This window comes from Ostrinia nubilalis, chromosome 25, assembly GCF_963855985.1.
Source record: "Ostrinia nubilalis chromosome 25, ilOstNubi1.1, whole genome shotgun sequence".
Taxonomy (NCBI): domain Eukaryota; kingdom Metazoa; phylum Arthropoda; class Insecta; order Lepidoptera; family Crambidae; genus Ostrinia; species Ostrinia nubilalis.
Window position 1 is genome coordinate 7,263,072 of NC_087112.1, and position 144,179 is coordinate 7,407,250.

The following is a 144,179-nucleotide window of genomic DNA, read 5'->3' on the forward strand; positions in this document are numbered from 1 at the left end:
CGGCCAGTGTTTATTATTATCATTCGTACAAATTAAACCGCGTATTGTTTTTAATATTTCGACATTGTCGGAATTCTATTGTGTGACTCTTTAATTGTTTAATGTTTTGCTTAATCTAGGGCTTTGTCGAGATGAACGCGTTTTGGTTTACATTTTTGTCGTGATATAAACAATTGATAATTTCGCGAGGAGCCGAGCGTTTTTATGAATGTTTTTGCGTATCGGCCCGTGGTGGGGGAAGGGTGGGGCCTACGCTGACTCGTCCCTCTCCTAGCGAGTATTTTGATTTAGTTTCCGAGTCTTACGCAGATGTAGCAATTTTTTCAGTCGCGTGTGGAAGGCGCGCGCGGCTGCATTTTTCGTGTTTCGGCACATTTTTATTTTTTGAGCGCGTCGAGGTTTTCCGCGTCCCCAAAAACTTTTGCGAACTCAAAACAACTTTTGCAGGTCGACTGTAAATACAAGTTTTAGTACAAAAGACATTTTTTTTCTTCGAGAACTGTGTTTTCAAGCGGTGTTGTTGATTTGTGTTGAGTGACTTGGATTTATGGTGAAAAACACAAGTGACACTGTGAGTGACCGCCGTGAAGTTTACTCAAATTTTCTTTCAAGTTTGGATGTTTAGAATTAAGGTAAGCTTACTTTTTTTAATGTGCACCAGTAGTTATTTTAAGCATGCATGTAAATTTATAGTCCCACTAAAAAGCCTTAATTTAATAAGAAAGCCTAACGTGAAGTATTTTTTTTAATTAAATATTTTTACAATTAACATGAAAGGGTTAAAATATATAAAAAAAATGATACTCTGAGTTATTATTAGTTAAAAATAAATAACAATTAAAGTAAACAAATAAGTACTGTGATACCGAAAGCTTCACGTTAGAGCTTTTTCAGTAACAAGTTTGTTTTCCAAAGCTTCGCCAACTTCAGGCTCCACAATTTATTACTAGCTACTGTCAAAACTTATATTGATTTAGTGGCCAAATAGTTATTTATTAATTTAAATAAGTGACCATAATAATAATAACATCAGCGACAATTACACCCAAAGTAACATAATTAACTTCATTTTAATGAAATTATTATTTTTAAAATTTCTTATTTATTTTTTACTTTTTAATGGCTATAAATAATAATAATTATATCACTTGTAACGTCTAAAATAAACATTTTTTATACAAAAATATTTATCTGTAACAAACAATCTAACAAATTCATGTCCACGCGCATATTGCATGTTTTTTCTATCTAAAATTACATCCATATTGTATTTTACTGCATTTTAGTCGGCATATTGAAAATACTAGTCCATAAATATGGCTTACTGTTTAAAATGGACATAACCGTCGAATTAACATAACCTATGCTAAACAAAACAAAACATTAGTCCGCCATTTGTTCAAATAGTTGTATTTTTGTCATTTTACACCGAAACAGAATAAGATGTTGACTCGTCAATATTTTAACATAAATTATCATGCTTATCTTACACAGACTTACACTTCAAACAACGTCAAGAAATGTGAGCTTATCCTAGGAAAGAAGTTTCTTTCAGCCAACCTTGGAGTCAATTGAAATGGGAAAGAATAGGAAAATTGACACAAATCTGTACTAATACTATTTAAATAATTTCTGTTTATTGTAAATAAAGATACAACGTATATTAATGAGTTTAATTGGTTAAAAATAACGTCACTGTAAAGTTAAGTCTAGCTCGACCTTTTTGTAAGAATAAGAAAAACTGACATAAAATAGAAATTGAATGATTAGAATTAGTAGGTTTAGTTGTTATGGATTTTTTCTAGATAGTTTATTACTTTTATTGTTACAAACAAAACTGATCACAGAAAACACAAAATAAACTCATTAGTAGCTGCTAATAGTGCACTAGAAAACTATGTTTCAGAGGCAGTGTATTTAAAATTATATACCTTACATTCACTGGACAGTGATTAATTATATCTAGACCTATCTAGACCAATTTACCAGCCTAAATCTACACTAAGGGTTGTTCAATGAAGTATAAGAATCGAATAATCTAATACCTACTAAAAGTAACTAAATATAGCCTACTATTTTACTATGAAAGTTAAAGCGGATTTCACCAATTTATTGTATATCCACGTAACAAACCTTAAAATTATATTAAATCAACGTAAAGGTGAAACACAACGACCCAGGTCAGGGGTCGAGTGGCTGAAAGGTACGGGGTTCGATTCGTGGCCCGCGCAATATGTCAGTTATTTATACACCTATTGAATATTAGTTTTGTGTGTCTGTCATAGTGAAATGTTACTTGAAAGATTGATTTGATGAATTTTATTTTATTGGTTGGCTAGGAGAACATTTTGGTTAACTTTAGATAGTTAAATTTAATTTATGTGTAAAAGAGAATACCATGTAATTATGACAATGGTTTTAAGACATAATTTATGTATGTTATATTTACTCTGTTGTATTTTTTCTAAACTAATTATGTAGTTATTATTGCTTAGTTAATTGTTTAATTTTAACAACTTTCATGTTTTATTTTATTTTATTTAACCAATAACGCAACTTTTTTTAGGCAGGATCTACAGCTTGGGCTGCCAATAAAACTCAACTATTTAAGGCCAAAGGCAGAATCTACAGTTAGACTGGGTTATACCATCTTACTTTAATTTTGACAAAAGTCAAAAATCTGAAACTCCATACAAAAAACACCGGTTATCGTTATAGTTACGGTCAAAGTTAGGTGGTGCAACTCAGCCTTAGACTTGACCGATACTACTACAACTTAACCAGTAAATACTAAAATACTACATTAATCCCAAAGAAAAGTTGAACAAACTTTTATAAGGGACCTACAACATTAGAATATTTAATAAAACGCAAAAAATAAAACTAAAAACACAATGACAGAATAAAGAGTATAATGATAATTGAATTGAGTCTATTTCAACTGAAAAGTCCAACAACTTTAAATAATTTCTAATAAGATTATTACAGTCACAATCGATACAAGTTTAAAGTTAGTTCTTGATAATCATTGTTACTATATTTATAAAACTCCGCGTCTTATCTTGATTTTCACTTAAATAATCACTTCCCAAGCATAAATATGGGTTTTATAAAATTTTCCAGTAATACTTAAATAATACTTTAGTATGACAAATGTGCGTCTGAACCCATAAATACTAAGGGCTCGTTCCCATGGCAACTCCTAAGATCCATGGCAAGATCCTGCAATACGGGATCCCTCAAAACTGGACGGTCTTGTGAACATACATAAATATTATTCTTCTCAGCACTGGCCCATTTATTGTCCCGAAGCAGTGGTAGGGTTAATACTGGGACGTGTAAAAGAGCTTTTTACCCGACTGGGCCAGAAGGAGGGTTATGTTTTTCGAGTGTATGTATGTTTATTTAAGTGTATGTATGTCGGCCGTTTGGTGTAGTGGTTCGAATCGGACTTTTGGAGGTTTGTGTATAAGGCCGTTACTACTAAACGGCATCCTGCAAAAAACAAATCCTGCAAAAAACTGGATGTCTTCGTGGGAACAAGCCCTTAGTATGACAAATTTATGCAAGTCTGAAGCAAAAAGTCTTTATTAACGACAAATGTGAGCATTCAAAGAAGTAATGTTTCTGAGATAAGTAAACGTATGGTTGGCGTCAGTAATTTATAACCTTTTTGGTTTATTAAAACATATGTTTAAAGGTGAAGATGTTCACTAAAGACACGGCAATGTTTGAGATAAAAATTAAATAGAATATTTTAATATGAATATCCAGGGGAGCGCCAAAATAGAGTTTTTTTTTTAACTTTAATAAAGGATCCGACATAAAGCACAGTGCTATCGAATTAAGGACTTATCGTCTAATAAGAAAATATGACATTAATTTCAAGTTTTAGTTTCCTATAAGATCCTTAATTGGGTATTGGATAAACATAATTATGTAATAAGATGCGTGAATTTAAAGAAAAGAAGAAAAATAATAGCCGGTTTAGCTTTATTCCAGGTTAAGCCTTCCACCTTCGTCCTGATCACCAGATGAGATAGGTACAGGCCAAGAGTTTCCCCGTCGTTTGTTGTTTAAATATAAAAATATTGTCTTTCTAAAAAGATAAATTTCCAACAACATACATACTAAATCAACATCCTAAATACAAACCCATACATATAACATAATCTCATTCAAATCTGACATTATCATCAAGATAATCAGGCGATATTTCACAAATTTTAAATAATGATATTAAAATTATACACGCGTATAATTTTATTAACAACCTGCGTATAGGTGTGAACCTAAATATGAATAAAGCTGTAGTTATGCGAAGTTATACTAAAAAAACGTTTTGATTATGCCATAAATATTAATAAATTAGTCGTCGGGCGTTTTTATCATAATCCTAATAAGATTGCTATGAATTCGCATGTGTAACATCTTTATTTATGTTAATAAGGTGTAGTGATGTGAAAATAAAATATGTAGAGTAACTATAGAGCTGAATTTGTAAGGGTTTTCTTAATTTTTGAACGATAAATTAAAGTAATTACATACTAAAGTTATTACCTGAAATCTCTAGTCTTATCTGAACGAAGATCTGTCAAGTTATACTCAGATTATAAAGATTTATTTAAGACAATAAGGCATAGATAAAATTGTTTCTTGCAAAGTTATATGAAAATCGGTTACATTGTTAATTAATTTCAGAGCTTTGGTCTATTCAAATTTTCAATAGTATCTAAATTCATGGTTTTAGAAGCAGAGATGTAAAAGTTAATTTTGTAAATTAAAATAATATTTTATTAGTAAATAAACATTTTCTTTACCATTATTTAAAAAATGTAAATAAAAGACATTTTCTTTCAGTAGAAACAAAGCATAAACAAAAAAGCCACGACACGCCATTCTTATCAGCCCCATACAGTAGGAGATGGGTATCGGGAAAATTCGTCCTCACGGTAAGGTCGTCCTCCGTTCATTCGGTCACCATTCACTCCCGGGTCCTCACTAGGGTTGCTAAAAATATTAATGCCTAAAAATAACAGACAAGGATTGATTCTATTGCTCGATTGCACCAACTTTCCTCAGGAACAATGTCCAGATAAATAAATAAATTACGTTCTCATACTAATTGGCTGATTACGGATGATAATTTGTACGAGAGCGTCAAAAAATTGACTCTGTATAATTTTATGAAATCTCATTTCTCAAGAAGTTCTCTCAAGAAATCTAGATATTCTTATTGCGACTAGTCGGCCCATCTCTACTTCTCTTCTCGACGCTGTAAAGTTGACCTGTAGACAATTTAGCATTCGTTATAATTTGAGTTCCCGATCATTTTATAATAATATTTGAGATACAACTCATCTTACCTTGGCTTTAATTTTAAATTAATTTAACTGAGTTACTCACCCTTTACATTAAATCATTTACATTACCATCATTCATTCAAATAATCCATAAGTGTGTTGGTAGCACTGATACCTTTGTCCTGAAGTTGGCAGCCCTGGCGCTGCCGGACACGGCCCTTATCAGGCGACGGACGTGACGTCACAATGCGCGGGCGACGTGACCGCCGTGTTAAACAATATCATATTTATATTTTTAAGAAAACAGGGAAACGGCGAGATGTTTAAACAGTTTGTATGCGTGGAATCGGCCATTGTTGATGATTTTAATAATTGTTTTATCGAGACATTGTATTGGGATGTGAATATTTGGCGGTATTACAATCATATGGATGACAATACCTTGATAGTTGTTTAAAATTATAAGAACTAGCTAAATGGATAGAAGACTTGGAAAATTCAGTGGGTCAATTTTACCCTTCTGAAAAACATTTCAGCCCTTGGGAATTTAGATTTAATATATGAATTAAAAAAAGAGCTCAAGTTTCGCAATTCAGCAGTAAAAAGGGGCAAGAAATGACAGCTTTATAGTTTCAAAAACCTAATTATTAACAATACACAAACATTAAAAGCGAAGGACCACAAGATGTCGGTTACACATAAAATTGAACAATAAAACGTAAACGCAAGCTCTACGTGATCGTAATGAACATCACTTAAAATTCGTGGAACACCTTTTTAACTTCCATAAAATGTTTTTAATTAAAATTATGAATACAGATTGTTTATCGATATTCAAACCGTCCCACAATAACTGGAACCGAATACGTGTGTCAGTACACCCCACCCAATTGTGATTCTACATGCCTTACCAATAAAAAACACATTTCCTAATTTAACCACTACTCATACGCAATCTCGAGTATTGTGGCGAACAATAGTTTGACTCACATAACGTGATTCATTCAGACGCTTAAACCATATCGATAAAACTGTAATCGATTTACAGAATCACCAATCGAATTATGAGTGGCTCGATTTTTACAATAATCGCAACCCTATAAACCGACAGCAATTTCGGCGGTATTCCCAAACATCGAAATTAAAATTCGAACTTTTCAATTTTCAAATCCGCGTTCCATTTTTGAAGCGGTCATTTTCTAAATTGTTCATTGTTTTGCGTCGGATTTAAAAACGGCATTCCATTTTCGAAGGCCTCTTTGAATGGCATGGAATGTTCCATTTTCATTTTTATCACAAATTGTTTCCGTAATTGAGCTGTGTTTACAATGTGTTTTCTAACAACTAAAGCTTGTTTACGATTCGTGGATGTGAATAACCTACTCGTGTAAATACTTCAGTTTACATCGTTGTTTTAATATTAACTCAATGGCTGCTTTATTACGACGTTAGATTGGAGTAATCCATTGAAAGCTTTTTAGAATGTGTAACAAATCTCCGGGCATATTCTTGTAAATCCTTCTAGTATAAAGTGTAAAATCAGAGATTATACAGTCTTATAAGATTTGTCTTCTCATTGAAGCGAACGACAATTTCAAAGTGTCGTCTCTATTGGATGTATTTATATTTAAATAGTTATTTATTAATAGTTATCTTGACTACTACTTTATTAATAAGACATGTATAGAGAAAGAAACTAACAATAAAGACATTGAACTCAAAATAGTGACGTTAATTAATTGAAATAAAGTTTCATCTCGAAAACAGTTCATAGTTTTCCGGTTCGGTCTCCATCATCTGACGTCTGTCTGTCACATAGTCCGATAGCTAGCCATGTAAGGGGTATATTAAGTCTTATTTAAAATTGTAAATAGGCAATTTATTTACAGCAAAATTGTTTGAGATCACCGATGGATATAATTATTTTTGACATTTCGATTCTTGCCTAATGAGCCCGACAAACATACTGGTACTAGTTTTTTAACTATTGTTTATTATGTCTATGTTATTTTAATCTTACGACGTCATTCATTATGCTCATAATAAATGTAGAGTAAAGTACACAAAACTTTAAAAGTATGTTATAAAAGTAACACTTTCAATAAATGAGAACTGTATAACTTTGCAAACTTTTTTGTACCAACATAATTGGATACATCCTTTGTGATGACCACTAAAGAAATTAATATAAAATAATTGTAAATACCAATATCAATATGTTTCAATTTTGTCATCGCATAATTATCATAATAACATTGCAGAATCGTGCATTACTTCTGTCCCTGTTCATTATTCGGCTCTCTCGCTCACACTTGCATTAAATCCCCATAAACCAATTAGTAAGCAATTCCCACTCTTTACCCGTAGAGATAAGATCCTTTTTAGGTTAAGCAAATAAAAATTAAAGAATACAGCTGCGCTTGAGTCTGTTAATCCCTTATGAGCTTTAATTCGAAAGACATAGGCTTCAATCTCGTGTACGCGTGTGAATCAATGAGCCTCTCTCGATGAAATGCGAAGTGGATTATTTTTTCAAAAATGGAATTAAGAAGAGACAATAACGTTCATTGTTTTTAAAGATGGCGGCGGGACGGGCTCAAATATGAGATTATTACTTGTGTGTCTGTTTTATGATAATTTTATAGCCTCGAAGCACAAAAGAGGGTCATATTGATGCAAAATTGTTGTCAAACGGAAATCCATCTTGAAATTCTGGTTGTAGATGAAAAGGTTAAGATCAAAAAACCTTGATGTCTTTTATAAGTTCAATGGTTGAGAATTTCATGAAAGTTTAAAGAAAGCTTATAATAGTACACTTTTTTGAGCTTTTAAGCAGAACCATTTTGTGTCCTCCTGACAGGATGTGTTCAATAAAGGAATAACTTACAAGAATTACAAAAAACCTTCAAACACAATGGAACATCTTACAAATTACTGTTCGCGGTACTTAAGTGGTAATTTAATTACTGGAATAAATACTGATAGATTAATTACTAATTGGGGACAAAAAATGTCGTATTAGTAGATACATTTTTCTTGCTAATGTAAAAGGAAAAAATATCAAACATTGTCCTTACGACAATGTAGAGGGATCTGTTTGCTCGCCACTTATTACACCAATAACCGTATCGTTTTAGGGTTCCACAGTCACGAACTTGAGAAATGCAGGCTTACTTTCAAGCTTTTTTTCTGAGCTTCCAAGTTAAGATTTTTTTTAAAGGCTACATTATATTATCATGTCTGAAAATAAATCTGCTCAAACTAGACGAAGATACATACATTTTAGGATGAAGCTTTGTAAATAATATTTGTAGATGTAACTTCATTCAACCCAGAACCGAGTCTCCTGGAGACCCATGATACGGAGGGCCGACCCCAAATAAAATGGGAATGGGCAATGTGAAAATGCAAAGGAAGAAGAAGTAAATTCATTGATTCTAACTGATAATGTTTTTTTACGGTTCGAATTTCGTTTATTAGTTCTTAAAATAATTTATTTGTTTCCTACAGAATGTAGTTCAAATTTTTGACAGTTACTATTCTTTCTTGGCCTTATCGAGAAATTTCGCCAATTTCCAACAGCTTTCAAAATTAGCGACTATTGAACACCAGATGTTAAACCGACTCACGCTTGTCCGTTCCAGCTGTTCAGCTGTGGAATAGATTAAAGTGACGTGTCACACGCTTCCAGAAAGCTGAATAGTTGGACAATTTAAATAGTCCTCCGTCAATTGAGGTTAATTCTTCAGTTTGAGGAATATGAGGCTTAATTATGAGACGCTCGCTGTATCGATATCAATGACGTTTTCCGATGTTAAATTGTTTGTTCGCTTATATCGATGATGTTGTCATTTTTTTCTTTGAACATCAAAGACATTTTGACGTTAAACGGGATTCGATCACGATTTTGTAAACCAAACGATACATTGTTACTGATTGCTGCTGCATAACATATTATTACGTCAAGAAAGTTAAGACCGAAAGCTTTACAACTCACCGAGTTTATTAAGTTTCGAAAACATGTTTTATGAAGATTTATTGCATCAAAAAATTAGATGATTAATAAAAATTTATAGATCTAGTTTTGACCTCACGATTCGCCACGGTTCAACAAATTAACTGTTACGTGATGGCCGTAATTATTATAGTGCGATCTCATTGTGGCCCGTAATAAGCCCCAAATCAATTTACTATCGCCTTTGCATCTACGAAAACTTTCAAATCAATCCGGAAACTTCAAATTCTAATAACATAAAGAGCACGTTTGCTATCCACTTACATCAGACTCGTTTCGACTTTTTACAGAATCGTGATCCAACTTTTTGTGAGGAGCACATATTCAGATGTGTAATGACCAATCTCCCGGTCGAACAAAAAAAAGATCATTCGAGGCATTAATGCATCAGTTACTAAACCGTCAGACGCATGCTCTCGCGCATCCTTATTCATAATAAGAACAAGACGTTCCATTTTCAAACGAACAAACACTGGGGGCATTCCATCCCGGGCGGTTACATTCGGTTATTCAAATTTCCCATTGAAAATAGAACGCAGAATATTCGAAATTAGAACCTTTATTGAGTCTGTGAGTAAGACTGACGCGTTGCGTCATGAATATGACACTGGCAGGAAATTAGACGAATGCCACGAAAAATCACCACATCTCGTCAGAACTCGGCGCGGATTCCCGACAATTAGTTTCAATTGGTCACAATTAAAAATGTTTGTGAAACACGGTGGGCGTTTCTTGACACGCAATAAATACTTTATACATTTTTAATTAAGTTCAAAACATGGCTCTAGTCGACCGGGGTCAACACACTTAGAATATAAAGACCAATAGTTACGGATCTGTTAGTGTATTTGTGTTTATTGAGATGGGGGGTCTGGATAAAGTGGTCTGGTCGGATCCACACGCCGCGTGGTCACCCATCGATCAATGGGATCATATCGCCGCCGAACGAAACTAGCTCCGGCCGAGATTATGATTTTATAAGTTTGAGTAATATTTTATTCAAATTTTCGGTTGATTGAATGTTTCGGGTCGGAAGTTTTAAAAAATACACGAGTCGAGCTATAAATATTTGACTGTCAAGACTATTGAGTTACATATTTTTAATCATCTGTCGAGTTTTAAATGGGATTTAAAGTATTAATACATCATACTTTTTTCTGTTAACGGGATATTTCATGATGCACTAAGGTTACCACCAATTAATTAGCTGAAATTTAAAGTAAAGTAATGTGATTAGTAATCATATTTTCGTCAGACCTATTTAAATAAAATTGGTCTTATTAGTTTTGGTATAACCGTGTGAATACAGTAAAACAACTTCCACTAAGAAAGCTCTATGTAGAGATACTGACATGCAATTTGAATATCGAATAATGGAGTAGCTGGCATTAAAGTTACGTCTATTGGAGAGGAAAAAAGAAAAAATATGATTTGTGGCATATCAAGATGTGTTCCAGTGCCCGCCCGAACGCCCGTCATAATCCATCTCGCTTCGATATTTGAATACTCGAATTTGGAACGCGCCGGTAATACGAACTTGGTCCGTTTCGTTTTTCAATTGCTTCACTCATATTTTGAATTTAGAATGACGAGATAAGAATCCAGTGACGTTCGAAATTTAAAATTGGGCGCGCATTTTTTGTCTAGACGCGTTTTAGTGGGCAATAAATTGTGGGCATTGTGCTGCCAGTGTTGTGTATGAAAGGTGATAGAGAAATCGCGATTCGGATATTCTGATCGCGTGTGGGGTTATGTAAGATGTGTGTGTAGGTATGTCGGGGCTGGGTAGGGCTACCACAGGCAATTATCGTCATTCACCATCCATATCAAGTCTGAGTCACATACGAGTCTTATTGGATCTGTAATAGAATATAGCACGATTTATTTTCAGAAACTGTTCAAATCAGAGTCTTATAAGACGATCGAGAGAAAAAACATGCGGGAACGACTTCTTCACGGTTTTTGTTAAAAATACAATTAAAATTGTTTCTTTGGGAAAATGGTTACAATTGCTGCTTTAAGTTCTGTAATCTAAATTTTATTGTCCTTACCACTCCAATTGACCATCCGGAAATTGCTGCATTTTGTTTTTCTTTATTACAGAATCTTCCTATCCATGCATCCATCTTTTTTCTATCCATTCTTTTTCCAAAGCTCTATAAAGTTGTTTTACGTTGGCAGCCCTGTGTCCGCTCGGCACGCGCTGACCAGTATTCGCAACCGCCAGGGTGGCCGGTGGCAGGTCATCACATTCTTCAGCAATAAACACATAGACACAACTATTTGTTAGTGTATAATAAGTAGAAACCATAGATTAACTTAACACACTTCGCGATAGCTCGACTTTCTACCTTAATTCGTTGAGCGATGAGTGGTGCATATTAATTTGCTAGTGAGCTGTTAGTAAGAAAGAAGTATCAATTTAACTTTTTGACTCTTTCAATGAAGACAAATTCTTACAAAACTGATATTTCCTTCATCTGTAAAAACTAAAGAAAGAATGATGACTCAAAACAGCTACGAGCTTTTCTGCCATAATTAAACGCTTCAGTTCAAACGGCGCACTGTCAAACTATTTCCTGACATCTCTACCCCCACTTAGGCGCACTATCCGGCACTAATATTAAAATACAATAGAGAAAGCCAGAGGAAGACTACATAAATTAGTTGAACATCATTTGAGTACGTTACCGCGTCAAGGGTCACATCTCGAAGACAATGCTCAATGAAGGCACGCGCTAAAAGGAGGGGGCTTCGGAGGGGGGAGGATAATTATTCGACGCTAGCCCGAGAACCACGCCCGCCATTGTACTAAATATGGGCTTTTATTACTAGTTATACGTTGACATGCACGGATTTCGGAATTTGAATTTCGAACATATCAAGCCGTTCTCAGAATGGAACACATTTTACACAAAATCGGCTTTAAATTTAATTCAAATTTGGAATTCGTACCCAAAGCATTCCAAATACGAAAGGATGATGGGCACTTTTCTATGGAATCTGGGCGTAAAACCAACAGAAATGTAAATACTATTACTATTATTTGTTAGGACTTAATATCAGAAATATATTTTCATATAAATAACTACCAAAAACTCCCGGGTTTGCTTGGAAATTGACATAATGTGTAATAGTGATAGGTGCTTTATTGCGCAAACAAAAAATATTATTAATTAATATACTTATCTAGTTACATTTTAAATACATTAAGTTATTTATCCATTATTATGTCCAACAGTTCAGGAGTGGGGCCAAAAAATTGTATATTTAAACCATATTCTACCATTATAAACGTAGGACCATACCCAGGTACCATTTAGAGAAATGATATGAACACAGTCATGTTTCAATGGGATTTCTACCAGTTAAGTTGTAGTGTTGTCGCATAATCGATCACGGATCGATTATTAATCGATATTGCCAAATAACGATTTACCGATTAACAATTCGATTAATCGATTTTATTGATTACCATCATTACTATCATTTGATTGTTAATTCAACTCCTTATTTTCAGCAATATAATCGATTATTGCAATCGAATAATCGATTATGATTTATTCGGTATACATACTTACTAAATCGATAGAATCGATAGTAAGATATATGATACAATACTCTCAATATGATCGATAAAAGCAATCTAATTGACCTAATACTATTTTTATTACCCTAATGTAATATGAAATACTATGGAAACTTTGCATATTCAACGACCTCTATCTCCGTATCTCCGCGTATTTCAGGATTGTTGTCATACTATGAAATGAAGTACTAGTATTAAGCTTTAATTTAGTATACTTTTTGTTCCTGTTGGTTTAACGCCCAATATGCCCATCATCCTTTGGAAACCGTTTATCGACATATTGTACCGTTGTTCGTAATGTTCATAATTATTTAGTTGTAATATTTCTAATAAGAATTACACGTTCTTTGAATTACTTCTGCTGCCTGCGGCCAATAACGGATAGATCTCGGATCAAGTTAGATACGATGTTTATTATGTGAAGTGAACGTTTAATTTTTAGATAGTTCCATATTTTTAACTATACAATACGATCTGAAATTATTGAAATTAATCATTGAACAAACGTTCTAAGTTTTAAGTCAAAACTGTTAGCGTAAAAAACTGAAGCAAAAAGTTAGAAAACATAATTACTGGTCCGAGATTTCTCCGTATCAATTAATCATGAACTTACTAGATACTCCTTACTAATGGAATGTGAACGAATAAAGTTTTATAGCTACACACAACGCTCAGTCAATGTCAAATTCAATTTAGATCGAAACGAAAATGGTGATGTTTCGAATTTTCGATTAAAAAACTTCATAGAATATACACAGCTATGGGCAACCGATTATGGTTTTCAAAATGAAATTAGCATCAAAAAATAATTTATCATTAAGAAGACTCAAATCAAAGATGTATTATTTCGAGTACGCGATTTTCCAATTCGATCAATAATCAAGTTAGTTTAGACCTTAGATAATGTAAAGGTAATCCCCGAAAGAACTATTTCAATTCTTAGAATTTTTACACTGTTAAACATACTTAATCTTACTACGAACTACCTAACTAGGATAATGAAATGTAAAAAAAGATATGAGATTGCTTATTTCATCCAATTTGAAGTAGTTCTATGAAAATCATCATCAATCTGTTTAAAAAACGCCTGCACTTAGATTAAGCTCCGAACATCAAAACGTATCGTTTACAAAAAGAATAGCGTTTTGTTTACACAAATCCGCCATCAACGAAGCAATAACAACTGTCATGGCGAATGTTTACGTTTCGGCCAATTTGACGAATTCAATTACGCCGATATTATTCGCACTTCATTCGTTAATAATCTTTTCATTAATAAATAAACAAGCGAGTCTATTAAACCTTTAGTCTATTTAATTTTAGATACAAAAAATGAATTCATAACTCAAACTCTCAGGATGCATCGCCCGTCAAACACGAGTGTTCTCAAGTTAACTAAAAATACACCGGATTAGACTGTAATTAAGAAATATAAAGTACCTACTGCACCCCAAAAAGCGTATTTGTCTGTTCTGAACGCATCCATCTAACTTATCTTGGTACGAGCACTCAAAACATCTATTTTTAAGCCAAAACTGAAACGGTTAAACCGTCGGACGCGGGGCAAATGTAAAAATTTCATATCTACCGAAGTCGTTACGTACAAAATGATTGATTTTATTGCTTCGCGTTCCCGGATTGATGTTTTAAAATACTTGCGCTCTGCGTTCTGTGTCAGTCGTATTCCCACAAAAACGGTTTGGACGTTCGATTTTTAAAGCTTTGCGGCTTTTCCAAAATTTGATTTTGGAACCTTTTGTGATGTCACGCGGTGTTGTTGTGACTTCTTCAAGCTTCAAAGGCGTTCCAAATTTAAAACATCTTACCTTACCTTTGCTCTTATCCAATCTTTCATTAGAATACAGAATCATTTTTAGCAAAAGTTTATAAAGCCAAAGTTTTTAATTAAAATGTTCCAGAATGGATTTTAATTAACTAACAACTAATTAACAGTTTAACTGAAACTAGAAGCTGCGATTTCTCTCACTTCTAAACTATTATGGCTCTGGTAGTCTCTCATCCCACAATTCAATTATGGTATCAATTAAGAGCCCCATTCATTGCCTTCGTTTACTCATAAACGGTTGAGAAAATAAACTATATTCCTCTCGGTAAACAAACACGTACTGATCAATGTGAACATATTTTGTGTGTCTGGTTTACGTCCGTTTGGGGCGGCTGCGTTGTTTCGGATAAGTTATATTAGTGTATCAAACCTCTTCAGAATGTAACCTTTTAATATTCCTTTTAACTTAGAAGATTGATGCACCAGGAAGATCTTGAGTAGGAATTAAAGTTGTTAATAATTTAGAATTTGAATTTAGAATATCATGTGTGGCATTTACTCATTCAATTGATTTTCAAATTTCGAACTCCAAAAATGTTTTTGAAAAAAGAACAGTTTAGGCAACTTTCAGCGAGGAACTACGTGAGCACAAGAACGAAAGCGACTGCCAACCATATGAAGGGTTGACCGCCATAATCGTCCGTAAGCCGTAACATAATAATTCACGCACCGACTTATTTAGAACCTGTAAGCACCGATAAAAATTCACAGCCGAATCCTCACCAGAATCGATTTTCAATAAAAATGAATATTCGTTTTTCGCTGAACAGCGCCGCTCAATCACCTCGCTCTTATGAATCTGGAATTTGCCCGTTTTTAGCTCCGTTCCGCGGCACCAAATTAAAAATGTAAGAATTCTCGCTTGCAAAAGGAATTTATATTTTATTTCATTTCATTAAATCCACAATCTTTTGTTTCCGTGGGCCGTCCTGATCGGAATTCATATTTTTCTGTGTTTTGTTTCGGTTTGCGGACGGCGTATTGTTTTATTGTTATGTCCGTTCTAAATGTTTCGTTCGTTCCGAAGCGGGTATTAATTATTTTCTTATTTTTGATGAATGCGCCGGCGAATTTCGAGTGTTTCGCAATGCGATCCCAAACCCAATCACGATTTTCATTTAGTATTCTTATGAAAAAAGTTGATCCACGATCTCCAAGTGAAATCGTTGCCAGTCAAGATTAGAACACACGGCTTCAACTATTAGACGCTACGTCGGTTTCGAATAGACAGAGATACGTATCGTTTACCGAAAATAATACCTGACCGTAATCTGACATTCTCATACGAGTCTTTCGGTTACGCAAGTGACTTTCCGCCTTCCGACAACAACGGAGGATTACTTTGTTACTCATCAATCTTAAATAGACACGGCACTCCATTGTTCCCGTGACATTTAGCCGAACGTATAAATACGCCGCCGAACAAATTCTATCACCTAAATATAAATTTAATTAAAATCACCGCGCACACGCGATTGGTTCGATTTTGAAACGCTAAAACCTGATTCGATTGTTACGCAGAATCATAAGTTATTCTAAATTCAAATTGCTCGTCGTATTTGAATTTGGAATAGAACGCATTCCTAATTGTTTGTGTCGCCCGTTGGCATTTTGGCATACGCTCTAGCGCGATTGGCCGTTACCTTTTCGTATTTCGAAGTCTCTTTGTATTCGAATTTAGAAAAGGTGATTATTTTGCTTTCTTTTCTGTGGTTATATTGTGTGCAAATGTAATTGTTGGGTTCTGGTTATTGTTGTAAATATGAGCGGCTAGTTTCTCGTCGCGTCGGGATCGGGACTCCATAAAGATACGACGTTGAATGCGAGTTCGTGATGACGTACGTCGTTTGTATACACTTTATTAGCGTTCATGGTTGACATTTTTACACTTTATGCGCTTGGATCTTTGGCAGTTTGTAAGTTTTCGTTTTTCAATATTTACTCGAACTTCAAGTTATTTAATATTTAAAACTTTAGGGAGGAATTATCTTTTGCAAAAGTTTGTATATTTTTGTACAGTTACTCGAGCAATAAAAGATCGGTTCTCACTTAAAATAATTCTAGCTACTTCCAAAACCCATTTCTTATTTGTGTTTATTGCATACGTAATATCCCTAATAACATTGAGAGACATATTGGGACATAGGAATGCAAGTAAACAGAAATTGCATTCCGTATAACGTATTGTAGCAGTGCCAAGTAATGTTCTGCCAAATTTTGCCTTGTAGATTTACGGTCAATCTCTGTTTGATGTAAATGTGACGATTATTTTACTCCTTTACTGCGTTTTGATGGAGCCTCCGTTATGAGCTTATGATGCTTGTTGCCAGATTTAGTGCTCGCAGTATGTTGTCAGAATCTTGTAAAGCAAGTCTCATTGCATTAATAATAGCAGCAGAAAAAAGTGATTAATTAAAAATGCACATACTCATTCCAAATGAATTTAATTACAAAATACTTGTACGCTAAAACGAGTCAATCACGCCAACGCAAATCACCGGTTGATTTACGACGAAGTGCGAAGTAGACGTTCAATAAAATCATCTGTGTTTAAATAAACATTAAGTTCCTAGTAATATTGTAATGAGCGATAGCCTTTCCTGGCATAGCGGGTCAGCAGACGGCCCCATAGAAGGCTTCTTACTTAGTAAATACATTGTCAATAATACTGGCTGGTAGTAACAATTGAAATCCGATTTTGAAATTGGAACACTTTTTTAAAAATCGAATTCGAATTTCGAATTTGTTCTGTTTATGGATGATGCTGCAGTTTTGAAATCGGAACATGCGTTTCCAATTTCCCCCTTTACCGCCAATAGCCGAGAATAACAGTCGGTTGAATAATAATGTTCTAGAATTAAATCTATCTAAACTGTAGTGCTCGGCTCGAAATAGGGCGCGTTTGCAGCAATTATTTTAGCTCTGTCTTTCTGAAAATTGGCAGCCGTGTGAGATCTTTTGCGAACGGTATTCGGTTGAGAAACCGTTGTACCGCCGACCAGTCTAGCCAGACCCGCGATGCGCCCTCGGCGGGTACAATAAGGGCTAATAAAGATGGACCAATTAGAACTGGACGCGTTTTATAAATAAAGTGCCCTGATATGCGAATAATAGGTAAGTCTGCCCGTCAGTGCGTTCGATGCGTATTGCACTCTTCGCTATTTTATTTTTGTCTAACTTGCATTGGCTCCGGTTCTTTGTTTGCCGGATTAATTGTGAATATTTATCGTTAATAATTTCAGCGCATTTCTATCGAACGAACAGCGAAATAAATCTGCAGTTTTATAGCTAGTTTTGTCACGCCGTCCGCGGAGTCTTTTGTAATTAAAACATCAATTTATAATGAAACCGTGCTGGACCAAGCAGCCAAAGTTGTAAAACTAGTCAACAATAAAGTGAAACAATAGAGGTTAATAAAAAAAACGAGTCGCGATAAAGGTTTGCTACGATTCTGCAACAATTTAATACCATAGAGAGAAATCGAACAGAAAAAAGTCGACCAACGCCGTCGCGCGCTGAAAATTTACATTTGTAATAAGAACCATTAACGTCTACAATAAACCGCATTGACATGTGGTGGAGCGGGACGGCGCTCTACAAAGCGAGCGAGACGGGCGACGATCGCGGAGCCTCGCCAGACACAATAGCGGCGCGTGCGCCGGCCGAGGGAGACACGCGTATCGGAGCAAAGTGAGACAGTACTATTTCCCTCCGTTGTTTTTCGATTCAATAAGTGCGTTCGGATTTTATGCGTTTGGGAAAAATGTCCCGATTTATAGTCTAACTTTCCGCGTAATCTATTACCGTGGGCCGCGACAACTGAAACTGTTCCATTATTTTAATTTAACGGTCTTAATTAACATAGAGCTTTTAATTATCTTATGTTTAAACTCTTAAAGAGCTTAAAATAAGTTATCTTTTGCATTTAAATTATTCTATTGGATTGACTCTATTTAATTGGAAAGAAAAGTCAATGAAAATAATTAAATCGAATTAAAATGCAATTCATTTTATATTATAATCAAATTATTTATAGTATTTTATTACAGTTAGATACTGCCTATTTTGGTTAGAAAACCTACAATTACCATACCAATGCATTCTCAATACAAAAGGATGCATTATTTAACTGTCCAGTTAAGCTCACAGCTAAACCAGGAAAAGCTCAGTCGTGTCACAATAAAAAAGCTCATGACAATAACCTAACGCATGCGGCTCGCGTAACAGAGTGCGGGACAGGTGCGTACGCGCATACGCGAGCGCGCGAATCAAAATGACAGTCGCGCAGGTTAATTATTAATACACTATCCAGCCAACGAAATATTGTGGTTATTTATGCGTCTACACACAGTTTTGCACAAAACTATGCCGCTTTGTGTATCTGCTACACTGATTTACGCTAAATTTGATTTATGATCAGCTTTTAATGTTTGTCACAGTGTAGATAGGCATAGATTCAATTTGACGACGTGCTCAGCTAAATTATTGTTGAAATTTATCGCTTAAAATTTGTCTTAACCCTTTTTTGATCAGCTATGTTGCCGGAAGATGTATGAAAAAGAAATTCCACGAACATAATGCATGCATTTATTAACAGCGATGATAGAAATTTAGTAGCGACGTCACCGTTGTCTACGATCGCAATTAATATTAGACAATTTGTAGACAAAATAAATCTAAGGGGTGCTATTCTGGCATAACTCACTGGCACTCCAATTTAAATCTTGCATAACTCATAATAAAGTTCATTATAACGAATGTTAATCTTGCGTCGCGTCATTAACGCTGACCGGCTACGTAATACGCGAATTGTGATAAGTTTGGAACAACAAAACGCAGAACACAAATAGCCAGACGTCTGTGCACTTGCAAAAACCAAACGCGTACGCATCGGCTATTAGACACGCTTCCGTTTAAAACTGCGATTTGAATTTAGAATGTGTTCCTCGTTGCTGAGGTTCCTATAGGAATGCTTTTGTACCTTTTATTAGGAACGCGTTTCAATCGTATTCTAGATTTGAAAATGATTTCTTATCGTCTCTATGGTTAACTGTATTCCGAAATTTAAATAAATGCAGTTCGACGTTTAAAAATGTAGAGTCGTTAATTATTAAATTCTTTATGAATTTTTTTGTTAAACGTAAAGTTTCTGTTATTGTTATTTTTAGTCTGTTATTATTTCACTGTATGTTTTCCGAACAAAATAAAATTAAATAAAATTAATTTTATTCGTGTAATACCTGCTGCTTGCTTTTTAACAGAAAAATAAAATGATAAATTCGTACAATTTAAGTTTTTTCTCTAACAAGAGATATTAAATGAAATCAATTTTAATACTAGGTACTTAGATTTAATCATCACAAAGCAGATATTTACAACCCAATAACAGATTTTCCTCGCTTTTCATCCGCAATGACGTTTTCACACCCGATGGGCATCTAACACAATATCTTAGTCGTTCAGACAGTGATATTGTGTAAATCGGTCTGTTTATTGCTGTGGTAAGCAATAAAACGCGTTAACAACTACTCGGTGTATCCAGTAAACTGCTCGACTAACTTTAGTTAGTTGGCGACGAGTTTATTGACAGTTAATAATAACGGAATTAGTGTTTGACTGAGTGTAACTGAATATTGTGGGATAAACATAAGACTAATATTTGCAAAACAAATAACGTCCGTTTTTATCTTTACATTGTTAAAATTAAGTGGTTTCCTGTCTGTTTGTTTAGATCTTTTAAACTACCTACTCAACGGATTTTAATGCAGTTTTCAGCAATGATAGGTTCATAGAGTGGTTCAAAAGGAAGGCTAATAAATATGCTTAATTATCATGTACCTACCATTGCTATGTTATAGTCGCTAGTTATTACATTAAATTTAATACATTTTACAAAATAATCTTCACAAATTAGATAAGACTTTTAACACACCCATTGTAAACTTAATTTATTTAGTTCAATGATAAACTGAATCGTACTGTTTACATAAAGCTAAACGTGAATATTTAAAAATCAGTTCCCGATTCCTAGATAACGTCATACAAATAAACATTCCGTCGTTCATAATTGTGTAAATAAGTTGACGTGTGTCTTCACCCTTTACGAAACTTCCTTTATATTCCACATCCATTGCCGTTTTTGTTCGAGATGACAAGAGTTTTTTTGTACACGGCCAGCATTGTACGCTGTCTAATCCGTTTTTATCAGAGGTAGTTCGAATTTCGAACACATGTTCTCTTTCCCTACAAGGACGTTCACCCCACTTTTTTCGACATTTTTTTCTTCGAAGATCAAATCGCTTCCTTTTTTCGGTTTTTTGAGGCCTAATTGTGAGGGTTGCTTCCATATTTGACGAGTCATTTCGATTAATTGTTTTAATTTCGACGGCTTTTGATATCCATTCTGATCTGAATCCTTTGATGGAAGGTTTTTTTTTTACTAAAAAGCAATCCTTTGTTTTGAGATTATGAAACTTTTGATATTACGGATACTTATTCTTACAAATAAAGTATTATCTAGGTATTTATATTTAGAGAGAGTAGTTAATATTTGAATATTTAGGCTATATTAGGAAGAAGGTTGTTTAACGGATATAATAATATTAAAAATATAGGTACATTAATGTTTGTTCCATAATAACAAACTACTTACATTTCCAACGATTGTAATGTCACCATAAAACTTTAACTCGAACAAAAATGGAACCGATAAAAATCGATTAACGCCCAGCTTTAAATAGCGCTTCAAATACCATAACTAAAGGACGGACCTTTTTTTAGAATTCAATTCAATCAATTCAAAAATTTAATACAGACGCCCGCATCTGAGTAACGACAAAAATATAACCCTTTGTGTAGAACATCCACACCCTCGCCCCAAGCTAAAAATTGTTCCAGAAATATTAAAATAGTCAAAAGAGTTAAATTTAAAATGGAGGGTAGTCACAAAAAAGCGTAATCCCAAAACTAACACAGCTGAACCTCACAATAAACTAGTTGGAGGGATTCGAGCGATGCGAGCTTACAAAGCTTTGGGAAACTACTTTTTTCATATTTAGTTTTCGTATAAAAATACGAATAACAAGTAACAACAGTTTTCGTAACGTTTAAAAAGCAAGAAGTTTAACAAAAAACAAACACTAAACAAATGAAGATGAATTAAATAAATGGTTATCAGGAATCATGTTCCATGTTCCAAATTCAAAATTTGAATCCTTCACAGATTATAAATGGACAAGACACAAAACGCGTTTTGTTGTCACTGGCTCGTAGTGGCAAGGGAGCGCCATGACGAAAGCAATTTAAAAATGGAAGGGTTTCGCTTTTCAGACCAATTTTAAAAAATGGACCCGAGACGAGTGATTTGACGATTCGGACGGATTGTAAAACGGATGTTATGGCGCGAGAGGGAACTAGTAATGTTTTAAATTGATTACTTACTTTTATCGGAAATATTTATAACAATCGACATTTTTATGTGCAGCTATTTATAACATTCTTACATTTTACGATAAGCCATAAATTTTCGTAGCAACTGAAAACTTATTTTACAGTGTTTTTCTGAAACGTGTCTGAGTTTCCCGAAAATTGTAGAGTTCATTTACAATTCATTCAACAGAAACAATAAAAACTTAAAATAGGCAAGTATTACTTTCATGAATAATTTAACTGTCGTACCTACCTCAATAACCAAAACAATTTCGAAACACGCCAACCATAAATTCCTCTTCAATACCGAGTACTCTCTATAAATATAAACTTGAAAAAGTAAAACACAGAAAACAGTCGGGAACTGTTCCCATCCACTTGAAGCGTTATAACTTTTTAAGTAATTTCACTTGTGTACATAAACCCCTCTCGCTCACATCGAATAACACACACACTACCATAACCACACATTCACTTGGAATAATACACACTCACACACCGAAAACAAACGCAGATGTTGATTCCATAAAATAATATTTCATGTAAAGCACTAACCGCCCGACCGAGGGCGGAAGGATTGCGTTCTATTTTTAAATTTTTATATTTCGAAGCAATTTAACCGTGGAACAACCAGTCTCTTTGTATTTCACGTTCCTTTTTTAAAATCCAATTTTGAATAATGTGTGCCAGTCCCCGTATGTAATTTTGCAAAAGATTTTCTTTACAAAGGTGCGACTATGTATTGAGACTGTTGAACGTTATCGTTTTGTTAAGCTTGAAATGTCAATTTGAAATTGACCTCTAAAATTATTTGAACATTCGTGACCATTCATCAATTAAAACGGACGGAGGGCTCATTATTAAAGCGAATAAAAAAGAAATAAATCTCGAGGCGAGTTTAAAAAGCTTCGTTTCGGAGTAAAGAATGTTGTGTACAATCTCGCTTCGGACAAAAAAGTGACAACAAATAAAAAAGAAAACACAACACGGCCAAGGAACAGATTATCAGCGCTAAAAGGGTTGCACCCGTCCTCCTTTTGTTCCTTCCAAATTCAAACTCCAGATCCGTACAAGGAGGAGCGAATGCGAATTCTATTTTTGAATATTCTACCGAGAATTTTTAATTAATGCCGCTCGGCCGTGCTCGTATTTTTAAAATTCGTATTCTGTTTTAAATCGACTTCGATATTCAATTTTTGCGTTCGATTCTTACTTTTTTATTTATGTTGTGCGATAATGACGTTTCGCTTTAAGTGCTTTATTTCGATTGCCGATTTTATTCCGATGTTCTCCTTGAAGGTCGGTAGTTTTAGTGATTAATGGTGGAGATATGTGGAATGCTTTTTAAACGAAATATTGAATTTAATGATGTTTTGTGGAACTCGCGATCTGTTTTTGTGCGCGTGGGCGCGTATAGACTGATTCAATGACATTGTATTTCCACATCTAAGATTAAGTGTATGGATTATTTATCGGTTAGTTGGGTCGATCAGTCTTTCTATGCGATAGTATGTTAAGTTAAGCGCATTGACCTTAATAAGAGACAATGATGGTAAGTATAAGTGTCTAACTGTGGTTTTTATCGGCTGGCAATCTGTGTTGTTGGAATGACAGTGAGCCCTTTGGTATCCAATAACGCATAGCGCAATCGTCCTACAAATGGGCTGGATGCGCAGTGTCAATAATGCGTTTATTGCGTAGTTTGTAGCGTTATGGCAGGGCTACCTAGATGTCTAAGATTACACAGCAAATAAGACGTTTAGTTTGATTGAGCTGTAGAAAATGTAGAGTCGATGAAGTTCTCGTAATTTTATGACTGCGACTGAAAACGCAATTATGGAGCTTTTCATCTAATAGTGATATATTGAGGTTTCTCATAGAATTTTTTTAAAATTGTAGGATACTTGAGTATAACTTCTTCTTTACACGTTCCTTTTACTTGCTTCAGAGAAAATTAAAACAATACTAACTTTTTTGGTTAAAACCATGTTAAAACAGTCAGAACAATAAGTGAGTAGAACCAAAGCCTAGTCAAAACCATAGTCATGTCTTTATTATGAGATAAATGCCTATAGGGCAGCATTTAGGAAAAAGAATTATGGCGGATTTCATACGAAAGCTCCATCATACACCACACAGGATTCGATTTTCTCTCTGATCTCGTGTCTGACCGAATCTAATAGTTATACCGATTCTGACCTACCGCCAATAACTAGTGTTGTAGAAGCAATTGAGCCAGTTACGACGACTCTGTCAGCCCTGGTGTCATCGTGTGCACTTTAAATGAGTAACCAATAAGTCGCATTAAGGGGTCACTCGCGCGCAGCATACGAAGTCGACGACCCCGATACGCAAACGATGTATAATCGATACTTATAATCGATACGCATCGATATTAACAATAGATCCGATTCACGATTTTATAAACTTTAACTTAATATCCATACACAAAACACCGGTTAACGTCATAGTTACGGTCAAAGTTAAGTGGTGCAACTCAGCCTGAGTGTCGAAAATTATGGCTGCTTATTCGGTGAAATTGCAATAACCTTAGCTTTATTAAGTTCTAAATGTGTAAAATCAATCTACTTTTTTTTGTTCACTGAATGAGCTTACGAATCATCGATATCCCAATATCGAACAATACCTCAAAAGCCTCGATCGAGCGAGTAATTATGTATTAAGTCCGACACTAACTTTAGTTTTAATAACACGTTTCGAATAGTAATCGCCGGCGTATAATGGCTTCACTTAATATTCCATTTTCGAAAATATTTGAACCGTCATGCTCTATTCCTTTGTAGGTACCTACCAATACGGTTGCTATCAGATTTTAAATTTGGAAGTGATCGATTCGATTCTTATTGGGCTCGAAATTTAAATTTAAAACTTAATTGCAGTTACACGCATGTATTAATTTAAAGTAGATGTTTTACATTGTTTATTTTTCTTTCCAGGTACTGATGAGAGCTGAGCTAGAATTTTCACCATGAGAATTCAAACATCATTCTAGCAAGTAAGAATCCAATAGGACAAACTATTGCTTCAAAAAAGGATGTATAAAAAGTTCAAAAAGCGCGTTTCTTGTTGGAGATCCCCTCGTCCCCATGTGTAATTTTATTAGAATCCCCTTCCTATAAAGCATAAGTTTATTTTAAAAATGGAAAGCCGAGCGCGTTCACAGAAATAATTGATGGAACTGGACTCACCCTTTCGTAATCTCGTTGAGGGTTCAGCGCACATTGTTTAAAAAGTAAATCCGTAAGCGTAAAATGCATATCATACTGGCAACTGAGAGCGTTCGAAGTGACATTAAAGTTTTAAAAGATAATTTATTATAGCAAAAAGTTTGCACGACAGATTTCACGGACATTAGATTTTAAAAGAAAAAATCCGTCAAGCCAATGACATTCGATTTAAAAATCGAACGATAAAAAGTAATTAGAACAATTTACATGAAAGTGGCCAGTTACCGGCCAAACAGGATACCCATCTAACGCTTAATAAATGAACGTTTTAATTGAACTCGTACAGACAGTCGGCATAATTAGAACTGTGAACACAATCACAACCCAGTGTGTAATTACGAATCGGTATTGATATTAAAAATGCGTTTTTGTTCGATAGCTGAAACAAAGCCGCGGTAATTCGTATGAAGTGACTTGCGTTTAGCGGCCGCTTTGTCTGTCCGTACACACAAAACGATGTATTTAAATTTTTTTTCTACACGATTTCCTAAGATAATTGTCGTAATAATTGTACTCGGAGATCGGATCGATTGTAACATTGTATTAACGAAAAAGTATTTCTCTTGTGAGACTAATGATTGCCTTATACGGTGTCTGTTGAAAAATTAAAAAGTGGCAACACAGTTTCCAAAAGTTTATTTTATCATGACTAAGTCCCAAAAGTGTACTGGTATGAATAATTTATGAACAACTTTATACTTCCCGGGCCGGGTTGGCCGCAAAAGCGGTCCGTTTTTGGGTATAAATTCATCGAAAAACGCCTTTTATTCGGCATTAACATTATTTATGTCGTGCCCGGGTGCTGGACATACGCAGAAAATGGAATAGAATAATACTTATTGTCCAACTGTTACTTTGCTGTTTTTGTTTCGCAATTTTGATGGCTTGACTCAAAGTTTACAAAAACGCTCCTTAAAAAAGAAATGAGTTATAGAAACTTCATTCTTTTTGAAATAAAAAAAGAAATAAGGAAAACGAAATTGCTTTCCCTGTTTTGAGAAGGGTAGAGTTTTGAGTTTACTTATTAACCTTTCTTACAAAAAACTTACTGGCCATATAAGTCATCACCCCAAACAAAAAAGTAAATCAAAACTATAATTCATTTCGATTCGAATTTCGAAAACAAATCAACAGCTTTGCGTTTGCGCACGATGTTTTACGATCGCAACCGATGTTTTACGAAAAACCCGTGATTTTTATGAATACCATATTTAGTGGACGGAACGAAATAAGAAGTTTCGTACGAATTCGAAGTTGATTGGACTTGAAATATTTCGTACATTGTATGCAACTACATTTATTAACTTATGTAGAGTCTTTGTACAGATAAAAAATAAAAATGACCTATATTTGAGTATTATGTAATGACAAAAAAAAACTCACGTAGACTATAGGTATCATTTAGATCTGAGCTACCTATTGTACTTGCAAAACGTATTTTCCTTATTTTTTTTAACAAATAAACAGTGACCACTGGCCAGTAGCGATGGCGATGATCAATAAAAAAAGAAACCACAACAATATGACAGCGATTCTAGTCGCCATATTGCCACTTGATTCCATTGTGAAACTCCAATAACGCGCATGCGTAACCCGCATATTAAAAACCATCCGACTAAACTAACTACGGGCGAAAAGGGGAAACAATCGGCGCGCCATATTTGAAAAGCGACGTTTGAATATGGAACTATTTAAAATTTCGAATCCGTTGCGTTATCGCTAAGACGTGTTGGCGTTTCCCGATTGTTCTTTTCAAATTTCGAACGGGGACTATTATGATATCCGTTTATTCGTGAATCGGGTCCAAGGAGGTTTCGTAACGGTCGCACCTCGTATGGAAACAAAGGATCCGACATTCCATAATTTTAATACTTCCGTCCAGTTTTACGTTATTTAGGTAACGTGAATAGGTAGGTGTCTTGATAGTACGTGGATAGGTGATTTGATTCTTGTCACTATGTCCAACAAATAATACAACTTGCTTGTTGCGTGAAACAGTGAAATATTTTTCAGAATTTTTCAGGGAAATTTCCATAAGGATTCCGAGATGGAAACAAAATTTTCCCATTCTCACAACACTTAAGATATAAGCGCCACGAAGAGAGCCAAGAAATTCCAGCATAACACTAATACAAATCAATAGAGCTTGCTTCATCCAGCATTCTGCCGTCCTTATTGCAGACAGCTTATGCTGTAGAGACCTTAAAGACAGACCTTAGTGACACTCGAAAAGACGAAAATTGTCGATGCTTTTTTATAGGGTTAAAAGCTTTTTTATTTCTTTACTTCTCTCGTTCTTTAATTTCTGACGATCGAGACCATTTGCTATGTGCTTCTTTCTGCTTCAGTTTTGATGCAAATGCATTACCAGTTTAATAAAAATCGAATCTTTCTTACTTTAATTAGTATTTCGGTGCCAAGAACTTAAAATATTATAATATCGTTTTTCCTTGTGAGAGGGCCCCAAATCTATGCTCAGAGCTTATTTTGTGATACAAACAAACTTCTATAACAGTGCCATATTCAAGCAAAGTAGACTACCTACCTAAAGGCTTTTAAGTATTTTACAGTGCCACTCACTAAATGGTTCACATACGACCTTACGCTTCTATACGCCCTATTGCAGGCCCTGCAGGATCTATTAAACAGCTGGTCTGCACACCATGCAAATATTCATTCAATTTGCACTCGGCAAAACCGTTTCCATAGAAAACGGTATGGTATAAGAAACTCCCGGTACTTGGAAAAGTGGTAATAAGCGAGCCTATCAGTATGCAGGGCCCGGGTTCGATTCTGCGTCACGTACAGGTGAAAATATTCGTTGGACGTCAAATAATGTATTATTATAACTTTCTACAACGTTTTTGGTTTGGATGGACATTGGTTCTTCGATTATGCTTTAATGGACGTGGTATTCAGAATAATATTATAGAGTTCGGGACGTTTAATATTGTAGGTATTTATTTATTTAAAATCTTTATTGCACACACAAAAAAGCGGTACAAAAGGCGAACTTAATGCCATTATATTGCAATTTAGTATTTATTTAAGTCAAGGTATCTTTCTAGTGATGTAATTAATGCCTATACGGTATCCAAAAGTGTTAAGTTGAAGATTAAGTTAGTAATTTAATTCAGTATGGTATTGATACCTGTTCGTAAGATAAGTTTTACTTGATACTTTTATAGTCGTGAAAATGTAGAGCCATCTTTTTTCATGAAAAACAAAGCAGTACATATTTGACTGCAATCACACCTGATGTTAAGTAAGATGCAGACTTCGATGTTACTTATCTGTCTTGTATGAGTAAGTGCCTATTCACTCTCGCCTTAGCATTTTGTTTGTTTTTTGCTTGAACTAATCTAAGGAAATCTGGTCCAATTTGAAAAAAAAATCGTGTTGGATAGCCCATTTATCGAGGAAGGCTTTAGGCTATAAACAATAGGGACGAAACAGTAAAGGAAAATGTTCATCATCATCATTTCAGCCATAGGACGTCCACTGCTGAACATAGGCCTCCCCCAATGCTTTCCATGTTGATCGGTTGGTAGCGGCGTGCGTCCAGCGCTTCCCTGCTACCTTTATGATGTCGTCGTAAGAAAAATGTTGCAAAACAGGAAATATTATTATTATTCAAACTATTTTCACGCATACGAAGTCGCGGGCACAGCTAGTTTTTAAATGATACTCGAGTATTTAAAAATTTCACCGCTATTAGTATTTAGAACAAACTGTAAGTTAACTAAAAATGGTTGGAAATAGAACCGTGTCCATTTTCGGGTAGCAATGGACATTTATTACGCAACGGACAACTACTGAATACAGATACGATAATAATAATATATAATTAAATGTAACCATAAATCGGTACTTGATGACCCATTCCGGGTAATGGTTTAGACATAAGGACCCGGGTTCGATTCTCACATGATGCAATAAAATTATTGAGTAGCAAGTTGTTTTGTTTTATTGCTAGCGTCTGCATTAAGTTGCATTATAATGAAGTGTTATTGACAAATAATATTTGTTGGACAGAAGTGAAATAGAATAGTTATTTATCTGTTTAATTTTATGCCTATGAATAACCAATTGGACAAAAAAAGTCAGTTCAGATAATTCTCACTGAAAGCTTTTCATTTATAGAGTTACGTCACTTTTAGGGTCTGTTTTTCAGTCTACTAAGCGAATGATTACTTATTTCATCATCATCAAAATTCTACTACAGGCAGGAGCATGGACTTCAGACCTCCAGATGCAAATGGAGAATTTGGTCTACCACAACTACTATTTCCATACTACAGATATGAAAATGAGCTGGGAAATGGCCAAATCCTCCATTTGCCTCTGGTAAAGAAAGGGTCGTGTTCCTGCAGTGGTGACTAAATGAACTGATGATGATATTAAACTGTTAGCTAAAAATCCAAAGACTAAAGCTAAATCACTCACTTCAGCAGTCGGTTAATTAAAAATCTAAAAGCTCTTAAAGCTAAATAACAGCATTAAAGCCTTCGCTTAGTTATCTCTCACATCTACGACGTTAAGCTCGTGACATTTGAAATTTCTTATGAGAACTACTTAATTACATAAAGGTATTTGTGTCGCTTCATTTAAAATATCAGATGTAATGCTATCGTCATTTGTCGTGGTGTTTCAAATGAAATTGCTAATAAGGAACATGCCAATAAGTAGGATGGAATTTATTAAGTTGTACCGCCCTTTGTGTTAATTCTTTGTAATGTAGTTCACGTTAAGTATTTATTAGTAGAGCAGCATATTAAGCTTTACATTGTTGTTAAAATATAGCACCTGTTACAACTAGATAGATGCTATACAGGGTGGAAATGACAAGTGATCTCACTCGATTATTGCTAAATTAGACAAGATATCGAAAAACAGGTTACTGATCCTGAAATTGCTTCACAAGCTCTATCAAACCGTATCAACGATAAGTTACAGAATAAACTCGATCTATCCGAAATTCAATGTTTCCAGGTTCTATACTAAATGTATGCCAGCCACACAATATTAGATATCTTGTATAGTTTAGAAATAATCCAGTGAGATCCACCTGTATTGTTTAGTTTGACGTGCTGTGTCTTTAAAAAGGTGGTTGAGGAAGTGAGACGGAAAATAGTTCCCAGTAGTGGGGAAAAAGGTGGGTAGAAAAGATATTTTGGTCTAGTGGTGGAATCATCATCATCATCATCATTTCAGCCATAGGACGTCCACTGCTGAACATAGGCCTCCCCCAATGACTTCCACATCGCACGGTTGGTAGCGGCCTGCATCCAGCGCCTTCCCGCTACCTTTATCAGGTCGTCGGTCCACCTTGTGGGTGGACGTCCCACGCTGCGTTTTCCGGTACGTGGCCTCCATTCCAGAACCTTACTGCCCCATCGGCCGTCAGTTCTGCGTACTATGTGCCCTGCCCACTGCCACTTCAGCTTGCTGATCCGTCGGGCTATGTCAGCGACTTTAGTTCGTTTACGGATCTCCCCATTTCTGATTCGATCTCGTAAAGAAACACCGAGCATGGCCCTCTCCATAGCACGCTGTGCAACTTTGAGCTTCTGTATAAGGCCTATAGTGAGGGGCCACGTTTCCGAGCCATAAGTCATCACAGGTAACACACATTGGTTGTAGACTTTCGTCTTCAGGCACTGGGGTATTTTGGACGAAAAGATGTGAGAGTGGTGGAATATTTCATGAATAATTGAGTATTGAGTATTCTAAAGCAAATACTTAATTTTATATGTAAAAGTACCTTTGTCTTTGACATTTTTGCGAAAATTAAAGAAGAAGCTAGTTTAACTATAATGATACCTGGACACATTATTAGTTTGTTTAAAAATACTATGCTCATTGCTCAATACTTATTATTATTTAGTAAAAGCTTTTTAAGGAAAAGCTCAACTCCTTTTCAACATTTATCGAAGTAAAAGAAATAAAATAACACTCATTGCTTGTACGAAAGGACTAATATAATTGATTTCACAATACATCTACACAGTACAACTGAAAACCGACTCTACATCGTTCATTATAAGGTTGGATATAGTTTGAGAGATGTGAGCGAGATGTCCACAAATTGCCGACTTCCTTGGTATTTTTATTTTTATTGATAAAACGACAATTGGTAAAGATTTGGACTTGAATTGGAATTAAGTGGTGGGACTTCATTTAGGGCTATTTAGTAAGCATGTACTTGTATTTTGATACAATTCACGCACTTATATCAACTACATAAGGTGTTATTGTTCCTTGATGTGATGTTGTCTGTATTTAACAATTATGACCAATCGGGCGGATGACTGATTTCAGCCATGGTGACCACTCCGACTCCTAGCTGTCTTGGCAGCGCTGCCGCGCTGGTCAAAGTCAAAGTCAAAGTCAAAATTTCTTTATTTGTTTAGACTAATAAATTGTTCTTACAAATCGTCATTTTGCTCTTAAGGAGCCTCTACATGTCTCATAATCTTTTTACCCTACCAGCGCTTCGAGACCAACATTTGGCAAGTGCTGAGAAGAAGCGCCGCAACAAACTCAGTCACCACTGTCTGCCGGTTAATATAAATAAATAAAAATAAATAAATAGAAATAGCAGTAGTAGGTACATTAACACACACATTGGTGTGCCCAAAGATACCCAGATTGTAAAGACTGTAAAAAAGATTGATTTTCCGTATGCCAGTTTTCTTTTCAGAAGAGTGCTTTTCCATTTGTTATTACTTAAGATCTCTATAATGGGTATTTACATATAGGTTCTTTTCTTATGTAGGAAAAGCACTCTAGTGAAAAGAAAACTGGCATACGAAAAATAATTTTTTTTACAGGCTTTACAATCTTTTTTATTTGATTTTTAGTAATTTCAGAATATATTACCCTATGTAACTATTGTTAAATAGTACCTATGTAGGTACTTTATGTTATGAATTAGGTTTGTCGTTTAATACAAAATATCAACCTAAGCCTCGATCAATACATTCATAGACCCTAAAAAACTATAAACCCGCCAAAACCCTCGCACAATGTTGCGATATTAATCAAAATCGTCGCCATTTTTGAGTCCGAATGCATTAAAACTTTCACCCCATTCAAAAAACTGCGATAGTGTCAGATTTTCCTCGTCCACTCGCAACCCTTCCAAAAAAACTAAAAATAAAACCCGTGAGGGGTGCTTTAAAATCGTTATTATAATCTACGCCATTTTGACTAGGGCCCGCGCCCTCCAATTTTAAATCTTTCGGACAAAACCCTTTGATGTATGCGTTTTGGCAAATACGACATTTGGCTGTATCGAGGATTTGCTTGATGCATATTTGAGATTAAAACTTGAAAATATGAATGACAGTTGTCGTAATAACATTTTGTAAAACGCAAAATTTGAAGGAAAAATCAGTGAGATTGGCACAAACATACTTGTGTCTTATAAGGAAACGTAGAGACAAGAAGTTACAAATTTAACCATTAGTAGAAAAGGCAGACATTGTTCAAACATACGCATTAAAGTTATCATTATTTATTGTCCTGTAAGGAAGCTTAGATTAGTATAAAAGGCGGAACATTTAAAATCACTCCCAAAATCGAGATCAGTGTCTAAATATGGGCCTTAGAACACGACACGGCCATAATGCGCAAGAGCAGCGCAACATCCTATTAATCAACTCATTTCAAAGACAAACAACTAGAAAAAAGACGTGTGGGAAAACGTACACGTATCTGACGCATTCCAAATCCGAATGAATCTGAAAGGCGAGCGATTTGAAAAGAGAATGAGATTTGAAAATAGAACACGCCATTAGGACCGAACACAATGGTCTCATTGGTCGATTTGAAAAAGGAACAATTTGTTAAACGTCAAATATGAACTTTTTATTTCCGTTGTAATGAAACGCTCAGTGTGATGTCTAGTACACATCTTTGTGGCTTTTTGTGTCGGTCGTTTTTCGTTCGTACATCCAACTCCGCCATACTTATTAATGTCAAAATTAAAATAAGAATACCAATTCAAAACGCCTTCAGCGACAAGATTATTACGTTATTACGGAGCGCTCAACTGAGAATTCGACCCAATTAATAGTCAATGACGCGAAATATACACAGAGGCATCTAAATACATTTAGCTGTTCTGTTACCAATAGATTCTAAAAAAAAAGAAATCCCATTTACGTGAGTAGCAAAGTTCAGACTGTCCAGTTTTTTGCGTATTCTGCCTACATATCATGTTCCATCGTGCATTCAATTTTACTCGCTGTCAAACTTTCTATCTCCGAAACGTTTATCGTCCGATCACAAACACGAGCAATGACATGGAACTATCAATATTTCTAATAACGTTTAAAAACAAAGTGTATTAGTTTCTCATTCTGACGCGGCCGCCATATTAATCATTGGAACGAATTTCCGTGCGCCATGTCATACGGAGTTCGTTTATTAAAAATGTGACGTATCAAGATCAACATCTCATAGAGAGAGCGGGATGGTGAGTCGCTGATGTGGGTAGCGTGAGCAGGACGGTCATATGCTGACATTTCATCGGGTCATCAACCCTATACGCGTCCCTGTCTAACGAGAATTCGATGATTTGATTTGAATTGTTCCTAATTTGAAATATTGACTCGCTCGACCGCCGAATTTTTATAATATGCTACTTTTTTCAATCCATGGTTCATTAAAATTTATGTGTGATGCGTATTCTTGGCTTCCGTTCGTGGCTAATGGCTTGAGTAATACATAAAAGACGAGCAAACGGAGGTAAGACATCGTTAGACGATTTTATGTCTTTACAAAGATTGATAGTAATCGAGACGCGGCTAAATAGTGATTGGTTCAGTTCGGTGTTCCGCAAAGAAAACTGGGAAGTTTTAACTTTTGAAACTTTGAACTTTTTTACGATTTTATTGATTGGTAGTATTGTTGACTTGATTCATGAATAGTAGGTATTTATGAATGTGTCAAATGATTTCATAGCTATTTTAAACTAACTTTGAACCTGAAAACCTGAGCGCAGATGTCATTAAGAAAGAAAATCAGCGAAAAAATATACTGGTGTATTTACTCAATAAGGGGTTATTATAAGGGCCCAGTTCCATATAAGTACAAAATTATTTTAATAATATTTTCAATTTAAAATTAAATTTAATGTAGTATTATTCAAAAATAGGTACTTATTACTCAGACTGTACCTACCTATTTAAAAAATATATAAGCACCAAATAGCTTGTAAGCAATTGTGATTGCCCACTTTTTGTTTGATGATGCGCAAACGCATATCGTGAAGTCAACTGCAATTAACGCTTTCTACCAGCATTTAATAAAGTAGAAACTCTTATGATAAACAAGTTACAGATACACAGAAACCAGTATATTCGCTGTCCCAACCAAAACCCTACGACTCCTTTAGTTCGTTCGTTCGTTTCAACCAAATGACGTCCACTGCTGGACAAAGCCCTCCCCAAGTATTTCCTTCCATAATGACCGGTCCTGCACTGCCCGGACTCAGATCTCCTTCAGTGAGTCACTGTATTTGCTGTCACCTACCTCCACCTAAATTATTTTTAATCTAGCAATATATCGAAAAACAGCTTAAAGTCTGTTTTAAGACCGTCCCTATTCCACAAAGAGTTTTAGAAGCAACTGCTTGCTATCATTGCTTGGCGTTTCGTTACGCGTCGGCGTTTCTACAACGCCACAGAAAGGCATCCGGTCTAGACTCTACGGTCGGGACTTTATTTACGATCCGATAACTCCAATTATGGCGAATGCCTATCTCTGAACTTCTGTATTGTAAGCTTTTCCTTGTAAAATGCGGCAATTTGTTTAGTTCTTGTTAAATGTAATCTTGAGAAGAAGAGATTAGTTTGTAGATGCGACACTTTTTACAATACAATTGATTTTACTTCTTGGTGTTGTTTTGACAAAATAATAATTAAATTGATTTTACCTAAATGCGGTTTCATGGTCATCAATTGATGTCTTCTACCTAATATATTTTATGAATCTATACAGAGGCAATTGCTATATGAATACAATGATATAATAATGTCCAAGTTAATAAAATTAATACGTATTGGATTACAGACAAAGATCAATTTGCATTAAAATAAAATCCATGTGACTCACGACATTAGCCGTCCTAAGACCGAATTAAAATGCGCGGACACAGTTCTATTCGAAACAAAAGCTACAAAAATGTATGCAGCAACTATAAGGGAATCATAAGCGGTCATAACTGGCTTCAACTGGTTATTCAGCACCATTTACGGCGATGTAATCCTATTGTAAGGTCCTGTACGTGTTCCCGTGTGTACACATCATCGCACACTTTTAAATTGTGTTCAATCATTAATTTCGACTGTAATTGAACAACTTGCGATCTGTGTTGCCCGCAAAAAGTACGTTTCCCAGAAACTGGCCGACGTATTAAAGTGTACCGATCGGATGAAGCCCCAGACATCCCGAATTTATACGTTCATAAAATTCTTTTGTCAAATTTACGTCGGAGTTCCGAATAAAATGGACGAGCGAACAACCGCCGAATTCTTTACCGAAATCATCGTCTACGCCGTTTTTCTGCCAGTTATTATGTCCGCTAAAATATTTTTCGCTTTCCAATAACGAGGTAATAATACCAGATGGCCTCAAATTCTCACGGGCGTTTAACAATCAAATCAGAACTGTGGTTGGTTGAAGTTAGCGATATTATGTCAGATTTTGAAGATCGCAGCCGATGTAACTACGAGTAAATCAGAACGGGCCTGTTTGCCCTCTCAAGCAATAAAACCTCTGCATTCCGTTTTTAATTACACCCAAAAAAATGATCTACCGAAAACGCATTCATCATTTATCTGGGCGAGATATCGGCTACTTGGACTGTCCAGTTTTCTATTCATTAGCCCATTGTTGCGTACCCGGACGACTGTGCTGCAACGACCTGAAATTCGGTAACTTAACATTAATAATTACTTCTCAAAATAATGCTAACTCTGATGCACGACTCCGATAAAACCAGTACGGTCGGCACAGCTACTTGCTGAGTTACGAATGTCATAGCTCAAAAGAAAACCAGTAGGCCCACTCCGGTTAATTGCCTACGGTGCAATCTGACAGATCTGCGGTTGGTCAATGTTCTAAGTTACGTTTAATTAATTTTCGGATCGATCACATGGGATTTGCCGCACACATCAAAGATATCTGACACATATGTACGTGTATGTTCTTGGTACATGACGTAACCTTTGTGTGCGTTGACATCTCTGTGACATAACTCACTCCGTGGGTATTATGATTAATGATATCAATTCTGGCACGTCTTAAAGTACATGTTTGCAACATTGAACATTTGATACAATCTGGGATTGATCGCTGTGTTTGGAAATGGCACGAGTGTTTAAACAATGAGTTACGTGACCCCGTGTTTTTGGGAATGTTTTAATTTGTTTTTATTGTATTTTCAGGCACCTTTATCTTGTACAATAATAGTTCAAGTTTGACATGAACATTATTGTTACTTTTTGATTACAAATTGTATTTCTTTACATTTATGGGATACAAATAAAATAGTTTCAAGTCACTTGAGTAAATGAAACTACTTTAATTTGACTCAATTTAATCAAACTGCAGTCTTTTTTTACTTTATTCTTGTATGTATGTTGCTTTTACTTTCTTCACAACTTCTTCCTCAATAAGGAATATGAAAAAGATTTGAATAAAAAAAAGAAACTATGAATAGTATTTTGCTGTCGCTACCCCATAGCCACGTGTTCTCACAATGCGGCACTCGCTCGCAGCCATTAGGCACAAATATAAAGATTTTGTCAACATTGATACCGAATATCGATCGATAAATTAAAACCGACAGACACCGAAATCGATTTACATAATCAATAAGTTGTTATTTGAATTTGCGCCCGCGGCGCTTTCCCAATTTTGGTACATTTGACTACAATTTTAATTAATTACGTGTTAAATTATAATCACAAGTTTTTTGTGGTCGAATGTCATAATATGCTCGTGTTATTTCTTTGATCGTCGCCGATATTATTAGTATCTGCTTTAAATATTAAAATTTTAGAATTTAGTAATTAATCCACTTTATCAAATCGATGTAAATTGTAGCATTTGAGTAATTACCTACATATTAATTTTATTTTACTTCCTTACGCCCCAAGACATTGTATATCGAATCGAAATCGATAGCGAATATAAGCAGTACGCAGTAAACCATATTATAAGATCCATTATAACTCTACTTAATCACTATTAAAAAAAATGTTTAAATCAAACCCAAACAAGCGTGTGACGAGCGCTCGATCAAACTTGATGTTCCCCGCGGATATTATGCCTACCGTCGCTTCTGTAACTACCTACTCATTGCGAAATTGGCCTCTTATTACAATTGCTCGGAATTAAATACATTATTAAGCTAAGTCGAATAGCCGGGGGCTTTTACGGTACTTTTACTTGTCTGTTCGTCAGATTTCTATTACAAATTCGGGTTTGACGGAAAGCGGTCATTATCGCCATTATCGGACCCGGTAAATGTTAATTAATATCTTTGTTTTAGGATTTCGTGAGATCTGAATATAATTGTGAGATTTGAAGTTTTGAATGGAAAATAATTGGTTGGAAAACTTACCACACAAACGGGCGGTGGTGTAGGTTTAATACTTTGAACTTTTTATTAGTCTTAAATTTTTTTTCTTTAATTATTTGAGGTTTTTTTTATTTTGATTTCATTATTTTGATAGCCTATGTAAATAAAAAAAAATTGGATTTCGACTTTGGATATTGTAGCTTTGATTTCATGATCGCTCTATTTTGGGAGGTGGGTTTGTTTTTTTCACTCTTTGCCACGCAGGCGGGTCGAGAATAGAGTTCCAAATTTTAGGACTACTTATAAAAACTATTTATTTATAAGTAAATTAGCCTGTATAAAGATTAAAAATAAAAATATTACTGGATATAACAAAACTTTTCCTTGATTTCACACATAAGGTGTCTCTACATTACTTGATAACTTCTATTACTTTCCCATAGTAATGTGTATAATGTCTTAACAGAGCCTCTCAAAAGATCCGAAAATCAATATTTTCTCCCACATCTCACATCTAAGATTCCCAAATCCGAATGTCAATACTCGAAATAATGTAAATTCTGTTGAGTCTGAGTGTTTGTCTGTATGTCCCATACTCAACTCCGGAACTGTTGAATGCTTAAAAACAACACAAAAGTACTTTGACGGAATATTTTGAAGGTACTTCTAATCTCGGTTACTCGACAGTTTTAGTGTTATTATTATTAGTTGTTTATAAAACGACTTACAATTTCTTTGTTTTAAATTTGTTATTTTGCCTATTACAAGCCTGTTTCAAACACCAAATGTTAATAAAAAATAATGGTAACAAAAATAAATAAAAACATGATTACGGTTCACAGAAAAAATGTCGCACTCGGATTCCTTAGCTAGTTACTGATTGAAATCAAACGTTCGTGACGTTCGAAATTCGAAAATTGTAATGATTGATTGTCAGCCAATGACAATCGCGTACATATTCAAATTCAAACAAATTTGAATGTGGAACGGGTTTTTTTCCTGCTACGCGACGCGTGCTGCCAGTAACATTTCCATAGACTACGATACAATAAGCAATTATATTTTTAAAATGGGTTTTCGTTTGAAACTTGCTCATTTTATTATTCAATAAAGCATCGGTCATACGTGCGCAATGCCACGTATTCTTTTTATTGCATATAGCTACAGCTGGTCTTCGAAGTCACCTTAATATGTGTAACAATTATTATTAAATTGTATTTTATGTACTGATAAAGTCAAGTAAATATAAACCAACCATCTCAATATTCCTAAAGTAGGTATCCGACTCTTCAAACCACATGTTTATCTTATAATTACTCATACACATGTACGCGTTATGCGTGTGTGGGTGTATGTAATTAATGTATGGAAATAGTAATATACGTTTTGAAGTGTTTTCACTATAAAACACTCGAGTATCTGGGAACATTGTGGGGGCAATGGCCTGTATGTTTTTTACTATCATAAAAGCTCTGATTAGGGAGTATACAGCTGGCATTAGTTTTTCTTAAGAGTAGACAGTGGTACTTACAAACATTAGAACAATAATTTTCAAAAATAAAGTTTAGATAAAGAGTTTAAATAACTGAGTTTGTTACACTGGCCCATTTGTACTCCCACATTGGGACGTCCACCTACTAGATGGACCGATGACATCGTAAAGGTAGCAGGAAGGCGCTGGACGCAGGCCGCGACCAACAGGGTAACATGGAAAGCATTGGGGGAGGCCTATGTTCAGCAGTGGACGTCCTATGGCTGAGATGATGATGATGATGATATTTTGTACTTCCGAAGCAGGGATACTGGGATGTCTAAAAGAGCTTTTTTAAGCCTACTTGCAAAATAAATGAATTTGAATTTAACCCTATTGCAAAACGCCTGCCCATTTTCAGAAAAATAAAAACCTTTGACAAACCATTACTAAATTTTCGATAACCCATTGCGTTCCGGTAAATGGTGGACGCATTTAACTCTGCAATACATCAATTTTGAAACCGCTCTGCATTTGAAAAGTAAGACAAATTGTTTATTACAAAAACATTTTAACATTTTAAGCAATTCGCGCGGACTGCCAAATTTGAGTACAGTTAGTCAGTTAGTGAGTCGTAAATCTTTCTCGATCCGAAACTGTCTGTTTTAAAACGAACTGGACTGATGACGTCACTGTGTAATTACTCTAGGCTTTGTCAAAGCGAAAAGTCGGCTTTTACGCAATTTAATTTCACGTTAGGTAATGTTTTGAAAGGTAACAAGTTTATTTTTTAAAATAATGGTCAAAATATACAATTAAAGATAAGCTATACAGCGATGGATGTATGTGTCAGATGATTAAGAAATCTAAGCTACAGACGAAAGCATTAAGATCAACACAACTTAGGCACGTTCGTAAAATTCACATTATGAAATCCAGTTTTACAGGATTCAGCAGAATCGAATTGTGTGTTTGAAATTCGAATTCCAAATTTAAACGGATCGGTTTTTGCGGGACACTGCAAACGGGATGTTGTGTGTACGTTTATATCAAAACACGTATACTAAACGTGATCCTGTAAAACAGTTCCTGCAAAAAACGGGACGTCTTTAAGAGAAAAAGCCCTAACACATAACACAACTTAGGTATGTTCAACGTTCATATAGTTTACATAGGTACGAGTACATCATAGTTATGTTGATTTCAACAGAACTCAAATATTTCTGTCAAGTAATCCAAAGTGGTTATTATTCACAAATGACTTTCAAGAGGTTGGATTTATAAACAATGACGTGGGACATCATTCTCGCTATGGTTTCTGAATATGGAATGACAAGTATAAGCTGTGGTGACACTATAAAACAAAAGATTGGTAGGAATGTCACGGTGATTCATATTTGAATCAGTTACACCCGAATTCGTTATCCGGAAATCAATTTAATAACTGCATTTCGATATTAAGTTGAAAATAATAGTGTGAAGGTTTTGCTAGATACATGAATTATTTGATTCGGTAAAACAAATACTACTTCAGCATAAATATTACCAGCATTGTTGTGTTCCGAAAGTTAGAGGTAAAATAGCCAGTTTCTCTGTGGTTGAGGATTCCGGGTGAAGCTCGCTTCCACCTTCAGCCTGATAATTAATTTCCATCAGGTGAGATGCAGGCCAAGAGCTTCCTCGATGTCGATAAAAAAGAGGTTATTTGATTATTATGTATAATTAATAATTTTATTACACAGTGTAGAACTGGCCTATAAACCATAGACACTGACAATATTTTAATTCCTCGCGCACGCGAGCTGTCAAGCGACAATCAGCTTATTGCGACCGTAAACAATTCTATTTTCAAAATTTCTCCACCCACATTTGAAATTCGATTGCGATTGAGCAATTAAAATAGCTTTTAATAACGGTGTTTTTTTAAGTTGACGTTAACTTCTCAGTAGCTATTTAAGAGGCATAATAGAGTAAGAATAATAGCTGAGAGTGTGGCTAGTTTCATAATTTATGCTTTCTTCTTGTTTCACTGAAATTATGAATGACCAGAGCTTTGAACCTGAAATAGAAATAAAATACTACAGTACTTTACAACTATTATGCAATCCTTAAGCATTACACTCCCGCGCATTCCTACGATCGTTCGCGACATAGAAACTTGCATATCAAAAAGTATGCCTTAGGGACCTCTCGCATGTGTGCGTACGCAATCGGTCAAACGTGATCGCGGTAGCAATACAACTCACCGGAAATTTATGAATCCACCGAGAAAGTGTCAAGAATTTAATGTCAAACTTCTAAGTAAACCCCACCACTGTTTCCTGGTCATTTCTTACATAAACGTCCAATTGTTTTACTGTCCGTTAACGGTCGCGCATAGACAATATTCTACGCTTTTTAATTGGGAGAGCTTCCGCACTTTTTTGTTACGTGCCAGTACGATTTTGTCGTTCCATTTTTGTTAATTGTCTTTGTTATTTTGAAAGGTTTACATATTCAAAGCTTCGGCTGAAACTGTATCGTTCCGCAGTTTGCTACGTTTGTATACCTCGTTGTGTTACGTTTTCGATGAAATTTTTTGACATTTTGGCATTTTTATCTTCATAGCTATATAAAGCCATGTAGAAGATAGAATAATGTTTTTTCAGTAAAACTATACAATTAAGAATACTTTGCCTATGACTCAACAAAACTAGAGCATCTTCAACCTTTCCAACAGCTTATTTACTTTTCGGTTCATCATTGCACATAATGCAAACAAAGTACTTCGTAACGTAACCATACCTAATTAGGGTACATATGACAGCAACACGAGGCGTGGCCTCTATAATATAAGTGCTATGACATACGGACGCACAGCGACGGTAATTCTCCTTTGTATGCTAATAGCGAATTATCTAGCCGGTCGAAATTGTAATCTCGGAACTTGCTTGAAATTTCTTCATCCGTTGTTTCGGCCTTTCTTATTGGTCATTCGAATTTCGACTTTGTTATTATTGTTTTTGGCGCTACAGAAACAGGCATGTTTACAAAAGAGTCGTCTCTAAGTACCAAATAAAGCTCTTAGACAACGTAATACTGTGGTTCATTTTTAACACTCTTATTAGAAAGTTAGACACAAAGCTGTAAAACTTACAAAATCATAAATTGGTGCGCACGAAACGTAATGTTTTTACATTCTGCCTCGTGCGCTCGAGCGCTGGCTTATTCAAATTCTGCGAACACCAACATTACCATAAACAATGTTCCTTCAAAAACTAGGACAATACTACGCGGCCCACGGTAATTGAAAATAATAATTGAATTCGAATTAAGAATAAGAAATCAGAATATAATGCGTTCCATATTTGAAATTCACGCGGCGGCGAGCGTAGGCTGTTCTTTTTTAAAATTGAAATTTGAATTTGGAATCGTGTGTGCTCTATTGTGTAGCAAATGGAATTCATTGTAAAAATGTTGCGTACATTGTTACCTATGCAACAGGCCAGTGTTGGTGGACCCGCGAGAACATTGATTTATGGTTCAAATAAGTTTCTTTGTTGTGTGGACTCATTTTTGGAACGGAGCTGGTACAAATGATAGTTCGTTTTGCAAAATATTGAACGGAGATCTTTTGAGATAAATTCCGCTTGGCATGTCTACTCAAATTACGTAAATATATCAATAACGGTTGCCCAATTGTGACCTAGAAATCTTACGTAGCAAACAACTAACGTACATTATAAAATGTTCAATTAAACCACCTTTCGGTTTGAAGGCGCGCGTTTTATAGATTTTAAATTAAAAACAGGTGTAGCTCGAATCAAATATCCGGTGTGTTTTAATTTTGGCAATATAAGTATTTTATCGCAAAATTGTTAAAGAGGTCATTGTGTTTTGATCGTTGTCAAAAATGTTCTGCTAGATACATTTAAAAAGTAAAAATAAACTATAAAAGTTAATGTATTTAATTATAGTTCTTCGCCAAAAACCTGTAGACGTCTTTACCTAGTAATTCTAAGAAAAACCATTAACATATTTACCGCCTTAATATGACTAAAGTGTCTGTTATTAATATACAATAATCATTAATATGTCAGTTTATCATTAGATATTCCGCACACAGATAGCATAGACCAACGCATTTCAACATGTCCGTCTGTCCTTTGACGACAGGAAAATGGCGTAGGCACAAGGTGGAAATTTTCAATTGGATATTGTTAAAGATACTAAGTAGTTAGTCAAACTTAAGTATTAACTATGTTAACGACAGCAAAACAGTCTTTATTCGCTTAGTTACAAAGTTTCAACTTCCTTTTAAGTATAGACGGATTCTATTGCTCGGTCTGGTTACAAGCAGGGCCGGATTAACCATCTCGGGGCCCCTAGGCACAGCTCGTTTTGGGCCCCCCTTTTTTTTTTTGTCGCGGAGGAAATGCTTTGCGCACCGTCACCACTGCCGGGGGACAGGGTAGTGTGTGGGACTCCCGGCGCCCTAAAAAGGGAAAAGGACGGGGTATACAGACTAAAACCTCCGCGGCGTTCCTTCGTAGCCCGAGTGGGGGTGTCGCGAGTATCCGGCCGTAGCCTTAGACTTCCGCGACACCACGCTACAGCGACAGCTCGCCTACACGGCGGACCCTACACGCCCCCCAAGCCGTTCCCGTCAGACGAAGGTGACAAGGGTGCCCCCGCACCCCCGGCCTGCTGGCCGCCACCTGGGGGCTGAGTGTTCTACTCTCGTACAACCGCCTTCTTCGGCCCCTTCTCCGCCTGCGGAGCGATGGGGCGAGAGGATCGTTCTCCCGCTCGCGCTCCGCTGCCTCCTTCTGAAGGATGACCTCTTCGCAAAAGGAGGCGACCACCTTCCAGCATCCTTCACTTCCCAGCATGGCGATGACCAGGTTCGGAAGCGAAAGATCCCGGCCCACGACCACAGTGAGGACACGGCGCTGCTCCTCCCAGCCTGTGCAGACCGCGAGGGTGTGCTGCACCGTGTCTTCCGCCGCGCCACATTTGTGGCACACGGGGATACCTCTCGCCCGATTCTATGCAGGTACGAACCGAAGCAGCCATGCCCGGTCAGCAACTGCGCCAGACGGAACGTGATGAAACCGTGCGGTCGTTCCAACCATTGGTCCAGAACAGGATCAATGGCGGCCAAACTGCGCACGAGGCATGTCTTCGTGACGGCGCCGCACCGCTCCGGGGCCGGGCGCTTTCCACGCGCTTTCTGTAGGCCTAAGATGCGCGCGCGATAAGCGGTTATCACGCCATTTTATCGATTTTGCCCATACATTTTGACGTCGATAAAAGTTATCACGGCGCGCATCTTAGGCCTACTGGTCTGCCATCCAGTGATAGATGACAGACAAGACCCCAGCTTCTAGCTCCCAAGGAGGAGTACCAGCGAGGTCACACGCCGCAGCGTGCCCTACCGTGCGGTAGGTCCTTGCGACCCTCTGCGCTATAGCCCGCTGGGGTCTGCGCAGAAGGGCAGCATTCTCCCTCTTGTTGAGTGCCCAGACTGGGGCGCCATAATAATATTGGCCTTTGACGTCAATCCTAACGTCCTCAACGCGTCGGGAGGGGCGCGCTGGCGAGGCCCCGGAAAGAAGAGGCCTCAGTATCTTCTCCAGCGCGACTTTCAGGCCGAGGCGTCGTATTCTGTGAGCGACTAATGTGCCGCCCGCCGACACCAGCCGTACCGCGGCCCCAAATGTCTTCCCCGGGCAGTGACCGGAGTGTCATCCGCATAGCATATGACACTCATGCCCGCGAGAAGGACGCCCCGGAGGAGCCAGTTGAAGTCTAGGTTCCACAAGAGTGGACCGAGCACCGAACCCTGCGGAACCCCGCTGGCTACACCGCGCCGTTTGAGCTGGCCGTCTCTGTTAACATACAGGACTTCGCGGTCCCGTAAGGAATCGGCCAGCAGCGCTCAAAGGTACTGAGGCACTCTGTGATGTTTTAGTGCCTAGAGTATGGTGGAATGAGGGATGGTATTGAAAGCGTTGGCTATATCGAATGATACAGCCAACACACCCTCAGCCCTCTCCCTAGCCTCCGCAGTGAGGCTTTTTAGCCTCTGAAGGGCGTCGACCGTCGACCTGTCATGTAAACCAAAGCAGTAATGCTAACGTCACGAAAATTAATTAGGTTCTACAGTATCAAAATATGACGATTGAATGTGTAAACCAAAATAAGGCGAAGTTTTGAGGAAGGTTTGAGTTTTGTTGCATAAAAATAATATTTAACTTTTTTTTTCCATTTTTTTATCGGGAGTCCTGGGTCATAGTGGGCCCCTGGCCATAGTGGGCCCCTAGGCACTGGCCTAAAGTGCCTTATGGATAATACGGCACTGGTTACAAGCCTAAAATAATTCTTGAAAACACTAAAAATATTTGGTGCTGGCAGAAAAACGACGCGCAAGCTTTCAGTGCCGCCATAAAAAATAACTTAGCAACTGAACATTTGATCGTTGCCAAGCTGTTGCAATCTCGACCTTAGCCATTCGTAATTAAAGATGCGATTAACTCTCGCATTCTTGTCGACGCACCCGTTCCAATTTCAAATGTTTCCATTTATTCAAATCTTTATTAAGACAATTCGAATTGAGTCGTCAATTGTTTTAGTGTGTACCTTAGTGGTTACATAATAAGGTTTGAATTAAGTGGTTGGGTGTGGAGGTAAGTTTGCGAGTGATGTTTTGATATGGGGAATGATTCCGAGAAGAAACTATGGTCTTCTAAGCGAGCGTATGTTGTTTGATGGTGTTTTTGCGTCGTACGAGTGTAGTGTTACTGTAGCGAGGTGTTTCGAGGATCCATGCGTAGGACTTGTTATTGCGAATGCGGTGGTAGGTCTCTCATTCAGGTGGTCTTTTGTTCTTAATACTAATAATGCCTTTAGAACGACTTCGTCTTAACTCTACCTGTTGTTGCTATGTTGATAGCCGCGGTCAAAAGTGAGGGGTCGTCTTACCCTCGTTTAAGTGAGCCCCTTTCAACTGTACAGGTCTTTTTACATAACCTTTGATCTTTATTAGACTATATGAGACATTTGCATTAAAATTGTTACAGTTCGTCCTCTACTTATAATCGCGGCCCTTTTTAAATGTCTCTGTGACAATACACGTTTATATCATTTAGTAAATCTTTTAACTGAAACCGACCTTTAGTTAACTCTTCAATGATATTGGCTCAGCAACTACTTAATAATGAGTCATCTTTACATTGAACGATAAAATAACTTCCAAATAATACAACATTCGCAAAATTTACAAACGTGGGCTCTCCCAGACGCTGATTCTGCAATGGCCGTCTAGAGCGTTGTCTTACAATAACAAACTCGACAAATTCTTGAAAGAATTCCTTTTGCATTAACACGCCGTATCCAATATCATAAACAAAACAAAACGAATTTTATCGGCGAACTAACAGGAGCCCGTGGCTTTGCTTTGTCTTTAAGTTTTACTATTAATTTACTAAATAGCTGTACAAGTATAGACTCTACTACTAAAATTCAATATTGATTTGAGAAAGCAAACATCATTTGGAACCGCGTGCAATGACGTTCTATTTCACATCATTATTAACACATTCAAACGCACGGATGCGTGACATTAACGTTTTGTACTATCCAAATATCATAATAGCTCTCAAATACTTTGATTACAGTTGTATCATTGTATTCAAAATTTATTTCTTCGCTAATAACCCAAGCAAGGACGTTTGAAAAGGGTCCAAAAGATAATCATTCAACTAAATATTCATCTTTTAAAAGATTTCGAATCCACTGATTTCTCGAAACGCCCGAAAAGCAAATCCAAAAACAACAAAACCATCCCGCATCTTACCACTCGAATAACAAAAGTTTACATCCAATAAATCTTTTGAAAACAAAAATCCTGGCCGAAAATGATTAAAACGAAAAAATCGAAGCCGGTAGTCAGCCCGAAAAAAGAAATTAAAATTCAAATAAAAGAACGGATTCCTTAAGATAATGCTTATTCATTCCACATTTAAAATCAAATTTTCAAATAAAGAACTCGTGGCGGCCGATTGGGCGCGTATGTTAGAGCGAGACGAATGTAAAGCCGTACATGTAAATCGGACAAAGATAGATAGCTTATTATGATTGACAGCTGAGAACGGTTAACCTTGAAATATTTGAAACATTATATTATTATAAAGTACACTATCTTCGTTTGACTAATGAGCAAATGGGACGTTTTGTTATTGAAATAAAACGGAAAATTTTAGAGAGATAATGTTTTTGTAGGCTCGATCATTTAGCAGTAATAATACAACTCTTTTCAGTACTTCGTGATTATTTGTGTTAGATCAAGACATCGAATGTGAAGTAGCATTTAATTTACAAAAAAAATACATTCATAATCATGCAATAGTCTTAATAAAAATAATTTGATAGCTGGTTGGAATGGAATAATGGTCCATTTTCTAAACGATGCTTCATTCTTAAATTAGAACTAATCGAATGTTTAACAAAGTGTCCGCATCGCTCCCGTGTTAGTCCCTCATTACCCGTATGTATAATGATGGCGGTCGCTAGATGTACGTTTTTAGAAACATCCAGTTTCTCCGGAACACGTTTTAAATCATATTTCGAACGCCTGTTTTGAATTTAGAACGTCGACTTTTTTTAAAACTAGAAAGGTTTTTTACTAGATAACAGAATAGAGGTGGTAACTACTGGTTTTAGAATTCGAACTTTTTGGTTATAAACTTTTTGTGTGCGGCTTAGGGTAACGACGGTGAAAATTGAAACTAAGGAGATGTTTTTTGGATTAATGAATTCGCTTAGACGGTAGTGCCATTAATATCGGCAAACGTAATTTTGTGGAGCTTTCAAAAGATTAATTCCTTCTCGGTATGGACAGTTAGCCAATTAGATGTAGATGAAAGAGCTTAATGGCGGTTATTACACTCAATGTTTAATTGTGAGGCATTAAGACGTTTTTAACAGTTTGTATTAGAGTTACGTTTTCGACCTCGAATATTGTAAATGGTACGCCATTTTTTCCTGGTTGGAATGAGTTCTGTGCATGTTGATACATATTTACGTAATATGTAATTTTAGAGTAGGTGTGTGTACTTCAATTTGATTACGAAATTATTAAATAACTTTAAGGAAGACGAGGTACACGCGTTGTTTTCGTAGTCAATTTGATAACATAAATATTATGTCGCTGATTTCAGCATGTTTCTTAAGTTATTTAACGGTAATCTTTAAATTATTGTCGGCGATCAATGTGTATAGGTGGGACAGCAAAAATTGGTACATTTACGAAGAATCTTGAAAGATTTCTGTTAGACAAAAATTAAATATTTGCAACTTAATAATATGTTACTACTTCTAACATTTATAAATGAAGATTCTAACACGAGATACATCGAAATGACCGTGTCTTGTAATTACTTTTTCACCGATAAAAACTTATCGTCTATCTCTAGAACGGTCCCGTTTAACCTTTACATCCGTACGAACAAGAAATTATGTTATTAAGACAAAATGCGTCGCCGTAAACAAATTAGGAAGCTCGTGATTTGTTCGGCTCTCGGCGCGCGCGCATCTAGACCTACGAATGTCGTAGACGCTACGCTACGTAGAGTTCGTAGCGCATTATAATTATAATCCAAAAAACTGAAATTTTTACATAACTGAGAAGGTTTACCTACTTTATTAATTATTGAGTAATTTCTTTAGCTTTTAATTCTCTGCCAAAAGATGTACTTTGTGGCATTAAAGTATAAATAAATAAATAAAATTAATAAACGTAGTTTAACAAAGAGTGTTACAACGGCTCTAATTTGGGTATAAACTGACATTTATATTTATTTTATTTTATTTGTTTAACAATGTTTCAACAGCATTAAATTGTACATAAATGTGCAGTAAATAAAGTTCGATTGAAAAAATTAAAAAATAATTTAAATAGACATAAGTGAACCAAATATTCAGTCATATACATAAGAAACGCCATATCCACGAGAAAATACGTTGAAAACCATATAGAGTTCTAAATAAAAAACGTAAACTAACTGTCACCTCTAAACGTTCACTGAATCCAAACAAACGACTCCATTCACATTTTGGGACCGTTCCGTTCGATATTTAAATATTCAAATATGGCGCTAATCGCTTTTATTGGTGACTTTACGGCCTATAATGACCGTTTAGAATACGCGCGCTTTGAGTTATTCCACCGACTTCCGAATAATAGAATAGAAACTATTTTGTTTATTTTATTTCATCGCAACTGGCCGAAAAGAAAAAAGTTGTAATGTTAGACTCACGCCAGTTTCCGTTTCCGTTTGTCATTTTATTACTTTTTTTTAACAAGTGTGGCTTTGGGCCTTAACTTATTTAGACAAAGTTATAGATAAGTGAGAAGTTAAGTAGGTAAACATGTAGGTAATAAAAATAGTGTTTGTGATTATAACAATTAAGGATGTTTTTAAGGGCGTTGTAACTGAGATTCTGGTTGAAAACTTAAATTGTAGTTTTATTTACCGACTATTAACTTTGAGGGCTTTTAAGCACCGATTGCTTAATTTAATTAGAACCAGCGTTAAACCTTATTTTTATGTGTAATCGTTAAGAAATTAAACGCAAACTTGTTTTATGGCCACAGTTTCGGAATGGGTTATAATCAAATTAGATCGGTTTTATTGAGTTTTATTCGTGGGCGGAAAAGACAAAAGCTTAGAATGAGCACTTTTCAGGAAAAACATAGTGTATCTACCATCCTGCCTGCCCATAGTGTAGAGTCAGAAGTTATTCAGGAGTTGCCCCTAGCACCCATTGGTCATAATTCAATTAGGTACGATGAAAATTAGCACTTAGATTTTAAGTACTGTTAATTGTGAAAAATATAAAACGTTAAAATAGCGGTATCGTTAAAGCCAATGAGATGCTGTCATAGTGACATTGACAATACGTCAATGTCACACGAGAATCAAACGTCAGAATAGAGGGACGCGCGGAGACGACTCCGCGCGCTTTTGTGCTAAGTGATGAATTGTATCTAAAATAAGGCAATATACTGTGAAAGATGAGTATCCAGTGTTTTATTTATGAGAATAGATCTACCGGCCTCTAATAGTACGAATGCATTCAAGTACGAATTTTCACTGTATCATGCAAGATTATGCGTACAAACTGGGGTTCCATTTTTGAAAAATCTGACTCCTATTCGAATTTCAAAATAAATGAATAATAATAAACAGCATCTATGCTTTTCTCGTTAATTTGTGGGCGTTTGTCTTATCTTTTCCATACAGCGAGTAATTTGGAATCGGCGAGTTTTCTATAATTTATTATTTAGCTCGCGGCTATTTTTTGTTTTACTTAACATTTTAATAACAGCTTGTCCGGTGTAGGAAGTAACAAAAAACATTACGTACCAATTATTTGGTGTAATATTTTGATATTTTTATGTTTTGATACTTTTTGGGTTTGTGATTTCTACCTTGATAAAAGTAGTTTAATGTATGTGGGATAAACACTATAATGATTGTCAAGAGTATGGTAATATTCAGCCATGAATAAAAATCGACGTTGTGTAAGTATGGGGCTAAAGCGGACGGGATTCTACGTGCTCACGGACCAGGCTTTAGATGGTGCTATACAAAATAGGAAATTATTAGGCATTAACTGTTAATAAAGTAGACTAAAATATGAAATTAAAAATTATGTTTCTATCTAATCTAATACTTAGGTACTTTATTAGAAGTTATACTTGAGTATTATTTGGTGATCCAAAAGTGAGTAATTGGAATATCGCATGCGTGTTTTAATTAAAATAGAGTCTATCAACACTGACGACTTGACATGGACTCGATTCAAAACCGTTAAACACAAAACAAAAACAATTTTTTTTACTCTTTCTTTTCTATTCAATTAATACCTACTTATTTGTATTCGGATCATTGCTCAAATCAATTCCTTACTTGAATATTAGCAACACTTTTACAAAAAACAAATGAAAAGAAAAAGTCAAGGATACCTACTAATAGTAGTAATTGCAAAGAAACATACAGACGGACGTTTTCTCTTTATGTTAATTACAGCCTATAATGACACGTTTATTATAGTGATAAATCATCATTATTGTACGCGATGCAATATTTTTCTGTTTTTAAGAGAAAAAGGAGTGACATTCCATTGATTTTATGTTTTTTGTGTTAAAGGCATAAATTACACTCCTTTGTGTAATGTGTAAAGTGGACACACCTTTATGATAACTTTTCCAATTGAATTTAAACCTTCTCTTAAAAATAGAAAGTTGAAATAAAATCTATGAGAAAGTCTAGCTTGATCTGAGGACTAAGTAAATTAGTAGAGTGGTACTCTACTTAATTTATTTTGTACGTAATTTTTTGTCGCTCGCTTTTATTTTAATATGGAAATCTTACGCAACATAACGTGCAAAGCCAAACAAAAAATATTCCAAATACATATTTAGTATCGTAATAATCACACATATTTAAATCAAAACCAATCAATCATTACAATATCCGTTTGCATGTTATTAAAACTAAAAAACTCGAATACATACCTTAAAGAGAATCTCACCATTTTCGGTCGAGCCTTCGACGGAACAATATCCAATAATAACAATAAAACAGACAATTACATGCGCTCGCGCATTATTAATATTGATCGGATCCAAGATGGCGGACGAAGGACGACGGAAGTGATCTTTAATTATTACGGTTAAGGAATCCATGATCGTAATTCAAATCTTGGCGAATTGTCCAGTGTGGGACACAGATAAGTGATATTTTTAATTGTATAGGTACTTATTCAATAAAAAGTTATTTAAGGCGAAGGCAACTTTATGTAGTTGTAATAGGTCTGATTTTGTAACAAAGTCTAATGTACTGGTGACTCTACGTAAACTCAAATTTAGAATTTGTCCAGCGTCAGAGAAATGAGTATTTCAATTGTTTTTCATTCATTTGTTTTTCCAATACAAAAGCATCAACTACCAAATACAGTATAATTGTTGCAATTCATGAAGGCGAGTGAGCTTTACATGTGTGGTGGCTTGCTACTGTTCGTTTTTCCAAAGTTTTGATAGACATTTCACTATCGTATGTGCATGTACCTACACTGTGGCATCTTGTACGGTGATATTAGGTGCGTTATTGCAACTGGTTTTATTACCAAAGGAATAATGAACTATTTTAAACCAGCTTTCAGCTTATGATGAAACAAGACAATCAGGTCAATACCTACCTACCCTCATATAGCAATACATTAACTCTTCGGATCCTTATCAGCTCTATCATCAACAATCAATTTCGCAACAACTATCAGTGATCAGTTTCTAAAAGTCTTACTTAATTGTAATTAAACTTCTGACCTTTGCCACCATGGAAACTAAAAACTTTAATCAAGTTGATAATTAGACAAAGAGATTTTTTATTTGTGCCCAAATAACAATAGGTTGTTTTCATTGAACTAAATTCTTTCTGCTCAAGGCTTTGAAATAGTGACCGGAGATTGAACTGTACGAAATGGACATTCTTTCTTTTTTTATTACAAATTCTTTTTTTGAATTTGGTAACTTTGATAAAGTTAGAAATTAAATGCGTTCGATTTTCGAAATTCAAAAATAGCGTTTTACTTTTTATGCCTTTGCCTATTTTTTAAACTTTAAAAAGTTATCACTCTATTCCTTTTTCGTTGGCCATAGTTAGTGGGTAATGCTTTTATTATTTTTCATCATCAGATAAAATAAATGTTACACACCTCAAAATATTATGTAACTTAAACATTAATAAGTACCTGCTCTACAAACTATTTGGCAAATGGGAAAATAGTTATAATTATCTCAATACTTATAACATAAACAACACCGTAATAATAAATGTAACAAGTTTCGAATGCTGACTCTACCGCAATCTTCCGTCCGAGAATAAGTCGTAATCTCAAGTCAAAAAATCCATAATACAAACAAGCTGCCCACGTAATGACATGAACAGAGCGAGCTGTTTTTGTCGGTTTACTCCATCAGATCATGCTCTTATTACTTATTAGATCATTCACTTACATTATAACAAAACCGGATGGTGGCCGTTAAAATTTGTTCACCAAAATTAATGCCTTCAAATCTGTGGAAGAGCTTAACTTTCTAACACAACTACAGACTCTCACTAGTTTGATTCTTTTTCGTAATGCAAACCTCTTTTTGTTCAAAAAACTACTGGCCGTTTCCTTGATGTTTGTCAAACTTTCTAAAAAAAAAAATAACTCTGGTTGGTTTTTGAATAAAACGTTTTAAAAATTAAGTGTTCGAAAATTAAAATGTAAGTAGGGTAAACGCAACGATTTTGAGACGTTCCAATTCACGATAACCGGAGATCGATACTTATTGTGACCCGCGAGAGCGAAGGCCACATCTTTGTATTAGCTTTAATAAGTAATTGTACACCACGTTACCAATTTCGACATGAATACACGTTTTTTTTTCTCGCCTCGCTCCGAGCAATCTCGTTTTCTCGAAAATAGATCTAATATGTTGAATATAATTAATTTTATACCGACTCGGTTGATCGATGCGTGTTACTTGCCGTGACTTTTTTGTATCATTATTTTTAAATTATAGTGTATTACGTCAATTCGACTAGAAACGGAACAACGTTTTTGCTTCAAATTATTTTACGCGAAATTCGCATGTTTGGATAAGTTCTGAGGTTGCCGTGCCGGCCTTATTCATTTAATATCGATAATTTCGGTTTAATCGCATAGAACCATGTTCTTTAAATTGAAGGCGAAACACACACATTCATAGTATGTTTTTTTATCCAAAAACAAATGTAACTAACGGATTCTTTCATTTGTTCCAGATGATCAACAATAATTGGCTGACTTCGAAGACTGATTACAATATTTATGAAGCCAAATAAGAAATGATCGATCCATGAAGTTTCTACCTCGGTAACTGCACCAATATGTATTAAACAATACAATTTTAATATTTCCAAACAATGAAGAGAAAATTTAAATTCAAAACATTCCACAGTATTCAGCTAATCTTTCTGTCAACAAAGGACTATTGTCTCTCGCGATACATTGTTACGTTTAAATCGAAAATGAATCACTGTTGTTATGATTCGACACTAAAATGTATTGAGTCGATTTTGATTGGTTATTAAACTAATGCTTATTGTTTGCAGGTCGGGCTCGTTTCAGGTTGTGATCCTCGAAAGAGTCCATATACTGCAATGACTACCGCGATGGCTGCTCATCAAGAATCTATCCACGAGAGACTGCAACCGGCGCCGGAGGAGCCCCTGTTTCTTCACCATGGGGCGGCAGCGTGGCCTGAGCCAGCTGATCATCAGGAGGAGCACAGCGCTGACATGTCTCCGTACTACAACATGCCGAAGCGCAACAAACGTAAGAACTTCAAGCCCAGATGCGCTCCCAACGCCACCACCTTCTCAGACGACTCCAACGGCCCCGTCAACGATGACGCAGCCAGTCCCCTCAACGGCAACGACAGAACCACCCCCGACGTCAACGATGACGACAAAGACGTCAACTATGGCAAAATCGGCGTCAAAAACTTCAACCTGATGAAAGGCGCCGTCGACCTCAGCAGAAGACTGAGCACGGACTCAAACGAAAACATAGACTCAAATTACCAAAACAGGTTACCCGAAGACAAGAAGTCTGACTCCTTCCAGAGGTCTTACATCCGCAGCTTGCAGAACCACGTTAATGAACGGGATCGGACCGTTTTAAATTTTAGTAATTTACAAAACAAAACCTTTTGTGCCAAAAATCCTTTTGCAATATCTCAACTTATCAAAACCAATTCGCCTCCTAGAAGAAGGGAATCGGAGTCTGATGAGGAGAATAAGGGGCAGGATATTAATGCAAACGATAGGTTAGGTGAAAGCCAGGAGCCGATGGAGACTGCTGAGACTCTACAAAATGGAGACGCATCTAATGCAACCAATAGAATCTTGAGAGATTACGCTATGAACACTATGAAGGAATTACTTGGAATTTATGGTTTATCGTCGAATGAAGTAGCTGATGCCATTAGTGGCCAAATCAGAGCTTTAGAAGCACTTCAAGGTTGGTTTTACCTTTTAATTTAATTATTCATTTGATTAATACGAGCTCCATTTAGTTTCCGGCTAGTTAATGTATTTAGTTTGCGGCTTGTTAAGTAATTTACTTATTCTTCAGTAGAGTTTTAATCCCATTTTCTTTCACCAGGCAAACCATTCACACAACTGCCTCTCAGTTTGAAGAGAAGGCACAACTCTGGACTAGAAGAAGGGACTGAGAGAAGTCTCCGGAGGTCCTCCTCAGCTACTGAAGATGAGGGTTCCACCAACATTACTCCGCCTAAGACACCTGATAATGACATTGAAGCTCAGAGGTAAGAAAGGCCACTGATTGACTGACTCACTCATCACGATATCTCAAAAACTACAAGTGCTAGGAGTCTCAAATTTTGCAAGGGGGTTCCTTTTACAACGTAGGTGCTCACTAAGAAGGAATTTTGCAAAAATCCACCTTTATGGGCGTGGAGTCGATCCACGCGTACGATGTCGCGGGCGACCGCTAGTTATCATATAAGTTTACTAAAATGCTAACTTTTCCCCGGAACAAACTTGACCTTCACTGGTTGGGTTTTTAATGGCAGTCAAGCTGTAGATCCTGGCTACACAGGAGTTGCAGTGGTGGGAACGAGAGGTGGGAATAGTCCCGTTTAGATGCTAAAGGTTTTTTTCCGTCACCTCTTCTCAGCGCCAGCCAATATGCTGTCCTGCAATAGGGGTAGGGCAAGCTATATTGGGACGTGTATAAGTGCCTATTCGCTGGGTGCGAAGTACTAGGTGGGGGTAACATAATCGATCGCAGCGCTCATGGTGGTCAAAAGTAGAAATAATGTAAGCTCTGTCATCAGATTTATCTGTCAATGGCAAAGCGATTCTACATAATACATTTTAATATAATTAACTAATCGCATGAAAAGGGTCCTACTGGGAACTTAAATAAAAGAGTGGACTGTATTTCGATAGGGCTGGTTTAATAGCCGTTTACAATTTGGAAATAACTAGACTAACAACATGGTAGTACAAAAATGAGTCACTGTAGTTGTTGTGCACAGATGTTTGCCTTATGATGAGAGCGTGAATTATTGAACTCTGCCCTTGTTTTGTTCTTAATTCTTCTTCATCTCGAACTGGTCCAGCCAATACCAACAACTTTCCTTTAAATACGATTTGTGGTTGGAATTTGATATTGTAAAACTCACAAACCCGGTCTTCAAAACAATACTCATTTCGATCTGAAAACGATATTTAATTTATTACTAGCGATACAGGAACATTTAAATATATTTACTGTTATATAATGAAACCGTTAAAGTAGCTTTTTCTTTTTGTTTTACTGTAAAACTACAATTATAAATGAAGTAAACAAACCCTGACACAATCAAAATTAAACACACTTTTTGGACTTACCTCATTTGATTTGAATGACCAAAATGATTTCAAAACCTTTTTTCCACCCAAATCGTGGTATCACATCAATTTATTAGTTGAAAATATTTGTTATGTTTTCATTTCGATATTTTTTCACAAATATACGACTTAAATGTCAATGTGACAGAGCCCACAAAGTTGTGGACGCTAGTTGGCGCTGTAATCGTGCACAGAGCCAATACTTAATAAAGAATTTGCATTGAATTGCTGTACCTACTTTACTGTTGCTTTACGTCGATGACATTATATTTTTTGTTCTAGGCAAAGGGCGTTACAAATAATTAACCAACAATCTATGAGGTTGTTTGGGCGATCTCAAGCTCAAGATGAAGACTGCAGCGGTTCTGATGATGGAGAGCAGACCCTGGACCTAAGTGTTTCTAGAGATACTGACGGACAGGTAATCAATGATCAGTGATATGTTTAGAGGCCAGTTTCTTAATCCGTAGTTAAACGCCGGTATTCACAAACAATACTTTGAGGTCTCACAGTACGCATGGACGCACAGGGTCACACACGAACCAATCACAGAGCTCTATTCAACGCTGTGCGTTTGACTTGCTGCTTCACTTAAGCAAGCATCGTTTGTGAATACGGGTGAAGTGTCTATCACAAGTGGTAAAAAATCCGAGATATGCGTTTTCTGGATTTGACAATGGTTCAACTACAGATCTAAAACTAGCCTTAAGTGCACCAGTAAATGAGATATTTGTTATGATCTTAGATGATCCAGAAATAAAAATGAATATTGTTTTTTGTCAGGAACAGTCTACGACGTCAAGCGCTGGTAATAGCGTGTCAGAATTCGAACAACAAAACTTACTAATGAGGAAAAATTTAGAAGATTTAGCCAATTTACAAATGCAGGTTAGTTCTAGTAGCATTGTATTTGTTTCTGAACTGCAAAAACCGCGTTCTAATATCTCGCAAAGTTAGTTCATTAATCATTTTTAGTTTCATTTGAGTATCATTATAATTTGTACCTCAATTTGGCGTAAAATTTTCAAGCCTACTATAATTCATCGTACGCAAATCAACACAATTTTATACCCATTTCAAAAAAATCATTTTTGTATTCACAGGGTTTCTTCCAAAACAAACCATCGATGGACGACGACTCCCAAGAAAGAAAGCTACAAGCGAGTGGTGAGTTTTTACACCATTAATTATCATCATCCACCATGCACGTATCATTCGTACGTTATCAAAACAAAAAATACCCATAAATGGTTATAATTACGATTCAAATTCCAAAAAATCAGTTTTGCACAATTATAACATTGCGAACTACTTATACATCGCGTCGGAAAGCGATGGGAATACAGAATAAGTCATACGAGCAAGTTTTTGCCTCGTATACCCTTTTATGACCCTCCCTGATCATCAGTCTAGGGTATCACCACAGTGTAGAATGGGAAAGAAACTCTGTTTGTATGTGAACTGTTTGGGAAGGATTGTTCTCGAGTTGCTGCCACAGAATGGAAGACACGGATATTATGTCCCACCATGTAGATAGATCAGGTTAGGGTGGTTAAAAATGTGATACTAACGGGTTTTGTAGTGTTTTTAAAGATTTATTTTGTCAAGTCTCAGCAGCTTTGAAACCTTAAAGCAGTGTTAGGTTCTGACTAATTTTTCCCCAGTTTTATTGGATTTTTGGATTACTACATATAGAATGGACATGGACCAAAAATCCATCTGGCCATGCATTGTGGGGAGTAACTTTAAATCCTTATTCACTTCTGATAAACTAGATAGGATCCTGTTCCTGCACTTGAGACCAAAATATGACTTGATAATGACAAAAGGACGATATTGACAATTTGTATATCTAGACTACTGGCATTTTATTATACTGTGGTATAACCAAACGTATGTCATATTAAGCCCTTATACAGATAATGTTAAAAAGCGATCAGTCCTTTATTAAAAGATTTCTCGAGTCGATGAAACGTTCTCTGATATTTTAGCTCTAGATATGGAATAGAAGTTTGTTTTAACTCACTTCACTTCACTCACTCTTGATTTATTAACTTTTCTCTTTTTAACCGTTTACTTATCTTTGATTTAATATTAACAGAAAACCAACGATAAAAGAATCAATTAAAAATCATTCGAATTTTTCTTTTTCGAAACGAAACGTTTTCGTTTTTAATGTCTATGGCAACTCAAAAATTCTGATTAATTTCCTTGCGGGTCCGAATGACAATGACAGTTTAACTTTCTTGACCAACTTGGCCTTCACTGGTTGGGTTTTTATTGGCGGTCAAGCTGTTGATCCTGGCTACACAGGAGTTGCAGCGGTGGACGAGAGGTAGGAATAGTCCCGAATGGCAACTCGGTAAAAAAACATGACTTTTTAGTTTCGATATGTCTGTCTGTCCGTCTGTCTGTCCGAGGTTTTTTCATGTGTATTTCAACACTGTAGTGGTATAAGTATTTAAATACCACTTATGTAAACAGGTCAGTTTCAGCTCAGTAGAGACGTTTTCGCTAAACGCGCCGTTTCTCAGCAGGCTACTAATCACTGACAGTTAGTGTCCGTTTCGGAACGCTAGTTAGTGCGTCTGCACACGGGCGACTTTACGCAGGGGGGGTGCGACTTAGTCGTATGTGTATACATACAAGATATAGGTCTTATGAGCAGAATCATAAATGAAATGCATGAAAATAATTTGCTGGTTCTTTTTCAATCTGCTCTCTAATAAGCTCTATCTTCCGTTTGTCGCAGCTGCTTTTAAACATTATGTTTCATGAATAAAAAGTCATAAAACTCGTTCTTTTTTGTAATTAGGCTGTTAAAAACGCTTTTACACATCCTTGGGACAATTTAATTTAATGTATTTTAACCAAACGTAAGCTTCAATCTGTTTTAGTTTCATCGATTTCATAACCTTCATCCATATTCAGTTAAAAGGCAAAACTAAGATATCGGTGAAATCTCTACAAATTCTACCACAATGCAATCTAATCACCAATAACCACCAAAACGTACCAGTTATTTTCCGTATTGCTTACAAAACGTATCTGGGCGCGTTTGAGCTTAATTTATAAGCCCATTATAGTCCGTTAGGCGTTGACACGTAAATTGTCGAAAATTACTAGACACGTCGTAATATATCAGACTGTACATTTTTGTAGCAAACTCAACCCTATAGCAACGGCATAAGGTCCTACAGTGTTGAGCTTGAAGAGCCAATATGTTTTTGCGGTGTCGTGTGCGGCCGGCCTTATTTCGGTTAACGGCAAAATCAGTGTTTTTAGATCAATCTGTCTGTAGGCGACAATAGTAAGTTCAAGTATTGGACTGCCGATTCTAGAGGACGCTGGTTCGATTCCCATCCCTTATACATACCTATCTAAATATACATATAACTCGAAGGTCACTAACTGACTGACTGACTAACATAGTGATCTATCAATCACATCTCAAACGACTGGACGGATCGGGCTGAAATTTGGTATGCAGGTAGATGTTATGACGTAGGCATCCGCCATTTTACGAAGCTCCACCCCTAAGAGGGTAAAACTGGATCCACGCGTACGAAGTCGCGGGCGGCCGCTAGTACCTAATATGTTTTTCTACGAAACTACTTTTAATAATGATTGAAAGCTTATTGTGTAGGAGTATTCTTTCTTTTAACTGAATTTAATACCAAAAGGACTCCCAGAATTCGATTTGGACTCTATTATTAAGATTGGTTGATTCTAAATTAGTTAAATCCCAAAAAACCTTCTAAATTTCTATTTGAAGTCCAGTATTTAGATTAGTTAAATTGCAACCTTCACACCTTTTCGGAAATTTAACTGTGTGTAGCATACTTTTATTTAACTTTTTAAACACAAAAATAACACACGATTCATCGTAAACCGATATCTGTCAACAATGTCACTGTTATTACTCATAAACAAACAAAATTTGAATAAATGAAAGATTACTAGCATTTCTCCACAAAATCGTAGATTCTTTGCACGTGCCTGTCAAAAGTGACACTGCACTAATTTATACCGATATTTCGGCTATTTCATAATTAACAATTCACAAATATTAGTTTTCTGTACATTGAACTGGGCAAGTGGAGTGAGAAATCGGACATGGCGGACGAACTTAATTAGTGGTGCATTCAACTCCGTTACAAAATATGTGAAAGGTAAACAAGTGATCGAAAATATGAATGGTAACTAGTTTACTAAATATTTTTATTTACGTTACGAACTGGCTGTACGCGACTTTGCTTGCATAAATACTTTTTTATTGATAACTCTTTCGTAGAGTTTTCATCTGACGTTCGAAATTCGAAAATTCAAATTTCAAATCATTAGTGTTGGGCATGAGTTGTATCACAGTCACTTATTTATTCGCCTGTTCTAAAATCACGTCATATTTAATGAGATATTTTTTCAGTTTGTTTTATTAGAAAAATGTATGTCAACTCTCGTCACGGTAATTTGATTACTTGGGTTTTTAATGCAATCAGGAACTGTTATTATGTCAGTACATTTAACCTTCGGAAGGCAACAGGGGTGACTGGTCACCCCACCAGTTCAAAAAAGTCTTGATACGTTTAGTTGCTGATGTTGTGTCTTTCTGTCGTTTGGTCTATTTTCTAATTGGAGGGAAAGCTATCAGTCGCATTCGTTAACATATAGCGTTAGGTTCCTGTTTTTGATATTTTGACACTGCTGGGGTGACTCATCACCCCTGTTGCCTTTTACGTATACTTTATTTTTTCGTGTTGCTAAAGTAAATTATTGGTTTTGGAGTAAAAATGGCTTTGTTTTCGGATGGTCAAATCGAAAAATACATTTATAGACTTGCTGATGTCAATTCCTATGATAAACGCTACTCAGATGATAATAAGATTTCCAAAATTTAAGATAATATCTCAGTTCAGTCGGAGGAGGAAGAATTTATTTCCAATAGCGAAAAATTGTTACGACGATGACGTTCTACTAGCACAATTCGAACATAACGTGCTACTATGTAAGAACAAACATGTTTGGTCTTCTTGGTTCCATGACTTTGGAGTCAAACAGCACGACGAAATATAGTAACTGCTGCGAGAGATACGAGAGTTATAGAGCAATTACACATGACATTCTAAATATGAACTAGGGACCTCCTGAGGGTGCACCTTTAGCAAAGTTACAGAAGCAGGCAAGGTGAGTGCTGTGTCAAAGAAAACTGGACAAAAAAGTTAAGACATCTCGTATAAAATGTCAACTACCCTCATTCCCTTAACATCGTAAAGATATTTGCTATAACTGTGCTTAATGTTAAAAAAAATTTATTAAAAATATATAAACTGTTAAATGAAAGCATTTTTAGATTTATAATGAAACAAAGTAATAGATCTTATCATTAATTAGTTTGATTTTTCATCACAAACCTATTTATTTCAAATTGAATTTGTGGGGTGACTGGTCACCCCTGTTGCCTTTTACGTATACAAAAAAAGTGTTGCCTGCCGAAGGTTAATGTAAGTATAACTGTTACATCGGACGCGTACCTAATAGTTTCTATCTTTTCAATACATTTACTGAGAGTAAATGTCCAAATACACGTTTTGTCATTCTATAGGTCTAAATCATGGATGCATACGAGATACTTAGCTGTTTTATTTGCGTACGCGAAAAATTGTGTTAAGATACAATTCATTGCGCATGCCACCCAATACGCACCCAGGCAATTCCGTCTAGTTTTAGGTAACAATCAGTTCCCTACTTCCCTCGCGGCCCCTCCAGTAATTGTACAAACCTCGGCCGCTCTAATCTTGCTCAATAGGGGCAAATTTACTCAATTGAGCAGGACGCTGGGAGCGGGAGCTAACTGGCGAGGAATGTTTTTCTATTTAGGGTTCTTTGTTTTTGTTACTGTTTGTTTGTTTACGATTTTTCATTAGAAAATAGTTTAATTCGCTAAAAAGACCTAGTAGTAAAAAGGTGTAGAAATGACGATTTCGATTGTATAAAGCTAATAAAATTATAGGGCAACTGTTACTACACCTTAACTGACTTTATTATTTTAATCGCTAGTTTTATTTGATGCAATCGCTTCAATAATTGGCCGACACAGCTCGAAAGCCATTATCACACTTCCATCATGTAAACTTAAATGGTAAAACCAATAATCTTTCTTCGCAGTTAAAAACCATACCATACAAAACCAACAATTGAGTTCCAACGCCATCAGAACAGAATTGTGACGAATCAATTCCACTCTATTAAATTGGTCTATTTCCGTGCATCACACTTTTGAATATCTGCGAGCTTGGTGTATCGATCTAAAAATATCACATCACTAGCTTTTGCACGTGACTTCAGCTGAAATGTTATCGACGTAGACGATGTAAACATTGATTTATTGATGTTATTAATTACTGAATTCGTAAATAAAGCAACAACTTGTTTTTGTTATTTTGGAAGGGGACTTCAGTTTAAATAAAACATTGGCAATTTAACACCAAAATAACTGACAAATAGTTGTAGTTGGACTTATATTACTTGTGAACATTTTTGTACATAAATTACCCAATACAAAAACGTCAGTGGCCTAATATTTTTGTACCATTCATCACCCTTTTAAGGGGTCTTCAAATAGGCAAAACGCGTTTCCCATTTACCCATAATGGTCTAGTTTCAGTCCGTCCGGTGGACTATTTGCCGATTATTGTCGTGCGACCGCGCTTGCGACACTGCTTCGGGTACGTATCCGCTGCGGAGCAGTGATTTCTGATTTAAGTGACGGCGAGGACGCACCGCTCTTAGCCGATTTCGAATTTGGAACGTATGAAAATTTGAATGTTCAAATTTTGAAGAGGGTCCGTTCGAAATTCAAAATTTGAATTATTGAAAGATGAGTCAATTGGTTAGTAGATTTTAATTTCAATATTTTTTTTATTACAAGTGGCCAGTTTCAAAATATGATCACCCATATTTTCATTTGTTTACAATTTTAATTAGGTAAAAAATCATTATTTAGTTCATTAAAAATTACGTAATAAAGAGTTTAACAACATTTAACAGCTATTAACTTACCATACAATTTGCATTAATCCCGAACCAAATGACAGTTCCATACAAATTAATGCCACGGCACAACTATGTCCGTTGCGCATCATAATACAACTTTACCTCAAGTGTAATACATAATTTATACCTTACTTACTGAGTTAAAGGCAGGTAATTACATTAATACACAATGAATTCGTCTAAGATTGTAGGACAAGCTATAATTGAAACGTTTAAAAATGTCCTGAAAAAGGCCTTTTTTAGGCTCGTTATCACGGAGACATCCCGTTTTTTGCAGGATTCCGTTTAGTTTGACTTACTTGACTTAAGGTCCTGTCCCCTAGATAGGGCAGAGGGCGTCCACAACAGTCCTCCATCGCGTTCGGTCTTGAGCTTCGCGTTTGATCTCGCTCCAAGTCTTGCCGATTTTCTTCGCATCGTCTGCTACTGTGCGCCGTCAAGTTTGCTTGAGGCGACTACGTTTGCATTTTCCTCTTTAGTAGTATAATATGTCTAACGTTCACATGAACATCCCGTTTGCAGGGTCCCGCAAAAAAGCGAACCGTTCGAATCTGGAATTCGAATTTCACACGACCAGTCCAGTTTTTCGGAATCCCGCAAAACTGGATTGCCGTGAGAACGAGCCCTAACATTTCCAATTTGAATTAAGTACTACCTAGCACGGAGACCACGTGCTGGAAGACGTAGCGTCGGCAGGCCTCCTACTAGGTGGACCGACGATCTGGTAAAGGTCGCGGGAAGAGCCTGGATGCGGGCAGCGCAGGACCGTTCATTGTGGAAAACCTTGGGAAAGGCCTTTGTCCAGCAGTGGACGTCATTTGGCTGAAACGAACGAACGAACGAACTACTTAACAAAAATTGAAACATCAAAATTTGTAAGTTGACTGAGTCGCAATCTCATCACTCAACCTCGAAGGCGTTTTTTTTACAAAATCATTACTTTCGGAAATTCCCACAGTTTACAATAAATGTAGTAGTAATAAAACTAACACGTACCGCAGTTAAAACCTTGTCGTTACGAGACTGTTAAACTCGCTGGTTCTCGTCAACAAATGGATATAACGACATAATATACAGGATATAGTGGATTATACCGATAAAATATACGTCCTGTGCTCAGAACCGCTTTGAATGAGGTAAAATAGAGGTATTTGTACCCGAACTAAGTGTTAACTATAACCAAACAGTCTAGCTCACTACAGAATTATTAGTTTAATTTACACAACATTTTGTTCCTCATAACCAAAATGTTCGGTGGTCACTTTTGTTGTGTAAGCAGTAACCAAACATTTTTTCAGTTCGTTCGTTCGTTTCAGCCAAATGACGTCCGCTGCTGGACAAAGGCCTCCTCCAAGGTTTTCCTCAATGCACGGTCCTGCGCTGCCCGCATCCAGGCTCTTTCCGTGACTTTTACCAGATCGTCGGTCCACCTAGTAGGAGGCCTGCCCACGCTACGTCTTCCAGCCCGTGGTCGCCACTCGAGAACTTTTCTGCCCCAACGGCCATCGTCTCTACGAGCTATGTGCCCCGCCCACTGCCACTTCTTATTTTTTTCAGTGCGGCTAACTAAAAGTCGATGGTCTGCTATGCGTACCTCGGTCGGTCTATTCTCAAGCGGCAAGAAATATCTTCTTTTGACTTTACTAATTAACAAACACACGCGTGACACCTTTAAAACATAATCACATTGTTAATAGGTCTTTAATCTCGTCAATAATGTACTGATTTACGCGAATCAAAGTAGAGGGCGTTACTGCTGAAAATGTGAGAGTCAACGCGTACCGTGGGTTCCGTAGATTATTATTATTTAATAATATAATACATATTAATAAGTAATTAAAATCAAAGCTAAACTTTAATTATTTCAGACAACATTACTAAAAACGAAAATAAAAGGTCCTTACAAAATATTTTTATGTAAGGCAAAACAGACAATCTATCTTTTTTAAATTACTCTATGTAACTTTGTTTGAATCCTTTACACATTTCAATGTATTCTGAAAAACGAGTGGCATGCCTTCAAAGCGACCTTACCGATTATGTAAGGGGTCCGTTTTCCGTCTATGGAACCCTAATAATATTATGATCTCTACAATCCAACCTCCCATATAAATTAATATCGAATGACACATCGATTGTTAGATAAAATCGTCGATTATCATATTCCAAATCTTGCATCTCATTCTTACACCTTCAAAAACATACCGCTGTCTCTTTCTAGTAATTTTTATTACACATCGCGCCCCTAAGGCAATAGAGATGTAATATATTTGAAAATAGCTTAATTATAGCAATTAAAAATCGGCTTCTTTCGATGGTTTCGTTGTTTATAGCGTGTTTTGTGAATTTATCAATATTATATCCGATTACGTATTCGGAGTTATATTTTGGGGTCCGTAAGTGGGAGAGATAAACCTTTTATACATATTTGCATTTTTTTATATTGATGAATTTTTTTTTTCACACTAGAGGAGCGCGACTTGGTAGCTGTTTGTTACTTTCCCCCGGGACAAACTTGACCTTCACTGGCTGGGTTATTATAGGCGATCAGGCTGTAGATCCTGGCTGCACAGGAGTTGCAGCGGTGGGAACGAGAGGTCCCTTAGCTGTGTGCTACTTTAAATATGTTTAATATTTATGGTAATTGATTCTGGAAAAAAAAAGACAAACAAAACTAGTAACAAAAAAAAACTAAAATACGTAAAACTAGTAACTAGTAGCTCTACTTACTCGTAAGCTAAATATTATCAACTCTAATTTTATTATTATTTTGTTTGATAACAACCTCTTTACAATAAAAGAAAATAAAACCTCCACCAAATTAAAAAAGAAACAACATCATCCAGAACCCTCAGCACATAACTCGTTCCACGCTTCACCGATTTCAGTTCCCGTGAATGCAGCCAACGTTATAATTTTGTAGACAACTCAAATCAGTTCATTTAATCGATTAAGTATCGATTGGATCGATTCAAATCTAATTACGTTTCGTATTCTGTCTTTACCACTCAATTTCTGATGTAGTTAAAATAAGTCAGGCTGTTTCGGATAAACTTATTATAGTTCTAGCAACTCACGAAGGCGAGTGAGCTTTACCTGCCTGTTTACCTGCACATAACGATATTGACTAAGAGCTAGTGAACGCCAGACCTACGTCATTTTATAAAAGCTGAAAGTTTGTCAGCGTGTGCTCCCAATATAGGTTAGAATGCTGGTGAATTATGAAGTTTGGGTCATCGTGGCTTTGGCAGCTATCCTAAAAAAACTGTCTGGCAAGGAGTTGGAACTGTCAAAACTATCTGGCTAATGTGGAAACAACTTCTAATCATTGCCCAAATATTATACATAAAAATTAGATTTTTTGGAATAACAAAAAAAAAATTCAACTTTATAAATTAAATGAAATACTTAATATCTATAAAGCCATAGTAAGAAGGTAATAGAGATTGTTTTGGCCCATATCAAAGTATCTATTGTGTCAAAAAGCAATAAACGTTTTTTTATTTCGTTCGTTCGTTCGTTTCAGCCAAATGACGTCCACTGCTGGACAAAGGCCTCTCCCCATTGAAGTAATATTACTACGTATAGAACAGACATCGCGAACAAAATATGTACAGAGCGGGGTGCGGGGCGGGAATTTGACGGACAGCTGTCAGTCAAATCCATGACTATCAAGTTTCATAATTTATGGCGATAAAATCTGCACCAGAAAATGTCGTACTTCATTGATAGGATTGCACGAATAGTGACGTTCCTGCGGTCGCCTCATCATAGACATTGTGAATCGATTGTGAAAATAAACAAATCGGCTAAATTGTGTTAAATTTTCATTGTGCTCAATAGCAAAAAGGTTCAGCTACTTACATTATTTTCTTTTATTATATTGTGCGTTTCCTGTAATGTAATCTAAGCTCCCCTCCCTTAGACTATAAAATTAGCCCTCCTAGACAAGTGATAAAACGTAGCAGTTGACTTGAAACATTCGAAATCACTTCGCTCTGCCGTTTTTTGGTGTTAGTTACTTCACTCTGTGATGCGATTTTAAAATTACAAGATTACAACTGGCGAGCAACTGAGGCTAATCGTGTTACTTGTGCTACAAGTGCGTATGGGCTTCATACTGATGCTTAAGCCATTAATTATTTTTCTTCCCGATTAAAATCTAATGTAATCGATAATCGCCTTGAGAATCGTTAACTGGTATTTTCTAATTCGATAAAAAAATTACCCATCTCTAGTTTAAAACTGTCATCCAACAGCGCACGAAATATTATGAGTTATAGATAATGATACCATTACAGAGGCGACACTTCGTTTACGTTTAGTTTCTGCCTATTGAATTGGATACTGTAAGGAAACATCGTCATCATCATTTTAGCTACTGGACGTCCACTGCTGAACAAAGGCCTCCTCTAATGATTTCCACATCGCCCAGTTGATAGTGGCCTGCACCCAGCGTCTTCCTTCTCTTCTTCTAGGAACAAAGCTAGGGATGACCCACGCCTTCATTCCAGAACCAATAAAATAACTGAAAGTCAGAAACTTTCAGTTATTTTATTGTTTCTATTGTTAACTATCTCAGTGGTTGAGCACACGTATAATAGCTGTGAGGTAGAAGTTACGGGACTATTCCCACCTCTCCTTTTCACCGCTGCATCTCCTGTGTAGCTAGGCACCTAGACTAGTTGATTTAAAGGCAAGGTATATCAGTTTTTAGGTAATGACTTAGTGCATCTAAAAATGTAAAACTTTCTAGTTTTTTGTAACATTGAAAAATCTTAAAAGAAGCATCATTTTTTTTACGTTCAAGTGTTTCTAAGAAATTTAAATGGAAGCTTTTGATGACAACGTATTGCTTACTTTTTCAGCTGTCGAACGAATCACTTTTATACTCATAGGTCCTGTACATCGGTAGATTTGGTAAATAAATAAATCCATCCGGACTCAGAAACTAAAAAAATTAAAATAGCTGTATTTTTTAATACTGGATTTGTCGATTAAATTGATCATATTATTGCGCCCTAACGGGTCGGACACTGGTGACCAGACACACTGTACAATTATTATAATTTTAGCCTATCTCGTGAGCTAGGTGTCAATAATTAGGGTGATTTACTAACTAACCAGTCGCATACGAACAACAGCAGTGAGATTCAAACAAGTTTGATCCATGATGCCGCACGACTATTGTGTGAGCCCACCCGTAACCAAAGCTTATTTAGCTTAACACAAGGGGCTGGACGGGACTATTAGTAATTTGTGCAATACAAAGTGCTTATAATCTTTAAAAAAAATCTTTTTATCGCTGTATTTAACCTTCCTTTCGTATACTAATTTATGCGTCAGTGTCAAGTCTGCGATTTTTATTCTTTGAAATTTTCGTAAAATGGCTGCCGCCGCGGTGACGCCTTGTAATTAACAAATTAAAATTAAATTAGTGTTTTAAAGTGCATAAATGTACAACTTAATGGTAAAAAGTCATTCCTTGATTTTTACTTAATATGTATCTGGAGTTATTTGAACAGTATTTTCGTCTATAGGATGGCATATTTCAAAAAACAAAACTGCACTCAAGCGTGTTGTCACAGCAACCGCTGAGCACATACTAATTGAATTTCGGTCCATGGACCTGTTTGCGTGCCAGAAACAGTCTAGTTGACATGTCTTCTCTAGTACGTAGTACATTATAACTCAATGCCTCTCCCAAGGTTTTTCACAATAAACGGTCCTGCGCTGCCCGCATCCAGGTTCTTCCCGCGACCTTTACCAGATCGTTATTTATTTATTTATTATTTATTTATTTGCAAAAATGGCTTTTCTCTTTGCGCTACAAATATCCTATCGGTTTAGGTGTAATAAAAACCGTATTTTAACAAACCAGTTTACGTCGAAATTGATTAGTTTGAAGACTTTGAAGTAAGTTCGGTTTTACGATTGATCTAAATTTTATCGAATTCGTAATTTCGGATCCTTTGTTCCCACGTACTTAGATTGGTAACGGTATTATTGCTAAATGACGGCCATATTATCATTAATTTCACAGAAAAAAACGTGTAAAATGTTAAAGAAAGATAAAATTGGTTGCCACAGCAAAAAACAAGAGCAAACATAAATAAAAGGACTTGGTCTAAAAGGATTACGGGCCTATTCCCACCTCTCGTTCCCACCGCTGCAACTCCTGTGTAGCCAGGATCTACAGTTTGACCGGCAATAAAAACCCAACCAGTGAAGGTTAAGTTTGGGCAAAAAAGATTTTTACGCGTACCTTATAAAGTTGCGGGCACAGCTAGTAACTTACAAAAAAATCATAAAGTTCCAGTGACATTGAATATTAAACAACCGTGAACAAACCCATACCTACTCTTGTCTTATCAGTCCACAAATTCTTAATTACTAAAAACATAATTAAAATCAATACCGTCACTGATAAATATTTATATCGATCTTTATCTGGATCGGTCTAAATTATCTGCGATCTAAACACTAGACCGGGTCGGGAATCGAAGCCGCGACCGTCCATCGCGGTCGCATCAGCTTTTGTTAATTAACTTAGGAGTTGCCTGCATATCCTCCCGAGGATGGCACAGGGAAGGCGTGGAGTCGACATTGGGCATTTTATTTTTACTTTCGAAGTTATAAAGTGTGCTTTTTTAATTTACTTCACTATTTTTGAGTCATAAATCCGAAATCAAAGCAGCTTGTCGTCGCATGATGCACATTCAATAGCTTAAAAAATGTATAATTTTTGTTGCAAAATCGCTACTATTATGATCTTTTAAGAACCCTCTGTTTAGTTTCTGAATAACTTGACCTTCTGTCGTCTGTACAACATTAAAAAATCAAAGCCTATCTAAAATACTCTTTAAAAAAAGGTGTGCAAAAAAGTGGCACCTCCACGGATTTAATGTGCGTATAATTTCTTTGTGGCACCGCACAGAATGCGCCGACGTCATAAAATATGCATTTCTTCGCGTGCTTATATGGATTTAGGGCTGGCTCTTGTGTTTTGATTGGATTTATAATGTTATAATTTTACTTAAGTATTTGTTGATGTTTTTACCTGATTTGATTATGAAATCAGGAGTTGTGTAATCCACAACAATTAATTAAGATTATCTTTGATGAAAAATACTTTTATAGGCAAAGACCTAAATTATTTTCCTACTTTACATTCCTGTAAAGGGACCGGATTTTGATGACAATAACATCTGACAGTCTGATACTGACAAATAAAAATAATGTGAAATTTAATCTAATAACACAATTTCATCAAAATCTTTCAAAAAAGGCTCTTTTTCACAAAGTAATGACATTAAGATTTGGGAAAATAATTTCCCTCTCCCACTCAATCGACAGCCCTAACTCACACATGCGCAAGCGCAGCGCCACGCACACGCGCGCGCGCACAATAACTCAATCGCAACACACGCACATCGTTGCATATTCATTCGCGTTTTGTATCTTTGTATAAAATTATAATGCATTATGACTCGCCCGCCGTTTTTACTTAATAAAACCAGGCCTGGCTCACTCCGCGCGGTACATCCGATAATTACCTACAGCGAAGCGCCCCGCCGGCGGGTATTATATCAGTCGAGTGTCACGCGCGCGCCCGTCAGGACGCTGGCGTGCGTTGTAGTAACTAATTCTATGATCGAAGTATTATTTAAAAATGGACATAAAGAGAAAGAAATATTATTGTGCGGCGTTCGGGTGTTTAAATTCGAAAAGAAATCTACCGGATTTATCTTTTTTTTCGCTTCCCAAAGATGCTGAAAGGTATGTTGACCATGTAGGTAATAAATAATTCTTAGGATAGTATAAGAACCTAACCTACCATGACTACTGCTCAGAATGCGTTCGTTCGTTTCAGCCAAAATAAATGACGTCCACTGCTGGGCAAAGGCCTCTCCCAAGGTTTTCCATAATGAATGCGTACTTACCTACATACGTACCTCATAACAAATAAGTAGATTAATTATTTTTTTACTAGACACTACTAGACAGCAACCCTAACAGCGTAAGAAGAGTTCAGAGGCACGCGATAGAAAGAGACAAAACTTGTAGGTGAATAAAATTGTAGGTACGTAGTGCTGTGCGAGCTGAATTCCACTGTATCGCGTCGTAGCAAGACTCGCATTTATTTAAATCGTCTTGCGGAGTAATCCTTCTGTACCTGTACTATTACTTATTCTGTGATAAAACTCAAAAGTATCGAGTTTTTGCGCCGACTTAGCGAGCTTTATCGACATTTTAATGTATTTCGAAAGTCGAGCTTTAGATCGCTTGTCCGATCGAATCGTAAATATCTCACTTTTTAACGATTGCCGCTAAAATTGCGAAAGCTCACACAAGCTTTAAAGCATCGCTGTTGTAAATGACTCGCTCTTTTTGTTTCATAACCTAAAGTGTAGTAAACAAAGTAGATATTCCAACTGGAGATCAATCAGCAAATAAAAAATTGAAAGCTTTTCGAATACATCTCAAGTTAAGATCAACAACGAGCTTAATTTGAAAATCCTTTGTACAGGTCCATAAATCAATTAGAATTCTAAAAACTTTACTACATTGTTCAGTGAAGTCTTTGCTTAAGTGTTTTTATTGCCCTTTTAAAAACCTGATAAGTTATTCCCAAAAAAGAATTACGATAAGCAAAATCGTGTGGAAACTTAAAACCTAAGAACAATCGTATATAATTTATTGTACGCAGACTTATTTGGCAGTTCTGTATGTCCCTTTGAATCCAAAAGTTATGGAGGCTTTATAATTTGTACGTGTTCGGATTCTCTATGACCCATGGACTATGGTTGTCTATGGCGGCCACTTTACGAGTGGGGAATGGGGATATTGTTGGTAATCTTCATTTTATGCTTTCCGGAACGCTACTGGTGTTTGGTTGGGTTTCTTGGAATTTATATGAATAAGTAACATGAAAGAGGTGTGGATTGAAATAAAAATTAGATGGAAATAAGACGTTCAGCAAGACAGAACTGATTGTTTGAATGAAATAAAGTAACAAATTCAAGTACACAACAATAATAAAATAGTGTTAGTTGATTATAAATGCCACAAAATACAAATGGAAATGATATTTTATCTAAATGCACCGCAATTTAAAGCTACCTGAGTCCAGCTACTTAAATCGATTTACAATCTTAAATTCATTACCTTCACAGTGGAAATTAAATTAATCGATTGTAACAAGATCACCTGCTCACGATAAACAAAACAAAAGCTGGATCGAGAAGTATCGATATCGGGACATTAATCCGTAATCGTTCGATGTAGAGGTAGCTCCGGGCTTATCGATCATACCCATTGATCTTTTTCTTTGCTAATAGGTTTGATAAGTCAAAATACAGAATATCCGGCTTGAAGGACCATAAATGAACCCAAGTAAATTCAAATTTAATCCATGAAACATAAGTAGCAGTTCACACAAATCTAATTTGGTTACGTCATAAGAGAATATTATTAACAAATTCAAAATCTTTGGCTTCTAGATTACTTTGAAGAGTTTTTTGGATACATACGCAATAAGTTTACTATTCAAAATACATAACACAAAACCAAAGCCTAGATACAAAACGGAATTACATTCTAGAAAGTAATTTATGAGAACACAAATTAACAAAACGCCTTCATTACCATCCACATCAGCCTAGACAACTTCTCCTTTGTCATTCAACTCCATCTAATTGACTTAAAACAAATAAAACCCATCCATCAGACGAGTAAAAAGTGAGCAAGAGTGAGCTGAGTAAAAGGGTTAAAAAGTAAAAGAGATCATGCGGAATCATTTACTCCAATCGGCACAGTTGATGGTCGAGACGGAGATACACGAACAAAGACGGCTCGATTAGATGTCAGCAGATGCCATCCCGATGGAGCGGTCGCCATCTAACTTTTGCAGTTGCCATGTATTTTCGCAAGGCGATATCGTTCGGGTGGTCTCCTTAAGACTGATTACTGTTTTAATGGACAACTAATGTATCGGATATGCAATAACGGATGTAAAAACGAGAGAAACAACTACTTAACAGAAAAAAGATAAATATTTTGGCATTCCAACTAGAATTAGAAAGTTTGTTACAGATACTTTAAAAAGCACTAATGATTTCACGTGTTATTTAATTACACATAAATATCATTTGTAACACGGACATTTATTATCAACAACATTGTATCTGTATGTCTTTTAATTTCAGCTCCGGCTAGTCAATTAATCACCGTTTAATTAATCGTATTATCATTCCGGAGCAATGTAACGTCGGATCCATAAATTTCGTCCCAATAGTAACATGCAGTTGCCATCAGTACATGTAACCGACGAATGATGGCAACATATCTAGATCCCTTATCGATCGATGGATCCCGATTTGATCTACGCATGCGTAAGTTCATAATTATCTGCGCTCTTTCATTCGCCGACTTTAGTTATGGCCGCCCGTGCGGCATGTAAACGTCTCAAATCATATCCCCGATTAATTAATGCTCATACTGCTTTGTATACACAGTATAATTACAGCTCAAACATTACCGAAGGCAGTGCAACGAGTTAGTTTAAGTAGACTTCACCGTTACTAATGATGTAGTCTAGTTTTGAGAAGAAACAGCAGCGGCCTTAAAGTTGAACCCTGGTGAACTCCCCAAACCATCGATTGATTCTAGTTATCCTCAATTCTCTACCAGTAGATCTTTTATAAATACAAACGTAAAAAATATGACGTACAAGTTCCTAAAGATAGAATAAGTTGATCCCACGGTTCGCACAAATAACAATAAGACACATTACTATCTACACAGGAAAACTTAAAAACATATTCCCAATCTCTTGGCAACAATGCCTAATCGATCGACGGAAAAATAAAACTAGACACGTTGCTCCTTATCGGTATATCTTAAAACGAAATATTGTAATAAAAAGTACGTAGATCGATGCAATGAGTGTTGTGCGTCCAAAAGAATTTTTCTGCTTCATTTGAAGCCTTATCCACATTATCATAGGGATTGGTATCATCCAAAATGTCTGTTTCGACCGCAAAAGCGGTGTTGCCATCACATACATTGACGCAATGAATATGGAATGGAAGGAATATGATTCATCTCGTTTCGGTGTCCGTACAAATGAAGAATGAGATTCAATTTTAACTCAATTAGATATGCAGGAACTTCCATATAAGTAATGGTATTCAGAAACATTTTTTTGGATAACACATGTTCGTCTCACATTTGGTTAGTTTCCGATGATGACTAATCATTTCTTATTTCCATACCTTGTCGTACAAAGTTTGTTAATAAGCTTACAATTTTTAACTATACTTACGTGTTGTCAATAGCTAGATCTTTGTTCGTACGTACACCCATTGCCCCGCCTCATTACCTCCTCAATACGATACACAGCCTCCTCCGGCCGGCACCAGAAAGATCAGAGCCCTCATTTCAATAAAAACCATTAATAAAGCAATCAGCATTACATATCAAGTTACGTTGGGCATACATGGTAAACGGACACACGTCTCTACAAGGAGCAAAACTTGGTAGTTCCTTATCGTCAAGGTTGTAAGATTCACAATTGAATGGCAGTTGACTTTGTTGAAGCAAATGAGCGTGTAGTGAATTTGTGTGTGTAACCGCATTTACATTTTAGAGATACTTGCGCAGAGTAAATGTCAATTTAGATGGCAGAGTGTTGAGGCAAGGGATTGATGCTGTTATTGAACTCTCTCGGCCCTATTCTCGATGGATAGAATGATCAATCTTGTTAACATCGATGTTGGTTCTGCTGATGATTAAAAAGTCACATTATTTATGGCCACTTGCTTTTGGCCGTGAATGCAGGATGTTGTTTTGGCTGAAAAGCGAAATGGTCAGAATTAGTTCTTTTAAGAACTAGTTTTTTGTTTTAATCATTATATTAAAAAGGATGCAGTCATCTAGATCGTGATTCTTGCTAATTAATCGCGTTTTTGCATTTGGGAATTATTGAGAAGTTCTCATTTATGGTAACGACCTATATTTAGACAACAGTAAACTTAATGGCTTTCGGTAAATATTCCATCTTCCAAAGCTTATTAAATCTGGGTTATCTAAATCTCGAGTGACATTTAATTTCAATTAGCCACAGAACAGTAAATGCGGTCTAAAAAGTAATACTATTGACATTTGCTGGTTTTCCTTATAAATGTCAGGAGAGGATTATAAGGTTTTGAGAATTCAGTGGTCACCACTGTCACACTGATCCGTGAGAAGTATGATGATCTTTTATTTTTGCAGAAATTTGTGGTTTGGTATTTCGAAATTCGTGAGATTGGTTTTATCAACAGTATCTTTAATATATTTCAGAAATTACTGGTCCGATTTGAAAAATTCTTTCAGTGTTAGAAAGCCCATTTATGGAGGAAGACTATAGGCTAATCATCACGCTTAGACCAATAGGAACGGAGCAGTAAAGAAAAATGTTGCAAAAACGGGAAATAATATTATTCCAACAATTTTCACGCGTACGAAATCGCGGGCACAGCTAGTTTACGATTAAAAGCTATTGTTGCTGATTTATTAATATTTGTAACTATGCTAATAATTGCTATTGATTTGGATTTAGCATTCCAAGAACACGGAAGTTATTAACACGCCATTATACCAGAAGGTCTTATTAGACTCGCATTACAGATTTGATCTCGTATTTAAAAAGATCAAGTCATTTGGAGCACACAGAAATAATAATTAAAACAAAAAACCGAATCTTACAGACCATTGATATATTTTTCTTTAGACGCCTAATTCTGGGTATATTTTCTGTTTTTGTTGCCTTGTGCTGATTTTATCTGATCAATATTCTCTTTATTTTGTAGTATACAGACTTGTCATTGGTTTCTTATGTTCTTCTTTAGATGCATATTTCTAGGTCCATATTAACTTCTGCCAGTTTCGTTCTATCAATACTATACTGATACGATCATAATCCTCCCAACTTTATATTTATTGGTATCTTCTATTCTTCTTTAGATGCCTAATTCTAGCCTTATTCACTTCTGCTTTAGTTCTATGAACATTTTATTTTGATCTGTCAAGGAACCAAATCTTGGACAGCAACTGCGCAATCAAAACTGATTATACATCTGCAACGCATTGTTTAGTAAACACCGAGAGGAAGTCGCGCACCTCGATTCTCCGAATCATAAATCCCATACGTTTTACTTTCATCCATCGAGGTTCCATTGAATGGGTTCAAAAACCCATTATATGGACCCCATTGTTTCGGCTGAATGAGCCAACACAATATCTTACGAAATTTCCGAAAAAACCACCATCGCATTATAAATGCATATTATGTCGAACATTATCAGATTCGTCCCGACCGCCATTGTCTTTTTGTGTTTCTTCGTCCACAAATACCAGGGTCTTAGGATCAGTCAATTCGGCTGGAATTAGATATGTAACTGGTTTCATTGTGGCCCTTTTGGGATTTCGTATGGTGTTCGCGGCAGTCATGGGAATTTTCGGTATATTTTCAAGGGAAGCAAATTATATTTTCAAAGAAAATTGCTTTGCTCGCGTAAATTCGTCCTGTGGTGGTCTTTAAAGATCAATAAAATTTTATTACTAATGGCGACTTGGAAACTTATTGTACCTAGATCTAAACCTTCCTCTTGTATCACTCTATTTATTTCATTTGTGAAAACCACATTAAAATGGCAACGTTTTGATGACCTAAACAGACAGACGGGACCATTTGTTTGATTCTATGTAAAGCATCAATATTGATTTTCGATTTATTGATTCTCTAATTTAGGAATTATTTGATGCCAAAAGATATGAGGTTATAAACTTTTAATTGACTGTTACTGTCTATTTTAGTTGCTTTTATTATGCCAATTAAAATAATATTTTAAAAACTAATAAAGAAAGTTTAAAGCTGGCTTAATAAGGACAAATATCACCTCGGGCATAACTATAAATTATAATAAGCCGGATTATACCTAACAATGCTAAATCCGTGTCTATTTCGCGCAATCGTAAAAAATCGTGATCCATTATCGCTACAAACTTCGCCGAAACAAGTGATCTGTGCTTCATTAATAATGAACTCTCTCTGGAACTCTATCATTACAATCGAGCATTCATGCACGACTTATGTAACACAAATTATCAAACCGTATGTTAACATACGTCATACTGGAACAAGACACAGTAACACCGCTTCAAAATTACCGCGCGAACACGTTACATAGATAAAAAAAATTCTTCGCAAACTGAACGACCACAGACCAAAAATAGCTGTCAAATTGAACGCGCGCGAAACAGGACCACAGATAAAAACAGCTGTCAAACCGCACAAGTTTTTCTGTTGAGACATGTACTGTTGAGACAATACTTTTTAAATTGATGATGAAACACCGACAACAGGACTGGCAACGAGATAATGATATCTGACAATACATTAGTACCAAACTAACCAGTCATAATAATTGGGCTAGTAGATAATGCTGCAGGCAAAGTTGTGATTAATAATTATCGGATTTTTTCCAATTTTGATTCAATCACGAATTATTTATGTTAAGCTCCTCTTGGGATGTACATGAAGTACTTCTTAATAGTTATTTTGGACGCGAGCAGCGCAGAACCAGTCGTGGAAATCTTTCGATGACTTTAGCCAGCTGTGAATGTTTTTTAAACAGTACTTACTGCACCTACTTCAACTATGTGCCCATTGTGTTACCATCTTACCAACGCTAATCTACATAAGTATAGGTATTAATGCGTCTTTCAAAAACGTTTTTTTAACAGTTTCGACATACTCTGACAAATGCGGTTTATTTAGCGTTAGAGTAATCTAAATTTTCAATACAATAAGATGTTACTTGTTTTGTGTCAGAGTTTTTTTATGTAGATGTAATGACACTCACACAAGTGTTAACTTTTTTTGGAAATCTTTAATTTCAAATTGTGTGACCTCATTTAGAAAAAAATACCTACTTTCAATCTTTAATTTTTGGGCTTAGTAAATAAATTTCATATTTCATCATCCATTGCCAAACATGCAGCACAACCGGTTTCAGTCTTCGCTTCTTGTTTTAGACTTATCTACTAATTAGACTGACAACCAAGACTTATGCCAGCCATGCGCCATGGTAGCATCGTATATAAAAATCTCGGCATTTATCAGCATATAAAAGAACCAACAAGTTGGTAATAATATAGAGCCAACGCACACGATGCGTTGCGACGCCGCATCGCAAAGATTTCGCCGACGCGGCGACAGACAGAGTTACTTCTGCATTTATAATATTATAGATGTAAGACGACGCAACGACACCGCTCCGGCGTCGCACCGCCACCGCAACGCATCGTGTGCTTAGCTCAACTTATTTTTTACTTCCCAAAAAAGCCGCGCTTCAAATTTTAATTAGAATTCCTACATTTCAAATACGCCTACGCTCAGAAAGGACAAAGCACTTTTGTGAAGGCCTGTACTCGAGTCGCCGATCACTCACAATAGGTACCGGAGTGACTTGGAGAAAACATTGATTAATTACCATAATAATTTATTTGATACTCCAAAACTTGATACGAGGGGCCGATTGCTTAACCGTAGTGATGGACGAGTGCTTCTGTATCGATAGTTTTTAACAGTGATAACTATCGATGACGTTTAGTACTTATTTGAATTATTATTACCTACACAATAAAACAATTCATCGTTAAAGCATTTTATCTTAAACCTTTTCAGAACTGAAGCTGTCTTAATTTTGATTCATGGATGCAAAATAATATTCATGAGCCGTAACGAATATTGAAGCAGATAATATCTTTCATTAACGCACTTAACGCACTTATACACGTCTCAATATACTTGTAGTCTTGTAGCAGGACCCATCCATCAACGTATAGAATTAATTATTGTTTCATAAAATCGATAAATCCTAGATTTATTTATTCTGTATTTCCAAACTTTCCGACCAAAGACAACAAAAAATTGGATGTTCACTATTTAAATAAAACAAACTAAGGCTGAGTTGCGCCACCTAACTTTGACCGTAACTATGACGGTAACCGGTGCTTTTTGTATGGAGTTTGACAGATTTTTGACGTTTGTCAAAGTTAAAGTAAGATGGTGCAACCCACTCTCAATATTATAACAAAGCTGTGCGCTATATCGATACTGTGCATTATCGATATCTCGAACATCACTACCTAACCAAACGTCTGAAGTCGAACTAGAAACTCATAATGATAGAGCCGAAAACTAAACGCTTGCTGTACGCTCGGAAAGAAAGGCTTTGTGAAGAAACGTCGTTTAGAATAGTTTGTTTCTTTTATTATGACTTTATTGTGCACAAGCGATTTCGGGGTAAGTTGCTAGTTCGTGGGTATCTTCATTTTTCTTTAAAATTACTTCGTTGTGTTGGAAGACGACATGTGTATAGTTTGTAAACAACCATTGAAGCCTATATCCCTCTAGGATAACTCTTTTTTCTATTGCTGAAAACCGTGTCTAAATCTAGGATTAACCCTAAGGAAGCATCTAAAAGATTTTTCTATCCCTTTCTTTCTTTCGACGTTTTCCCAGAAATTTATATTATCGAATTCAAATTGAGCAAATGACTATTTATTTAGAAACTATTTTATTATCAAACCTCAGGGCAAGGCTTCTCTCTATTTTTACTAAACGCATTTTCTGATTGACTGTACCCAGTCTAACCAACTTTTGAACATTTCCTACACGATGAAAACAGTTCATTGTTCACAAAACATGATACATGGTGGTGATTTGACTGATCCAAACAAAAGAATAAGTTTTGACGGAAAAGGAACGAGCCGATTGTTAGTTATGATTGTTTTTTGTTATTAGAATAAATTTGGTTGTAAGAGCCAAAGCACACGATACGTTGTGACGACGGAGTGGTGTCGCTGCGTCGTCTTAGGTCTCGTTCCCTCTACAATTCAATTTGCAGTCCAGTTGGACTGTTGTGTGAATACACATGTACAAATTCGAATAAAAATTCGATCCGATCGAATTTTGCAGGGCACTGCAATCGGCATATTAGTATGAACGTTAACATTAAAACACACGACGTATTGCTAAATCGGATCCTGCCAAAAACAGTTCCTTCAAAAAACGGGTTGTCTCCGTGGGAGCAAGTCCTTACATTTGTGGCGGGCACACGAGCGGTGCGGCGCCGCGCCACGCGATACGACGAAATGTTTGCGGTGCGGCGCCGCAACGCATCGTGTGTTTTGGCTCTTACAAGCAAAATGCTCTAACATGTAATGTTACGTTTTTTCTAGGCCTGCTGTCAGCGCTGAATCATCTGGACCAGGCTCGCAAGAACTCGCTTCAGACCACCGTGGATTACTCCAGATATGTCAAAAGGTTTGTATCTTTATCTATTCTTAGTAAATAATTTATACTTACAGAGACTTTTCCCACGGCTTTGATCTCCAAATAGGCTTTTAAAAAGAGCTTTTACAAGTCCCGGTAGGTACAGGTAAATCAAACTCTACCACTACTTCGGTGGGCCAGTGTCATGTGAATACACGTTTAGCCCTTAATATATCTTTCAAACGGTGAAAGATTTTTTAAAATACATACAGATTACGCCCTGTATTACACGTACAAAATTCTCAGTCTCTTCTTATAATTATTGTTAGTAATAATGTAGGAGTTAATAGTCGAATACTTTGTAACTCTACTTGTACCAATATGTATTAAAAACCCACACGATGGAAGGAAGTTACTCATCTAAGTTGAGAAACCAACAAAAAATTACTCAAGTGGTAGATAATTATTTATCTATCAATATTCGTAATAAGTTTAGCGCTAAATAACTTAAACCACTCTTTTTCGCTGCAGTTATGGCAGTTAACATTACTCTACGCTAGTTTGTACTCTTTAATTATATTATAAAACAGGACCCGTGGGATTCCTGATCCCTTACAATGGCCGTCTTGAAACGTAATTGTAGGCGTCAATATACAGGGTGTTCCGATCGCCGATATATTACCAATATCCTGATATTGATGCGAACAACTTTTTTATCATCATTTTGGCCACAGGACGTCCACTGCTGAACAATGAACATAGGCCTCCCCCAATGTTTTCCAGATTGGCTGGTTACATTCAACGCCTTCCTGCAACCTTTTTGAGGTCGTCTGTCCACCTCTGTCTGACAATTTTCGTTATTGGGACACAATTGGATTCACTTCAAAATTAAATGAATGCTTTACCTTTACAACAATGTATAGAGCCATAAATTATTTTCGCAATAATGTTGACGACCTTTTTGTAAAGGTTTTTGTCAAGGTTGTCGCTTGATCCTTCGCAAAAAGACTGTAAAACACCCTGTATGCTCTCAAACGCGTTTTTCATTCTTGATAATAATCAGGATAATTGTCTCAGTTGGTGAAAAAGTGTTTTAAAACAAACATTGGTCGGTGAATCCATAGAATGGGCGCATTCATCATATTATTGACAGCTGTGCATTTGTTACCTGCTTGGTTCTAATAAATTATTGTTGTAGTATTGTGTCTTCGTTAACGAAGATATTTCTTTCATTTTATATCTCGCGGTGAAAGGATGGAAATAATTTGTTCATCATATCGTATATCGTAATAATAATTATTATATCGTATATCGTAATAATAACAATATTTTTGAAGAATTTGATCGTACGATGTAAAGAAACAATTTTTGTTAATTCATCTGAAAATTAAGCAATGGCCCCAATACAACACCCTGAAGAGTCCTATAGCTCTATTTCTCTCTCCAGATACAACTCAACCCTGGAATGCGGCTCATCGTACTGCAAGGAGCTGGGCTACCGGGAGCACTTCCACTGCATGGACTGCACCGCCAGGGTCTTCTGCAAGAAGGAGGAGATGATCAGGCATTTTAAGGTAAGCTTTAACAAAATCTACCTCTTTATAAACCTAGACACTAGAGACATCATGAGATACAGGTTGCCAAAAGCAGCCTCTCTCTACAATGTCTTATGACCCGCCTAAGTCACAAACTATACCTCTATAATTCGGCAAATTTGCTAAAAACAATATGGGCTTGGACTATTCTTTAAAAAATATTCACTCGCTCCAAGTATTTATTTGCGACGAAATAAAAACAGTCATGTACTTACGAGTAGCTTGAAAAATGAGAAGAGGAATACAGCCTTTTGAAGGCATTTTACGTGAACCAACTAAATCAGGAACAGATAATTATATTTTTACTGATCATGATGCTGATGATGATGAGTTTTAATCATTGTTTCTCCTTCTCCACAGTGGCATAAGAAGCGCGACGAGTCTCTCGCGCACGGGTTTATGAGGTACTCGCCCCTAGACGACTGCTCCGAGCGGTTCAGCGACTGCCCCCACAACCGCAGCCAGACGCACTACCACTGCATCCAGGATGGCTGTGATAAGGTAAGCTATCAGCCTCAGAAAAAGCACTATCATCAACATCATCATTTCAGCTACAGGCTACAGGACGTCACTGCTGAGCAAGACCTCCCCCAATGATTTCCAGACTGACTGGTTGATAGCGGCCTGCATCCAGCGCCCATCCTATTACGGTTATGAGGTCTACCTTTTGGGTGGACATCTCACCACATGGCTCTTTCTAGTACCAAATCCATGATTTGTGAAATTAATAAGGAGGGGATATAAAGAAGAAATTATTTCTGCCTTCAACAATCTGTACATGTTATTTATATCAATAATTCTGATCCTCTGTATTTTTCTTGTTTCATTATCTCCAGTCTTCCAAGACATTGGCTTTTAAGTAAGCTAAATTGTATTGAACAATAATATTGCATACTTCTTCGGTTTTACCATCAATTCACTCTCCAACCATTACCTTCCAGGTGTACATCTCAACATCAGACGTGCAGATGCACGCCAACTACCATCGCAAGGACAGCGCGATCCTTCAAGAGGGTTTCCAGAGGTTCCGAGCGACCGAGAGCTGTGCTGCTCCCCATTGCGTCTTTGCGGGGCAGAGGACGACGCACTTCCACTGCAGGAGACCAGGCTGCACTTATACGTTCAAGAATAAGGCTGATATGGGTAAGTGTTCATTATTAGTTAATTTTCTGCAGGAAAACCGAAGGACTCTGGGGCAGTGAGATGATAGATGATAGCCTCCGTCCAGTGAGACTTTCATTAGTAATTTCCTGCAGAAAGATCCAGAACCGTAAGAAAATAATGCCTCAGTCCAGTGAAGGGGCTTACGCGTATTACCACAGAATAATAATTAGTTATTATTACCCTTATCCCTTACATTCCCTGCTATCACAGTCATATCCGGAGATGGCATGACTTAACACTCAAAGTGGCTAGCAGCCTTTTAAGAAAAATAGCAGAAGATGCTAGATTATGTCCGGCAGAATAACATAAATTGATGACGAATTGATTACAATATGTATTTCATTTAAATAGATCATAAAGTTTCTGTTATGGATTATTAAAAAATCCAATCATATTTTGTATTCACCACAGTATCTTATTTACAGTGCAATCCCAATTAACATGTTACTTGAGCATCATGCTTCTATTTTACAGAAAAACACAAGACCTACCACATCAAAGACGAAGCTCTATCCAAGGATGGCTTCAAGAAGTACATGAAGAACGAAGCTTGCCCCTACCGGGACTGCCGGTTCAGCAAGACCTGCAACCATATTCACTGCATCAGGCCCCACTGCAACTACGTGCTGCACTCTAGCAGCCAGATCTTCACTCACAAGAGGAAGCATGAGAGGAAGGAGCAGGAAATGAGCTTTGGGTAAGTGGTAGCTGATCAACATTTAGGTTTTCTCCTTACCTGTTTAATACCGTAAGGGTTCGTTCCCACAGCAATCCAGTTTTGGGGGATCCTAAAAACACCATGGAAACAAGCCCTAAGAGTGTTGGGCTCTCTCGAATCATAGGTACTGGATTCAATTCCCTCGTGTAGAACAGAAGCTTGAATAATCTTAATCAGATTTTCTAAAGTAGTCGAAAATTTTAAACCATTTCCACATTGTATTTGCAACTTAAACTAATATTAAAATTCTTCATCCACAGACTACCAACATCGGTTATCCAGAGTGCCTTCCTGCAGCAAGGTGCTGACCTCAGCATGTACTCCCCAGGAGGCAACCTTCACGTCGATGACGACATGTCCAACTCTATGATGGACCCTGATTATGCTCATCCTTTCGTAAGTTCTTTACCAATCAATTTAATAGATTAATACTGTACACCACGTAAAACAAGAAAAAAAAGAAACACAAAAGTGATTGCACAATTTGATAATCTACTTACATTGAACTAATACTACCTTTAATATACTAAATCAACAATATATTTTCCAGAACCCAGCACTAGTTGAAGAGGCGTCACGCAAATACATCGAGACTTACAATGGAGGCAAAGATGTTGACGACAAGTGCAGCAAATGCAGTGCCCTAAACAAGCACTACCATTGCCTAGCTGAAGGATGCAAAATGGCCCACAGGTACCTTTCGTTTCCAGATAGCGGGGACTGGATACAGTTGTATCGGCTACATGGCTACAAACAAGTAAGGCTGTATGGACTTGTAGCCCACATGCCCTCCCCCTTGTACCTTTCATCCAACGTACTACATTCGAGTTATTACAACCGTACCTTGTTACAACTGTATCCAGTCTACCCTACCTAGTTTAAAGATCTTGCGTTTTCCAAATACCTTTTTCTTGGGCACCATAAAATACTGATTTTTTACAGCTGCCACACTACTATGGTGAAACATGTAATGGAGCATGAACAGCAGAACCAGGTCACCGAAGCTTACTTCGTGACCTACACCCGCAGCAACCCTTGTGGAAACTCCGCTTGTCAGCACATTCGGGACATCACGCACTATCATTGCACTTGGGTAAGACATAATAGTGATAAACTTCCACGTACGTAATATTGCAATGATATGCCTATCAATAAAGGCTAAATTTCAGAATTAGCCACCATAGACTTTTGTTAGGAAGACTCCCTAACACAATAACACACTGGTCAAAAACCTTCTTAAGACTTCCCCTAATACGACTTAGTATAGATAATTACTGACTTCATATACTAATGTTCTATTATTTGCAGGAAAACTGCGGTGCTGTCATTCTCTCATCAGAAGAACACCCATTCAGAAGACTAGAGCACCACCGGCAACATGCGATCCTGAGCCCTATGTCGCCCAACTTAGCTGCGAGATTTGCACCAAACTTCACCCCTCAACTGTCAGCTCAATTACACCCCAATATGGCAGCACAGCTTGGCCAAGTGCCTTCTATGTCGAACCTTCCACCTAATTTAGCACAGCTGGCTCAAATGGCACCAAGCCTAAGTTCTCAGTTGACTCCAAACCTGCAAGCTCAACTGAACCTTGGCCCGAACCCAGGAGTTGTGCCTCAGCAGGTCAACCCCTCAAGTTCCTTGGATGAAATGTTTAGTAGGAAGAGAGGAAGACCGCCAAAGAACAGGGTTGTTGAAGTTTGGACTGATAATGTACGTATCTTACTTTACTTATAAATTTTTATGAAGCTTAATTATTTCAATATAATCCTCTAATAAAACTTATTCTTCTGCAGGTAACACCTCAAGCCATTTTTACTTCATTCAAGCTACCTAAGAGTAATCAACTACCCCCAGTGATTCAGTCTCCTGTCATTACGACCGTCGAGGAATTTCCGGTAAGTATTTATCTGAAAATAACTTTAATTCCTATGTCTTGCTTCCATAAAACAAGACTGATCCCTAATGTTTTTATTACAGCGCATCAAGTTCCAACATTTCGAAGTTTTCACATGCCCCGACTCGTGCAGTCAGTCTTACCCAAGATGTCAGCTGATTATGAGCAGACTGCATCTCCACTGCTTCAACTGCAGCTTTGCTGGCGAAACCCACATCATTATGGAGACTCACATGAGAGAATTACACTCTATCAGCCCTCTGCTTGAAGGTTTCGATTACTTTACTTCATTTGATCAGTGTGGAGGAAAGAGCTGTTTCAAGAACCAGCTCAGATCACACTTCCATTGCGCTCAAGGGAACAACTGCCCAGCTATACTAACCCAGTACTCGGCGTTGGCAACTCATAAACATGGTCGAGGAACACCAGTGATAAAGAGTGAGGAACAAGAGAGATCATTCGATGAAGCCAAAGACTACTCTTTGAAGGAACGCGCATCAGTTGACAGTGTTGCCTCTATGAAGGAGCCCAGTGAATCCTACACTCCTACTAACTTCTCAATCAAGAGCGAATTTGAGAGGGAGCAAGATAACATTTCGGGTATGTGTCTCTCTGTGTTTATAAAGTATTTTTAGTTCAATTATCATTAGACTAACCACATGCTATCTTCATTTCAGTAGTTAAAGCTACAGGCACGTTCTACCCGTCGTCTCATCTCAGGAGCAATGCATCATCACCATCACCCAGGAGCATATACGACGCATCACCTTCCAAGGATATGAAATTGCGAATGGATTATGATAAGAAGCCATTCGAAGCACCGAAGGTTTCTGGACCTACGATTCCGCCTTCGTGCCATGACCAAGCTTGTCCATTGAACAAGAATGCTGGTGGTATGAACCTGCATTACCACTGCCCGCATTGCAGCCAAGCCTATGTGGATCTGAAGTTGCTGTTTAGTCACATGGTGAAGAAACACAGCAACACCATGGATCCTGGACCAGTTGGACTTGCTGCTACTAAGGTAAATTGAAGTTTTGCAACATATATAGCTTTTGTTCCTTACGTTATTATCTTTTGTGAATCCATTTAACAAGGAAACTAACTTTTTCATTGTTCCAGGAGACTCTCGAACGAGAATACCCAGAAATTTCGATTCTTCCATCAACGGCTTCATCTTCATCAACAAGCCAAGCACCATCACCAACCCATAGACCTCCCAATCCTGCAGAGCAAGTAAGTTACCGTCACCCTGCTTTTTTAGTAATATTTTTTTGCAATATAGCTTTTTGTGTACCTTTACCTATGAATATACGTATTTCTGACTAATTTTCTCTCTGTTTTAGGTGCAAGCAGTCCAAAGCCTGCTTCTCCAGCAATATTTGGCTGGAGGCCGTAAGGGTAGTCTTCAAGATCAGCTCAAAATGCAACAGCAGTACACTGCATCACTAGCCGGTCTACCAGGCTTGGCTCAAGTGGCACTATTCTCTCAAGGGTAAGAAATTAAACCATTTCAACAACCTAATATCTCAATCAAGAGATTATAAGTTATTTCTCTTCTTCTATATTAATGGTGATGTGATAAATGTGTTTATTTTATTTTCAGAGGATCTCCCTTTCCCCTCTACCCAACAATGCTGTACCCTCCAGAGCTGTTGTTAGAACAAAGTCTGCTGCAAAGCCATGGTCTACCACCAGGACTTGATAAGGAAGCTGAAATGATTGCTAAAACGTAAGTCTTATCTTAAACTGTAAATCATCATTTCAAAATCAATTGAAACTCAAGTATATTTTCATAGTCAAGTACGCGATCGGCTTAAATATTGAAATTAGCAGACAGTGAATGGAATTTCGACAATAGTATCAAAATACAACCCCTATTAAGTTTATTTTGCTTACACTATATTTCTAAATAATCAATGTTTTGTTTTTGTAGCCGGCGCACACACACAACCCGTGGCCCACACATGCGCGTCTTGAAGGATGAGCCTATTCCAGAAGGATATCTCAGGTTCAGATTCAACGAAGACTGCGCATATCAGCACTGTGGATACAGGTAATTGGCTCATTACATTTTTAAAATACCTTTTTGTCTTGAATTTCGTTTCTCTTTATTTACATGTCAAAGTTTTCAAATATATGTAATAAGAAACTTTGTTGTTTTAGGGAGCATCAAACTCATTTCCACTGCACTCGAAAAGACTGCGGGTATTCGTTCTGTGACAAGACTAGATTCGTTCAACACACTGCTAGACATGAAAGGTATGTAAATCAAAATCATTATTTTCATGACGATAATAGCGTCACAATTACGCGGCCATCAGGTTTATCAAAACCATCTACAACATTTTCGTTTGCTTTTCAGACTTGATACCCTGATGGGAGGAGATTTCCAACAATATCGAGCAAACGTTTACTGCCAGAGACCAGATTGCCCCCACGCATCTACTTATGGTAAGGCGCCATCATGCAATTTATATTTTTGTAGAATCCATTGTTATTTTTTTCCCTCTCTCAATATTACTTTACCTACAACTTGCTCAGAAGCCTCAAAGCGTTGTCACCTAAACTAAACCCACTGACTTGGTTTGCTAAAAAAGATGGCAACCAGCTAAAATTCTTTTTTATCGCAAAGTAAAAAATCTATCTACTTCTGACATGAGGTCCCACTTAAACTAAATTCTTTGTTTGTTCTCTATTGTTCGATCCATCGCAGTTACAATTTTTTTTCCGATACATTTCAGGTACTGGCCAGAACAAGGCATCTCACTTCCACTGCCTGAAATGCGACTTCGTGTGCACTGACACCAATAAGGTCGTGGCCCACAGGCGTCAGCACCAGAAGCTGGATTCCATTCAGGCTGCTGGCTTTGAGAAGTTCCCTCCTAGCAAAGGTAAGCAAAACATACTATTTAGGTACTTACATCACGATGGGGTCATTAATTTTAATCTTGTGGGAGAAAGACCATTTCTAATTTATCAAAAGTAATGTAGATACTCGTATTTACAAAGATTGACAAATAAAATATATTATTAGTTTATGATTCGCCATTGTCTATAACTTTTGTCTGCTTTATTGAATCTATCATCTTTTAGTTAGAATTTTCACATCTGAACCAAGAGGTTTTTTTATTTTATAAGACAAATTTTGCTAATTTTTACTTCATCTTTTTGTTACAGGTTGCGGATATGAACCACAATGCATTCACAGCAAGAAGCAAACCCACTACCACTGCTTGCAGTGCGGTTTCGCTGTACTAGGTCTCTCCCAAATGACCTCCCACAAGTACAAACACCAAGAGGCTAATCATGGCCCATCGACTAGTGCTACAAACTGACCGACAAATCAATACCTCAACTGTATGGAAAAACGAACGATAGTGTACATAAAAATACGGTTAATTTCAAAAGTGGTGTATCTATGCGTAGTGTATAAGTTTGGATATACCTAAGGACTTTTATCAAGTGTAAGTGAAACGATTATAAAGCAATGTAAAGGCTTTAACAAGTACATGACAAAAAAATGGTATTCGTAAGACGCAATATGGCTTCTGCGATGTTATCACTGGATATGAGAACAAGTTACAATATCAAAATTGGATTTGATGTAACTTCTGAGTTTTGACGTATATATAGATGACGTTGTTCATTAATTGTTCCTGCAAAGACTATTTGGCAAAATTGATTGTAATAATTATCAGTTTTACGAAAATGTGTGTCCCTCAAGTGTGCCTTAAGCTCTTTTGAAGATCACTATGATTGAATTGATCAAGCAAAAGATAAATGTTATCTGCTTGAGAAACTCGGATATCAGTAAATAAGCAATCTAGTAAATACTTCACTAGTGAACGGAAGAACATTAGCAACTATTTTGTGTAGGATGTGTTGATTCCTGCTTTGTATGAGAGCAATTTCCCAAATACTACTTCTTCTGATATAGTTAGTACCTACCTACTTTGAATTAATTTTGAGTTCAAAATAAGCTCAGTATTAAAGTTAATGAAGAGGAAAAATCTAATATTCCTAAAATGAAGCTAAGACTACATTGAAGGTATCGGGAGCAGTCTTAATTTGTGGAAATACTTCTATTATCTGACTTTATTAATTGACTTAAATCTATGTGGCAAAGATGATTATGTGCCAAAAATGATTGTTGAACTATGTATGCGGCTGAAACAGCTACTGTTTCTAAATTATGTATGTAGAAAGAGTTATTATAGATTAGTTATTTTCCGAACAAAGTGAATTTAAAATTGCGAAATCTTATAATATATGAAAGTGCATGTTAATTATATTGAAATGTGTTTGTATTTCCTAAATCCCGACCAATATTAGATGTTAGTTAAGAAATATTTATATTTATTACTTCCCCGTGAGAAAAGACATTTTTACGAATAGTATTATTAATTTAGATGTCGTGGAATTAATAAAACAAATAATAAGGCAATAATATTTGGGATATAAACACCAGTTTGTGCCTAAAACAAATCTTGTGACAATATTATACATTGTTCATTTGTAATATTTCCTGACAAAATCATGATAATGCAAAATAATAATGAAACTTTGTCAGAAAATATTACAAAGAAGCATTAGGGTTACAAAAATATATATTTAATTAAAAAAACTTATTTAATAAAAGTCAATTCTATAAACAAAAAAAAAAAATACACTGTAAATAAAAAAAATAGATTATTATATTATAAAATCAGTATGTTAGTGAAAAAAATAAAATTGTTAAACTGATATTGGTATTCTGTATAATACAAATTGGATTAGTGTACAGAAAATTGAGTGCTAACGTTTGTGATTCATGAGGTAGCCATATAATGCCATAAACACGTTTATGTAACTGTAATATAACTAAATCTTTTCTAGCAGAGCAGTATTAGTCACGAGATGTCCTTCTAAAAGTACCTTTTGCATTCCTATATTATTCCTGGCAACCGTTTGACGCCATTTAGTTATAGAGCATGGTTGATTGCTAATATTTTTTGTTTCATGACCAAAACCATACATCCTATTCCTAACCTTTATCAGTATTTTTGTAGTATAAGCAACATCAGTTGTTCCTATTATGATTTTTATGTCTCAACTTAATTCAGTTCATGTTGTTTTATATCTCACTATGCCAGTCCATGTTATTTCGTATGTCTGTCTCAGTCTATGTCGTTCTAGAATACTTATACATGCTTTCGTTTTACTATCCATTACGTGTTCTTTTGTAGTACCAGAAAGGTTAGTTTCATTACGTTTTTTATATTTAAATTTAGTTATTTCCCTTACGTAAACTTTTGAAATAGACCGTGCCATAAACGTAGTCACATTTTTTAGTGTCTTTAGAACAATAGCTTCAGTTTCTAATTTTAAGTAACGATTAATTTCTAAATTCTGATTGGCATTCTCAAATTAAGTTTAACATATAAATGCAATAAATTAAAATCTCACATTATTGGTTGTTATCTTGTCTTTGTTTTGTTATCTAATTTTACGTACAACGTTTTTTTTTTTTCGATTCTTTTTTTATGTTTTCGTCTTTAACAATCTTTGTATTTTAAAAGTAATTTAATCGCGTATTTATGTGTATCTTAGTGTACGTAGCTTTAATTTTAGTAATCATTTAATTAAATTAATTTCTCCCTAAACGAATACAGTATTTTGTCCACTTGAGTAAATACTTTGGAGTGTTATTTTAAAAGTAAATCTGAGTGCCGTAAAATGATTGTAGCGTTTGATTTGAGACCAATTTTGTAGGACTTGTTTGAGATTGTGAACCGATTGGTATCTATTGAAAATAATTTAGTATTGTTTACCTCATGACTTCTAGGAATAAATGAGAATATTCAAAAAACACGCTTTTATTTTTAAAACTCCCCCAATATCACCATACCACCTGTAATATTACTTAGATTCCATGGAATTGGGACGTAATTTTTTTATGTCATATTCAGGAAGTACGGCGTTTTTTTTTTTTGAGAAAAATTAAAATCGAAAAATCTAAAAACGGCTATTTATTTGGATCTGAGAAAGCTACGAGATTCTTTTATACGTAGAATAAGATACTCCATCTTAGTATACCAGAAAACAAATTTTCTAAATATTTCCGGATATAGTCAATCCCAATATATATATCCCAACTAATATTATAAATGCGAAAGTAACTCTGTCTGTCTGTCTGTCTGTCTGTCTGTTACGCTTTCCCGCTTAAACCTCGCAACCGATTTTGATGAAATTTGGCATAGAGATAGTTTGAGTCCCGGGAAAGAACATAGGATAGTTTTTATCCCGGTTTTTGAAAAAGGGACGCGCGCGATAAAGTTTTTCTGTGACAGACAAAATTCCACGCGGGCGAAGCCGCGGGCGGAAAGCTAGTAATATTATAAATGCGAAAGTAACTCTGTCTGTCTGTCTGTCTGTTACGCTTTCCCGCTTAAACCTCGCAACCGATTTTGATGAAATTTGGCATAGAGATAGTTTGAGTCCCGGGAAAGAACATAGGATAGTTTTTATCCCGGTTTTTGAAACAGGGACGCGCGCGATAAAGTTTTTCTGTGACAGACAAAATTCCACGCGGGCGAAGCCGCGGGCGGAAAGCTAGTTTTCAATAATTTATTTTGTAAAGTCTAGACATGCTAGCCAAATGGGGATTTCGTAGCTATCATTTAAATAGCCATATCTAGCCGCTTCTTCAACAAAAATGTCATGTCCGAAAAATGGTCTTCATAAAACACTGTGCTGTCCCCGCTACAATGGCAAGAATTATTTCAGCTTCAAGTTTATGAAATATGTAGTAGAAAAATTTAATGATTAAATTCAACTAATCAAATATGTAGATACTCTATAAAGTAGATGCTAAAAGTAACTCTAAGAAGGAACCTAAGGGATGCTCCTAAGGTTTTATTTTATTATAATATATGCTGCCACATTCTCAGATGAGATGGCAAACCTCATCCAAACAAATCTTGAGGAGGTTCATTTAAGATTCACGTAACTGGCTAAGCACAAATTTCAGTTTTTAGCCACAAAGCGCTTGTGGGCTTTCCAAGTCTGATTTCGAAAGAAACCTTAAACATTTCGGAACTTAACAACTTAAGATTAATAAAGCTTTTTTATTCTAGACAGAAACGGTAAATGAAGGTATACGTTTGGGAGACGTATAATTACTGCGTAAATTTTTTTGACCAAATTTTTATGTAGGGTACATAAAATGATTACGATTAAAAATCGCACGTTCATAATCAAACTGTCACTATACAAAAAAGTCGATTTTTCAGGAAAAGCATTTGAAATGCTCAAATTTTAAAACCTTTGCAAAATGAGCAAAATGCTATTAAATGTTTTGTTTTTTGTTAAATACCAGTAGTGGCTTGTTTGGCTTTTACGGAAATATAATTATCTTTCAAATTATCATAATGGTTTATTTAATATTTAATTTTTTCCCTAAAAATAGTGTCACTTTTCCACTAAAATTGAGACAGTGACAGTTTTCAATTAAAAACATGTTAATGTTGTATTATTAATTCCAGTAGAAATGTCACTATTTTCATATAAATTTGACGATGAAAAATTAAAAAATGATTATTATTAAATAAAACTAACATAGAAAAATCAGTAATTTTAATGAACTTAAAACTTAATAATTTGGATTAAGTGGTACCAATGGTAACAGTAATAAATGTAAATTCTCGATCAGAAATAAATACGTTACACACATGAAACTACTATAAAATTACATCACATAAATCAACTTCTTAGAAAATAAGGTACTCTCTTGTTCAGGCAGCCTTTAAACAACCAGAACTTGATGACCTCGATAAACTTGACGAACTAGATAGTGATTTTTCATGGGGAAAAAGGCTCGAGAGAAGTAGGTTTAAATTCTGGATCATTATCCAGCGGCCATTACCTCTCCAAGCTATGTGCCCCGCCCACTGCCACTTGATTTTAGCGATTCTGCGGGCTATGTCGGTCACTTTGGTTCTCCTGTGGATCTCCTCATTTCTGATTCAATCACGTAGGGAAACTAACTGAGCATCGCACGCTCCATCACCTTTTGGGTGACCTCTCAGATTCATAAAATATTACTGGCAACACACACTGATCAAAGTTTTGTCTTGAGGCACTGCGGTATTTCGGACGTGAGAATAATATCACGAAGCTTCCCGAACGTTGCCCAGCCGAGTTGGATTGACGATTGACCTCTTTCTCGAAGTTGGACCTACGTAACTGGACTGTTTGTCCCAGGTCAACAAACTTTCGAGTGTAGAGTCTCCAGATAAGTGGATACTACATGGACATTTGACATGTTTTTTGTCTTGTCCATATTAATTTTCATACTCATTCATCAGGCTCACTTGTTGAGAGGCTCTACTTAGGCCATCGAGCATTATGCCTAGATTTTCCACAATCTCAGCCATGATTACGACATCGTCCGCAAATCAAGGGTGGATTATGTACTCGTTGATGTTTATGCTGAATCCGCTCCAGTTCAGAAGCTTGAAAACATCTTCCAGGGCGGTGTTGAACAGTATCGGAGATATGACATCTCCCTGTCTCACCCCTTGCTGCAACTGGATGAGTTTTGAGTCCTGATCCTGGAGACGAACCGACATTGTGGCGTTTTCGTACAAGCCTTTCAACACTTCGATGTATCTATAGTCAATTTGGCACCGTTGGAGACTGTAGCACTGCTCAGATCTCGATCGAATCCAAGGCTTTTTCATAGTCCACAAACGCTAGACAAAGTAGTAATTACCTTGATAATTTCTTTGATTTTACTAGTGTTTGGATTGACTGGTGGCATTTTTGTTAGATAAAATTATAACTACTTAATCATTTAAAAATCTTTCTTGTTGTTTTAATATTTCACTATTTGGATAAACACAATATTCTACGAAGTGATGAACAATGTTTTTAAAAATTTAAGAGAAATATTGTCACTTTTTGTTTTAAGGCGTTTTTCTTATTACTTTATTGTGACTTATCTTATGGTTTTGGAGTAAAAGCGTCTTTATGCTAAAAATGACGTTTTTCAACACAGAATTTACATAACTATCACGGGGTGCCCGTCCAGATCCCGTCACTACTAAAAACGTGTCACTGTTACTCACAACAAATGCCGGTTTTCCCATTAAACTCCATAACGACACTAGTGATATCTGCCGAACTATTTGAGCTTTAAGCGTGGGATTTTTACAGCATGCACTTTTCACGGAGCGCTGATAGATGGCATTGTTAACTCAATTTCTCCCAATTTCGTATAGTGACGGTTTGATTATGAACGTGCGAAATATTGTTTGAGATTGCGTCTGTCATAGTTTAGAAAATAGTAATGGAAAATGTCAAAAGTCATAGGTTCTGAAATTGCGTAGATAGATGGCGATGTGCTTCGTTCAATCGCGATATCATTTGATTTTTTCCTGGCTATTTAAGTTAAAACATTAAGGTTCAATATACTTCACTTTACTTGGATCAGTGTTTTATTTTACAACCACGGTCCGAGCTTTTTGGGACACTGTACATTGTTGTGGTCCTTCGAGCCGGATATAAGGGCTACGTGGAGGTTTGTACAGCTGGCCACTCTCTCGTCACACCGACCAAGCGGTGGACTGTCGCTTATGGTGTGCTTTGCGGAAGCGGAAAGCGGATTCTGCTGTGATGACGTCAGCGCAAAGCAGTTGGATTGGATTTTCCACCAGACGGCGCTAAAAGCAGTGCCACCCACAAGGACCCTCCAGATGGCGCTAAAAGCAGTGCCATAGACAAGGATTCTCCAGAGGGCGCTAAAAGCGGTGCGAGTTTATGGAGTTCACGAGGAGCAACCAGATGGCGGTAAAAGCAGTGCAAATCGGAAAAGTCGTGAGTCAGTGATCAGAGACAAAATCAAAATTGACAGTTTGGACTTTGGATTTCTTAAGTAGTTAGCAGTTGTCAAACACTTGTAATTTATTTAGTTTCGTAGCTAGGACTTAGAATAATCGGCGAAAAAGTGAACAGACGGGGAACCTATGCCCGATTTTTTATAAGTTCTATTTTTTCAAACACTTAGAAAATTTTGCATCTCGGGACTTAGAATTTTTTTGCTATTCGGATTTGGTATTTTCAAAGTTGTGTTAATGATTTGTTAATTAACTGTGCGGAATTAACTTTAATTTAATTGCGATCTTAATCTATGTAGGTAATTAACAGTTCATTTAATATTTCCATGCCTAGTGATTTAGATAAGTCTTTTCACTCAATGGATCACTCCTCAGAGGTCAATATGGAAGCCTTAGTTAAGTTACAGGAGGATGTTAGGGTTTCGATTACCAAGGGTCATGTAAACTTTAAAAAGTCCCCTAAATCCCGAATTTCCCAGGCTTACATAGAGACACGGCTGGAAACATTAGAGGAACAATGGAGGTTGTTTACTGATACGCACCGAACTATTATTTCAGATATTGAGACTGACGAGTACAGGAGCTCTAACTATTTCACAGATGATGTTTTTGAATCCACACACGAGCTATACTCCTGATTATAAGACCAACTTAAAAGAGAGCTTGAGTGAAGTTGTTGCTGTAGCCTCGAGCAGTAAGTCTCCCATCCCGCAGTCCGGTACGTCAGTTAGTATGCCACAGGTTAAGCTACCCAAAATTAGTATTCCCACCTTCAGTGGAAAATACACTGAGTGGACCACTTTTAAAGATCTGTTTGAGGGGTGTGTAATGTATGATATAAATACATATCATATAATACTTAGAGGATATAACATCAAATTATATAAAATCGTTTAATATAATAATTATTTACTATAATAAACGAATAATATAATTTTAAAACGAATAATTTTAAGACAAATAACTATTAACTGATATAAAATCGTTTGATATAATGAATATTTTCTATAAAACTTACAATGTATACTATTTAAAACAAATAACATTCAAATCATATAAAAATAAAATGTCGAACAATCAAATGAGATAAAATTCTTTTCCTATAAAACTTAAATCATATAACAATAATAATTTTATATAAAGTTCATTTGTTATAATAAGCATTGCATGCAGCAAGCAAGCAAGCGACCAAGCAAGCAAGCTAGCAAGCAAGCTAGCATGCAGGCAAGCAAGCAAGCAAGCAAGCTAGCAAGCTAGCAAGCAGGCAAGCAAGCAGGCAAGCAAGCAAGCAGGCAACCAAGCAAGCAAGCAGGCATGCAGGCATGCAGCATGCAAATTTGACTAAAAACTTGAGACTTCTGTCACGGCTCCGGCACTGCGGGGCTCTGGCGGTCCCTCGCGTGCTAATCGTCGCAGATGGCTTTCGCTCGACACCGCGTCTTCGGCTTGCTGGCCGGCTTCGCCGGCCAGCCTCAGCCGCGGCGCCTCGCTTCCAGCCACCTGCTCCTCAGCCCGCGGGCCGCCTCGCCCCTCCGTGCCTACGCGCTTCTAAATTACACTCTAGGGGTAGGGCAGACAAGACTACGTGGAGTCGGTTTTACGGCGATTCGTTTTTGTCACTAAAGTCATTTATAAGTCAAGCTAAAGAAGAACATACCTACTTAAAGTTATATCTATCAGAAATTATATCAATTAAAGAGTATAACAAATAATATTTATAACAAGTAATGGTTATGTGAAATAATATTTATATTAAACAAAATTACATCAAATGAGTCTTAGATTAAGTAAGGTTTATATCAAATGTCTTTATGCGTTATGATTGGTATCTGAAATGATATTATTAGAAATGATTTATTATATGAAGTAAACATTATATGTTAAAAAATTATATCAAGTGTTATTATAACATACGTTTATTATACAATATGAACGTTATTGAAATGAATTTATATCATATAAACTTATATAAACTGTCACGCACCCCTGTTTGAGTCCCTGGTCCATAGGAATGATAGTCTCGAAAATGTTCACAAGTTGCATTATCTTAAAGCCCACTTATCAGGAGAGGCAGAGCAACTTTTGCGTCACATTCCTGTTACTGATGCAAATTATACTGAGTCTTGGGCTCTGTTGAACAAAAGGTTTAGCAACAAAAAGTACTTAGCCAACTGTTTATTGAAGCGTTTGATTAGCCAGACCAATGTTAGTTACGAATCATCTGAGCTAATTAAATCTTTATTAGATACAACTTGCGATTGCCTAAACGGGTTAAAGAATTTGGGTTTAGAGACAGATTCATGGGATGTTATCGTAATTTATTTGATCAGCGCAAAATTAGATCCAGAATCTCGCAAGTTGTGGGAGGCAGAAATAAGCACTTCCGAAGACCATCCTACAATGAGCCAATTTAAGAACTTTTTAGAACATAGGTTCCGGTCGCTAGAGTTTTTGCCTTCTCAATCAGTAAAGCCAAATAGTGTAGTCCGCAATAACGTTTCTGTCCATCACACTGCTGAAATTTCATGTCCATTCTGCTCAGAGAGTCATAGGTTATACAATTGCAATAATTTTGCAAAAGAACAGGTGGACGCACGACGTAGTTTTGTTCGGTCCAACGGATTATGTTATAATTGTATGTGTTCTGGTCACTCCGTATTTGTTTGCCGTCAAACTTCCAGGTGCCGAGCTTGTAAAAGGAAGCATCATTCTCTTTTGCATGTCAGTAGTCCCAAGTCAACTGATCAAAATGTTGAGAGCTCATCAGTTGACAAGAGTGAAGTCATTGTAGCCACTTCGTTGCCTAATAACTCCAATGTTCAAAGTGAAGTCCTTCTGGCCACTGCACGTGTTAGGGTAGAATCGCAGTCCGGAAATATGCGAACTTTTAGGTCTCTGTTGGACCAAGGTTCTCAGGCTTCATTTATCTCGGAATCAGCAGCACGATCACTAGGTCTAAAACGAGTTGCATGTAACATAAATGTGTCAAGTGTAGGTGATAGAGTTCCATCTGTTGTTTCGAAATCATTGGTAAGCTTTAAGCTCCAATCGACTCTTGATCCCACTTTTGCCATTCCAGTTAAAGCTTACGTGTTAAAGAAACTGACATCAGTCATCCCGAAGCGGAAGGTTACGATTCAACTGAGTCAGAGCTTGACACAACTCAAATTAGCAGATCCCAAATTTCACACTCCTCATAAAATTGATTTGATTCTAGGAGCCGACATTTTCAGCCAGATTTTACTTGAAGGAATTATCAAGGGTTTTCCAGGCTCTCCTCTAGCGCAGAATACAAGGCTTGGATGGATCCTATCTGGCCAGGTTCACTCAGAACCTGTAGACGGTTCGCCGTTATGTCATAGTAGCAGAATCATCAGTTCGCACGCTCACAACGACAAATGAGCCGTTGGTGAGGAATGGTCCCTCTTGGTTGACAAAAGAGCTATCGAATACAGTCCACTAGGTTGTAACCAAGATACCAATTTAGAAAAACATAAGCAATATGTGTGGTTTGCAATGTGTAGGTAGTCTTCAGTGATGGCAACTCTCTCAGAGAATACTCAAATACTCAGCTCAGTTTCTACAGAGACATCACAGGTAGGTCTCCACAGGTATCCAAAATAGGTAACGTAGGGCTAGTGAAAGAGAATGATCTTCCCCGGCTCGTTGGCTTTATGACATCTTTGTTGACAAGCTTCCCGTCACTGACAATAATTACTCGTGTTGTTCGTTGGCTAACGTGTTATGCAAAAGCTCTACCATAAAATGACCTGTTTCGAAATTGTGTCTTACCTGTGGCAGCCTAACTGAGTCTCGTTTATTATTGTTAGGGTTTTTGAATATTATGATTTGTTGAAGTCGTAAGCAACTGTACTCGTACAAGTCTCACATAGCATAATTATTAGATGTGTTATGTTTTAAGTATTAAAATGTCAACTCTGTTTTGTTTCTTAAGTTATTATAATTGTTTTGAGATTTTATAGTTTTATACAAGCGAATGTATCGTACAGTCCAATCAGGTATCAAGTACATTACTTTATAACTTAACTAATAACTAAGTTATAGGTATTTTGTCGAAGTCTCATGTACGCGATACTGATGTTAATGATGAACACCGCACGGTGTTCATGGTGGGCGGTTATGTTTGAGATTGCGTCTGTCATAGTTTAGAAAATAGTAATGGAAAATGTCAAAAGTCATAGGTTCTGAAATTGCGTAGCTAGATGGCGATGTGCTTCGTTCAATCGCGATATCATTTGATTTTTTCCTGGCTATTTAAGTTAAAACATTAAGGTTCAATATACTTCACTTTACTTGGATCAGTGTTTTATTTTACAACCACGGTCCGAGCTTTTTGGGACACTGTACATTGTTACATACATACCGCAAGTATTTTTTATTACAACTTTTTCCAATGTAGGAAAATTATATTATCTCTACATTATGTACTTCTTAGGTATTATACTTGCGTCCAACGATTCTAAACAGTTTACTTGATAATTCGGCCAAAATTGTTATTGTTTAGTTGCTACTTGTCAACTTGTACTTCTATTGATACTGGCAAGAAAAATAATGCTACGTCTATCAGACGTATGAGTACAAGGACAAATATTTTATTTTACTTTTTTATGTAGTCAGTCAGCAAATGAATCTGTTGTCTGAGAAAACAGCCCGTTTTGGAACTTACAATTTAATAACAATGTTTTTCTATCTACGTTCTTTCGACGCATATTTTCTTTCGAGGGTTAATTCGACAAAGCCTCTTAACTGACTGTTCGAAATTTTTTAAACTTTTTAACTTCTTTTTTTGTTTGCTTAAGTTCGTAAATTTTCGTCAACTTACTTCAAATGTTTGGTATGATGAAATAAAACTTTACTACTGATTTTACTTTTGTTTTGTGGGCTATCACTATGCAGGTCCTTATTTACTTTCTTATTCAGAGGTAAATAAAACAAAGTTCAAAGTAAAATAACATTTACTTACCTTAATGTGATATGACGAAGGACTAAGGGATGCTTGAAAATTATATTTTTTTACTCTAAATAGGCTTTACAACTTACCTACTTACATGTAGAAATGTCATGTTATTAGCAGAGACTTTAACTTCCTCCCGAAGGATAGATAATTATGTATTTATAAGCTTGTTGATTTTGTTGATAAATAATTGTGCATACATTTAGTAAAAGCCTGCCCTTCTGGCAGGGAGAACCCCACATAACCCACTAGCTGCCCCCGCGGCTGGTGGGTATACAAATCAATGTATTTTCCTGACGAAAAAAAAGCATCTTTTAAATTTCAATGTATCTGCTACGGTTCCGTACATAGAAGACTGTTATTAACAAACAAACCTCAATAAATGCCAATGCATCTTCTTTAACGTGGAGTGTACACACCCCATGCATCTACTTACATGCAATCCTCCATTTACATCTGGCAAGCTGGAAAAAGCGCAGCGTAGGACGTCCACCCACAAGGTGGACCGACGACCTCATAAAGGTAGCGGGAAGGCGCTGGATGCAGGCCGCCACCAACCGGCCATTGTGGAAATCATTGGGGGAGGCCTACGTTCAGCAGTGGACGTCCTGTGGCTGAAATGATAATGATGATGATGAAGCTGGAAAGGGTAATGTGGGTGGTAGAGACTAAATAACATGATTATCTCCTTTAATGATATTCCTCAATAAAAGCACTCAAGTGTTCGTATAATCTTCGTTACCACTGTTACATAAAACAAAGAACTTGTGAAGTTCCTAGTTACTTCATCCTTTACCAGGCCATTTAATTATGGCGTCAATAGCCATTCAGCTTCTACTATTCATTGGAACTTTTATGGCGTTTGTTTCCACTGTCAAGAAAAATCAAGAGGATTTGAGTATAAATATGTACATTATTTATAATACCTAAGTATGTATGTCTCTTGGATAGAGTGTGAAATAGTTTTACATATTTCAAAAGCTGCAAAGAACTTTACTTAGGTATTTCATTTACATACCTAAGTTAGATTAAAGGACCGACCCCACTCATGGCAATGTAAAATTACATGCCTTCCACACTAATCCACACACAGTAATTTACGTAATTAGCAGTGGGCGAGGGACGTACCTGGTACTGATGGTTGTTGAAGCAGAAAGTACTCGAGTGGCGACGGTGGATTGGAAAGACGTAGGTACGTAGTGTAGGCAGGCCTCCCACAGTAGACTGAAGTACTGAGGTTACAATAGGCACCTGGCCGATTGCGCTAATTTGTAATGTCTTCAATTCATTCGCGTTTCATCTCCAGTCGCGCTCGACTTGCGCTTCATTTTCATTCCAGCTGAAGTGCAATTCGGTACCACGCAAAGTTCACGCGCAAACGAAGACGAAACAACAGATTTATGCACTTCCGAACACCTTATTTTTGAAACTAAAATTACTAAAACAACAAAAAAATAATGTTCGTCAAGCGTTTGAATTGCGTTTGGAAAAAAGTAGCTTTCTGTTAGTTTTTACGTAAAGGCGCAGTTGCGTTCCGTTTACGTTTCAGCTTCGTTTGAACTAGCTGTCCGCCCTGTCAATGTCACGGGTGGCGGTTCAGTGTAGTTCATCTATAATAATTATGACGTATCGTTCTAACGACAGTGGAAACGAGCACAGAGTCAATCAAACTTCGTCCGGTAAGTTTGCAGAAAAACTTTATCTTCGGAAATAGCCATTGTTGGGCAACTTTTGCCAATATCGCGGTTTGTTTTGACATCGCGTAGGCGGTTTTATTTATAAGTATTTATTTATTAAAAGATGCCGTATTAGTCGCTATTACGGATATTAGTTTTAAGTAACTTGCACAAATGCACATCTTAATAACTCGCATGTATCAATTCATGCTGTTTGTTTCCTTAATAAAGAAAAATTAATAAAAATAAGATAAGATAAAGTAACTAAGGCCATAGCTCGCAGAATTGCTAAAATCAAGTGGCAGGTGTACGGAGTAAATTTATATTTTATAGAGACGATGGCCGTTGGGGCACAAAAGTTCTCGAGCTGCGACCACGGGCTGGAAGACGTAGCATGTGCAGGCCTCCTACTAGGTGGACCGACGATCTGGTAAAGGTCGTGGGAAAAGCCTGGATGTGGGCAGCGCAGGACCGTGCATTGTGGAAAACCTTGAGGGAGGCCTTTGTCCAGCAGTGGACGTCATTTGGCTGAAACGAACGAACGAACTAAAGCCCAGTTTTTCAACTTTTGAAGTCAGTAAAATAACCAATCGTCAAAATTCGTTACCAATGGTTAAATAGTAATAGTAACAAATGGTTTCACATTACATTACAACTGGGAGTAGGGTAAGGTGGTGTAAGAGTGCGCAGGCGATAAGAGTGCGCATCGCACGTCACGTCGATCCTGGTAGGGATATGCGGCTAGCTTTAGTTGTGTTTTGATCTGTTGGTGCTAAAGGTTACGCTACCGAAAAAAAAACGAAATTGGTTAAAAACAGGAGATACCACGTAAGTCCAAACTTTTTTACTCGTTTTGATCTAATTTTATTGCGTTTGACAAAGATTTCTGTTCGTAGACTTTCAGTTTAACAAAATTATTCATTTTTTATGCAAATAGCTTACCTACTTAGCTAACCGATTCATTCGAAAAACTTGCCCGAAAACTCAATAGATTGGCGGCAGTGGTTCGATTTGTTTGAAAAGGTTCAAACGTATAGGTAAGAGTGCGCACGGTGTGTGCGTATAAGATTGCGCGCGCACTCTTATACGACGTTTTTTTACCGAAGTGTTGTGGGTAAAATAAATTGTCATATGATATGCTTTTATTTTATTTTGTGTATTTACAGCATGTCTCGGAGAAAGAGAACTTCTTCGCGACAAAACAATACGAAGAATGAAGTTGAAAAAGAGCTTCAGGTACCATTTAAAAACATGTACTTTGGATTAACAGCAAAGGGATTGCGTGGGCTAGCTTTTGAGTATGCTCAAGTATATGATATACCAAACAGGTTTAATGCAGAATCTAAATTAGCTGGAAAAGAATGGTTGAGGTGTTTTTGAAGAGACATCCTGATATAATATCATTGAGACAACGAACTGCTACAAGCGTTGCTAGAGCTGTGGCACAAGTCGAGAACCTATCACGAAAGATTGGATCGAGTGCTCAGTGTGCCGGCGATGGTGGCATGAAAACTGTACTGGCTACTTAGGCCAAGGACTGTATACGTGCGACTTGTGCATTAAGAATTAATCCGCGCACTCTTATACGACTCAACGCGCACTCTTATACACCTGGGTGTTTATGAGTGCGCAATTTTGATTTTTTATATTTCTTCAGTTCCTACCTTAACTAATAACATAAGCGTGATTTGTTCTTCTATAATTTGTTGCCAGATAAATAGAGTTTATGAATAAATAATGTTGGTTTCTCTAAATGTGGTATTTTATTTTTTATGGGGTCTCAAAATTAAAGTGCGCACTCTTACACCACCTTACCTAATACTTAGATATAGTACGAGTAGTTAAGCGGTATCAATTACAATTTCCTCTACAAATGCTAAACTTAGATTAAGTTAGGAGTGAGTTCACAATAGTCGTCAGAAATCGAACTGACAACCTCTCCAATCGACAGTCCGGTGCTCGAACTGCTAAACTACTTATTTATCACCTCATTTATTTGTCCTGGATTTTTGCCAGGATCCATTGTCAGGATATTTTCATCTTTTTTAAACCACAACGGGGTAGCCCTTGGCCTGCAGGTGATCAGATCAGGCCGAAAGTGGAAGCGAACTTTACCCGAAACTTCATAGACAAATCCGTGAACGAATTAAAGTGGCTGACATAGCCCGAAGGATTAACAAGCTGAAGTGGCAATGGGCAGGGCACATAGCACGCAGAACTGACGGCCGATGGGGCAGCAAGGTTCTGGAGTGGAGGCTGCATACCGGAAAACGAAAAAATCAAATCAAATCAAATCATCAAATCATTTATTGCATGAATACGAAGCGTGAGACGTTCACCCACAAGGTGCTCGCTACCAATCGATCAACGTGGAAATCATTGGGGGAGGTCTATGTTCAGCAGTGGACGTCCTTATGGCTGAAATGATGATGATGAGGTCCAAGACCACCCACTAGAGCATAGAGGTCTTTTCACCCATTAGGAAAGTTAAATATTAAGTATTTGTAACCATTCCCAGAAATTTAAGATTTACCTGATTGCGTCTCATTAATTACGCCATGCTTTTATAATCCTCGCAAAACCACACCAGACTGTTGTTATAATGTACTTGTCACAAATAGATAAGATGCTCAGTATTTATCTTGACATGACGTCCTTACTTTTGCGTTTTCCGCCCACTCGCAAGGCACAAATTTCAAAGAATTTGTACTTTTATTTTTACTTCTAAATTGATTATGATAACTTTTCGCTACTTCGCGTGGGCAGATTATAAATTGGTTTCCAATATTTAGGGATATTCGCTAATATTGCCAAAGATTTAAACTTCTCTTTGCCTGTTTTGCTAAAATAGGTTTAATATTTTTTGTTTTCTTATTATCCTTTGGTTTGATAAATCAAGGTTGGGAGGAACGTCTACAGGAAAATCTTAAAATAGCCTGAATCGATATTTTATTTTGAAGTAAGCGGACACAAATAGGTATATTATTAGTAGGCGAACCACTGATTTTCATTGAAACTGGATCGGCCACACTCTCTGAAGAGATCCCAATTACATCCCCAAGCAGGCTCTGAATTGGAAACCCCAAGAAAAACTCAAACGAAGAAAATCGGCAAGACTTGGAGCGAGATCAAACACAAAGCTCAAGACCGAACGCGATGGAGGACTGTTGTGGACGCCCTCTAGGTACCCCATCTAGGGGACATAGGACCAAAAGTCAAGTAGGCAAGTCAACTGATTTTCATCGCCATGGCAAGTAAGCATTGCTTCAGTCTGTCCAGTTTAACGTTGCTGCTGTTAGACATTGTCAGTCTAAAACCTTAGTTTGACTGCAAAATTGTACGAGTTTTTATACCCAACCAAAGTATTTGAACAATAATGTACCTACATACACCTAGCACAGGAGTCAGGGGTTTCGCAATTGTATACTGTACTTGTTTTTTATTTAATGTCCCTGAACACAGTCATATAAAAAGAGATTTTCCTTTTTTTTTTCGTTAAGAAACTCATGATATTGCGTACCGGCTGGTCCGGTGTAGGTTATGTGAGGCTTTCCCTGCCAGATGGGCAGGGCCTACTCACTAAAAGTGATTTTATCTACGTTATTTGTATCTTTGCTAGGAATCGAACCCAGAGCTTTATTCTCATATTTCATCCAACTCTAACTACTAGACCATTGCTTGTTTCTAGGTCGGTACAACTGGTAATTTCCACTACCGCAGTTACCTATATGTTAAGACTTTAGGTATACCTACTCAGTTACCTATGGTTAAAATAAATTAAGTCTGAGTTGCACCACCTAACTTTAACGGTAACTATAACGATAACCGGTGCTTTTTGTATGGAGATCGACAGAATTTTGACGTTCTATTCGATAAACGGGACTATTCCCACCTCTATTTCCCACCGCTGCAACTCCTGTGTAGCCAGGATCTACAGCTTGACCGCCAATACAAACCGAACCAGTGAAGGTCAAGTTTGTCCCGGGGGAAAGTTAAACTGTCATTGGACTCGCAACGAAATTAATGAAGTTTGATAAAGTTAAAGTAAAATGGTGCAACCCAGCCTTAGTTTGGAAGAGAATAAAAGTACTCAGTATCTATAGGTATAGGTAATTGGATATGGGATCACAGTTGGTGGTGTACACCAACAATAATAAACCATTCTGCTCAGGAGTAGGTAACTATCTTTATTTTCAAAAAAACCACCAATTAATATACATTTTAAAACATTAACTACTATGGGTACGTTACTTGTATACCTAGGTTATAGCGACGCGACCACACTACACAGATATAGGTCGAATTTATTTATTTATTGTCGTATTTATTTATTTATTGTCAAAGATCCCGCCGCTTCACATCAATTCAATAAAGTTAATGTTAAGTTGAATATTTTATACGTTAAAGTTGCACTATAAACTATGGAATGCACTTTAAATTTAAATTCAGAAAACGGAATTCAGTGTTGCAAGCTTTTGAAAATGATACCAATACAGTAGTTTTTTACGGATTACCTAATCATTCGATAGTTTTTTATCGAATAATTTTCCGCATAATATGTTATCGATATGATAAATACTTTTCCTCTGTTACACAAAGATATGTTATATTGAAACTACACTTAATGACATGTTCCATATTATATTCCAATAATCAAACACCTATTTTAATTGCAATACGCTTTCATAAACTACTAAATGTATTATGTAATATCCACTAACTACCTAACGTTTAGTGATCTTTAAAAGACAATAAAATAATTTGTAAATTCTACAGAATATTGTTAGAAAATTATATATAAATAAAAATATGTATAGATATCTCGCTAATCGTAACATATAGGATGGGACTCGCGTCCTTTAATAAATAGAAGTTTACTGAATTCATTGACTTGCTTAAAGCCATATAATGTGTAATATAATTTTAAAGCCAAATTTCATAGTCTGTGAGGTTATGTCGACCCATCTTGTCGATATTTAGTCGATAGTTGATTAGTTACAATAATAAATATAGTACACAAATAGGTAACAACTTTCTTAGAATAACAACCTTCCCTTCAGTGCAACGCCACTTTTTAATCTGTTCTATTACTTTTGTCATCTTTTGGAAAAAGTAATTTAAAATTGAAGAATCTGATCACATTAACTGATAAAAAGATTATCACCACATTAATGCTAACACACATTATTATTATAAGTTGTTATTTTTATTAAATTCTGTGATATTCTTTGCTACGTATTCAACTGTTTTTATCATGGTATTTTTTTGATTTTTTCCTAGTGGCAGCACTAAGTCTTCCCGAGTTAGGCTGTGTTCACACCTACGACTATAATCCAATAGAATATGAGTATAAGCTGCGTTTTTACGCTTAATAATTATTCTAATACAATAAACGTGAAACATTTAAACATAGTTAAAGCATTTTTCCGTCGGAATTCGGTTGTGCGAGCTCAACTTTATGTTTTTGATTGAGACCCGAAAAACCTTGCACCGCCGAAATCGACTAAGCCGTCCCGTTGGCCGTTGGAATAAGAGTAACAGTCAGTAATGGTAACTTAGCAGCTAATCACAACGATAATTATGTATATCGATGAAAAACTACAGTTTACTGCAGTTAAAAACATTATTGTCACTTTGACACTACTTCAAAGGGAACCAAATACCACAGCACGATAATAGACGGTCATATGACGTCACTTCACCCGTCAGTTGTAGACAATCGCCCGATAGAGGGCGGTAATTCCCACACTTTATTTTTAACCAAGAACATCTATCTATCGTGCCAAAGTTTTCTAATAATAGCATTAAAATTAAGTACACAAATTATATACGTATGACATTTATTAATAAACTTAACAATAATCACTTAAATTATATATCTACAAGAAGTGAAAGGTTGGGGCTCGTTCTAGGGCGACACCTCAGAGATTTATAAAAGAACTATCCCAGAGAATTATTAATTTTAAATATATTTGCGCTTACGTCGAAAACTTCAGAAGAAAGAAGCTGACAGCGGATTATAAACCGCCATTTTAAATCCTAAAACCCGTTACCACGGTATAATCATTTTACACCTTATCACTACAAACATCAAATGGTAATACACCGTATTTTATTGTCCAATTTTGTCAAATTTATTGTCAAATTCGTTAACATTTATCTGGAATTGACAGTTCATGTCATAATTGCTCGAATTGTATACGATTATTGTCTCAAGAAAGATTAATTTACATACTAGAAAAATTCAAGGGGGTATATCGAATATCTACATAGAAAAAATTGGTTTTACAAATATAAAAATACATATTGCCGTTATAGAAAAAAGCTCGCGGCTCGACGACTCGTAAGCAGAAGCGGGGATATGGTACCGATATGCTTTCTTGTTGATTGGGAGAGTCCCTGATTCCAGAAGGGTTCCTCTAGGGGATGAGAGGGGTTCAGTAGTAGGGGACGAAGTCGGGGGTAATGTAGTCATAGTAGGGGTGGTAGAAGGTGCGGCGGACTGGCGGCAGCATGACGTCAGAATAGCGAGAGAACTGGGAGACTTGGCGGCTTCCAGCTTGGGGCTTCCTGGAACAAAAGTTGCTTATTTGTAATGGTTGAGTTAATTTGTCAATTGGCCACGACGTAAAAGCCTCCATAATTTTATTCCTTCTTATAGTATACTACATACTTCACCTCAATTGTTCAAGCTCAAGCACATAATCGGGAAGGTCAAGTTAAATTCGACCACTCGTGTCATAGTTACGGTCAAAATTAGGTGGTGCAACTCAGCCTAAGTTGGCTTAAGCCTAACAACTAAAGCCCGTATTCACAAACGATACTTGCTTAAGTGAAGCAGCAAATCGAACGCACAGCGCTGAATAGAGCTCTGTGATTGGTTCATGTGTCACCCTGTGCGTCCACGCGCACTGTGAGACCTCATAGTAATGTTTGTGAATACGGGCGTAAATCTTGTAAATGGAATTCGTGTCAAAAATAAGAGGCCACCAAAGTTTTTTTCTGCCACTTCGAAAAGGAATTTGAGTTAGTCTGCTGTTAGGACTAGGTACATGACAATGTGATCAGGGATCTGTGATCAAGAAAGGACCCCATCTGCTCTTTTGTTTATGTTCTGTAATTTTGCAACTTCCCATTCTTTTAGAGAAAAGGGCTCTTGTTCCTTATATGCACAGGGCAAGTGGTTTTATGAAAAGAATACAATAGAATATAATAGATTTTATTGAACACTGTGCACAATTTATAAACGAAAACAACACAACACGAAAAGAAAATTATTGGGCCACTGCGCTAATAGGCAATTACGACCCTGGGACTGTACTTAAGGTGGCTAATACAAAATTAGTTTATTTCGCTTGTGGCTGTCAACGTGAAATTGTGAACTCTGTCAGTTTATAATACAACGCGTTAGATTGTAAACTAACAGTGGGTTAGGTTAGGTTAGATTGTAATTTAACTACGTCAGATTATAATCTGACGGAATTCACAATTTTACGGTGACATGGCTAATAAAGTAATTCGCTATCTGTCAGATATCTCACTTGTTATGCTGCCTGGCGTTGGGCTCGTCTGCCGGGTACTCCACCTGAAGAGACTGCAGCCCGCGGGGCTCCTGCTCGCCGTAGTTGCCGTACGCATAGTCGTCACCTCTGTGGAAATATTACTAAATTAATCAGAAGAACACTGCACAGTTTGCCTAAAGCTTCAACCACACCAACGCGTGCAGATCGCCATCGCCGGCGCGATCACGGCGCGATCATATGCCAATGACGGGTCGCGCGGACTGTCATGGGTCGCGCGACCTGTCATTGGCCTATGATCGCGCCAATTTATTTAATTAGGTTGAAGCATTAATTTCAAACCTTTTGTCATCGAGCGTATCCCTACGATAAAAACCTATCTAATATTATATTTTTTTAACAATCATCATCATAAACATGTCCTTTTGTCTCCACGGCAGGGGCACGGCCTTCTGTAATTTAAATACCTGGAGAACTAATGGAGGTCTTGGCCTAACATTAACTCTCAACTAAACAACTCTGACCAGATATGACAGGTCTGGGGACTTGCCGCCGATCTGTTGTTCGAATTTCGACCAATAATAGAAAAATATTCTTATTTTCTTCAGTTATGTCCTTTTTTATTTTAAAGCCCGGGCTTTATTGATCTAAACCTACAGGAAATAAATGGTCACTAAACTGACTTTTACACAATACTCTTCGATTATTACATTCCAGATTTAATGGAGACAGTCCAAGCTTAAAATACTAAAAAACTTGAAGTATTAGGTCAATCCGAACATTTGGCTCAAGAACAGTTTCTTACAATCATTACAATTGATTCATAATCCTTATTTTTATTAATACTTCTGAATAAAAGCCGTTTTTCAAAGTGCATGTCGTTAAATCTTACTTAAGTACAGAGGAGAGCACATCAAGCTTAACTCTATCATCTTATGCAGTTGTGATAGGGACTATATTGTAACAAAAATGTATAGCTTCATGTGCTATCGACCGTACTTACAAAAACTCTTGGGCTATGAAAAATTATAAAAGGCAGAAAACCAACATGGCGTAGAAAAGGTCTGCGAAGAAAAATTTGAAGGGATGATTATACGCTCTGTGGAGTATAGCAATCGTGACAGATGAGTACAGAAACCTTTTGGACTGAAATATCATGAAGCCTATCAATACTAGGTATAATTGTGATTCTATCGCAAATAATGGAAATTAAACGGTATATTTAGAAAAACAGTCAAGACGTGCTTTATAGTGTGTAATTAAAATAGAATGAAGCCTAATACTCGATTTTAAGGCTAGATTGAGATTTTGAAAGCAGACCTTAAGATTCGCTTAACAAAAACGAAAAACATGTCATTAGAAGATTAGCACGCTCCAGTAAAATTCAGAAACCTGCATTTTTTTTTCTGTCTTCATTTTTCACTGTTATTTTGAACACAACAATCAGCTGTTTGTGATCTTTGTTCGCGATCTTTATGATCCCCCCATTGTTTAGTTGGGAATATCGACAAAACTTTATTCTCGTCGATCCGCCCGACTTTATACTGGGCAAATCCTGAAGTGTCGCCCTTTCACGATGTGCCCGGGCACATCCACATATGTGGCCATTTCAATGATCGGCTGACGAGATAAATTTACTAGCTGACATTGATTGCAAATTGTAATTGACCCCAACGCAACGGGAACAAAAATTTTTGTATGTACTTTACAACCATAACCTTAGATAAGGAATGGAATGGCAGCTTCATATAGCACCTTTGAAAAGCAAGAATTGACCTCAACGGGAACGATAAGGAATTAATTCACCACAATAGGCCGACAATGGCACCGTTCCGCTATTGTAATTGACCCCATCGGGAACTGAACCGGCACTCACCCGCGCCCAGCCGTGATCTCCTTGAGCTCCTGCTTCTGTTCAGTCTCGTACTTCCTCTGCAGTTCACGCACGTGCTCCTGTCGGATCAGCTTCTTCAGGGCTTCGAATCTAGAGATAATTCAATAGTTCATCAAGTGCGCATCATTACTGCACAAAGTGCGCGGCAGCTGCCACAGCGTACTGAAGGAGATAGCCGATAGTGGGGATTGTCCACTGATCGGCCACATGCTCAGCAGGACGAGGTCTGTTTTAGAAATAAGATACTAACATTATTTATTTATTTATTTTATTTATTTATTTAAGGATAGTACACAGCACAATATCAATCTGTAATAACAATGTTTTTTAGTAGATTTTGTAGGCCAATTATGACTATCCAACATTAAACATTTCTACATACCTTCTCGAGTGACAACCATTATGGATTTAAATATCCTACTGAAGGGAAGCTAAAACAATTAGCCTAATTTTTTACTAAAATTTATGGATCTCTGTTATCTGAATTAAATACTTTTTATTTTATTTATTATTTAATAGTTTAATTTTTTACTTGGGTCGAAAACAATAAATAATCTACTTAGCTACTCCAACCCTTTGATCTTATGATCCAACTTCACTTCACAACAGCTTCTTACTTTTTAAACTTTTGATTGTAGGCAGTTCTGCTTGTGTCCACGGCTGCAGCATAGCAGCCGAAACGTCAAGCCTTGAGTAACACAAAGTAACTCAATCATAAATGTCGCGTTAAGATCCATGTATTTCCATTTAAATAGAGCTTGGTCAGAAAACAAGTTTAACTAGGACTTACTAAAGTGCTATTTTGTGACAAATACTTACCTACGAATTATCACAGAATAAGTTACTAGTACGAAATTATTCACGAAACCCGTCTGAACTATGGTAACTTTAAGCCACTTCGACGATACTTGAATATACATTTATAAGCCTGTTATTTGACAAATTAGTTAAATTCACACTTCCCAAACATTCTATGGTACAACTTATTAAAAGCTCTGAAAATCCAATTTAAATCAAGCAATTCTATTTTAGTTGCGCTAACGTCAATTCGTTCCAATCGAATAAGGCAAATTTCTTATTCAATAAGCTTTGACATTTTACAACTTCAAACATTAAATAACAAACTTACATAATTGCAAAATCGAAATCTGACCCAATTTACTTTCAGTTATTTATATCTCAAATCACAGCAGCAAATTAAAAGACATTAAATAAGTACTTGAATGTTCAAATGTCAATTGTTTTCGATAAACTTTGAAATATTGAGAAAATTAGAGAGCTTATTTCAAAAGTTCGCAACGAGTGGGCGGCGCGTCGTTTTGGCGAAACTTTGATGTTTTGGTCGTTAAAGTAGGTATTTTGAGGTAAAAACAAAGATGTAACTTTGGTATTAGGCGTGTATTTATTGAATAGATCCTGTTTTGAGAAGAACGTGATAACTCTTGAGTTTTGAATAGGCTCAAACTGGGTTAAACTGTTAGGATTTTGACTGAGTTCAGTAATATTAAGCATGTAAAATTGCTCTTTGAAAGTACAGTTATTGAGAGTGAAGGAGATTTATGTTTTTTTTTTACTTTCCCATCTATCAGAGCATTATAGCATGCTAATTAATATCAATTTTATAGGCAACTTCATTTTTTATTTGCGTCATGAATAGCCTAATAGGTTAGATAATTAAAAGTAATATCCAACCAAGGCATTGCTGCGAAAAATTATGATTTCTCATTCCATTCCGTCAATTGCCGTCATCGCCACAAAATAGTAGGTAATTGAAATTTACCAAAGTAACTTTGCTATAAATATTCTAGTAGGGTCACTCACAAACTCACAACTTCATAGTATCACGAAACACCTTTTGGTAGATCGGTGACTGTCTGGTCGAGTTGTTCTTAGCTTACAGGCTTTTTTATCTTTGTAGCCATGGTTCTTACCTGTCTCGTTGAGGAGGTACCATGAAGGTGGGCCCGCCTCGAGGCCGCGAGGGTCCAGGGTACCTGAGGATCTTGCCAGAGGTGTGAGGCACGTTCAGCATGCCAAACATCTGTAACAACGAGTCCAAATGAGGCAAGCTGACAAAAATATGCAAGAAGAAGAAACGCTCATGTCTTTTCGCGCAGTCAGTTTGCGCTAACGTATTTTCGCGTACTTAAGTGTCCATTGGTTTTTCGCGTTTGTGTCTTCGCGCAAATATCTTTCGTGCTAGTGTACCAGAACCAAAATTAAGTAGGTACACTAACTAATAATAACAGTAAACACCCTAAAAGTTTAATAGGTAGATACTCAGATAAATTAATAATCCACTAGGTGGACCGACGATCTGGTAAAGGTCACGGGGAGAGCCTGGATGCGGGCAGCGCAGGACCATGCATTGTGGAAAACCTTGGAGGAGGCCTTTATCCAGCAGTGGACGTCAATTGACTGAAACGAACGAACGAACGAACTCAGATAAATTATGTAATTAATTTTCTTCTACTTATCTATTTCGAGTAAGTAAGTAGGTTGCTTTTTGTGGATTGCGAGTTGAAATCCTAAACCTATTTTAAGTCAGGGTTCGAAAATATCCGATATTTATTATAAATATCAAAATATCGGATATTTATGATATATATCAGATATATATCAACTTTGATATATATCAATTTTGTATGAAAGCCATAGTATTATTTTATTGTATTATTCATGAATACTATTGCATATTGTGTTACATAAACATGTTTTTAATGTTTTTAAAACTTAAAATCAGTCAAATAAAGCAAAAACATAAAATATCTGTTAAATACGGCAAAATAAACTAAAAAAATAAAAATCTTATGTCAAAAAGTACAAATACAGTAACAAATTTTAAAAGTTGATATATATCATAAAAACCGGCTTGATATATATCGGATATATATCCGATATATATCTTGATATATATCCCTTGATATATATCTTGATATATATCCCTTGATATATATCCTCGAACCCTGTTTTAAGTATCTGTTTAATTAGATTATTTAAACAATATATTTAACATAATATTTTATTAAGAAAGCACAATGAGCAGAAAGCTGTTTTAAGCTCACCACGCCCTACCCCAAAAAAGATTTAAATATTCAACATACAGACAGAAAAAAATCCTGCTGAAACGCAATCTTCTTACTACGAGTACCTACAAAGTTACAAACTAGTTTATTGAATGTTCTATGCCATTCAATAGAATTTCTCATCAATGGAAAGAGTGAATGAAACAAGTCGACCGTCTAGTGCCGCTTGTGGCGCCATCTAGTCATCATAAGTAGAAACTGTAGTTTAGCTGAGCTCCAATAGGTGGCGCTAGTTATAAGTTTAGAAAAGTTGCGTCGTAATGCTGAATTTCTGTTTTATCTCGATAAATCATTATTTATGTTGACAATATTAGTAAATGTAGGTAAATAAAGCTAATAAAATAAACCTTTTCATTTTTTTTTTCTATCACTAAAAAATTTAAATTCTAAAATTATTTAATTTATTCAGTGATAAATCTCCTTGTGAATATTAATAAAAGTGTTGTTACTTAGCCGGCCAATACAATAATTTAAGAAAAAAAAGTAGTTGTATTTTTAAACGTTTTATTTCATAACTAATTCTTTATAAAATATCGAAAAAATTATAAAAGTAATAATATAAAACAAAAAAGAATTTCTGCGACCCTGCCAGGATTCGAACCTGGAATCTTCTGATCCGTAGTCAGACGCGTTATCCGTTGCGCCACAGGGCCAGTTGCTGAGCAGGCCGAAAATAGCGTTCAAGCGTTCTGTATAGAGATATCAATGTGTATGTGTGTGTTGTTAGCGTGACCACAGAGTGGGACTTGTTGAAAAATTAGCATTTTAAATTGGTTAGATCAGCCGTTTTAAAAATGAGAGCGAGATTTTTTCTTTACGCGCCTAAACAGAATCAATTTTGATTTGTTATCAATAGTACTTAATGGGTAAACAATAAACATAATACTATTGAGAGATCAAAGCCATTTTATTAAAGAAAATAAAACTCAAAGACGGTAACGTGAGACGAATGAAGCCAAGTAAGTGACTTAACTTAGCTTGACACACTACTGTTCATATTTTATTAGCCCAAAGTGCGCACAATATCCTAAAATTAAACTTAAAGGTGAAATTTGGGACTTCGCTTGACGAGCTACCGTGCGCCCTTTTTACCTCATCGCAAATCTTCGAAAAAGATACTCTAACAGGGACTAACTTAGCTTGTAGCCTTGAACTTGGTTTTTCACGCTACCGTGCGCCGTTCTTACCTCATCGTAATCATAGTACCTACGCACAACGACCGACGTTCGAAAACGAAACTCTAATAATGCGAAAGAAAAGGCAAACTTATGATTATTTAGATATGTACCATCCTAGACTGCATCCCACTTAACATCAGGTGCGATTGTGGTCAAATACCTGCCTTGTTATGCATTAAAAAAAAACTTGCCTTATTGTCTTGAACTTGGCTTGTCACGCTACCGTGCGCCTTCTTACCTCATCGTAGTCCGGAGTGCGCACGACGTTCGGCGGGGCCTTGGTCACGACGCGGCCGTACGCCTCGCGGGGCATCGTCGGGTACTGGTATCGGAACCTGCCACAAAAGATACCTTACCTAAATAATGTATTAAACAACACGGTTGGGTTGCACCATCTTACTTTAACTATAACAAATTGTCAAAAGTCTGTCAAACTCCATACTAAAAACTCCGAATATTATTATAATTACCGTTAAAGTAAGTTGGTGCCACGCGCACCGTTAGCGAAGAACAGGGAAGGTACTAGAGATGAGACGTATTTACTAGAATAGATCCACACACTAGGTATTTTACAGTAGGTACTAGGCGGCACCTATTCCAATTTTTTAAATACTTGATCCACCTAGTATTTTATAAATTACACGATTTCCGACCCTACCATCAAAGTAATAGAGGTTATTATTGCGTAATCCGTAGTCGTGTATTACGCGCACCTAGTATTTCTCGCTAAGCTTATGTGCGAACGAACGTAGAGATTCACTCTGTCTCTGTCTGACCAAACAAATTTGAGCGCGACGAAGCAAACGCACACAAACGTAGTCAAACCATATTCATGTAAATAAGAAAAAAATATGTAAATATTTTTATGAAATTGATATCTTTTAAATACGCCAACTTTTAAGTTGACAGTCCTAAGCCTGATGAAGTATGAAGGGAGGAATTATTATTCAATTTCAAATTGCATTATTCATACTACGGTTGTATCTTTTAAAAAAAAATGTATTTTAAAGTCATATTACGTGGATTAGTCCGCACTAGTCGCGTCAAGTATGCTAATTACTACGTACTAGGTGGAATAGGTATTTGGATCGAGTATTAATAAATACTAGGAATAGGTGCACCTAGTATCAAATTTACCTAGTATAACCCATCTCTAGAAGGTACCTACTACTCCCCTGAAGCCAGTCGTCGCTTGCTCCAACAGAGCGAGCCACAACCTGGGGCCGCGAAAGAATGTCTAGGCCGTCTAGCTCGGACAATAACTCGCAGTTCCGTCCCACTGTGGGAGGACACGGTCAGGTTTTAGTGAGTACCTATAGGGCAGGGAGAGCCTCACATACCCACTGGTTCCCCCGGGGTGGGTTGCATTTTCATGTATTTCCTGACTAAGAAAAAGCAGCCTTATGCTACCATCTTACTTTAACAATAACAAACGTCAAAAGTCCGTCAAATTCTGACTGAACAAAAACACCGGTTATGGTTATAGGTACGGTTAAAGTAAGGTACAACTCAGCCTTATTGTATTGTAGTTAGGGTTGTTATTTCTTTATAGGGTAGTGGAAACTATTCGCTATGTAAACACATTTTAATTATTATTAAAGGTAAACAAAAGACTGGATTATATTATCATTTCATTCCTATCTTATTTCGAGCTACGCCCACTCGGAGATCTAAAAATAGCGACGTTGTGTGTTTCATTATCATTTTACGAATAACATACATAATTAATCTAAAATACAGTGCTTCCATATTCGCCAGACTTTTCTTTCACGGCTAAATTATTAAGCACTTTTGATAAGTTTCGGTGCAAAATTCTGCCGGGCTAAAAATAGTGATAATATACTTACATACTTTTTCGACGTCAAAATGTATGGGAAAAACAATAAAATGACGTGATAACCGCTTATCGCGGCGCGCATCCTAGGCCTAATGAGATAGATTTAGTCGAACGACATAGATACGAGAGTCCTTTTTGTCGCGAAAATAAAGCCAGGTATCTAACCATTCTTCAAATTAAATCCTTATTGGTGTACTGAAACCCAAACCAAATGAAGAAAAAACGACTAATTATTTTTTCTCTGTACTTAAAATAGAACGCAGAACATTACCGATGAAAACCAAACTTTTGTCTTTCAATTTGATAAAAGAAGCCTATCAAATACCTCATTGTTCCAGCAGCATCCACGTAAAAAGGGTATTTCTATTTAAATTTTCAATTACAATCACGTTCTTGCTTCTACGTAGAGCAGTGCACGTGCCCACTGATAATAATACTCTGTGATAATAATACCGATTCTTCTATTTCTGTATCGCAGCTTATGTACGCCCAATAAACAAAGAAAGCTTTGCAAAAGCTTCAGTGCCACTTTTATTTGTGCGCCATCGAACAGCGAACTTAAAAAGAAACTTTGAATGTCACCGAGCTTACAATGGCGGAAATAAAGTTCGTTGCGCTCGAATTCGTGAATTATTTTAGGATGGACTGTAGACATGTTTATTTATTAAATTCTGGAGCCGTTTTTTGTTTTTTACGTGGAAAAATTGCATTCCGGCCGCTCTGGTCAGATGGGTTATGTGGGGCTCTACATGCCAGAAGGGCAAGGCTTAATAAATTCTGGCTATAACGACAAGTTTAAATGCGTGTAGTGACAGTCCAGTTATGTGAGATCCTGCATTACTGGGTCATTCGAAGCTGGATTGCCGTGGAAATGAGCCACAGATCACAGAAACTAAAGGGAGATGTGACAAGGGGGCGGGGCCGGTGTCGCAGCAATATGCCCAACAGAACACATTGCTCGTGAAAGCAATGATGACAGCGACGTCGTAATGTAAACAGTTTACATTGCTTGCGTAGTACTAAAGATTATTCGAACGTTGAGTACTGACAACGCAGTGAATAATGAGCACATATTTTGATTACTTTGTGTGTGTGAATTTATAATGCGACACTGAGTTTCGAACTCAGCTCATTAGTTGGCATCTCTCTATATCTCTATGAAATGAACCTTTACGCTGTAGCGCGCGTTAGTACGCGTTCTATTTGGTTGAGCATTTAATATAGCTATGTTTTGATGTATCTTCAACTTATCTGACTCACATGGCTTCACCCACGTATTACTCATCGTAAATCGTCTTTAGTACTTAATATTGGATATTGGATATAAATAACTACGGTAGTAATAAGCTTTCTATTTCAGAAATAGACGAACGAGTACAATCGGGCCGTTCAACGGATTATCTCCAACAAACGTATTTACAATCAGACCAATTTGTATATTATAGATATAATATACAAATTAATAAGTAGATACTTATCCTATTTAAACCGTAACATACTCATACGAAGGGTAATTCTGTACTGTACACAGTATATTAGTAATCGATTACTAATGTTACAATAAAAACTTCACATTTAGGCCCATTAAAAATATATATTATTTGTAAAATAATTTTCTTATTTACCTATTTGTTATCAAAGTATTCGATTTATACATAACGAACTTGTTAACAGATTCTTTACTGCACTAGTAGTAGTATGCAGTACGATACATAATAAAGTACCTACTACGTACTTTATTATTTGCTATAAATACACGCGAATTTCGACTTTAATTTCTATTTTCTACAGGTACTTACCTACAAAGTCGCGTTATCGCCTGTTATACACTCGACGTCAAATAAATCGCACCTCCCGCGACAAGCATTTTCAAACGTATGCATCCCCACTTCTCACCAATATTGGTACCATTTAAAAGCCTAGTTCTAACCTTCATTTCATTAAAGGAAAGGTTTTTACCCCAAAAATGTGTCTTTAGAAGGATCCAGAGTCACTTCTTCAAAAAATAGGTAGTTACGCTAGAGCCAACTTTTATGGCTATAAAACTGTTAAGTTGGGTTTAATTGCTATCCATCTGTTAAAGAGGACACGTGAAATCGTTATTTAGTTTTATAATAACCATAAAAATTGGTCTAATTGATCCCATAGGTGGGCCCAAAGTGAGGTATTTTTTCAAGTCACATTTATGGTATATGCTAATAATTTATTAAGAAATTAAATGTGTTTTTCTTTAAGGATATTTATTGGGCTTTCAAATAACACCAATATTGTTGGGGCACCATGATTGTGTCAGAAGAAAATCGTTAAAGTTCGCGTCACGGAAGGTGCGGTTTATTTGATGTTGAGTATATTTATACGTGGGACACTATTTAAGTTGTGAGCCTAACTATGAAAACAAAGTAGTTTATTATTAAAATGGTATTGATTGCGTTTATTGGTATTGTCTTTCATGATTTATGTATTTTTTAATGTATCTGAAACACTTTTCATAGCATTTTTTTCACTCAGCTTGAGGCACCTCCAAAGCATGGTTTTTGACCGCACCGACAGTTGCTTCTGGCTACATAAATCGCTGTTTACGCATTTAATTTTAATATATGGGTACCAAAAGAAGTGTTTAGATTCCAAGCAAGAATTTTGTAGCGTTGGACCTGTTTATTTCATATTTTGAGTGTTCAAATAGTCACTTGTTTGACGAGACGTGTAAAAGCTCACATTTTCGTCACGAATGGCGATTCGACTATGCTGGTCAGTTTCCCTTATTAAACTGAAGACTTTTGGAAAAAAAGTGGCTGTTTAATATTAAGAATTAACCATTCTAAATTTCTCTAGTGACGCTTCTGTCATATAATCGGATATTTCGGAAAAATAGGCGACCGTAAGTTTCAAAGTGTTCCGAGCGCATGGGACTTTTGTTGGAATTGGTTCATCTTAAAACACCTCCATAGTCGACAGCTATTTATTTTCAGGATCATTATGCATAGATCCTTAATTCGTCAACTGTCACAATTTTAAAAACGGCTTTTAAAGCTTTTTAAACGTATTTATCAAACATTTCCAAGGACTAAACGACACAAGCGTCCTATTGAGCGTTTGACAAATTTTGTGACATCCAGCGAGAAAAAAACGTATTAACCATAATATGGTCATACAATATGTTAATACAGCTAGTGGAATTAATGCCTAGGATTATCTCAATCCTACGATATATCAGATGACGAGGTTACTCTTCCATTTTTCTGAGAACATCAATGTTTTCCGCCACTATTAGTCATTTTGGACGACTTTCGCAAAGTTCACTGGTGATCCAATGACATACAATATCTTACTTCTTAAACTAGCGTTTTACAATTGTAAAGGACAGATCTTTATCACCAAAAGTGAAATTTAGCTGACCGCTTCAGTTTTGTATTGATTAACCACGTCAAAAGTCATAATAAATCTTCGCGCGAAAATTTCTGCAAGTCAATTCCATGTTTTTGTAGTCAAGATAATTTTCAATTCAATGTTAATAATACAAAACGTGCTCAAATGATAAAAAGTTTTGAATAAGGTTGTAGTCAAAAATGTCAAACTTTTCATTAAAAGTATCAGTGATGTCGTCTAACAACACGTTATGTTGTCGAGGCTCACCACTTAAATAGTGCCCTAGTACTAGAAAGGGCAGGGAATGATCGTGTATTGAAATTGATTCAAAGGTTAATGGTAAAAAAGATCAAATATTACCAACATAATCCGATTCTTTGTAATATTAACCTCACAATATTGACCAATGAAATGAAACGACGTTTAATTACGTCTGAAAGCTGTCTAGACGGATAAATTGAAACATTCCATAGTAATTGCTACTTTTATAGGTACGTAAGTTCTTACTATAGTTCTAATGCCCGTATTCACAAACGATGCTTGCTTAGTGAAGCAGCAAATCGAACGCACAGCGTTGGATAGAACTCTGTGATTGCTCGTGTATCACCCTGTGCGTCCACGCGCACCGTGAGACCTCGTAATAATGTTTGTGAATACGGGCGTGAGTTTATTCCTTTCAACTTCTATCAATGCTTGGGATTGAATGGAATTTTCAGCTTAGTTCTTGGAATTGAATTTTCCTTATTCTCGTTTCACTTTATTCAATATCAAAAATGTGAATATCCCTACAAATTCCCTGAAACTACGTGTTCCGTGGCTACATTATGTTGACAATACGCCGCCAGGTGGTGCGTGATGGCGGGAAACGTGACGTTACTGAGCTGCGTGACGTGACACGTACTACGTGCGTTATCACGGTCACAGTGTATGACCTAAAACTTAGTGTTTGTGTTTTTTGAACTTTTATACTTTTGACGAGATACCTCACGTTGAAAATGGCATAAAATGTGTCGTTTTTTTGTGTGACATTAATTTTTAATTTAACGTTCGTTACATACTTCGTCTTTTAGTAAATGCTGTATAAATGATAGATTTAAATAACGTATGCACGATACATGTCGTCTTTGTGTAGGTACTAATCGTCAGATGTAATAACCATAATAGTATGGTATCTGAGTATCTAGATGTTTTCATGTTACATTACATCATGTAATTTTTGGATTCAAGTCACATACGGTAGACGTCGTATTCAGGTAACATGCTGTAGCGTGTCACATTAAAGTGACATAGTGACATACATGCCGTAGATTCGGGTTACTTTACAACTTTGGCTCAAATAACTGGCAACCAACTAAATGTCATATATGGTACTTGTGACATATATGGTATTTGTGGCATATATGGTACTAGTGACATATATGGTACATAATAAGTGACGTACCTCGGCGCAGCGCGAGGCAAGGCCGTGTAGACCGGCCACTCGTTGTACATGAGCGGGTCGCGGTACGAGCTGACCTCGTTCATGATCTCCGGAGCCCTGGCTTGCCTCTTCGAGAACCTGCAGACAAAAAGACATTTTATTAACACATGAAAAAGAGTATTTTGGACAAACCTAACACTGTGTGGTTCTGGTGAAGTAGAATAAAACGCTCTCACTCTTCAAGAAGACATCGTTAAATAGGACTGAGGGACAAAATGTGAACAAGTGTCTAAATTCCTTTCACTTCCTCAATATCTCATAGTCATTATTATTCACGTTTGTAACGAGTTTACTTAAAATTTACAAAAGCGTGAAAACTTCGCAGTAAAATTCTACTTCCAATTTTATTATTGTCAAAAGTTCTTACCCTCTTTCTAATATAAGTTACACGCTCGTTGCACACTTTGAAGTTCTTACCTAAGTAATAATGTTAATATAAAGGGTGTCTTTGAAATCATTGGCATCCTTTTAAAATAAAATCATGATGACTCTACTCAAGATTATGAAGTACATTCCCCAAATATGAGACAAATCCAATGAACTAAAATTTCAATATTTAAAATATTGTACAGACGACAGCACATCAAGCATCTTATTTCGATGTATTAAGTGTTATTTTGCAACAAAATTTATAGACTGGTGTGTTTAAGAGCAATACAAATACATAGTAAAAATAATGACAAAAAATCTAATTGGATTTGTCTCATATTTGGGGAATGCACTATGTATCATGAGTAGAGTCTTATATTAAAAGGATGCCAACGATTCCAAACTCACCCTGTAGTGGTCAACACTAGTATGTATAAGTAAAGGTGTAATAATTTTGTGAAACAAAATTAAAACGCGTGTGGGTGGCTTAAACCTTATAGTTATTATGATTTAATTTAAACAAGCTCAATTCGTTGTCAGACCGAGCTTTAAAGACCCTCATTAATAACCTTCCTTCGGCAGTCGGGTAAAAAGCCAGAGTTTCCATTAACATAATTTATACAAGCTAGTGTTGTATTATGTCGACAGTATAAACTTATCGATAGTTGACGTTTACTCTTACTCGTAATTGGCTTTGGTAATTTTGAACATCCTGAGTTCAAAATTATTAATCTTTATTTTAATAACATATCACTTTTGCATCAAAAGTTCGGAACCTAAGTCGAGAGGTATAGGTATAGAGCGAAAGAAACGGCGGAAAAGTTTGTCGTGAGCTAATTAATTTCATCGTTAGTATCTTAATCATCTAGGTATATCCAAAATATTTAGGTTTAATCTTATGAAATCATTTATTTTGTTTTGTATTACTTTGACTTTTTATAGTGTTCAGTTTACTTTTGTTATTATCATTTGCATTTTATTGCATCTAGCACAATGAGTATGAAAATTATGTGCACAACAGAGTTTCATTAACATTAAAAGTATCGATATCGATGTTTTTTTATCAACAACGTCCGTCACTAACTCTGATACAAGGCATGCACTAATATGGATAATGAGTGTGCAAATTTGACCCTATCCCAACCCTTTTAGTATTATTGTTTACTGAGGGCTTACATTGTGGGTGTTGTTGTTTAATAATAGAGCTAAAAGTTATGGCTTTAATATAACAGCCTTGTATTGTTTTAAAATGTTATTATATGTAGTATTTATTACTGGGAAACAGGTTGTATTGTTAAAGTTTGGTTAGGATATTCAATCCACGCTATTATGATTAAGTATCAACTCAAATTTAATACATAATGTTTTTAAAAGATTTTAATGCAAGTTTTCCATCTTAAAACAATCATTGCATTGAATATAATATAAATTTCTGTTAGGTGATTGATTGTAATACCTAAGTGTTATTATGCTAAAAATATATTAAGCGTAAGTGTATGTATATCTCTTGAATTACAACACCTTGGGCGCCAATTTAATTGGCGCCCAACATGGAGCAAAAAAGCACATTCATTGCAACTTAACCTTACTGGAATCTCGTGGGTCTTCACAACCAATATTGACACAACTAGATTAGTCATTCAACTGGCAACTTTAATTAAACTTTCAAGCAAGGTCGCACGTTTATGCAAAAGAAACTAGGGTTGACCTTTCCTTAATAAGAAAACAGTCCATTTATCACGGGAAAGAAAAGCGAAAAATCAGCCATTGATATTCCGGAGGCGTTCCTTCAAGTAATTATGCAAATAGATATCTTCTGGATGATATTTTATCCCATCGCTTAGAGCCTCACGGAATCCCAATGATCCCGAATATTGGACATTTTTGGAAACGTTCACGAGTTTAAAAAACGGTATGCTTATGGAATTAACAAGATGGCGATTTTTTAAGGTAATTTGGTTTTGTTATATTTTTGAACTGGAGCCCTGATATGTATTTCTTTTTATTTTATGTTATTTATTTTGAAACGCAGTTGAAAAGCAATTTAAGGATCATAAAATAAGCTTGAAGGAGTTGAAGCTGTCCTTCTATAAACTCTAATAGGTAATGTGTGCTATTACATGTTAGTAAGCTATTCCCAAAATAGTAAAACAACCTCTGACAGCTAAGTGTCACTCCGTGAGGTCACGTGCCTGTCCCGCTGGGCCGTAGGGTCATGTCACCTGTCTGCGTCCACCAAACTTTTCATCCACGGACGAATTACTCTTTGGCCCTTTATTTACTTACTTTAAGGGGTTTTGTCACATATATTGCCATCATGATTTGATTATTAATTACTTATAATGAGGTCAAAAACTATGTCAAAAAGGTGGTGGTTGGGTAGTGGTCAAGAAAACCTAACTTTTCGAAAGCCTCGCCTTTCAAAAACTGTTCGAAAACTAACTTTAAAGCCTAAACAATAAACAGTGAAGGCTTACGATTTTCTTAGCGTGTCCGTATAGTTATTTTCCACTGTTTCAAACACTGATCCATTGTTTAGACCCGAATATTGTGGTGGACGCAAACAGGTGACATGACCCTATTACCGTCGCCCTCGCGTGCCAGCCTTAATGGGTTCACTGTCGGACTGCGACAGATTACATTTCAAATCAACATACGTGACAAGCCATACAGGGTGTTGGTACGAATTCGGACCGTCTTGCACATAATTTGACATGATTCGGACGATTTCAGACCGGGATTTAGGCGTCAATGATGAAAAATAATATTAAGCGGGAATAGGCATGATTGTAACTGGTAAATAAAAGTCTTTTAGGCTGAATTGCACCACCTAACTTTAACCGTAACCGGTGTTTTTTGTATGGAGTTTGATATACTTTTGACGTTTGTGAAAGTTAAAGAAAGATGGAGCAATCCAGCCTTATTAAATTTAGACCAAGATTTGGCACTTATGAACCTCAGAAGTAATAATTAAAATAGTATAGCACTTTAGGGGTTCTTTAATGTCTTCTTATCTTTTGGGCCCTGCGACCAATTTCAAGACAAGTGCTAAGAAAAGACGCCTGAACAAACTCAGCATGCGAGTACACTTGCATACCATTTCTCTAACGCCTCGTCCCAGCTACGAGTGGCGTAGCTACAGCGCTACGAATACTACGTTGTAGCTACGGTGTAACATTTTCGTAGCAACCATTAATTTATAACTAGCGGCCGCCCGCGACTTCGTACGCGTGGATCCCGTTTTACCCCCTTAGGGGTGGAGTTTCGTAAAATCCTTTCTTAGCGGATGCCTACGTCATAACATCTACCAGCATGCCAAATTTCAGCCCGATCCGTCAGTGGTTTTGGGCTGTGCGTTGATAGATCACTATGTCAGTCAATCAGTCAGTCAGTCACCTTTGAGTTATTTAAATTTTTAATTTATTAAAACGTACAGTTCGAACAGATTTACTTGTTTAGGTAGAGATTTACGCCCGTATTCACAAACATTACTCTGAGGTCTCACAGTGCGCGTAGACGCACAAGGTGACACACGAACCAATCACAGAGCTCTATTCAAAGCTGTGAGTTCGATTTGCTGCTTCACTTAAGCAAGCATCGATTGTGAATACGGGCGTTATTCCGTACCTCTGTGACAAAGAGTCAACATAATTAATAGTCTAATATATTACACGTTCCTATTACTTGTAGAACGACGTGTATTAGCTGTGATTTATAAGTCGAGTGACAAATAAAGTCAGCCTTCACTAGCTTTAGCAGAACAATTTTCACACTAATCTTAAGTATGCTTAATGGCAATGCTTTTGAATCAATACCAGCTTAACTCGTAAATTATAGCTCAGTTCTAGCCAAATATCTGTTAAAATACTCGTACAACTGGTATTTACACAAGAAAATTAAGAGTCAATAGTATAATGTTAGCTAGAGCAAATATTAAACTCTAAGGCTGGGTTGCACCATCTTACTTTAACTTTGACAAACGTCAAAAATCTGTCAAATTAAATACAAAAAGCACCGGTTACCGTTATAGCTACGGTCAATGATAGGTGGTGCAACTCAGGCTAAGTATAAAATTATACAATAACGAAGTAAATACTGGTTACTAGCCTTTTTACCCCCTTAGGGGTTGAATTTTTCAAAATCCCGTCTTAGTGAGCACCTACGTTCTAAAAGAAACCCATGGAAAATTTCAGACTCCTAGCACTTGTAGTTTCTGAGATTTCGTAATGAGTGAGTGAGTCAGTCAGTCAATCATTGACCTTTCGCTTTTATAAATATAGATGAATTAGTCCATAAAAATACTATTATGAGTAAATAGAAGTGACTCAGAAATTGGAGGCGTAATAATTATGTGCCAAAAGTTCATAAGTATGTAAGTGCCAAAATACTGGTCAAAATTGAATAAATATTTTTGCTTTGATTTGATTTATGCTAGACGTCAGTGCATTTCTCATCTTACAAAGGTTGATTCCCTCTTGAATGCATTAACCAAATCATTCTCAAAGCAAAGCTCTTAAAGCTTAACTACTTGAAGACGTATTGAAAGACTTCCAAAGCAGCGGTGACTTTCAAATTGCATTCTACTTGGAAGTTCGCTAGTTATTCAAAAGTTCGCAGCTGCACTAACACAGTTATGTAGTTTGTTTCAGTAAGCTTAGTAGTTGTTTGTGTGTTAGGATTTAAATGAACAGGCAAATAATGTTTAAGCTTCGTTTCAAAACAAATGGAAATAAAATGATAAGCTATTTATTAGGTATATGTTACATACGTACGGTTTCATGGTTTATAAATAACTGTAATACAGCTTCAGATTTCAAAAAATAGAATTAATATCCAATATCCATAAGTGACATGGAGGAAAATTCTATAAAACCGACTCGAAAAACATGCACTAAAAAGTAAAATAATAATTGCTATTTTTTTATTTATTAGGAAGAATTAATATATACCATGATTGATACTTTTGGAGTCGGTGCCAAGATTATGAAACGTATGAAATTTGCCGGCTTCTTTCTAACATAGAAAAATATAAATTCTATAGTTTCTTGCTCGTTTTACAATGCCGTGTATTCCTTTACCAAAGAATACGACCTCCCGCTTTCAATTCAGCCACCATCAGCTCTTTAAGAAGATAAATGGTAGAGATAAATACATTTTAGTGTGGTGTCTTTACCTATTTATCTTTAACTACCCACAGACAGAATATGTAAACACCCACATCGCTCCAAGTGAATAAATACTACATTATTTTCCTCTGTTTCAGTTCCATGAAAACGCTATCAATCAGCCTGTCTATCTACACATGTCCCCCCATGTCCCCACATATCCCCCCTATCTAGGGGGGAGGGGGTCCATTAGAAGCAGGTGCGACGCCCAGCTTGTGATAGTAAATAATCGTACTTGCTTTGATCGGAATTTACTATGAACAAAGTTATTTGTTTACTAACAATCAAATCAAATATAAGTAAATTTTACAGGAGAGCCATTTTAGTGGCCACGACCATATTTTTGGGTCATATCTTCTGACCTACTAAAACGAATTTAATGAAATTTCACATGTAGCCTTAACATGTAATGCTTTTGCTACTGCTGTTATCAAATTTTATATTTTTCTTATATATTTTGAGATTTTACGCATTGCCCTTTTACGTCGTCACATTTCTATAATTTCATGTATATTGTTCAACGTAAAGAGACTTAAATGACAACGTAAATATAATATTTTAAGCGATTACTCTCTTTATTTATGCATGTAATTATTTTAATTGTTATCATGTGCTATATCAATAATAAAGCAGTTAGAAAAAGTTGTTTAATGTATCGTTATTACGTTTTAACGCAAATACGCCCATATACTGTGCTCGAGATTTAGTTAGGTCTTTTAACATAATGTGTCATATTTTTAAAAATTATAAATAACTTGAAAAAATCGAACTGCCTAAGGCGGGAATTGAACCCACGATGCCTTAGGCAGTTAGATTTTTTCAAGTTATTTATAATTTTCAAATTAGTTTGAGATGCAACTCTTAACGCTAAAAATTAAATAACTATATAATGTGTCATAATTTATAAGTAAAACAATTTGCTAAATATTTTCATGGCTTTATTTAAGATTTGGATTATAAAAAATATATATTTATGTAAGCAACTACTCGTATAGATTGACGAATCGTATGATTGGGCTTTATACGTGGCGTAGTTTTGCACATACGCCTATTTGTATAAAATTTTATTTTGTATCTAATGGAAAAAAATTTTTTTTTTCTTACTGACGTTATAGATTAGAGCAAAATGAAATCATTGCTTAAATAATTGGAAAAAGGCGTAAGCGGCAGTTTCGCCTTTATACGTAGGAGCCATCGAATTAATGAAAAAGTAGATAATAAATAACGATATTATTATTACCAGTATTTTATTTTTATAAATATTTTGCGGCCCACCAATGTATTTAGTCATTTTTATTGGCCCTGGGTCCCATCTAGTTTGGTCACCCCTGGTCTAAACGATTTTAATCAATAAATAATTTTGTTGAACACCATATTTCCGACTTGCTCTCATCCCGCTCGTGCAGGAGATAAGGAAGACATTACGCAAGGAACCATAAAAGGAAGCAAGAGGCAATTAAGGCCGGGTAACAGAGAAAATGGCGAAAATGAGGTTTTCATTTTTCATTTTTGAGGTACTAAACAGTAAAATAAAAGGCTAAGATTTTTTTTGGGCATAGTTGAGGATATTTTCTAGGGCTATTAACGGATGGAAACACGATTTGATGAAGTTGACTCGATAGAATAAATTCCCAAAGTTACCTCTATTCGTTTTCTAATTATGGTTTTATTTTTAAAATAAGCGATTTGAGATTCTGAATCTTTTACTAAACTAAAGTTCAGAAATAACTTGAGGGCTTTTAACGGATGAAATTTTTATATTGCGTCTTATTTAGTTACTATGTTAAAAAATGTGGAAAAAATCGCCCATGACGGCTTGGACAATCTCAATCAGTCGCGCGGTGGCGCTTACGGAGGACGGACGCGTGCCAGTTTTTTGGCCGTGACAGTTCTCGATTTGTCAATATTTTTGACAATGATGACTTTGATGAGTCACAGTATAATAATACCAGTGTTACTGGAGAAAGCTAAAATTTTTGATAATTAAGAATAAATTCTGAATTTTGTCTACCTATTGAAATTTAAATCGTTGGCATCCTTTAAAACTAAGACTCAACTCATGATACATTCCTCAAATATGAGACAAAACCAATGAGTTAAAATTACATTTTAATAGTACCTACATACAATCGTCTTCACTCTTAAGAAGAGCACACTGACACAAATAAATAATAAAAAATTAGGTCAGTGGGTCAAATATAGGGGCAGCTGCACGTCACTGAAAGACGATTCTGTTTACTCGGCATCTGGGCTGGAGAACATGAATCCTTGCTTACAGATGCAGATGTAAATAGAGTTATAATTGGACAAATTTTACATGAAATGTTTAACAGAACTCAGTTAAAAGACACATACATGGAATACCAATAAGGTTGCGGAGGGAAAGCTACCTATTATAAACTAGCGGCCGCCCGCGACTTCGTTCGCGTGGACCTCGTTTTACCCCCGTTAGATATGATGTTTTACCTCATTTTACCCATGTTGATAGATGGCGTTTCACGGTTTCCCCCGAATGAATATTTACGAACGTCATACCGTAGTTTGTCCAGTGCTGTAGATTTTAACCAATGACGATAGATGGCGCTTTTAGACACGTCTTATTTATTTATTGAAATTTATTTGCCACATATCGTCATAATGTTAATCTGGGTTATAAACAATAATACTGTAAAGTTTCAACAAAATCCGTTCAGTAGTTTTTGCGTGAAAGAGTAACAAACATCCAGACATCATGACATCCAGACATCCAAACTTTCGCCTTTATAATATTAGTAGGATATTTCACAATCCAAACTAATATTTACTATTTAGCATTTACTTACAGTAAATATTAGTTTGGATCGTGAAATATTTAAAATAAAAAAAAAGAATAAAACAAAATAGGGTTTCAAATTACCTATCTATAATCTAATATTATAAAGAGGTAAAGTTTGTGTGTTTGTATATTTGTTAAATTGTAAGGGGTAATCTCGGGATCTACTGAACTGATTTTAAAAAATCTTTCACCAATAGAAAGCCACATTATATCTGAGTGTAATAGGTTACATAAAAACCAAAAAATTCCACGCGGGCGAAGCGGCGGGCGGAAAGCTAGTTTATTTATAATTATGTAAGAGCATAATTATTAAAGTCGAAGTCAAACATTCTTTATTTGTGTGGACCTATATTAACGAGAGATTACAAGAGATTACAAGGCGTCAAATATTTCAAGAAAAAAATTAAAAACTATTATAAAGCTAAATTTTGCTCTCTTGGAGCCTTTACCTACTCTGACAAATTAAGACTTAGAGAAGAAACTAATAATAAAACTATTTAACTGTCCTGCAATGAAAAGCTTGATCGGGTACAACACCTCAAGTTATTCCAGAACTTGATTTCATTAAAAGACTCCGAATATCAAATCGCTTAGGTATCTAAAGTCAAACGATTCTGAAATGTCAAGTGGACTAATGAATAACCCATTAAGATAGTAGCGCCCTCCTGTCAATGACATACCTGGAACGATAGAGTTTTGAACAACTAATAAAAATGCTTTGTCCTAAATGACTGACGGATATCGTAGAGACCTGAAAGTTGGAAGGTGTGTTCTTTTTATGACGTAGGCATCTCATAAGAAAAGATTTTCCGAAATGGGGTCATGAAATGAAGGGGGTGAAAAAAGGGGGCAAAGTTTGTATGGGACAAAGTGATTCCTTGGTTCAATCTACTTGAAATTTAGTTTAACAATACCTTAATATAATTCATGAAAGACGTGTGGAACGGGTAGAAAGTAATTTTGGCAGTCATTTTCTTCGAAGTTGATATCAATACTACTTAGTGCCTTTGATTTAATTACTTTTTACTTTTACAAGTGTTTGAAAACTCCATTTCAGATTGTGTTCAATGTCAAGTGAAATCTCAAATTGAAATCTCAATCTCAATGAGGAGACTCTGTATTTATTCCTAGAATTCCCCAAACACCGTCAAATTACCCTTTCGAATTCAAGACAGTGCAGTTTCCCATCAGTCTGCTTCGTAATGACTATAAACAAAGCTCAAAGTCAAACTCTAGGGACCTCTGCTTAAACTCCCATGAGTTCACAGAGGTACGCAGGTAACCGCGTGTGATGCTCATAGCAATTTTCGATAGGTACAGAACCCCGTACATATGTCATACATATTATAGAAAGAAAACACCCAGACCAATACAAACAAATATGTTTCTGCAATTTTAGTATGATATTTTTATTTATTAATAAACAAAGAGACTGAACAAAATTGATGCGTACCTATACTGATTAATGTTATTAACCACATGCAAAGCTTCGTGAATTGCAACAACTATAATTAAATTTATTATCCAAGCTCTAAATAATTAATCGCTACTAAGAGTAACTTATCATAAAAAAAAATTCCAATCGCTCGACGTAATCTTGAAATTCTTAAGCCGGCGCAGAACTTCCAGAAGGTCGGGCGACGCCACAGCCACTTTGAACCGTGTTTACTTCTGCAGTTATATTTTATATTTATTCGATTCTAGAATATATTCCCAAAAAGTCTGAAAGGTGTTTTAATTTGTATCACTTGGATAATATGATTTCTATTAGAAAGTGTTGTGAGTGTGACGCTTGAAGGGAAGGAAGTCAACCTAACCTAACCAACTGCGTATTTCTATACTGTGTAGCTGGAAATTGTGGCGGGAGCTCTTTGACGCGCTGTTTTCGGCGAAGAATTGCGCGCGCAGATTTTGACAGCGCGAAATACCTACTTTAGAAGAAATACCAAGCCTTAAGGAGACTAGGAGACAAGGTAGCAAGAAGACTAGGTCAGACAGGAGACAAAGCGCAAAGATATAAGAAGACAAGGAGAAATGAGACGTGCAGGAAACCAGGAAATAGGGAAACAAGGAGTCGCGCAGGAGCCAATTAAATAGGGAGATAAGTAAACAAGCTCGTAGAACGGACGGGCGTTCACGCAGAAAACAGGGAAAGAGAAAGACAGAGGAAGACTTGCCTAAATAGCTAGATTTAGCTTAGCTATTTAGGCGTAGTTTCATTGAAAGAGGGAGACAGCTATACCTCCACATGGCCTTTAGCTAATCGAAAGTAGACAAGGTAGCAAGGAGACTTCAAGAAGAGGTTTCAAGAAGACAAGGTCTCAGGAGACAAGGAGAAATGAGACAAGGAGTCGCGCAGGAAAGGAAAGAGGGAAATGACATATGAAAGAGGGAGACAGCCATACCTCCACATGGCCTTGAGCTGGTCGCACGTGGGCTCATCAGGCTTGCCCACGTCGCGGTCGCGCACGCGCGCCGGCCGCGGAGACAGCAGCGGCTCCTGCTCGATGCGCTGCGCCAGCACATGGTGCGTGAGGCAGGCGACAAGGACAGGCAATAGTTGTGCAAGAGTCAGAAAAATAAGGAGCAAAGACCGCAAGGAAACAAGGTCGCAGGAAATTAAGAGATAAGGGGTGACAAGGAGAAATAAGACAAGGAGTCATGCAGGAAATAGGGAGACAAGGAGTCGCGCAGGTGACAGGGAAAGAGAGAAATAAGTAGACAAGCTGGTAGTCCCGTCTGCTCACGCAGAAAACAGTGTAAGAGGGAGACAGTTTCATTAAAAGGGGGATACAGTCATACCTCCACATGGCCTTGAGCTGGTCGCATGTGGGCTCATCAGGCTTGCCCACGTCGCGGTCGCGCACGCGCGCCGGCCGCGGAGACAGCAGCGGCTCCTGCTCAATGCGCTGCGCCAGCACTGCGCCCGCGCACGCTAGCACGCTCCATGCGCGCCACACCGACCACATCCTGGGGACAAACGAGGAATCTATTTAAATAAAAGCGATAGGTCACTGACTGACTCACTCCTCACGAAATCTCAGATACTATCACCTGCAAACTTGAAAGGCTGGTAGGTTCTTTATAGGGTGTAGCTAAGAACGGATTTTACGAAACTCCACCCCTAAGAGGGTAAAACGAGATCCAGGCGTAAGCAGTCGCGGGCGGCTGCTAGTAGTTTAATAGGAATGGACAGAACAGAAAAACATAATAGGTACGAGTAGAAATGGTTACTTTTTCTCGTGTTTGCAACGGTCAGAGTTTTTCTATTTCTGTCAGTCATAACTGGGCATTTCTACTCCACGGTGTATTTTTTCTCAATTCGGTGCTAAAATTTATATTTAGATTTTTTAATAATTTCGATACAAAAAAATAAATTTTACTCCATTCTGAATGTAAAAATAGCATTGTCACTAAATATTGTGAAGTGGTTTATGAGAAAAGTTAAGCACCGAATTGAGAGAGCATTGAATTGAGAAAATGAATCACAGAATTGAGAAATGAATCTCCAAATATAAAAATCGCTCCGCAGACTTAGTATTGATGACATTATGAAGAAATACCTAATGTATTTCAATAATCAATATAATAAATACTTAAAACGTTTTGATATCTGACTGCTGGTCTATTAGTTAGATGGTTCATTTTAGGTTTATGTGTCTGAAATACCAATGGAATAAAACAAAAATCCTAATCAATATGTTTAATTTTTTAATAAGGAACTATAATAAATTCTTAATTTTTATATATTGTTTTAATTTTATTGAAATAAAACAAATACATAACACAGGGTCTCTTTGTTTATTTATTCTTAACCTTAAACATAAAACAAATATTGCAAAACCCAAGAGCTAGATTGACCTGACACTATACCGAAGATATTATATCGGACGTCAGTTTGTACACGATTAAAATGGCACTCAAATAGCTGAAATACAACAAGGCACCAGGTGTTACGGCATTATAGCTGAGCTTCGCCGGTACTAAAGGCTCTACAGAAGCAGTTCAATTACGTCATTCTCGAAGAAAAAACGCCTCCGGCATGGCACAGAAGTGTGGTGATAGCATTATAGACTCATCTCACTTATGAGACGTGCTGTTTTCGAGAGTCCTTACGAATCATCTCGCTCGCAGACTCGACGACTTCCAGTCTTCCGAACAAGCTTGTTTCCGAAAAGGCTTTAGTATTATAGTACACACACAGGTACGCTACGGCAGATTATACAGAGACCAAGGAGTCGCGATATCGGGGATGATATCGGAGTCATGGCCTCCGTAGAGCCTTTCAACAAGTGGGTTTCAAAATGAACATTTACAAGACAAAAATCAAGTCAAATGTCCGTGTTGCACCCACTCCTCTGAAGGTTGGAGACTACACTCGAAGTTGTTGACAATTGTGTATACCTGTGACAAGAGTCCAGATAGTTAGGTCCAACTTTGAGAAAGAGGTCTATCGCTGAATTCAACTCAGCTAAGCATCGATCGGGAAGCTTCGCTATTACGTCTGAAATACCGCAGCGTCTTAAGACAAAAGTCTTTTACCAGTGTGTGTTGCCAGTGATGGTGTATGGATGTGAAACTTGGTCGCTTACTATGAGCCTAATAAGAATCAGAAATGTGAATATCGGCAAGAGAACCAAAGTGACCGGCATAGCCCGTAAAATTGCATAAATCAAGTAGCAGTGGGCGGGGCACATAGCTCGTACAGATAATGTCTGTTGGGACTGAAAAGTTGTCGAGTGGAAACCACGGACCAGTGAGCAGGCCCCCACTAGGTAGACTGACGATCTGGTGAAGGTCGAGGGAAGAACCTGGAAGAATTATTTTAATAAGATAGCAATAGCAGTGTATTTTTTTAATGAAACCTCAAAAAATTGTCTTCTGTCCAATGACTGGTACGGTCCAATGATTGGTAGTTCACCCTATTGTTATGCTCTATTGATTTCATTATTATTTTAAGTTACACAAACAATTTATAGCACAATAAAAGTATCTATTTTCATTTAATATCAATTCGGTGTACGTGTTTTCTCAATTCGATGCCCCATATTCCGCGGAATTGAGATCCACGGAATTGAGGAAAAATCACATTTCATCAAATTACTCGAAAATATTATAAATTACAACGATTTCTACCAAACGTAATGGCAGATATCAGTTAAATACTTAATTAATTCAGCAGTAATCTCATTAAATACTTCATGAACATTATTAATATCTCACACCGGTTTGAGAAATGACCAGTGACCAAAAATTCTGAGTGATTTCAAACCTCTGAAAAATGCTCCTCAAAGCGACTGATCCCTCTTTTATACTGCTCGACCACTCGAGTGCAACTGCTAGTTTATGGGAATCAGGCGTGGGTGTTCGTATTGTGCGTTGTTAGTGATATAGGAGCACAAAAGTAAAAATCACGGAATTGAGGCACACACGTCGGACAAAATTTAAATGTGTTACTGTATTAAAACCCAAGGACTTGCAATAAAGAAACTCATTTATATAGTTTCATAATGGGGAAGTTATTATTTCAAAAGTTATGAAGCAAAAACGAGTAAATTCTGGAAACCGGACACTCCATTTTAAGCCAAATTTCGCCCGTTTTTGAACTTTCGGATTTTTTCAAGGTGAGATGTAAAACCTGGCGGTCTTCTAAATATGCTCTCCATTAAGTCAAGTCAAGAGTCTTATAAATACGTGTGATTTTTTTCAAGTCCGTACTTCAATTTTAAAGGTACTTTTTTCGCCCCAGTAGGTCGATCGGTCGTCCCCGTAGAAATGCCCAACTATTCAGATTCTTTTGTCTTTATATTATTTCTTTCTAGAGGGGTATTTCTCTAAATTCTCTCCCTCAGTCTTTTTATAATATTTAAGTACTTATTTGCTATCTTTTCAGCCTTGTAGAGGCCCTCTTGATTTGCACTATGTACCTTATGTTTGTTTCCTGCATAAAGAAAAGAAATACCTGTGCCTATTCGCCCCGTGGATATCGTAATAGGCGAGGGAGAAATATGCTACCAGGCCTCCCCAGCCCGTCTGGCCAACGTGGGGAATGTAGACCAAATCCTCCATTTGCCTCTAGGAAATTAGAGAGAGTCGTGCTCGCTCCTGCAGTGGAAACTAATTGACCTAATGATAAACTCTTTCTTCTCTCTTTTCATGTGAATAGCGCATAATACACGTGACGATTTATTTATAGGTACTTATTTACATATACACAGATAAATTATAAACTGCGTGAAACCTTTCAACCAACCCTTTTAAGCATTGAGGGATGAAAACCACTTGAGTACCACACCCTACTCGAAGCGTGTTTAAACCAGCTCCAAAATATCAAGCACCTTATTTTATACCCATACCTATTTTGTGTCTTCATGTTTGAATTTACAAAGTGAATAGAGAATTTAATAATGTCACACTCTGCTTGAAGTAATTTATTGTCGTGGTTCACTTTATTCAAACCTCGTGTTTAGTTTGGATGAGAATAAAACGTTATTGTGCACGTACAATTTCGCTCCTAAGAATAAAATTCAGATTTATAAATGTATGTGTTGCTTAAAATGTTCATCGATATTTCAAAGTAGGTAGTAAGAAAAAGACTGAAATGTGTTCACTATCATTAATTTTGTATAAGAACAATTCAACACCATAAAAGTCTGTGATAAAAGTAAACTAATGATTTTAAGGTGTTAGGTAGGTGTATGTTTTAGACTACTTACCTATACCTAAGAGAAGGAAAAAGATTTTGTTAAAAACACTTTTAAGAGGTTGAAAAGGGATGGCCACATTTATTAAGATTACATGAGGAAGCTCCTCATTTCTCAAGCAGGGTTATGAAAATTTATCCATGCTTGCAAAATAAGGGCCCATAGGACCTTTTGAGATTTGATTAATTTTGGGTTTTCGTTCTTGGCTAGTAATAATTTTGGACTCAAAATATCAACCCTCCCCCAACACTAAACCAATACTTCTATAAATAAAAATCGAAAGATAACTGGTAGTTCATAACTGAACGTATTATCCCTCGGGACGCTTTTATATTCATGTCGTAACTTGTTCAACATATTGCGACGTTCCAACATGTTGGACAGTAGTTCTGACGCAATATAGCTGATACCTATGTCTGACCGTGGACATTTCATATAGAAAGTTGGTATAGACTATAGCTCGTGTGACGTTTCAAAGACAATAAGGAAGTTTGTTGTTTTGAAATGACAGTATGTGTAGTATCTTTCATTAGGTATTTTTTCTACTATAACAGGTTATTCAGAATTTAGATTACCTACAGGCCCAGATCAGATGATGATGATCGGTGGTGCCCAGTTATGATGAAAAATAATTAATCACTTGTCTCGCCCTCCTTGAAAGTTTCATTTTGGTGATAAATAGTACCTACCTAGCAATAACCTTTTTCTGGGATCCATCTGTCTATCTTCTATACCAAAAACTTTATAGTAATTTTATTATAGTTCCATAAAGTGTGGGCAAATACAACTAAACAGTGCAAAATAATTTGAAATGTGGCACCCACACCTTTACCAAAACGCAATGAAAGTCATTAAATCACATGTAATTGATCACTCATCATCAGTTATAATTATCATTTTACTCCACACTGGATATAATTTGCAAACCACACAAAGCCAAAATTGAAAATTCGCCTATATCGTAATAAATACTGCGTCGCTCGTATCTATTGAGAGATATACCAATTATGGGGGATTTTTAGTGCCTGTTTGGCATGCCAATATGGCTATTCGTTTAATTTACGAGCGTCATAATATCGTGCCATCATAATTGAATATTAAAATCTCCATTTTAGGAAAATCCAAGCCTTTGTCGTATGATTTAATTAACGTAGAAAATATTGAACAAAAGTTTATAGCGCTTTATAAACTTTAAGCTACAATATTTAAGCTGAATTTAAACTTTGAATGTGTCATCGTTGTGTAGCATACCATACATCATACCATGCCAGACACCTGTCCAGTCATAAAAATATTTTTTATAATTATTGGAAATCGAAGAATGTACAGGTACTTAAACATGGTCGCCACAAGTAAACTGGCGGCGCACTGTAGCAGACGAGGCGAAGAAAATTGGCAAGACCTAGAGCGAGACCAAACGCGACGCTCAAGACCGAACGCGATGAAGCAAGGACTGTTATGGACGCCCTCTGCCCCATCTAGGGGACATAGGACCAAAAGTCAAGTAAGTAAGTCAAGAATGAACAGTGGATGTATGGTGAGACATTCCTAAGTAATTCCCAATCTTAAAGTAAAGAGTGATCCGTCTATTTAAACGCGAATAGTTAGGTGGACGCAAACAGGCGATTTTACCCTAATCTCTTTATATATTTATTTAAGGATAGTACATAGTACACAGCACAATATCAATTTGTAAAACAATGTTTTTAGTAAGATTTTGTAGGCTTTACTTCTGTAGAACATTCAATGTCAAACAAAATGTAACATCGCAGTTTGTGTTTGCGACTTGCATCTAGCCCCCATCTAAATACTAAAGCTCATTTGGTTCGGTGAATATTTGCGATGTTGAAAATGTCTTGTTTAATGTTCTAATGAAGTAAATAAGGGTCCTGAAATGTTTGATAGATGTAACAAGCACTTTTGAACGTCAAAATATTTAATGGGTAGCTTTTAGGCTCTTTGCATGCCTCCTCGTCTTTTGAGTCGCTAGCGGTATTTAGACATAATACCGTATGAATAAGTTCGCTTTATGTACCAATTTATATGGCATTAGGAATTCAATAAAGAAATACATTCTGCAGGTAGGTATTTCCATTAAAATAAAGTCTCTCAACCGTTTAAAAATATATTGCAGCCGATAACGCGAATCTATCAAACTAAATGGACAGATACAGGTCTGAAAATCCAATTTGGCAAAACTCGAGCACGTAAAGCCCAATAACAATGACGTGATTGAGTGCTCTTGCCGTGATGGTAAAAACGCTCTTATTGGATGCGCTACGTGAGCCGAGTGCGAGTCCTAGAGATGTCTAAATTGGGCCGCTAGATGGCACTTGTAATTACGAGCTTACATTATTTAGATAACAGATGGCGTTGTATGATTTCAGTTTGCGATATTGTCATTCTATTTGTTGTTATATCTGTAAATTCCATAATTAATATTAAATAAATAAATAATAATAAATAAATAAATCTTTATTAATTTCTTCACAAGTAAGTTTTCAATTACATGTACATAACAATATAACGCATTTTTAAACAATACCTATTACTTATTGTGAAGACGTGTTTGATATGGGTTGAGACAACCTGTAACACAAGACACCAGGTCCACCTCTTAAACCGAAAATAATGCAATAGAAAGAATGCTTCTGAACTAGAGATTGCAAACCGGTACCCTTTTAGGCACCCACCGGGCCCGGCCATTCTTACCGTAGGTGAAATAATTTGCTTTGTTTATACCAAATGTACCAAAGTTTATGTATCTATCAAAGTTGTTATGACACGTTTAGTACTTTAAGCTACGTTATTTGTTAAAAACTTATAAAAATGAATAATTACTAATACTAATGTTACTTTTCCGTCCATAAGTAATGTAATCAATTCTGTATTAAGTGTGATTTTGTTACTTTAGTATTGAATCATTGTCTTTTTCCATTCATATACATGTTCCTGACAATATCCTGTAACTCTAGGATAATAAGACCACTTCAAAGAATCGAATGGCATTAAACTTTTTGTATAATTCAACAATTTCTTTCGCCTTATTTTTACATACAAGTTACAACATAATTCTCTCTCTCTCTTCTGCCTCGCCTTATCCCGTTACAACACGGGCTCTTTTTCTCTTTAACTGTGTAAAAGAGAAAGATATAGGTACTGTCACGGTGACAAAAGGTCACTCGTGCGCGCATAGTTAATTTTCTCTCTGGTCTCACCTAGTTCAAACATCCTGCATAACAAACTACTCACGCCTCCTAAAATAGACGTTAGCAACACTCATCAAGGGTTACAAACTGACAGCACATAGCAATGTTTGAACAGTCCAGCTAACGCGTTTGCATTGCAAAGCAGCGCTGCTGAACTTCAGCGAATCAAACATGGATGTGTGTATTAACAAGCTAAAAATAGCACTGCTGTAGCACAGCATAACGTGGTCAGTGCCTGAGGTGTGAAAGCGGCACGGGAGGTGTTTTTTTAGGTCAAATGTCAACGAAACTTCAAGTTTGTACTATCCGTTCTCTTTAAGTTTGCCGCTGGCGATATGACGACACTCGAAGGAAACAAACTATATTTAAAAATAAAAATATATTATTGATAAAAATTGTGTATTTGCGTAAAATAACATTCGCCGGTTCGTCGGACATCCCCTTGTTTTCGGATACTTTTCAGTTTTATCCGAAAACCGGCCAAATTACCCTACTTCTTAGAATCCGTCATCAATAAGACAGTATTACTTTGTCTAGACTAGAAGATACATAGACAGAATTTAATAACAAGTCCTCCAAACATATGTCCTCAAATTCTAATACGATTTTATAAGCTCATTCGGATTCTGCCCGAGATCCGGATCGAATTTGATACCGGATCAATACGCTCGCCCTTAACCATCTCGGCTGGATATTTGTGGCTTATGTCATTTTGAGATACGGGCTAAAGGACGCGTCTTGACTGCAAGCGGGGATGGTAGAGCTAAAACTTTTTGTAACGCCCAAGCGTGTTCAATCCTGTGCTGTTGAAGTTTAAAGACGAAATGCATTAAGGTCCCACAAAAAGTCTTCAAAAACTCTTAAGCCACCACTTGCACATTGAATCATACTATAGCCACTTTTTGCAATATGACTAACATTCCTACACTGCTAGATAGAAGATAGTAGTAGTATCTACTTCTTCACCACCAGCACCTAAGTACTCGATTTGGATCGATGAACCCACTTAAGCGTGTTAATACCTCTAAAAATAAATGTAAATAAGCTATGTGTGAAACAAGATAGCATCAAGACTTTACAATTCAATGTAAAGGCTATTTTCAAGCGACAAAGAATTCTTCTCACAGTCACACGCTCACATACAAGCCCCGTCTTTTAGTCCTTCGAGCGTCTGTCTCCACAGTAATATATGACATCATTTCGCCGCGATATCTACTCGAGTGTACACCTTAGCATTCATCACATACGTTATTTGTGACTAAAGATATATTGGGTTTTAAATGTACGAGGGGCGGTTTTAATAAAAGTTATCTTGTAAGGGTGGATTTTACCCACAAATTATAGTTTGATAGAGAAGTCAGACGAAGCTTTTATTCAGTACTTAGACCCTTTCCAGGGCACTCTTATGACCTACACGTCCCAAATACTATAGCTTGCCAAAATACGCTTTGGGACAACATTATAGGCTGGTGCCGAGAGAAGTGGCGGAAGAAACTAGAGACAGCTGTAAGCCCCATTTTAAATCATTGAATTTGTTAACTCTTCCATCAATATATATAGAGGAAATATGTTTATTCGTTCGTAAAAACCCAAGTATGTTTCCTACTCATAACAGCAAACGTCACAAAAACAGGATATGCGCACAAATCCACAAAACGACTCTTTTTACGAAAAATATTTCAGGAATGGCACCCCGTATTTATAATAAACTGCCACAGGGTATAAGAAATAAGGAGGACTTATTCTCGTTCAGGGAATGTCTTCATAAGTTGTTGGTAGATAAGGCGTATTATTCGATTAGCGAATTCCTCCTGGACAGTTTCATGTGTTTGTAATGTATGTAGTCCAAATCTAATACTTTTGACATACCAAGTACAATGTAGTTGACATTATATAGGTATAGCCTGACCAGGAACATAAAAACCCTCGCCATGTTGCGGAAAACTAATGGTACTAATTTCTTTTAATGGCAACAGTAACTGAAAACTTCATTGACATGTCACCTTGCATGTCAGTCTATTGCTGTCAAAGTGTAAACAAACTTTATTTTAAATGTGCGCAATTGGTTTTATGAATTAAATTGCTAAAATATTTTTATAGTCGTGAAAGAAAAGTGGTTCACAATGTGTTAAAGTATTTGTCGAAGAGAAATACTAAGGGTTCGGACAATATTTTCATTGAATAATGTTTCCGACAAAGGTTGTCAAATTGACTGACATGTTTATCGTATAGTACAGTCCACTATGAAAATTAGCTGTGGTTTGTTTCAACTATCTATTTT

General features: G+C 36.5%; 2 protein-coding genes and 1 non-coding gene across 3 annotated transcripts; 1 reads left to right on the top strand and 2 right to left on the bottom strand.

Moving 5' to 3' along the window:
- Positions 1 to 323: 323 nt before the first annotated feature.
- LOC135084220 (uncharacterized) lies at positions 324 to 92,591 on the top strand. The gene is made up of 27 exons (XM_063978956.1): positions 324 to 632; positions 54,354 to 54,444; positions 54,684 to 55,593; positions 55,738 to 55,903; positions 57,276 to 57,414; positions 57,777 to 57,881; positions 58,097 to 58,160; positions 81,339 to 81,423; positions 82,820 to 82,946; positions 83,328 to 83,468; positions 83,909 to 84,110; positions 84,606 to 84,828; positions 85,110 to 85,245; positions 85,400 to 85,542; positions 85,792 to 85,942; positions 86,158 to 86,562; positions 86,646 to 86,747; positions 86,830 to 87,346; positions 87,424 to 87,770; positions 87,869 to 87,982; positions 88,093 to 88,241; positions 88,353 to 88,478; positions 88,683 to 88,802; positions 88,913 to 89,008; positions 89,112 to 89,200; positions 89,491 to 89,640; positions 89,927 to 92,591. The coding sequence occupies exons 3-27, from the start codon at positions 54,732 to 54,734 to the stop codon at positions 90,082 to 90,084; spliced, it is 4,917 nt and encodes a 1,638-aa protein (XP_063835026.1). The 5' UTR covers positions 324 to 632; positions 54,354 to 54,444; positions 54,684 to 54,731; the 3' UTR covers positions 90,085 to 92,591.
- Positions 92,592 to 107,436: 14,845 nt separating this feature from the next.
- Positions 107,437 to 119,169, bottom strand: LOC135084217 (uncharacterized). The gene is made up of 6 exons (XM_063978954.1): positions 119,116 to 119,169; positions 117,192 to 117,288; positions 114,621 to 114,730; positions 112,672 to 112,779; positions 110,817 to 110,924; positions 107,437 to 109,845 (listed from the first exon to the last, which is right to left on the bottom strand). The coding sequence occupies exons 1-6, from the start codon at positions 119,118 to 119,120 to the stop codon at positions 109,713 to 109,715; spliced, it is 561 nt and encodes a 186-aa protein (XP_063835024.1). The 5' UTR covers positions 119,121 to 119,169; the 3' UTR covers positions 107,437 to 109,712.
- Trnar-acg (transfer RNA arginine (anticodon ACG)) lies at positions 116,356 to 116,428 on the bottom strand. The gene has a single exon. It is a non-coding gene; the product is annotated as a tRNA-Arg (tRNA).
- Positions 119,170 to 144,179: the final 25,010 nt, after the last annotated feature.

Bases quoted from the DNA above. Each gene is read 5' to 3' on its own strand.
- LOC135084220 (XM_063978956.1), top strand. From the start codon at position 54,732: ATGACTACCGCGATGGCTGCTCATCAAGAATCTATCCACGAGAGACTG. The intron at 57,882-58,096 runs GTTAGTTCTAGT...TTGTATTCACAG, and splicing joins TAGCCAATTTACAAATGCAG to GGTTTCTTCCAAAACAAACC. The intron at 89,641-89,926 runs GTAAGCAAAACA...TTTTTGTTACAG, and splicing joins GAAGTTCCCTCCTAGCAAAG to GTTGCGGATATGAACCACAA.
- LOC135084217 (XM_063978954.1), bottom strand. The intron at 112,780-114,620 runs GTAAGAACCATG...AATTATCTCTAG, and splicing joins GTACCTCCTCAACGAGACAG to ATTCGAAGCCCTGAAGAAGC. The intron at 109,846-110,816 runs GTGAGATATCTG...CTTTTGTTCCAG, and splicing joins AACGCCAGGCAGCATAACAA to GAAGCCCCAAGCTGGAAGCC.